General features: G+C 44.8%; 6 protein-coding genes and 2 long non-coding RNA genes across 22 annotated transcripts; 3 read left to right on the forward strand and 5 right to left on the reverse strand.

The window, feature by feature from the left end:
- The first annotated feature begins 11,725 nt into the window (after positions 1 to 11,725).
- Positions 11,726 to 16,123, forward strand: LOC115618534. The gene is made up of 2 exons (XR_003994829.1): positions 11,726 to 14,517; positions 14,766 to 16,123. It is a non-coding gene; the product is annotated as an uncharacterized LOC115618534 (long non-coding RNA).
- On the reverse strand, positions 14,916 to 48,203 carry KAT6A (lysine acetyltransferase 6A). Of its 2 annotated transcripts, none has more exons than XM_030510179.2 (18): positions 48,071 to 48,203; positions 46,242 to 46,291; positions 45,358 to 46,128; positions 33,311 to 33,419; positions 32,650 to 32,765; positions 32,310 to 32,391; positions 32,016 to 32,151; positions 31,080 to 31,393; positions 29,983 to 30,101; positions 29,751 to 29,866; positions 28,514 to 28,655; positions 27,919 to 28,080; positions 26,747 to 26,840; positions 25,797 to 26,028; positions 24,859 to 25,069; positions 23,212 to 23,904; positions 22,094 to 22,409; positions 14,916 to 20,077 (listed from the first exon to the last, which is right to left on the reverse strand). In XM_030510179.2, exons 3-18 carry the CDS (start codon positions 45,958 to 45,960, stop codon positions 17,490 to 17,492), a joined length of 6,033 nt encoding a protein of 2,010 aa, XP_030366039.1. In that variant the 5' UTR covers positions 45,961 to 46,128; positions 46,242 to 46,291; positions 48,071 to 48,203; the 3' UTR covers positions 14,916 to 17,489. The 2 variants fall into 2 exon arrangements, with proteins under 2 accessions (XP_030366039.1, XP_030366038.1); XM_030510178.1 differs by having other exon boundaries at positions 31,056 to 31,393; positions 48,071 to 48,159.
- A 3,375-nt stretch (positions 48,204 to 51,578) lies between these two features.
- AP3M2 (adaptor related protein complex 3 subunit mu 2) lies at positions 51,579 to 60,356 on the forward strand. Of its 3 annotated transcripts, XM_030510188.1 has the most exons (9): positions 51,579 to 51,946; positions 54,205 to 54,376; positions 54,765 to 54,902; positions 55,425 to 55,510; positions 56,045 to 56,178; positions 57,320 to 57,527; positions 58,137 to 58,281; positions 58,715 to 58,803; positions 60,114 to 60,356. In XM_030510188.1, the coding sequence occupies exons 1-9, from the start codon at positions 51,674 to 51,676 to the stop codon at positions 60,189 to 60,191; spliced, it is 1,323 nt and encodes a 440-aa protein (XP_030366048.1). In that variant the 5' UTR covers positions 51,579 to 51,673; the 3' UTR covers positions 60,192 to 60,356. The 3 variants fall into 3 exon arrangements, with proteins under 3 accessions (XP_030366048.1, XP_030366049.1, XP_030366050.1); XM_030510189.1 differs by having other exon boundaries at positions 58,715 to 60,356; XM_030510190.1 differs by lacking the exon at positions 58,715 to 58,803.
- On the reverse strand, positions 57,556 to 78,624 carry PLAT (plasminogen activator, tissue type). Of its 2 annotated transcripts, XM_030510186.1 has the most exons (15): positions 74,983 to 75,729; positions 73,659 to 74,200; positions 68,996 to 69,097; positions 68,639 to 68,678; positions 68,193 to 68,324; positions 67,697 to 67,810; positions 67,434 to 67,608; positions 65,952 to 66,043; positions 65,521 to 65,695; positions 65,123 to 65,208; positions 64,509 to 64,704; positions 63,893 to 64,029; positions 63,670 to 63,810; positions 62,135 to 62,283; positions 57,556 to 61,353 (listed from the first exon to the last, which is right to left on the reverse strand). In XM_030510186.1, the coding sequence occupies exons 3-15, from the start codon at positions 69,074 to 69,076 to the stop codon at positions 61,195 to 61,197; spliced, it is 1,677 nt and encodes a 558-aa protein (XP_030366046.1). In that variant the 5' UTR covers positions 69,077 to 69,097; positions 73,659 to 74,200; positions 74,983 to 75,729; the 3' UTR covers positions 57,556 to 61,194. The 2 variants fall into 2 exon arrangements, with proteins under 2 accessions (XP_030366046.1, XP_030366045.1); XM_030510185.1 differs by lacking the exons at positions 73,659 to 74,200; positions 74,983 to 75,729 and adding an exon at positions 78,612 to 78,624 and having other exon boundaries at positions 60,832 to 61,353.
- On the forward strand, positions 75,305 to 94,427 carry IKBKB (inhibitor of nuclear factor kappa B kinase subunit beta). 3 transcript variants are annotated; one of them, XR_003994826.1, is made up of 22 exons: positions 75,305 to 75,450; positions 75,531 to 75,625; positions 76,298 to 76,415; positions 77,142 to 77,211; positions 78,127 to 78,215; positions 78,689 to 78,778; positions 79,122 to 79,246; positions 80,060 to 80,167; positions 80,457 to 80,586; positions 81,046 to 81,240; positions 81,479 to 81,593; positions 81,972 to 82,095; positions 82,349 to 82,500; positions 82,616 to 82,677; positions 83,420 to 83,529; positions 83,792 to 83,841; positions 84,386 to 84,485; positions 84,682 to 84,829; positions 85,093 to 85,220; positions 85,923 to 86,013; positions 86,504 to 86,805; positions 93,243 to 94,427. XR_003994826.1 is itself a non-coding variant. In XM_030510184.1 (21 exons), the coding sequence occupies exons 1-21, from the start codon at positions 75,346 to 75,348 to the stop codon at positions 86,570 to 86,572; spliced, it is 2,274 nt and encodes a 757-aa protein (XP_030366044.1). In that variant the 5' UTR covers positions 75,305 to 75,345; the 3' UTR covers positions 86,573 to 87,117. The 3 variants fall into 3 exon arrangements, 1 of the variants encoding a protein (XP_030366044.1); XR_003994827.1 differs by lacking the exon at positions 93,243 to 94,427 and adding an exon at positions 87,136 to 87,232; XM_030510184.1 differs by lacking the exon at positions 93,243 to 94,427 and having other exon boundaries at positions 86,504 to 87,117.
- VDAC3 (voltage dependent anion channel 3) lies at positions 87,315 to 96,967 on the reverse strand. 7 transcript variants are annotated; one of them, XM_030510197.1, is made up of 10 exons: positions 96,893 to 96,967; positions 95,035 to 95,106; positions 94,534 to 94,583; positions 93,460 to 93,462; positions 91,468 to 91,620; positions 90,588 to 90,640; positions 89,750 to 89,977; positions 88,877 to 89,027; positions 88,048 to 88,105; positions 87,315 to 87,802 (listed from the first exon to the last, which is right to left on the reverse strand). In XM_030510197.1, exons 2-10 carry the CDS (start codon positions 95,099 to 95,101, stop codon positions 87,711 to 87,713), a joined length of 855 nt encoding a protein of 284 aa, XP_030366057.1. In that variant the 5' UTR covers positions 95,102 to 95,106; positions 96,893 to 96,967; the 3' UTR covers positions 87,315 to 87,710. The 7 variants fall into 7 exon arrangements, with proteins under 7 accessions (XP_030366057.1, XP_030366055.1, XP_030366058.1 ...); XM_030510195.1 differs by having other exon boundaries at positions 96,889 to 96,962; XM_030510198.1 differs by having other exon boundaries at positions 95,035 to 95,123; positions 96,889 to 96,923.
- POLB (DNA polymerase beta) lies at positions 95,065 to 105,485 on the reverse strand. 3 transcript variants are annotated; one of them, XM_030510194.1, is made up of 15 exons: positions 105,227 to 105,485; positions 105,094 to 105,151; positions 104,948 to 105,014; positions 104,367 to 104,441; positions 103,804 to 103,862; positions 103,125 to 103,174; positions 102,678 to 102,729; positions 102,039 to 102,093; positions 101,883 to 101,955; positions 101,374 to 101,444; positions 100,782 to 100,868; positions 100,287 to 100,351; positions 99,616 to 99,755; positions 98,902 to 99,012; positions 95,065 to 95,106 (listed from the first exon to the last, which is right to left on the reverse strand). In XM_030510194.1, the coding sequence occupies exons 1-14, from the start codon at positions 105,285 to 105,287 to the stop codon at positions 98,918 to 98,920; spliced, it is 1,008 nt and encodes a 335-aa protein (XP_030366054.1). In that variant the 5' UTR covers positions 105,288 to 105,485; the 3' UTR covers positions 95,065 to 95,106; positions 98,902 to 98,917. The 3 variants fall into 3 exon arrangements, with proteins under 3 accessions (XP_030366054.1, XP_030366053.1, XP_030366052.1); XM_030510193.1 differs by lacking the exon at positions 95,065 to 95,106 and adding an exon at positions 97,283 to 97,427; XM_030510192.1 differs by lacking the exon at positions 95,065 to 95,106 and adding an exon at positions 97,568 to 98,680 and having other exon boundaries at positions 105,227 to 105,484.
- Positions 105,486 to 106,548: 1,063 nt separating this feature from the next.
- On the reverse strand, positions 106,549 to 107,081 carry LOC115618533. Its single transcript, XR_003994828.1, has 2 exons — positions 106,888 to 107,081; positions 106,549 to 106,818 (listed from the first exon to the last, which is right to left on the reverse strand). It is a non-coding gene; the product is annotated as an uncharacterized LOC115618533 (long non-coding RNA).
- Positions 107,082 to 140,523: the final 33,442 nt, after the last annotated feature.

Here is a 140,523-nt window from a genome sequence, read left to right on the forward strand (position 1 = left end):
AGAACTGACGTTAGTGTTTGTGGACAACTGCTTACTGGGAAAGGTGATGGACTTCCCGAGTCAAACATGGTTTATTCTGTATTAGGTCACATTAGAGACTAAGATCTCCTGGCACCACGTCCTGTGAAGGGCAAGGCAGACAGGGTTGGAACTAGATGATCTTAAGGTCCTTTCCAACCCTAACTATGCTTCTATGAATCTATGACAGTGAAAGAAGAAGAAAGTAAATACCAGAGAGGAACTGCTACCATATAAACGTTCTGATTTTTCCAATGGGGACATTTGAGAGAGGTCTTGGTCTGTGCCCATGGCAACAAACCAAACTGCTCAGCCAGAAACTCCTGCAACCTTCCCACTGTGAAGGAACTTTGAGCAGCGTAATCTCTGCATTGCCATTTTCCTTCCTGCAGACAAACATGCCTTTAACACAAACACTGCAAAGAAAACACAAAAGCTGGGAGCACAGATGCTCCCGCTTTAACCAGTGCATGCTGCATTGCAACCTAGTAGAATCATGCTAAAGTGTGATTGCGAGCAGCAGCGAGTGAAATTGGACAGAGTTTAGTCAAAGGTAAGTTTGAAACAGGCTCTTCTTGCTGCTGACTCGGTACCAGACAGAGAGAGATGGAAACCTTAGTGGGCTGTGAGAAAAAAGCCCTCTCGCAGCCTCAGAGAGCAGAGCAGTACAGTACAGCGTGATGCTGGTTCCCATCCTGACAGCATTCCCAGCGGTACAGAACTCCAGTGGCAGGTCAGACAGCACCAGAGGAAGCATTGTCACACACAGCCCCTGTGCTTCCCAACCCAGCCGAAAGCAAGAGCTAAATATTTATTAAGCTCCTATGAATCAGAGGTCTGAGTCTCCTGACAGCGCAGGCAGCTGACGTAATCGTCCCCACATCCTGATGGGACTTGTTTCCCAACAACCTTGGCAGAGCTGGGAGGGTCACAGCTACCTTGTAGTCACACAAAACAGCTCCATGGGGCGCGCTGGGCAGAGGTGGGGTGTGAGTGCCTCCATCTCTCAGTGCATCGCATCACCTCTAAAGGAGCTCATGCTTCACCCCAATTTGCCAGCAGCTGTGTATAGAAAACACCTTCCCAGCTTTACACACCGGACATTTGCAGCAGGGAAGGTTCAACACTGTGCTGCTGCTTTGAACCCAGCACACACGCAGCCCACAGGAAGATTTAATCAAAAAACCCCTTCAATCCAAAAATCCTTTTGAAAGCCTACACAATAGCGAGATAGCTAACAACTGAGCCTATTCCTAGCCATGCAGTGTAATTCTTTGTCTATGCTGTCCCTCTGGTTAGAAGCTAGGGGCTTCCTTGAGTCTCAAGGTCTTTGGCTTTCCTGATATCCCATGCCCCTTCTCCCTGCCACTGCACAGCAGCATCACGTTCCACGCAGAAGATACCGATTCCTTTGCAGAGCCCTGGAGTCCAGGCACCCAAAGCAAAGAGCTGCTGGAGCATCCGGTGTCCTCGTGAAGGTGTCTTCCTTGATGACGTGCTGCACCACGAGCTGGTTGGCTCCTCAGGGAAGGTGTCTGCACAGTCACTGCTCTTGCAACACAAGGAGATGCAGGAGGAGTTTTGGCTGATGGGACTGACAAAACTTGCAGTGGGAGACAACAGAAGTTATAAGCAGAAGAAGGGGACAAAGCAGCTCTGAGGCTCTGCAGTGGCATGGTCCTTTATTGTGCTGATGAGCTCCAGCCTGCAGGTTGGATACCCAGCAGCCAGTGAAGCCCTGGGTGACTGACAGCCATGACACATCTTCAGCACATGCTGCCACTGAATGCAGAAATACAGGTAGCCCAATCCAGTAATGGTACCAGGCCTGACATCCATGGGAGGAGAACACAACGGTGCTCAGAAGTCCAGTTATTCTGGGGATGTTCTGCAGCCCATGACTGCTGAAACCCTTCCCTCTCCTCCTTTCCATCCTCTCTTCTCTGCAGCCCCACTACACCCAGTGCAACCTGAAGGCTCCTGCTTTGTGGCAGCCCTTGGAAAGGATGGCAGCAAGCAGAGGGAATAGCCCCAGCGGCTCCTTGGCCGCACTCCAGCAGCGATTTCTCACCCCAGTTTCTCTTGTGCTGATTGCATAATTCCGACAGAGGTGCCTGGATTTTCCGTCTCAGGGATCCTAAGCTGGGACTTAACGTCCCACCCTGACACAGCAAACAGCAGGCGAGCGAGCTCCTCTGCTTGTCACACAACAAGCACAAGCGTGGTCACCCTATGTGACTGTTCCATCGTCCTACTAAGGAATCATCTGTAGTTGCTCCTCTGCCCAGTTGAGCTTGTGGCTGTTGTTCCAAATGCAACTTGACTTGTTCCAGCTCCCACATTTCCCTCGCTTCCTGAGCATGCAGATCTTCCTTCATGCAAAAAGCATCCTCCACGTCACCTCAGCCTTCTCAGAGCTGCCCATCCGGGATACAGCCCCTCTCCCAAACCACACACCACAGCTCGGAGTCTCTTCAGACAGCTGATGTCAGCTGCCTGTGCTCACATGTATTCCTTATCCATGCTTGGGGATACAAAGGGAGTCATATTCAATCCTCTGTGCTTCCTTTGCCCTTTCCCACCATATCACTCTAGCTAGTGGAAGAGCTTTCCCCGCCACAGCTCCTGCCAAACAGAAGCACCTCTCCCTCTCCTTCCCACCTATTTCAAACCCTCTCACACACATTCCTTGTCTCCCTTCTCCCTTCTCCCTCTCCTGCTGGGATGTAGTTCAGTGCAGAACAACGGGCACTACAGTATTTCCTGCTGCAGCATGCAGAAGCAGCGCTGCACCAAGCATGGTGCCAGCCTGTACTGTGCAGGGTCACAAACCTCACACTGGTCTGGGTGCTGTTTACAGGGAATGGAAAACTAGGGGGAAAAAAGAGGCAAGGAGCTTTATGCAGAGAGTTTCTTATTAGGAATCATTTTCTTTTACCATTCCAAACTGCACTGGGTGAGATGCTCACAAATCCATAGAAAAAGACTGTCTTGGACACTTGCAAGGCAAAAAAACTATAGAGAAGCGGGAAGAGAAAATCAGTTTGTTCCTCATTAAGTCCCACAAAGAAGAAGAAGAAAAGTGGTAAATTCAGGCAGCTTTGTCTTCTATCCCATCCTATCCTATCCTACCCTATCAGATGCCCAAGCAAAACTTACATCCTCTCAGTACACTGAGAGCATCACATCTTTCACACTAATAATTTATCATTTAAACATTGATAGTATTATCATAGGAATTTCCTTCTGAGCTTTTGATTAGGCTGTTATTTAATCCAGCAGCCACAGTTATGCTGCACAGACTGCACTTGTATGAGCACTCGAGGAGCTCTTTGGACATTATTGGCATTGCTGCTGTTACTGAAGTGCTGTTTCTCCTATTTACCACATAGCAGGCTCGTCATAGATGTTTTAGAGGTTCCAGCTTCCTGCTCCGTGAATTCCACATGCCAACAGAGGGGTATCTGCCTCTTCGTACTCCCCAGATGGAGGTCTCTGCCCCTCTTCAGGCTTCACTGGATATTTGGCTGGATTTGGTACCAGAATAAGTATAATTCAATAGGAAGAAAGATTGTCATGAAAGTCTTAACTTGCTTTTTGTGATTAGTCTCAGTCAAAGCTGGTCAGGTTGCACCACAGGCACCAGGACCTGTCCTGAGGCACTTTGGTACAGCTGCAAGCTGCTTGTAGATGCAAACAAAGGGAAGCCAAGTACCGAGGGCCCCATTTGGGTGTCAGACATTTAGGGCCCTTTCTAACAACTGCTGATCCTTCCAGAATTCCTGGAAAGGGCTTTGGTCCATTTTCTGCCTCTGACAAATAACCACAACAATCCACGTGCAGCTCAAAAAGGACTCGGTAACAGTGTGTTCACATAACAAGTTACAGACCTGCCTCACAAATTGCATCCGAATACCACACTCAGTGTTTTAAGCTGCTCTCTGCTCACCCTGCAGAAGGCAGGACCTTTTCAGTGCTCTGGGTGTCTTCCAAGTGAGGGCTTTCTGCCTCCTGAGGCAGCCTGACCACAGCACACCGGCTGTGAACGGAAGGAAGTGCTCTTGACCATCACTGCCTCCCAGAACTGCAAATAAGGGACAGATAGCTGCAGCCAAAGCACAGCTATTGCTACTGCCTGACACCACTTGCCTGCCAGTGCAGCCACAGCAGAGGCTCCACATGCAGCCCAGCAACTGTACTGAAGTGGTTCTGGTCCCCTGTGAACTGGCCACCTAAGTGAAATGCAGAGATTTGGAGATAGGGTACTGCGGCAGGAATAGCAAGGAGCCAACCTAGATGATGCTTGGCAAATTCCCTCCTGACAGTGAACTTCTGTTGTTCCACTGACACCCTCCTGTGCTCTGGGGCTGTTCTCCCTAACCCCTGTCTATAGGGCACCCTGAAAACCTACCAACACCTTATGCTAGACCTCCTAAATCCTCCCAATTCAGCACAGCAATAAATGTGGGAACAGACGGGGCTATTGAAAGCTTGCTCCCTGGTGTCATCCTTATACTGAGGCAACCTCCAGCCATGCTGCAGAGCCCATGGAGCAGGAACACTCTTTAGGACATGTCTGGCTGTTTAATGGGCAGCTCGGCCCAAAATACAAGTGTGGCTGCACTTGTCACAGGGTGAGTGACGAGACACCATCCCTTAAATCCTTGTGCAGCCGCTGTCAAAAGAAACACCAACTCTGATCATCTGAGTTACAAAGGTTAGGGGCAGGGAATACTGGAAGAGTGACAAGGTGATAAACCTGGGCTGTCCCTGTGCTGAGGGACAAATGAGAGGCACACAACGCGGAAATGGACAGTACAAGGTCAATCAGGTTCTCGTTGCATGCACTTAATACAGAAGCCAAGAAAGTGCCGTGGAAACTAAGAAGCAATAAATACAATTATGGTCCAAGGAGAAGACTTTTGGGCAACACAGCATCAAATAACAGCACTCATTGCCTCCACATACAACAGGACACAAGGTTTTTGCAGGATTCAAGTTCATGGGACCTCACAGAGACACACAGAAATGGCTGGGAACATTGAAGGGTACAAAGCTCTCATGCCCCAGGACACAACATCAGCTTGCTTGCACTGAGAAGAAACTTGTTCTGGGGCAATGATAATTCCTCTGGCCACCTCCACTGCGTGTTGTAATGCCAGCCCTTCCTTGGACCATAGGTTACACCTGTACTAACACCTTGCATTGCAGCGGTGCATGGTGGGCTCAGTCATAAACCAAGACACTGACACGCTGCAGTGTCCAAACACAGAGCAAATCAATGGCCTCTGCCCAAAAGAGCCTGTATCTGGGTACGAAGCAGAAGACAACAGCAGGCAGGGGTGGAAGAGCCCAAGGACCCAGTGACAAGACTGTGGTCTCAGTCCATTCCAGTGGCCAGTGCCAGAGCCTTTTGCATTGCCATGACCTGAGCCCTGTGCAGGCTCATAGGGCACTAACAGGCCAACACAAGTTAAACCCCCCCAACTGCTGCAGAAAAACAGATTGAGAAACTACAACACATTCTGACAGCCTCCAGACTGGCCCCAAGGAGACTTCTACAGCAAACCACTACCACTGGAGACACTCAGGCTTCGGGTGATAAGAAGAGATGGCTGAGCCCGATAGCAAACTCTCACACTTTGGTGTGAAGAACCACCAAACCCCCTTAACAGTCCTTTGGCAACAAAAGAGACGGTCAACCTCGAGTAACAGAGGCCCTAGAGGGAAAAGTCTTGCAGTTACCATTGGAGAAGGCAGCATTCAATGTGACAGTGTGGCACCTGAGAGACCCCACACACAACTTCCTATCTGCCTGCAGGCTTCACATCCCTCCTGAGCGTGTCCATTGATGTCCCCCTGCAGACACAGACCCCTCCTTGGTTGCCCTGGCATTAAGAGAAGCAAACATCCTTACACCCAACTTTGGTCCCAAGAGGAACAAGAAGTAACCAGGGGCTCTGCCCACCCTGCCCACAGTCTGGGGCAGGCAGGCCCCTGGGTTCACCACTTGCAAAGGGAGAGCTGAAGATCAGCTCCTCAGCGCACCAGAGCCCTGCATGGAGACCTTGCTCCAGGCTCCCCATGCTGTGACAATCCCAAAGAGGATCCTGCTAAAGCTGGTTCATCACTGTAAAGGATATCAGACCCCTTCGGCTGTATTGAGTGGTGCTTCTCCAGCTCCCTTGCTTGCACCACAGCGTGTCCTGGCAGCAAGTGCAGCTTGGGTCTCTCATAAGGAGCTGGTGAGAAGGTGCCCTCTCCAGTACCTTCCACATGAAGAAGTCCAGACACTGTGCAGGTACCTCTGGATCTCCCAAACCACCACCAAGACACATGGACACTGTGCTTTGGGGTGCGAGGGGAGAAGGGAAGAGGATGGTTCTCTCAAAGACCCATGGAGTGAGCCTTCACCAGAAACAAGGATGAATGAGATCCAGGAATTCCAGAGCCCAGGACCAGCCCAGACAGCCTGATCCAGCACTTGTCCAGCACTGTGGCAGGAAGCTGAGGGCTGGTTGGTGCTGCCTGTCCCCAGCATCTCAGCAAGACTCTTCCCAGGACACAGCTATTGAGATGCTCCAAGCAGCAGAGCTCTGCTGTGAGGCTCCTGCTCACAGGGGAGACATGGAAGTCTCCAAGTCTTTTGCTATAGGCAGAGAAGCCCAACTAAGACATCCCTGTATCGGTGCCTCCTCTCATGGATATCCTTGATTACCCTTGATGTCACCTCTCTCCTCACTGCTTCTCTGTACTGGTGCATAGCACATACATCCCTGGGCCCTGCTGTCAGGAGAACATTCAGGTCAAGAGGTCTTCAAGGGGCAGCAAAGCTATCTTAGCAACACGCCTGCTCCTGGTGGCAAGAAAACACTGGCACTGACTTTCCAGAGAGGAGCTACAGCTCGGAACAGCCGGCGGACCCAAGGCGCCGGCGTGTTGGTGTCAGCAAAGGGGAAAGACCCTCTTCTTGCTCCTGACCCCTCATTTGAGCTGCTGCCAGCACGGAGCGTGGCTGTGCTGGGAGGGATGACTTGTGTCCCACTCAGGATGCAGCCTGCCCTAAGCAGCAGAACAGCTCACACCAAACTGCCTCTGCTCCCGCTCTGGCAGGGATCTAGCAGGGCATGGAGCAGGCATCAAAACTGCTCCTTCACTAGAGAAAGGGGTAGGGGGATCTTGCCCCTTTGCTCTGCAGACACGGAGCAACTCTGGGAACCTGCATGGAGCTGGAAGCAGCAGCTTTACCTTAGAGATCAATGTTGTTATTGGGCAGAATGAGGCTCTTCATCTGCCTTGACAAACCCTTCACTCCCTTCCTTTTATCACTCCACCCCCTCAAGCTGTCAGGGTAAACAGCACATTCCTGGCCCCAAAAGTTGTCCTCCGTTGAGCAAAGTGTTCCTCGAGCTGACTGCACATAGGGTTGCACAGGGACCGAGCTGCCCCTCTGCCACCTCCACCCCGCTCCCCCTTCCCCACAGACACCAACAGCGCTCGCTGCCGTGGGCACGGGCAGATGGATGTGGGGCTGCTCGCCCCAGTGCCACTGACCTTTTTCTTGCGGTCCCGAGAGCGGTTCCTGCGCTTGCGGATGGAATCTTCCTTCTCCTTCTGCTCCTGCAGAGCCTGAGCCTCAATGTCTTTGATTTTCTTCAGCTGCTTCGCTGCTTGAGCCATGGCCGGTCAGGCTGCGGGTCCCTCCAGAGTCACACCTGCACCTTCACACGCAGAACCCTCTGATTCCTGGCCAAAACCAGTCCCTTCCCCTAGCGCAAACGCTGACGACCCAGATGAGTGTGAGCCCAGTAAATGAGAGGCAAAGAGAAAGCAGCCAGCAAGCCCCAAAGGGCAGCCGATGTCTCCAGCGAGTTGCTAGATGGAGTCTGGGACACCTTTACAAAGCATTAGTAATCCTAAATCCAGCTGTTCCAGAGGTTCTGTGCACCATTGCAGCAGCCCCTGACTGCACTGGCACATCCTGCAGCATCCCCCCTGTGGGACAGGACACCGGGCTGGTGCTGTGCTCTTCTCTCCCTCACTGTCTCTCCTGCAGGACGAGAAGAGATGCAGGCAGGCAGCCACAGGGAGGAAAATAACTCTCAGCAATTAATGCATGATGACAATAAAGGAGCAGTGAGAAAGGAGGCTGGTGCATTTCATCCCGACTTCTGTGTTCTCTGTAGCAATGCATAAAGAACAGTAACCTGCATGTTGTCCGTCAGTGGCTTCGCCACTGCAGTCAGTGCTGCTGAGGCAGGCACATATTCCAGTCTCTCCAATTCCCTTCCTCTCAGTCACTCTCTGTGCAGCAGCCGCATCAGTCGCTCACTCCCCGGGTTATGATTCCAGCTCCTTTCAAGGGGAGCAGTCAGGAATCACTGCATCAGCTCGGAGGCAGGCAGCATCTCTGCTCAGAAAACAGCCGGTATTGCAAAGGATGTGCCAAGTACTGGAGCAAAGTGCAGCTTAACAGCATCCTTTCCTCCTCGCATCTCTCCACTGAGTGAGCAGCAAGGGGAGGGGAGGGATCTTGGCTGTGAATGGGAGACAGAAACCAAGGGCTCAGGCTGCTCTTTGACTACGCAGCACCGGAAAGGTAAACCAGTGCCACCAGCTCCTGCCCATCCAGGCATCAGCAGAGCTCAAGTCCTTTCAGTCAAGGCTCCTTGGGAGTCAGCTTCCCCTTTGCCACACACATCTGAGCATTCCCCCTGCAGCTGCCTTCCAAAAGCACAAACAATCCCACACTGGCAGCCAGGGTCAGGCCTGGAAGTGCAGCTTTGGGTCCTACACATAGCATCGGTGTGGGGGGACCAGGGTAAAACCGGGGTGGACTCTTTGCTGGTGACCATAATATGACAATATGACCTGCAGCACAAATGCTTCATTCCTCAGGCACTTCTGAGCAGCCCGAATTTATCAGCTCAATTCTTGTCCCTTAGAAAACTGTGTGTAAACCCATGGGCACAGCACTGAATTACCTGTCCAAGTAGAAGCACAGCACTTCTCTGGCACAGTCCCCCCAGTTCTACTCAGAAAAGGTCCCTTTTGTGTCAAAAGATGACGACTGGGGATTAATGGCCATTTCTACTTGTCAGTCTTACAGTCTACTTATAGGTTATTTAGCCTGGCAAGAAGGCGAGATGCAGAGACTGAGTTGTACAGACACTTATAGGTCACTTTCCTGTCCAAGTCAGTTTCCTTTTCCCTTTGAAATTCCCCCAATTCCGTTGCTTCACCCACAGACCAAGGAGGGTGCTAAACCCAGGGAAAATGCTGGTGTATCATACAGCTTCTAAAGAATATGATGACTGAGAATATAGAGAAGGTCCTAATAAGATATGAAGAATAGGAAATCATCACATTTTACCAGGCTTTTCAAGGACAGCTTTAGCTCTGTGTACTGCACCCACATGGATAAATAATACACTCAAGTCTAGATACAGCTGCACATCTTTATATAGCAACGTCCTATGAACGCCCATGCAGAAAGGGAAGAGATCACAAAATGCAACTGAAGCTGCCAGTGAAAGGCAGGAGGTGCCAGGACCTAACACCACCTCTCACATGAGCAGGACAAGGGACACAGACTGACCTGTGCTCAACAATAGGCACACAGCAGGCAAAGCAGTTGTTGGCCATGACACTCCTCACTCCGATGTGTTTGACTTTGCATCCTGACCTGGCTCTCCACTAGTTTGGAATTCTGAGGAATTTCCTGATTTTCCAAAACAAGGAGCTCTAGTGTGAAATCAACTTACATCCAACAGCATCAGCTCCCACCACATGGATGGACTAGTGTTTGGGCACCAACCTTCCAGTGCTGGGGGGTTTGGAAACGCTGAGCATGGTAGCAAGGCTCTAGGGAGGTATCCTTGCATCCCTGCATCCCTAACTCGGGTCCTGCCGTTCAGGTTCCAATGCTTAAGCTGGGTCAGACTGCAGCCTGCTCCATGGCAGGGCCTGCACTGGTGCAGCCAGGGCAGAGCTGCTACAGCAACACTTGGGCACAGGCATCCTTCTGTAACCCTGATGTCAGCAAAGCATCTGCTACAGACACAGCCAAATGGCATCAGGCAATGGCAGCACACTCAGACTCTGTTTGCCTGTAGGGCACTGCCTCCTCCTACGAACAGATCCCACCTCTTAACTGCTTGTAAGCCAGAGCAGAGTGAGCACAAAACAAGAGCAGTGATCACTGTGGGAGAACCGGGATATGGGGAAGCAGATGTGGGAGTGACTGGAGTCAGTCACACTTCTGCTGGCCCGGGGTAAGGAGCAAAAAACCTGCATCCCCTCTGTGCTCACACAGGAGGGAGGAGATGTAGCCACAGAGAAGGAATGTTTTCATGAGCTCCTCAATTCCGAATTCAGGATTTTGGCCTGACATATTACAGCCCACAGGCTGAGCCCCTCCACGCAGTAGGCACAGCCAAGCCAATTCACTGTGGATCCCCTTATATCCTACCTACTGTTCCCCTTACATCCTACCTACAGTTTTCCTGCAGGACTCTTTGTGGATGCCCCAATTCTCCAAAGCTGGTGGACGAGTCTGCCACACGATTGCAAGCAGACAGGGAAGGGACACACATATTCTTGCCCCCTTTCCCTCCACTCAGGCTCAGAAGCACTGTTCACCTTCTTTGGCTTCCCTTGTATTCTGACTTTGTTCTCTACTTCAGGCAAAAGTCAACTCAAGGACCAACAAGCACAATCTTTAGATTGGTCTTTACCAGTGAGAACCATCATCAGAGCTCGTGGAGCTGGCAAAGGGCAGAGATCTTCAATCCTTCCTTTGTGACACCCTTTTCCCGTTCCCCTCAAGACACCAGGGAAGATTTCACCCCTATCGAACTCTAGGTCCAGAGCTATTGTCCTGGTACAACCCTGGCTGCTAGCATTTGAAGTTATATTTAGCCCTCTAACTCCAAGGGCATTCACATGCCTACAAACGGTCTTTGGAGTCAGTAGTGGTTGTTTCTGGAACATCTGTCTGGAATCTTCACAGCACAAGTTCAAAGTCTGAGTTAACTGGAATTAGGAATCTCTGCCATACACATGAGATTGTCCTGTGCAGGGGGTTACACTCAGCATGTTCTAAGTTCTGAAGCATTTGGCACACAACTGATACCAAGTTTTTATGTGCTGTAGGTGAATGGTTGGTAGAAAGGGGCCCTAGAGATGTGCTGTACATGAAGAGAAGCTCATCTTCTTCACCATTCCTGCTATTTCAGCAAGGACTCAGGACAGGACAAGTGGGAAATGGACTCAGTAGTGATTTCACTGAACTCACCACATCATTTTTTTGTCCAACTGTGATTTTTCTCTTCTTGGGAGAAGCTGTTTGGGAAATATCTGGATCAGTAGATGTGTCCTATCTTGTTGCTGCTTGCTCCTATTGGATAAAGTGAGGAAGCAGAGGATGACAGAATTGCAGTAAACAGACTTCCTCCTTCAGCTGAAAGGTACCATGTGCATATAACAGCCACATGTTAGTAAAAAAGAAACTTTTCAAGAACTTTATTTAATTACTTGGCACAGAGCACCATGTTTATCACTTTTACCTGGAAAACAGATTGTTTGTACCATGATAACTCCCTCATACCTCAGTCTCAGACTGGGAGTCTACCATATGCTCCATCCCTGCCAGTGTCAAGGCCAGACTGGACAGAACCTTGGGTGACACGGTCTAGTGTGAGGCAACCCTGTCCGTGGCAGGGGGCTGGAACTGGATGATCTTAAGGTCCTTTCTAACCCAAACTATTCTATGACTCAAATGACAGACATAGCAACGGAGACCCTGTTGCAAAGAGTTCATAGGATAAAGGATTTGGCAAGGGAGAACAAACAGATCCTGACAGGGGAACCCTTAGGAAAACAATCACACAGAATGAACAAAGTCATTATGTGCTGTCCTCGGAACAGAACCTCCCATCAGGAAGGAAGCACAGAAGCAAGTTCCTGACTCCTGACTGCAAGGTACTGCAGCTGCTTCCAGAGATTAGGCATGTCGCTGGAGTTCTGCCCTGCTCTGGGTGCATACCAATGTTTGGGAAGTTGCTGAGATTCGCTGTGTTAGGGGCAGGAGGATTTCACATTCCAAGCTCAGTTTCAGGCAGCTATTTTTAGGTAAATTATTCCGGCTGACAAGCTGCAAAGATAAAAGATGCTGCAGGCCCCACCTTGGCTGCTGTAAACTTAGTCTGCCTCTGTCTATCTGCATTCCTCTGCTACTGCAGAGGGAAGATCTCAGCAGGCAGCTCGCTCCCCGGGTTGGGAAATTAATGAAGACGGTTCTGCTCTTTTTAGCACTTTCTTACTCATCTCCCCGATGAGCTTCCAGAACTGTCAAACCCCCTGAAGATCACCCTCCTCTCAGTGAGCCTCCTTTACATCACACTCAGCTTCCAGACAGTGGTTTATTGCTGTGGGCTGCATTCAAACTCTTGCCTGGGTATTAAGGGTTGGTAGCAAACGTTTTGGCCCACATTAGCAACTGATTTAGAGCAAAGCTGGCAGTGCTGAATGGAACACCTCTCACTGTGTGGTACCTGCCCATGGCAATGCGGAGCCTGCAGCAGCGGCCGCTCACACCGTGCTCTAAGGCACTAATGGTTCTTGCACTTCAAGACAGTCTGATTTCAACCCTACTCTGGGTTGGCAAATGTCTCTCAACCCCCCTTCCCCTCCCCTATTTAGTCATTCTCTAACAGCAGGATTTGACAGGTTGTATGACAAGATGCTAAAAAAGAGGTCACCTTGTTCACAGCTCCCAAATGTGGTTATCATCAAGTTAACCCACACAAACAGGGGTTCTTGTTTTTAAACAGGCAGAGGCCATTAACAGTGCAGCCTATATGGTTAAATCATGTTTTGAACGAACATTTCTTAAGTAGCAGTTCCTGTTTATGTACCATTAACTCTAGAATCACATTTCTGTGATCTTCTTTATAGATTTCCATAACCACTCACCTTTGTTCCTTGGCCCACAAAGCTAGAAAGTTGTTATAAATGGTTAGAAATCATGTTCCTATCTAGACATTTTCTTTTTCTTCTTAAAAGAGTTTCTACTTCCTGCCTAAAGAACTGAGAAAGGCACAAGGAGTTTAATTATAGCACTGACCCTGCTTCTCCCGAGCTTGTGATTGAGCATCACTAAGATCTCAAACATACCAGCATGTGTAACCATAACCTAGTGCCAGGGCACCAGATAAAGACTTTGAATTGCCCCTACTTGTCAGTTTAGGATACAAGCATTTTACCAGAACATAACTCCGCTGGTATTCCATTGAAGTGATTTGCCATGACCATTTCTAATTCCAGAGTTACCAAAATCAACAGAATTATACTCCAGTCTAATCACACAGCACATTAATTCTGGAAGTCAAAGCCAGTTTGAATCGCTGGAGGACATACAACTGTTCTCAATTGGTATTTTACTTTTAAAACCCATATTGTATCCTAAAAATGAGAGCTGTTTCTGACAACTGGTAATAAATCAAAGCTGACTCCAACAGTATCACTGTTAGATAACAATTCAACCCAAGTGTGTTTTAATGTAAAAATCAACTCTGCTAAATTCAGGGTACACAGAAAATAAGAAACAAAACCCAAGACACCTCAAACCACAATCATTTAAGTATGGGAAAAGCAGGACACACTGGGGTGGCGCTCAGCACCTCTGACCTGTGCTACTGGACAGTGCCAAAGCTCCCTTTAATGAACAGCTTTAAAAGAACCAAAGTTAAAGTTAGCTGTGAGTGACTGAACACAGCTTTCTGGCCCAGAATGGTTATTTAAGTCTTAACTCCAGCCCTGACTATGGGAAAGCAATACACATAGGACGCAGATCTACTGAGATTCTGATGACTCTTACCTGTACCGCTGCTGATGCACTCTCTGCGACTCACAAGTGATTAAAGCAGTGACAACCTTTCTCATGGGTCACCCTGTTTCTCTCTCCTTCATGCTTGGATAACCTGAAAACTGTTGTGAGATCAAATGAACCAAACAGCCAGGAGCGCCCCTGTACAATTAACTTCTACCTGTATCTTGACACGTTTGATCTGAAAATTCAGGTGCCTGAATAAAACAAGGAAAAACAAATCAGCTCAAAGGATGATGCAGCATCACCCTCACCGTACATCAACTTACATTTCATCCTGGTGAGGACTGGAGATGGGAAAAGCGCTTCAAAACTTGATTTTACTCATTCTCAAGCTCCTTTTCACTTATTTCCCGTGGCAGACACACACAGTTTGCTCACTTGAAGAGATATTTGTGATGAAGACAACAGGCAGCCTGCCCTTGAACCGCCAAAGGAGGCTGAGCCAACGGGCACCGCCACAGCATCTATCACAGGGACTGTGGGCAGTGATTGCGCTTGCGGAACGTTGCTTCCATCTAGTGATGTGTGAGCCATCAGCTTGCAGGAGCTCACAGTGGGACAAAACCCCACAGCTCCCAGCGGATCCAATTCTGCCTTGAAGCTGCAGGGTACATTCTGCTGGGTATAATCTCTAGTTCTCCTATCCAAAGTGGCAATGACACAGATGAGAGCAAGTGAACGGGGGGGGGGGTGCTTCAAACACACAGCGCAATTTCTCAAGCCATTGTACAAACAAGCTGGCAAAAAGCAGCTGACGTGCTTTGCTTCAGCTTTGGGCAGGGAGGAATTTAAGCATGATGATTCCTGGAGATGCTTTTAAGTGGTTTTTCTTCATTTTTCATCTTTTTCCGATTAGAAGGTGTAAATAAAGATTAACATGGATTGAGATCTCGTGATCCACCTCGCTTCCAGATCAAAAGGGAATGATCATATTCCCAGGCCCGAGCAGCAGAGTTCACTGCTCAAATGGCAATAAAAGACAAAAAATCCACATGCACAACTGACATCCAAAATGGCTCAACATAATTTATTTTTTATGTTAAAATGTACAGAGTTCTTTTGAAAGTACTTGCTAGAAAGGGGAAAAAAAAGTGATATTACATACAAGGAGAGGAAGGGAGACCATCCAGCCAGGAGCGTATGACATGGAGAATTACAAAGGCATCTAGGCACCCCTTCCCCTTAGCTTACAAGTCACCATGAACAAAGTACAAAGAGGTTACAAAACAGGAAAAGCAAATATAAACAGACAGGAATAGACTCAGCTTCATTTGTACATGCGGCTTTTAGAGGCATCTGGAGCTCCTATTCACACACTCTAGAGATCTCTTTAAAGAGAATTTTTTTATCTTTCTTAAAATAGTTTTTAATATTCTACAACAAAGATAAAAAACTTTAAAGATGGAATGAAATGAAAAAGCTCTTATTCTTTTAAAAGGCATCGAAGTCACTAACAGTGAGATTTTTAATTTCTTTTAGAAGATTACCCAAGTTATCTTGCTAAAAATACATATTTTTTTTTTTATTTTTTTTTTTTAAACAGAAGTGAAAAAATGGTAGGTACCAATATTACTGCGTTGGATAATTTCTTTTTTTCTTTTTTTATATATAGAAAAGAACATTTTTTTTTTTTTTTTTCTCTCTACAATAGTTCTACAGTCACAAAGGCTTGTGGAAAAAGGGAGCTGCCCAATTGGTAAAAAAAACATACAAAAACCAAACCAACCAAACTAAATCCACCGCCCTCGTTCCAACAGCTTATCCTCCTCCTGTCTCACACCCACCCCCCCCCACCCCCCCCAACCACCAGGAAGCAGTGACCCAGCTGAAGATCTAGGAAGGAGAGGGCAGCACAGTGCGCTTTCTACATGGGTTATTTGGGACTGGAATAGTATATACAGAGAAATGGGGTCCTACACAGCCTTGTACATGCTCAAAACTAAACAGAAGTAAAAAGTGGAAGTCCTTTGAATTCTGCCTTTTATGGTTAAGCAGTTACTGGAGGAAAGTCCGGTTTAGTGCATCTGAAGAAAACCCCAACTTTCTGTTTAGACTCTTTTGGTTTAAAAACAAAAGAAATTAGTCTTATTAATGTGTCTGTATTTCTACTTCATATACAATAAAAAAGAACTTTACATTAAGGGGTGTCCCTTTTTGTATTGGGTGACATGCCAGCAGTGTAGCCAAAACGAATGTCAATTGGATTATGCGGTACTAAACAGCAAAATCCTGCTGCCTGCATCCTGCTATGGTGTTTGGGCTGTTTCACTGCGGTAAAACAGGCCGATTCCCTTCTTTTCTCACACTAGATCAAAAGTGTGGCTACTCCTATAAAATGGGTCTCCAACATAGTGGCAGAATCAGGGAGAACATCCCTGACTCCCCCAGAGCGCGGCACATTCAGCAACTTCCTACCCCATGCCAGGAAGGGAAGAGGGACACGGACACCACAGGGCTCTCTGTCAAGTCACTTACAACGTACACGTTATCTTCCAAGATGACCCAAGTAAAGAGACTAAGAGGAAGACCACTGGAAACAGCTCCTTCTGGGCTCAGCCTGACTAAAAGGCTCAGAACCAAGACCCTCAGCACTTCCAAGGACACACTAGAGCAGTTTGGGACCTCAGCCTTGTGCCTGACTTGCAGTTCACCAGGAGAACCTGCAGCTATTTGCTTGTCCTAAAAAACATATCCCACCTTATCCTCCCTCCTCGCGACTTGCACAAGGGATGCAACGCTCTCTCTCGAGATGCTTCCAGTAGTTGAGAGTGACAGAACATGTGTGCATGCATGCACACGTGTGCAACATGCATGTCTGGGTGGCGAATGGGATCATTTTAAAGTCACATTACATTTTCAGCGTGAAACATACAATTTCAGTTAATTCACCTACAAAAAACACCAAATGTGAAGAGTTTATTGTTTACACGTAACTCCAAATTTCACTGCGGGTGAGGGAGTCAGGGAAAATCCCAGACAAAAGATTTCCCCTGACCTGCAGAAATCAAGAGCTTCTTTTATCCTCTGTGTCCCCTTCCAAGTCTCCCAATAAGTGCCTCCTGCTAGAAGTAGGAAATGCTAGGTGGGGTTTTAGAGGGAAGGGTCGTTATTCTTTGAGATGTCAAACGTTACATGACTGCAGCACTAGAAACTGCATACAGAGGGGCACAGGGGAGGGAAAAGGACATACATTGAAAAAACAAATTTAGGAAGATGATTTCACTGTTACACGTATTCTGTCCACATTGTCAGCAAAGTAAGGCTCTTTTTAAATTATGAAAGATTTTGTGCATGTTTTCCCCTCTAAAAAACATCTGTAAATGATTTTTTTTTCTTTAGCTGTAAAATGCTTCAGGATTGTGAAGAAAACAAAAATGCAAAACAAAAAAACCAAAACAAAACAAAAAACCTCCAAAAAATAAAGACCAGGCTTCCTAGAAAATAAAATAAACCAAAGAAAATCCCTCTAAATCTACAGCAATATTTTAACTGGAAAAAGGTCCATTTTCTCTGGTTCGTCAGTATAAAAGGTTCCTTTATTTATATATATTTCAGTTTTTAGGATGCAAGTTCATCTTGCTCATCTTCTCATGTATGGTCCATTGAGAGACTGCTTGGGCACCCCAGCAGCGTTCATGTAGCTGTGATGGGAGGGGCCAGTGTACATCATGTTTCCATGAGGATTGGGCTGCATAGGCTGCTGGGTGTAGGCCTGGCTCCCCATCATTCCCATCTGCATCTGCATAGGATACTGTGCTGTCTGGTTCATGTAGGCAGGGTTACTATGGTAACTGCTGTTCATCATGGGCTGTGTCATTCTGTAGCTGTTCATGGCATTCAGGGTGTTCATATTCATGGAGTTAACATTGTACGGGGTGGTTGGCATGAGGTTGACCCCCATGTTCATACCCCGCTGGACAGCCAGTGCCCGGGGCCCGGCCTGCATGGCAACCGCGGGGGGGCTGCGCCCGTAGAGCTGCTGCTGGTGTGCGGTCGCAGAGGGCAGTGGTGCTGACTTGGAGCGGATGGAGATGTGCCCCTTGACTGGCATCTGCCCCTGCAGCCTCTGGGTGTGTGGAATACCAATGTTGGTGGCAGACATATTACACTGAAGCAGAGGTGACGTGAGGTTCATGGTGGTGGACGCCAGGTTCGGTGGAGGTGTCATGGTGGCTTGTGCTTGTGGCGTGCCTGCTAAGGGATGAGAGGGAGCTAGCTGAGCCAACCCTGTGTTGGACAGAGAAACGCTGGTTGCATAGGAAGTCACAGCAGGAGAATGGCTATAAGGCATGGCATGAGGGTCCATAATGGTGTTTGTCAGCTGCTGCAACTTGGCTAAACTGAACGTGGCTGATGGTTGTGAATAGCTCCCAGCACCAAAATCCCCTGGAATCCTCTCATAGATACTTATGTTACCAGTGCTTCCTGATTCGGGTATTTCCATGATCATAGGTGCTGGGGTGAAGCTGTTGTTCATGCTACACTGCGACAGCGGAGGTTGCTGCTGGGGTGGAGGTGGCGGCTGTGGCTGCTGGGACTGAGGCTGTTGCTGTTGTGGCTGCGTTGTTGGTTGCTGGTTACTTGGAGGCCTTTCTACTACACAGCTCTGAGGTGACTTGATATTGCAGTTTGCTGCAGGCTGGACAGTGTTTTGCTGCATCATGCTGCAACTGCTGCCAATGTTTGCCATTTGCTGAGTGACAACACAACTGTTCTGAGTGAGGCTGCTGGAAGAGGACAGTCCTCCATAGGAACAGCTGCTCTGGGAAGAGTTATTTCCACAGATGCTGCCTCCCATAGTGGAGTCATAGCTGCTGGGGTTTTCATAATTCTCTGTAGTGCTCTCAATGCTGCCAAGGTCACTGAAGCCACTATCCACCACCTGCTGAGAGTGGTCCGATACTGAAGGCACATCCATCATGGGGCTGGTCTCCATGTTCTGCATAGAGGGTGCGGACAGGGATCCTTGTTCAGGACTTATCTGGGTGTAACTGCTCTCCAGAGCAGGCACATTTGGGCTGTTGACAGAACGTACAGACTGGCTGGGGTGGGACTGAACAGAGGATATTGGGCTGTTATGTTCTGAGGCCTGGCAATCTTCAACCATGGATATCTGAGGATCCTCCTCAGTCTGGGTGTAACTCTGCAAAGTCTGACAAGCTGCAAGAGTTTCTTCACAGTCCTGGTAAGCTACATCGTGCTCATTGCTTTCCTCCTGCGTCAAGGACTGGACTGCTTGAACAGTTTCAAGATCTAGTTCACTATGAGGAATCTCTTCCTCCTCCTTTAATTCAATTAACCCTTCTTTATTACTTTGCTCTTCTTCGTGATCATCTTCAGACCCAGGGACGTGCTCTGAGCCTACTGATGTCTCATTGGAAGCCTGCTCTTCCTCAGAATCTGCCTCTGTTTCATCTTTCTCTTTTGTATCTTCTCTACTGCTTGGTACGCTTGTTTCTAAAAAACACTCTTGCACCTGAGGCTCCTCCTTCACCCCTTCTCTAACAGGCTGTTCCTCCAATTCTTTTTTCTTTACAGACTCCAGATGACCATCATCTTCATCATCAGCATCATGATCTTCATTTTGATTTGTTACTGCTGCAACTTCCTCTTCTTCCTCATGGTCATGCTCAGGTTCGTCTAGTTCTTGCTGTTCTTCTTCTGATTGCCTTTGCTCTTCTAAAACCCGTGGCTTCTCCTCTACCTCCTCTTCTATCTCAGGCTCTTTTACTTCTGGCACTGGACTGCTGTTGCTGTCCACAGGAGAAACTGCTCTTACTTCACTGCTGGCTGTATCTTCCTCTTCTCCCTCTCCTACCTCTTCTGCTTCCACATTCACATCTTCCTCTTTCCTTTCCTCAATAAAAGGCAGCTCTTCTTTCTGCTCAACACTTTCCTCTTGATCTGAAAGTTTGGCCTTACGCCCTGTTTTTGAATTAGCTACCACTGCATCAACTCCTTCATCCTGAACTGACGGTGGCTCCTTTTCCCGGTTCAGTTTAAAACCTGGTTTTCGACCAGGTCTCTTCTTCCAGTGGACTGGTTTTCGGCTTTTCCCTTTTGGCCATCCTTTCTTCTTTTTCATGGGTGTAGAAGTATCTGGCTCAAGTGAAGAATCCTTAGCTTCACATTTTCTCAGCATAGATAATGGTTTCAAAGGTGGGTTACCTGAAAACACAAATCGAAAGACACTGTTCAAACATATTTGTTTGACCTGAGCATTCAACGGAAGCTTTCCCAAGCACTCCCATCATGTTTATCTGCTTTTTGGATCTATACTAGCTTAGAGATTTATTGTGAAGGGTTAACAAGAAGGATCAAGGACTGCTTGTCAGCAATCACATTACATTCTCAAAGAACACCAGTGCTTTCAAGCACATGCATGGTCAAAGCCCTGAGCCTTTAACACACAATGCAGATGAAACATCGGGCTGGATGATACAGTCCTGGAAAAACTCAACACCCTGCACAAATGTTATTTATACAATATGTTCCAGTGTAGGGGAACACATGAAGCTGCATTAAAAACATGTTTCTACTTAGATCTGTATCTTGTGCATCTGCTAAAGAAAGGATATCTTTTCACTTGGGTGAAAAGCCCCACTTTGGGGGGCTTTATGCTTTTAAATGCTCTTAAATACTTTTAAACAGAGACACAGATAACTGAATAGGGCTAGATTTATTTTACACAACTGCTGGTAAACTGCTGCAACAGTTAATCAATGACACTAGTTGTTACTCACACTTTACCATCTGAATTTCTGTCTTCAGACACTGGATTTACTTAATCTGCTTTTGTATTAATTCTCCCTTTATCTGCTAGGCAGAAAATCTCTCTTATCAAATAAGTAAATCTCCTTACTCACCTAAGCAATTTGTAACTTTATCAAGTCACTCTTTTGCCTCTGCTTTCTTTGAATCTATTATAGAACATTTGTTCTAATCTCTTAATCAGCCCACGACTGTTCTTGTGAACTATTCCAGTCTATCAAGTGTGAATAACAGAGTAAGGATGGTTGTTGCAGTTTCACCAAGGCTAAATAAAGAGCTGACAGAATGTCTCCACTTCACTTGAGATTCCCTTGTTCATGTATTTAGGATCATCTGAATCTCTTTGGCCTTAGGCTACAAACCCATCCTAATTACTGGGCATGACCTTCAAATACACTCTCAGAGACTTCACCAGTGAATTGCCCTTCACTTCATTTACCAAATCCCTTCTTTTCCTGGCAGCTACTATGTTATTTTTTAATCTATCCATAAATAGATTAATTTTCCTCAGTATTCAGAGTACATTTATTCACATTTCTGCCCTTTCCACCACCTCAAAAAACGTTATTGATTCCAGGCTATGAATTTCCCAAGAAGAGCTGTTTTAAGTCCATAGTTATGCAATGAAGGTAAAACTAAATAATGGACTCCTGGTAGTTCACAGACACTTCTTCAAACCTAATTGTAGGGCAGCTGAGTTACTCCTTCCCTTTGCTCAGACAGGCATTTACTCCAAGTATCTCCAATGAGAAGTGTTCTGAAAAAATTCTGGGTGTTAAAAGATGAATTTAAAACAAATACTGAATTCAAAATTTAACAATTTCATCCATAAAACAAATATTTGGAATGTGAATAAAGGAAAGAAAGAATCTGCCACAGTCAGCAGATCACTGGGCAGGAAGAAGGAAGTGCTGCTTTCAGAGTGTTTGGTAAAGCATTAACACTAAAGGCCTCCAAAAAAAGAATAATTCCACTTAAAAAGAAAAAAATACTCAGCTATTTCTCTTCCCCTTTCCCCACATTTCTCTATTTCATGCTAGAGAACAACTTATTATTTCTCTTTGTTCTGGAAAACTGAGGGCTCTCCAACTCATTTCTGGTTTGTTTCTGTAAGTGACCTTGCTGCAGAGGTCTTTTCACAAACACTAATCTCACTAGGAAAGCTGAATCAAAAGGATTCAATGACCTCTGATCAGGTCGTTGCTAATAAGATAGTTAAAAGCATGCACCACATTTTCATAAGACTTAAGAATGTTTGAGGCTGGTCTGACTGCTAATTTATGCCTAACCCTACATTTTGGCTAGAAGTTACAAGACAAGGGAAGCAGCTTCTTTTGTCACGAGCTAGTATCATCTGATACTCACTGACACAGTATCTAGATCAAACTTTCAACCGCACACCACCAAACATACCATTAGTGTCATCAGACTCCTCCTCATCTTTGGACTTCCTCTTAGAAGAGGGTCTATGCCTGAGTGTATCTGATGGGGCTAAATGCCGAAAGTATCCACTGGGCAAAAGTTCATTCTCCTCCTCCTCATCCTCCTCCTCTTCTTCCTCCTCCTCAATCTCAAATGTAGGCTCTAATCGGGGCATTGGTCGTTCAGAGTCTGAGTCCTCAAATGGTTCATCCAGCACTTCTGTGGTCTCTGAGATGGTTTCAGTGACAACACTGCTATTGTGGTGCTTACGCTTGCGGACTCGCCTCTTCCGATGCAGAATTGGTTTCTGAGTGGAAGTTAGGAGAAGAGATTTGATCACATGCAGTAGAAATAAGACACTGATAAATATAAAACAGGAACAGTAGAGTTCAACAGTCTAAGCAGGACCAGAGGACTCACTTCTGGAGCCCAGACTTCACTAGACATACTGACTGGCACCTGCCTTCAGTTAGACAGATGTCAAACACAATGCAGAACAACCAACTTCCATGAAGACTGCTACACTGACATTTGTGTAATAGTATAAACCATTTAAAGAGCTGACATTAACAGCCCATCCATAACAGCTGAAAGTTCATAGACACTACAACAGAGATGTGAATAAAGCTGCAAAGATGATATAGAACTTTTGAGTGCAGCATTCCATGAAGAGAGGATTTTCTTGGTCACGTTGACAGCATTCACATCTCTCTGGTACATCATTCCAAAGACTTTATGCTGTGATTTCAGTTGTTTAGGTAGCATTTGTGTTTTGTCAGCTTCTTTTAAAGTAGGGCTGTATCTGTTTCTATTTTGCATGACTAAAACTTTAATAACCACTTTTTAAGGTGGAAAAATCAAAAGCATAAGGCAGAAGTTTAAAAAATCCCCAAAAATCAGAAACCCCACCAGCACACTTACCTCTGATTCAACAAAAACCACCACTACAAATAGGTAGCAGAAAGCACCGCCCAGTTCTGGAAAACTGAGCAGATGCTATCTGTGTGCTTAATACATCCATCATGAATTGCACAGTCCTTCAGAAAGCACCACAATGACAAAACAGACCGCATGAGACAGTCAGAGACAACAAGAAATAAGGCACACACCTTTCGTTTCAGTGTTGGCTTGGTGAGAACAGGCGGAGAGCTCGATCGAGGACTCACAGGTTCATCATCTTCCTCTTCACTACTGTCACTAAAACACCTCAGAAGCGCCCTGTCACTATCACTGTAGCGGCGGGGTAACCTGTCGCAGTCCTCTGGGAATCTGCACTTCAGCGGCTCCGTGTTCTTTTTCAACTGCCCTCTCCACCCTTCCATACCTTCGCTGTACCGCCGACGGGGAACTGCAGATTCTTCCCCTTTGCCATACTGTCCCTGGGAAACTGCACATTTTTCCTCCTCTTCAGCATATCGGCCTCTTGGGGCAGGAGACTTCTCCTCACATTCACCACATCTTCCTTGCAAGGCTGCCGACTTCTCCTCACAGTCACTGCACCGGCCTTGGGAGGCTGCTGATTTCTCCTCACACTCGCTGCATCGCCCACTGGGAACTGGTGGTTTGTCCTCAATGGGCAACATTGGCTCCTTCTCACAAAAGGGCTCCCGGAGTTTCTTGCTCTTGCGGTTCCATCGCCCTCTTCGTGATGGCTGGCTGTTTGCAGGAAGACTATCCAGGGGAAAAATGTGCTTGTTTGGCCGTGCTGAATTGGCTGGAGCAACAATGTCTGGCTTTTTTTCGCTCTCTGTAGGTGAGTAAGGCTCTTGCTCTTTCTTCTCCCATGACACAGATTTTACCATCTGGTTTAAACAAAGAAAGGAGATTTCACACTTTAAGCATGCATGGCTATCCTGAATTTGAGTCCACAAAAGCCTTTTGAGCAAGAAGTCAGAAAACTTGAATAAGAATGGCTTTTAAGAATCTGAGAACAACAAAATAGTTGATCTTTTTGTGATTCTAATAGTGCTAACTGCTGCTCCTTCCCTCCCAGGTGATAATGTACCTTAATTACCTTCCCCACAACTGGCTTCAGTCAGTAGCAGCCTGATGGAATGCAAACATCATCTTGCTACAGTCAAACACAGGATTTGTTTCATTTTCAAGATAAAAGTGAGACAAACTTGAAGCTATCTTGCCATTAAAATGCACGATTAATTTAATGTAAATACAGTAACATCCTCTTAGTAGTCTAGTCAGTGCTCATCAACTGATGGGAGAGCGCAAACCTTCAAGGACACCAGCCTAGATGTCACAAACCTTCACTGCTCTGTGGGTAGGAACTCTAAAGCTATTGGTGGTTTTGAAAAGAACACAGCAAAAACCTTTGGTGAGAACCATTAAAACTTTTGGTTCATTCATTTCTATTTATGCTATTTGTCACCTACAGAAATACTGGGTCCTTCAAACCTAACGCCATTTCAATAATCTGGTTAAAGACAAGGTTGCTTGAGAGCAAGAGGCAGATTTTTTGGTTGTTTGGGGTTTTTAACATTGCCTCTCCCCCAGATTGCAAAAATCATTAAGGGTAGAAAAAACCTTTTTACTATTTTCAGAAATAGTCCTTAACATTTCTCTAGACTCAATGTTTTCCCTACTTTTAGGTTCTAATCTGAAACTATAAAGACACATGAACTAATCATGACTAGTTCAAATGCCAAATGCCCAAGCCTGGCATTTGCAATCCTGTTTGCACTGCCTGCAAAAGCACTGCCTGTAACCTAGGTGCCACACAGAAGTAACAGATTCACTCTTACACTGGTCTCTGAATCTTTTTCTTTCTGCTGCTGTTGCTCTTCGTTTTCCCCATCCTCTGTCTCCTCTTCTTCATCTTCAGAGACAACTGAGTTGGAAACTATAACAGGCGTCCAACGCAGACATTCTGCATCCACATCTATAGGTCGGACATTAGTTCTAAGCTTTGCCATATGTTCCTGGATAAGTTTCTCCCGACGAATGATCACAAATCTAAAGAGCAATAACACCCTGATCAAGAACAGGCTACACACAGTACATGCTGTCATGTGAAAGAGATATGAGGTATTACAGATAAAGCTGTGTACTCTCAATCAGTGCTGCCACGAGTAACTTAGAGAGGACAAAAAGCTCCTTAACACTGTCCAGTTTGCATCACCAGACTACCAGAGAAAGCATCTGAAAACTGAGAAAATGTTCAATTCTTTCCACTTCTTGTTAATGGTGAAGCCATTATCCTTCCATGGGTAACATTCAGCTGCAGACTATCACTTTTCTTACGTGTTAAATGGACAGGGGGTATGCCATTTGGGGAACAGGCAACATAAGGTCAAAGACACTGAATGGTAATAAGAGAACTGCTTTAAAAAGTTATAACCCTACTACCAGAGTACATGTTATTCAGGGGCTAGGAGTAGTTATCACTGATTAAAATATACTGTGAAATGAGGACATAAAACTGTTCTCAAATAACTTCAAGGTTTCCCAGTAAGTTCCAAGTTTAACACAAAACACGACAGAATATAACCCCACTCCCCAAATTGCTATGGTTTGAATCAAGCATAATTCCAAGTATTTCACTTGACTTGTACACTCATTTGGATACTTAAGTCTTAAATAAAAGCAAGCTTATTAGAAGAGATTTGTCTCCAAATGCCATTAAATTTCATTCAAATATGTTGGAAGCTATTTGGAAATACAACAGGACTCCTGTACTCACTGATCACTACGGAAGTCAAGCATTCGTAGGTGATGTAAAGTGGAAGTGATATCTTGAGGGCAGATCCCAGTCAGCTTACTCAATTTCTTGATGCTTAATTGCTTGTCATGTTGATGATAAAGGCACTCCAATATTACACTTTTCCAATAAGCCATATAGGAGAGGCGCCCCAGGTCTGACAGGGGCTTCTCTGGGGATCCTGCTTGACCCTCACGCTTTGAAAGCAAATAGCCTGAAGATACACAAGAAATGAAATTCAAGAAATTAGCATATACAGCTTCTGTTTCCACCCCAACAAAGGCATTTTATCCAGAAAGTAGCTGAATGCTGCCTACAAGATCCAGATCATAATCCTGAGGGATACGCTGGGGGGTCTGGCTGAGTTGGTTGAGGTTTTTTGCTCAATGTCCTGCTCAATGACACACTGGTGGAGATTCCTAAACTGCATCACCATCGCACAGGGGCTATGGGTAACGCCACGAGATGGCAGCAGCTCTCTACCTAGAAACTTGAAGCATACCACCAGGCTGCTGAGTATCCTCCAACTGCAACAGCAATTTTCAAGGTGACAGAGGGAAAATAGAGTTTAGCCATTTAAAAGCATTTACTTGAATACTTTCTACCGCCAAACTTCAGGGCCATACTGGAGAGTATGGGCTACACTGGATTGCATTTAGCATAACAACAGAGACATAGTTACAGTGGCAAGTTTCCCTATGAACTTACTGAGATCCATGTACGAATGTGAGAATTGTCTGAGTATTCAGAGCCTCAGTATGTCTGGGTTTATTACTCTCAAAGCTAAATTAAAACATAACTATGACTACCTTTTGCTTAAGACACTCTTTCACTTAAGCTGTCAAAGGTTTCAACAGACTGTGCAGTTTTAGGGTTGGATTTCTGTAGGAAGAACTACATGCACTAAAAAAAGTGAAGAAAAAGTTCCTTACTGAAGTCAATTAGGAACCTGCCATAGCCCTTACGCTGGTATTGCGGAAGAATCATTATACAGGACACATTGTACTTCTGTTGGCAGTGTTTCTCCTGTTGGAAAAGCAGCAAATTAGGACAAAAGAAAAAGGAAAAGACAACAAGTGAGAAATCAAAGTTGTTCTGTACAAGCCCCTAATTATGGTTATGGCAAAAACTGTGATAGAAAGCAACAGAGTTTCTTAGGAACAACAATGTACATGAGTCAAGTTCATATGTCTAGTTCATAGCAGAGAAAGTTCAAAGCAGAAATCTGAAGCAGCTGAATTACCTGAAAAAATATTGCCATATTCCAGTGAATCTTTAAATGTCATAACCAGAACATCCTAAAATCTGACCTCGAATGTGCTGTTCTGAAGACTGAAAGGAAAAGCTTCAACTAAAGCTATTGAAAAATAAGTAAAACAATTACAGACAAAAATATTGAGAAAATCTATCTGAAATCTTGGCCCTGTTCTGTCAAAAAAACTAAAAGGTTTAGGACAAGGGGTGATGGGTTCAAACTGAAACAGGGGAAGTTCAGGTTAGATCTAAGGGAGAAGTTCTTCCCTGTGAGGGTGCTGAGGCGCTGGCACAGGGCGCCCAGGGAAGTGGTGAATGCTCCACTGTTCAAGGCCAGGTTGGACAGAGCTTTGGGCAACATGGTCTAGTGTGAGGTGTCCCTGCCCATGGTAGGGGGTTGGAACTGGATGATCTTAAGGTCCTTTCCAACCCAAACCATTCTGTGATTCTATGAAATCAGGTGCAAAATTGCCAGACTTGTTTGGAAAACAATTTATTTGCAGAAGGAAAGATAGGATACAAGTACTTGGTAAAATGTTTATCTTGCAGATGACAAATACTACCCATCACCACCAAAAGCAGGATGTCATTTGAAAAGTAGGGGGTTTTTAGCTACTAGCTGCAGTACAAGTTCCTTACAGAATATATGCTCTTCAACATTATGAGGAAACTTGGGTTTATTAGTTGGTGGTCTCTGAAAGCAACACAGAATCTGGTTGCAACAGAGGTCTACACCTATATTACATGACATAAAACACAAAGGCCTAAGTTACAACTACGTAACAACTCTGAAGCAGCATTTCTCACCATAGCAAATGGAGCTCCGATTCTGAAGTACTCAAATACTTACCTTGGAAAAGTAGCCAACAAGGTGACAGCCCTTGACATCATTCTGTGTCAACACGTAGAAAAGAAATGGCTCCACATCATAATAGAGTGTCTTATGGTCCAGGAAAAGTTTGGCTAACAAGCACAAATTCTGGCAGTAGATAGTGCTGACATTGCCATCAACCTTACAGAAATGAGGAAAAGGTTGTCACTCCATTTGCTGTCACACAAGGACATGCTTCATCTGGGTATACCTGTACATTTGAAATGTCTAATACAAGATGAAGACTTCTCCATCACAGGCAGTGTCTCAAAGAAAACTTCTACAGCATAAAGGCTGTGGCCAAGTCACTGTTACATTCATTAGCGTAAGAGAAAACTTAAAATTCATTTTCCTAAAATGAGAAAGCATTTTGACACAGTGAGCCTTCTCCTATGTTTTGTGGATGAATAACTGATCCATGAGGTCAGCTCCCACTGCCTGCTCCTAGTTCACTCTTAGCAACTGAACCTTTCAAGAATGAAGATTTTTAGGGCTATGGAAAACTTACCACACAATTCGGTGCTAAAGACATTATGCTATAGATGAAAATGAGTGGCTTAGTCTTCTTACTTACCTCAAAGACTGAAATATTGTTTTTTCTGTAAATTTCATTGGCTGGAGGATGAAACCAGCCACATTTTTTCATATGCTGTTGCAGAATAGTTCTGCTTTTCATATACTTTAGACAGAACTCACAAAGGTACAACTTGGGTAGCCTGTAAGCAAAGACAAAGAAAGATCAGACACCGAATATATAGACTTTTGTATAAAGCTCCTCACTCCTGCAGATAGAGAACTTGATGAAAACAAAACCAGTATATACTGACCTAGTGCATGTGCCTAAAGGCCAAAACCACCTTACCATACTGAAAGTCATGGCACTTATTTATCCTATAACAAATACATATTAAAAATATATATTCCACATCCTGCACAATCACTTTTACACTATCATGTCAGAAGAAATACCTGCATTGATTAAAATCCTAGAAAAAACAGCAACACCCCCCCCCAGTTTTGCACTAGTGACACTAGGATGGATTAAATAGTTCCTATTCTCTCCCTTCCCTCCTTTTAACAGGCAGCTGTATGTACCCCTGAGCAACGGGTCACACCACCATCTGTTTGCTTTAAAGCCATTTTACATACTCCATTGACATGAACAATTTGAATGCAAGTGTCCCAATGTTATTGTGATTTAAGTTCATTTACATACTCTAGCTTGGACAGGGATGTTTTCAGTTACCTTCAATGCCTTTAGCAGAGCTACAATAATTCCTCATGACACACCACATGCTCTTATTAAATGATACAGAGTTTTATTTCACTTTCTCTGTCTATAGCCCTTAGAAGTTATTCCTCTTTCTGAATCAAGGTGAGTTCAGAGAGTTTGCAGCGCAGACAGTCTGCAAAGTTCTTAAGCAAGAGAACATCAAACCAACCATATGTACATCACAGCAGAACAATCTTTCAGATGCCAAAACTTGTAACATTAAACATTTCTTCTTTAGCTGTGCTTAACTACATACAGCATAAAAATAGTTCTTAGGAATCAATCTATATATTCCCGTGGCAATTCAAATGCTCACAGCAGATGCAGGTTGTTGCAGAGAGCTTATCAACTTTTGACTCAGCCTAAAAACACCCTAAAACATCCATTAACTGCCATGAGAAGGATCAGGATTATGTGTACTTTGCTCCTGGCTACATTCAGATAGAATCTTCTTCAGATTTCTATACTGGCTGGGGTACAGCTTTCCCATAAACACTGAAGCAGAACAAAGCAGAAGTATGTTCAGTAACACTCTTACCTCGAGTATTCCTGTGGATATGGGGACGAGTACCACGTCTGGATTTCATACTTGCCAAATTCAATGACAGAAGGGCATCGGACTTGCGGATCAGGAGGCCCAGTCACCCCTACTTTCTATGCAAGGGGAAGAAACAAGTTGCCATGAATCTCCCAGGGAAAGGCTTCTAAGCTGAGTTAAAACCTTCTTATCTACACAGTCCATCCACACAAAGAATGAGGTGACACTTTACCTGCAGTGCTTGTTCCTGAATATCTCTGAACAGCTCCATGTCTTTTTCAGTTAAGACATCCTGGGTCCCAAAAAAACGGTCCTCATTTTCCTGTTTTCCATCCCAGCCATCCTGATTGTCTGTAAATGAGAAGGAAAATTGTCTTCACCTACATTTACCAGGGAGTACTTGCTTTTAGTGCAGCCACAAATATCATCTGGCTGCATTCAGGCACTTTGCCAGGTTTTTTTCTTATGGGATTTTCTATTCAGATAAATCATAAAGGAAGAACCAGTTCTGGATTTGTGACCAAACTGCCCAAGAAACACCCCTTCCACAAACCAAGCAAACTAAACCCACAAGACACTTCACCTCACCCCCAAAGCATTAAGATACACTATTGTTCTTTCAGCACCAGCCAGGCTAATGCACATAACTATTCTAAAGCTTTAAACCTCATAGATTATGGTGGAATATTTTCCACTGCTTCCTTAGGAACAATTCAAGCTATGTAACTATTCAACAAGACTATAAGGACCTGAATACAGAGATTAAGTCAAGGTCCAGTCATAGATTCATGTCTTAAGCTAGAATAGGAAACAAGGAAAACAGGACTGCGTTCAAAAGAAGGGATGCTCTGCAGCAGGAAGGTGCCAAAGAAGGCTCCTCTATGGCTGAGGAAATTAAGAAACATTTGCTTGCAAGCCTATACCATAGATCAGAAACTCACAGGTGTGTCAGACTGGTTTTCATATTTCTACCTTTCTGTTCTTATTTTCCTTAACCACTCTCCCTACAATAAGTCTTTCAAACATGACATTATTTAGCACATTTCCTAGGGCTATCTGCAAGCCCCTCATTACCAAAGGGCATTTTTACCTCACAGAAATCATTTAATCCCTCGTCACACCTTGCCATCATCATATAAAGAAGCAAAGGTCTCTAGGATCACTTCCTTTTCCAACTGGTATGCTGCCTCAATGCACCAAAGGTAACTGACTGCATGTAAGTGTTAACTTTCAGCTCAGAGTTTTCATTCTAGTAATTTCAACATCCTAGCCTTTGAACACGGTCTTGGTGTAGAGGATACTTACATTGGCAGGGTGAAAAATCTTTACCTGTGGGCCATTCTGAAGTGCTAGATTTCCTGGTACCCTTTTTCCTGATCCTATACTGCTGAGAATAGTCTACCACTTCTCCTCGAGCTTTTCGTCCATCAGGGGAGGGAGTGAAGAATTTAGTAAGGCCATCTATAAGCCCTTTGGTTTTCTTGTTAAACTTCAGGGTGGTGCTGCCATCTCTGCAGAAGTCCAAGACATCTGTCTGCTCCAGGTATCCTCCTCCTGACGATGCTGACTGGCTGGACAGGGTGATCTTACGCTTCCGACCCCGACCAGGGCCAGTCCGAACTTTGCTGAAAGGACCTTTTGATCTAAAGAATGAGAAGGGGAAAGATGATTTGGTAAGGTGCTTTGGTTTGGGTTGTAAAGTGGACTACCACCATCCCACCCGCCCAGATCCAATTCCCTGACCACTGCCTGCCCCACGACAAGCATGACAAGGCCACACACTCTGTCCCAGCACAACAGAGTGCTCCACAAATGCAGAAACATGTGGAATGGAAGCAGAAAGGGGCCAAATATTTTCTGGCAGCAGCGTCACATTAACTGTCTGTCAAACAACAATCTCACATTCTTTATTGGAGGCTACTTAGTTTCTCTAAACAGCAGAAAGGGTTCTTGAGAAATGCAAAGCAGAACAATTGCGCTGGAAGAAGCAGTCATCCGGCAAAACAAACTTGACAGGAACAGCAAAATTCATCTATGGCCATAAGGAACAGTTCAAAACTAAATAATAAATTATTACAAAGAGTTAAAAAACTGGACAAAAAGAAGCACTGAGATTACTTCTACTATTTCAAAGCACTTTACAGAAATTCTGTATTAAAGAATAATGAAACTGTGAAAGAGATCTTCTCACAGAGTAGACCAGACACTAGAAATATCCACTGTCCTACTGAATCTCACACCTCGCTCCTCCTTAGAGACACTTACGTTGTATTTTGATTCTTTAACCTGTTTTTGGGACGTCCTATTGGGTTAGCATAGCGTCGTTTTATCTGGGCTGCCTTCTTGTGTAAGAGTTTCCTTCCTTTCTTCCGTGGCCGACATATTTGACATATCCACATACCTACAAGACACAAATCCCCATCACTGAATGAAAGGGACTTCTATAGAGGACACGAAGGAGAATACAAGCCCAAGCCTTCCTACAGAAAGGGTAGAACAGTACCAAAGGCCCCAGTTGCCACATGTATATGTAAGCTCTTTTCATCACAAAGTCCTCACCTTTTGGCATCCTGGTAAGAGGCGGGTCACAGCACTCCATGTGAAAGCCACGGTCACACGAGTCGCAAAATAGCATGTTATCCTGTTGAAGACAGATAAAGTTAATCTCTCTTTAGATGTGCATCCGCATTAAGCCCTCAATTAATTAGTCACCATCTCAGAGAACACACGCATAGTTTTCAACTATAGACATATCATGGTATTTCAGAGGTATCAAAGACCACCAGACTCTCACAAAAGCTGCAATTATGTGACTCTAGAATGATTTTATTTTGTAGTTTAACAGGACATCCACGAGCCCAATGTCCTTTTCGTTCAGTCCATATTCCAGTGTACTCACAGCATTTTTGCCCTGATCTCGACAGGAACTGCACGTTTTGCACTCAATACACTGCCATCGCAAGGCTTTCACTCGAACTGTCAACTCTGGAGAGAACTTTAAACAGGACGGATGACCTACAGAAAGAGGAGAAAATGGTACCTGTAAAACCACAGAGAGCTCACAGAGAGATTCCTTTACCTATTACATATTCCCATGCATCATTTTGGTTATCCAGATACTCCTATTTTTAAGTGCTTCTATTCTTATCTACTTATAAATACAAACCCAATACCCTAGACAGCAAGTGGCAGGCCCACAAAGAACACCAAGGTAAGTTTTCAGTCCTGAATTGAGGAACATGATAAAACTGGTCATCCTTACCATGTTTTTACAGAAACCTCCAGGACCCACATGAACTATTTGTGTTAGGTTAACTTAACAGTCTCCCCTCTGGGAGCACATGATTCAGCTGAACTAATCGTATTATATGCCATAGATGCATACTACTCGTACGTCTGGGTCAGGAGTAGTCACTATACTAGACTTATCTGTCTCAAGTGGCAAGGTTATTATCAGATGCATACTCCTCATATGCATGGGTCAGCAGCAGTCATTATAGCAAGCTCTTCTGTCTCAAGAGGATGGGTTATTACTAGCAGCATTGTAAATGAGCACTTACCACTGTTGCCACAGTCAGCACAAGAGATGAGTTCTTCAGGTTTCTTCTCCCGATTTTGCTCTTTTGTACCAAGGCAGAAGCTGCAGATTGGAATTGGTTCAGCAACCGGCTAAGGAGGGAAACAGACAAGAAAAGCACTGAGTATATCAAGGGAGCAATTCATAATACACAAAATCACAGACATGCTTATATAACGTGTAAGAAATGTGTGATATTGTCTCACAGATTTCAGTCGGTCCTCACCACACAATACTGCATTAACTGTAGAGATCTGATTTCTGTTCAGGTTAAAGACAAGACACATACACCCAGGTACAAAGGAAAAGAGAATGGAATTCCAGGGCTAGGGAAAACTAGGAAAAACAAGCTGGGAAAGAGAATTCAAAATTAATACATAACCTACTGCAAAGTTAGAGAGAGCTGGTGCCTTAATCTGTCAACAAATGAATGAGCCACGAGGTGATGCAGTGGTGGAAAAAAGGCACCGATGACCCCAGAGCACAGTTGCCTTAAGATATTCCCATCAGGTATCCAGAAAGTGGTAGTGCAGTTGCCAAAAGCATTTGCAATACATTACCTGGAATAAAATGTATTACAGAGCAAGTAGAATAACTGTGCCACTGTTAACTATTCTCATAAGAATAGGTGTCAGTATGCTGCAGACCAACAGGTTTCCTCTCTCTGAAAAAGTTCAAGAGGGTTAAAAAGATGGGAAAAAGATGTAAAGATGAGGCAAAAATAGGTATTAACTAGCCAACAATACCTTTGGCCTCAAATAAGCTGGAGGTTTTTAAACCAAATGACTGACATTCTATAACAGCCTCCTCAAAGAAGTAGCAAGTACAATAACTGGTTGTTTCAAAGTGGCACTTGATCAACTAATGAGAACGAAAGGAGAGTCTTATCTCCAGTAACATTAAGTGCTGGATTTCATTATCTACCAAATTCTTTCCACTTCAGTTTTGTAAGCAAAATTTAATTTAAAAATGTAATAAAAATCTGCTAAAAATCACATTTAAAACATTGGAAGCACAAAAAATGATAGATTATGGTAAGTTTTGAGACACATTCTTTGTATAGCTGTACCATGCTAATGTGCGATTTCACACAAACTTTTTTCAGAGTATATTATGCAGTTACATATGCACATAATTATTGTATGGAAGCATATGCCAGAAGAACTTAAAGGAATCTTTACTGTGGCTAAGCCAAAGCAAAAGCTGCATCCAGAAGAGTTTCTTGCAGAAATCAGGTCAGTTTATAGCACAGTAATATAAAACCTGGAAGTTTCAAGCTCTATCTTTACTTGGTGTACAGACCCAGTGTACTTACAGACCGAGGTGTGTTCCTTAAAACACACACTAGATGGAAACAATCGGAACACTTTAGCTCATTTTCAGATAAGGAAATGCACAGAGAAAACTCCTTGAGTAATGTCAACAAGCAGATCAGCACGAGAACTAAAGCACACAGTGATCCCTGTCCGGCATCTGCTGGTCCTCTCTGAAACAAATGCAACAACCTGGATTCACCACAAAGTTGCAGTAAAAAGCTTTAGAATCCTTTCGAATACAATTTGGGATGTTTATTCATCCTTTGGCTTTGGTCATATATTGGTTGTAAGAAACTACCATGGTTCTTGGAACAATACTCTCCACTGGTCTTTGCTTTGAAGGAGTCTTCTATGACTCTGTTTCACTGGTTCTCATGTACTTTGTTCTTGCATTAAAAAAGCATCATCACTGCAGCCCCTGCAGACTTGTATCCAAGTAATGGGGAATTAATTGTATGAGCAATTCACAACTGAATTGGTTTAGATTCAATGATAGCTTCATAAAGTTACACACAACTATGTGACTGAGGTACTTATAAAATGCTTACGTGACCATAATAGCTGCCTATTCCTCATGAAACATTAGAAGACATGAACAATTATATTTGTTATGGTCCTCTCTATGTCTTATTCTTCTCTAAGTCATTGACTAGCAAATCTCAGCACTGAATTCCATTAGCTGTCTCGCTATTTATTTTGCCTTGAATAAAACCTACAGGAGGACCAGAAAGCACCAAAAAATGGCCCCAAACGCAGCTGGCCTCATCTCACAGTGGCCATCCTGTATCCTTTGGGAAAGTAGAGCTGGAACATTCATGCAACTTTTCAGGGAAGAAGTAAATTATTTCATATATCCTCTGCAGGAAGTTCATGAGCAATTTATTTAATCAAAGGGAATTTTATAGAACCTCTATTAGGCAGTCTAAGATGGTCTCTCTTATCTCTCCTAGCCAGTATTTGTGCATTCCCTGTTCATCCCCATACTCCTTCAAATTTGGATGTCCCCACGTAAAAACTGTTAAGCTTTGGAAGAACCAACTCAAAGATGATGCTTTAGAATCATTTATTAAACAGGAATGACTTTGAATGTGGAGATGAGGCTGCTCCTCCAAAGCTTCTGTGTGAGACTGTGTTGTGCTAAGTACGGAGAGATTTCACTGCGGCTGTGTTTGTTCAGCAAAGAACATCCTGGCAAGTGGAAAACGCAAGCACACAATGAGGGAGTCGTGAAAACAAGCCTGTGAGCAGCCAGCTCAGTTTCATACTGCACATTTTTGGCAGCCATTCAACTCCTTCTGCTGTTTTTCTCGCAAGCACATCTCTGTGTGTGATGTCACCAGATTCAGCGAGGGAGGGAGCCAGAACAAATTGGACTGACAGTGCGCTGCAGCCTGCCAGCCTCTCGGCACATGGTGTTACTATACAAAGGACGTCTAGAAACCAAATGTGCTCCCTATGGATTCAGAGGCTGTACTCCCTCCTAAAGATGGCTACAGAGAAGCGCCAATGAAGAGGAGGCGGGCAAGAACGTTAAAAGCTTCGTTTTGGCCAATCCATCTCCTTTGTAGTCTTCTTAATTCAGGAAAAGTGAGGTAGGAAACCCCTCGATACTCACAGTCAACTCTGCAGCCCACTGCCAGCAACCCAAATATACTCTTACTTTACTTCCTGCAGACATTTTAGTACCATCAGAGGCTCACTAGTACCAGGAGTGTCTTTGCCCCATAATCACATATCTGCTTGTAGTAGTCATTGTGGTTGGAATTGAGTAGGTGTAAAATTAAAGCTACTGTAAAAGAAACACACACATCAACTTCTTTTTTCTTCTATGCTCTTTAAAACACCTTGAATGTCAGAGAATCCACCCCAACCAGTATTTACAGAACCAGCCCCACTGCAGTACATTTGTTTCTTAGCTAGAAAGTTATCACCCAGGAGCACTGATAAACGGCTTTGGAGAATTCATGCTAGACAATGGGGTTTTGTGTGTCTGATTTTAAACAAGTGATAAACGATTACTCCTCACTTCCAATAGCCCACGTTGTTGCAAAGGTCTGCCTCAAATGTTGAAGCTACTAGAAAGAGTAGATGAACCAGAAAAGCCAGAGGAGAAATACAACCTGAATACAGGCTGAATTCTACACAGTAGTTACGACATCTAGAAACCTACCAAAAAAAGGAATACTACTCGGAGCTGACACTCAAACTGTCTTACCATTAAACACACACGCTAAGAACTTTAGAGAACGTCAACTGGCAATATTTAGACAGTCAGTTGTTAAATAACCTTCCCAGAGCTAAGAAGTCCTTTAATCAGAGGATTAAAACAATTTGAGATCTGTACGTCACAATCAGAATCACATGCCAGGACTTCCTGCCCGAAACGGGGGGGCAGGAGGGAAGGGAGGCTCCAGCTTCTTTCTTTGCAGTATAAAGGAACTCCCTTCATTTGACAGTGATTCGGGAACTCTGCAGTTCAAGTTCCTGAAGCCTTCTTTACCCAAAGCAGTATTCTGGAAGCCGCCCATACAAAGGTATCCAGATTTAGCAAACCCAGGTGAAGTGAGGCAGTCAGGCACTGTATTTTTATGAGTGCATATTTAAAAGAGAATAAGAAGCTGGCAGCAGCACAGAGTGCAGCTGCTCTGCCCTGAGATCGTGCTGAAGATTTTACATGCACCTTCATGATCGGCAGCTTCTGAAGCTCACTCACTGCAACATAGAGCAGCAGAATTATCTTCTTTCCCCTGAAACAGGGGAAGCCCAGGTTAGATCTAAGAAGTTCTTTACTGTGAGGGTGCTGAGGCGCTGGCACAGGGTGCCCAAAGAAGTGGTGAATGCTCCACCCCTGGCAGTGTTCAAGGCCAGGTTGGACAGAGCCTTGGGTGACATGGTCTAGTGTGAGGTGTCCCTGCCCATGGCAGGGGGTTGGAACTAGATGATCTCTAGGTCCTTTCCAACCCAAACCATTCTATGATTCTGTGCATAGCAAACACGTATCTCTGCTGTTTCTTCCCTCTATATAAGAAAGCTAACACTGAAATCAAGCTGTTTATTTAGTGATGTTTTCCAGTTTCCACCCTCCTCTCTACCTAACTATACTTTAAAGCTCTGTAATAAATAAGGTTCCTTTATTAACCAAACTTCAGAGATGTGCCATTCCATGTCTGTCAACAATCTCCAGAACAGAAAGGACTAACAACAGGGATCCAACCAGCACATTGGATTAGTCTCCTTCTTCTTAACCAGCTATCCTATACTCAGCTTTTGCTGAAACAATATCAGAGAATGCCATTAAAAAACACTTCCTCCACAGCAGTATACCACTGATGTAGGCACTCATCACAACACTTGATGTCTTCCCACAGCCACAAACACTGCCTTTAAGTTACCATTACTCTAAACATTGTCAGAGACCCTCTTGATATCATTCCGTACTGTTTCACCCTAAGTTCATGGTCACGGTCTCAGAGCATCCACCACAGCTTCCATAGCCTGCTTATGTTTGCTCCATTACTAAGAACCACTTTACCTGTTCACCAATCAAGCCCAAAGAAATCTTTCAGCATTTGAGTTTCCAGAGTTACAGAGTGCAGATGGAGGCCACCTATTATCAACCATGATTTGTTTCAGACAGAACTACAGCCTTCTCTTCCCCAGAACCAGCTGGAAGAGAGGGAATCCTAATCCTCCTCCAGATGGGAGCCAAAGCTTCAAGAGCACCATTGGAGTGTAAGGGTGAGCTCTCAAAATGTAATTACAATGTTCTGGTTGCAGATCATTTATGTACTCCACCCAAAACAAACCAATCCACAAATAACTTCCTTACGAGTAATGGGACAGTACTTTGCTTTAAGACATGGAATTAACAGTTATTAACCTAAAGCAGGCACAATACAGCAAAAGCTGTTGTATGCTTAAAGGCCTTCAAAACAACTATAATGCCCTCAAAGCCTATGAACTTCCTAAAAAGATAGAAGTTTGCCTTCATGTGCTATGCATGAGTGCACACTGGGATCTAGAACTATTAATTGCAAGAGAGAAAGCCTAACGGATGCTGCATGTATAATAACCCCCAGTTAAAGTGATTGATAAGTACCACCAGATATAAATAGCAACACAAAAGCAGGAAACAGGCCATAAGGAACACGTGAGAGCAGCACAGGCAATCTGCTGTAAATACTCCTCCTCTTTTTCAGCCTCAGAAGTTTCCCTCCTTTTTTTTTTCCAGGAAGCACTCTCAGAATAGTGTTTTTATACTATCAGCTCTTCTGCAGGACAATCGGAAGATATTTACTTAAAGGTTGCTATAGCCATGTCCAGTTTTAACTGACATAAAGGAGTTTCAAAGAGAGTGCAATGGAAATCAGTTAATACCGTCTATATTGTGGAAAACAAGCATCAACAAAAGCAGAACGAGCTGTCTTTACCAAGAGCTTCCAGCCTTAAGACCTGCATCTTACTATAGCTTGGTTCCTCCCAACAGTGTACCTAGAAAGAGCTCTTTGCTCTTCAACTGTACTAAATATTACTGCACTGTAGTAGCCTTGTAGTAGTGCAGCAATCCTTGCACTGTAATAGTACTATATTAACTATTAAACAGTTGACCTGGTTTCAGCTGGGACAGAGTTAATTTTCTTCCTAGTAGCTGGTACAGTGCCATGTTTTGGATTTAGAATGAGAATAATGTCGCTGCTCAGCAGCGTTTACACCAAGTCAAGGACCCCCATGGCAGGGGGTTGGAACTACATGATCTTAAGGTCCTTTCCAACCCAAACCATTCTGTGATTCTATGACTTTTCAGCTTCTCACCAGCGAGGAGGCTGTGGAGCATAAGAATTTGGGAGGGGACACAGCCAGGACAACTACCCCAGCTGGCCAAGGCATATTCCAGACTACAGGACGTCATGCTCTGTATATAAACTAGGGGGAAAGCTGGTCAGGGACTGCTGCTCAGGAAGTTCCTGGGCATCGCTCAGTGGGTGGTGAGCAACTGCACTGGACATCACTTGTTTTGATTATTCTAATTCTTTTATCATCATTATTATTCATTTTCCCTTCCTTGTCTGTCCTATTAAACTGCCTTTAGATCAACCCACAAATTTTATTCCCCTCTCCCCCCCAAATCTCTTCTCCATCCCAATGCACTGGTGAGATGTGGAAGCTACCTGCTGGCTTAAACCACACCACCACTCCTTGTTAGCTGCAGTCATGCTGCAAAACCCACCATGCACACACCACACAGATGTTAAGCTTCATTCCCACTTGTTAAATACATTATTACTATTTTTGTTGACAGTGAATGGATAAACAAGACATGCAGGGTAGTGAAACAGTGCACTTGCATGCTGGGCATAACAGTGGTAGCATTTATCAAGGTAACCCAGTTTGCCTGGACTTTTAACAAGCACTGCTTTCTGAGCTAGCAGGGTTTTGAATACAGCTACTATTCAAGCTGTGGCTGGGCTCCTCCTTTGAACTTGACCATCATACTACACAATTTTAAAATCATGGTGCTTGACTCCAAAGGAAGATACACCCTGTAGTCAGTACTGCCATCGTACTCGGCCATGACTTTTTGTAATCTCAAACCCACGAATGCATTTGTTTTGTAATGACTGAAAGACACCATTAAGATTTTCAGCATGTAGCTAGTATACCATGACCTTTATTTGTTACACAGATAGTATTATCCTTTGCTCTCTTGAGTATTGTCTCATTTCACACTAAATGCCAACTTTCTAAAACAAGACGCTTTTCAGTTACACTTTTGTACAGCGCCAACACAACATGACTTGAACTATTAGGTACCAGAGCCCTATAGATAAAGGCTACTGTACCAATGAGAACTGCTCAGGAAGACAACCCAGGGTTTTCCAGACCAACACAGGTTCAGTGAGCTCTTCTGATTCAACAAAAGAGCAGGCAAACAAACAAAGCACAAAGTTATTTATTTCAAAGTTTCTGATCAAAAAAGACTCCTGAAGTATTGCAAGCCACAATCCTCCCCCCCAGCATTCTGAAGATGCAACATACAACTGTGAGAGAAGTTTCCCACAAGACATAAATACGCATTTGATTGCCACACATAAGCATCAGATACTTGTTACTTTTCGGGCTTCAAACACACAAATAGAGTATTTCAAACTAAGCGCCTGTAGGAGACAGAAATCAGTCTTTCTTGTCTGGCAATGCAACACACCTTTTGTGCCAAAAGGTCAGCAAAGAAATGAACACATTCATGGTCCAGCTAAAACAAGGGCTGGCAGGTTGCAGGACTGACACAAGAGCACACAACCGAGGCACCACAGAGAGGAGAGCACAGGCTCCTCCCGCCCTGCGCTGCCCTCTCTGCCCTCCAGCAGCAGCTCAATTTCACAACACAGAACATTAACTTAAACCAACAATTTCATTTAATAGTAATAAACTGGGCTACAAACCGTAACAGTTGAGGAGCAAAATACCACTTGCTCTATCTTTGCAATGACTGCGGTAACCTGTGGCAAAGCCACAAGGTGTTGGTTCGAGGAAGATTAGCTTCCTCTCTACATCACCTGCACCGATCATCACCAAAACCCAACCAACAGAAAAACCTTCATGACTAAAAACCCAAACTAAATATTCCAGAAAACTTCATCAAGATGCTCTCAAAGCTTTTTCTGCATGCTTGTATCAAGCCTTTCTAATCCCAATGGCACCTCAATAGCCAGGATATGTTAAAACAGTATCACTGTTAATTCTGTTTAGCTTTTATAAAGGTGACAAAAATAAATCTGGCACTCCTTGAAAGATAAGTTATGGTTTCCAAAGCAGCACCAAAGAATTTCTTCTCCTACCTCAGAAAAAGCATTTTTAAAAGCAATTAGTAGGAAGTTTCATGAAATAACAGCATTCCTCTTAACAAATACTGGCATATAGCAATTTTTCTACATGAAATACTTTAAAAAGTAAAAAACCTGAGTTTTACTAAATATATATAGAATATATATTATATATATACACACTATATAGTACATATATTTTTACTGTGTATATATATAGCAAATATACTAATTACACAATGAAACACAAGCGACGATTATGCTTTAAAGAAATCTTTCATTCATATTTAACCAGAGCTTTCCCGTAGGAATTGCACTGTAACAGTGGGATTACTTATTTAAGAGTCCAGCTTGCACAGGATCGATGGATGGTGAACTCAGGGCTGAACATACTTTGCTCCACACCTATCACCTTTTTGGGTGACCTGATGTGGGAGCCCCGACACCTACACTTCCTCATTCCCAGCTGTGTGGAAGTGATAGGGCTTGCCTGATACTTAGGAAGCAGCAACTCAACCATCTTCTCTTCCATTACAATTTCAGCATGAATTCTCTTTACCTTTAGGTACTGCAACAATTTGCCACCCCTTCTTTCCACAAGAGAGGTAGGTACTGTGAATCCTACCAGTTTCTCACCCACCATAGGAACACCACCAAAGTCAAGTCCACTATTTAGTCCAAAACATCACAAGGAAAGAAAAAAATACCTCTTAACTGCAATTCACATTTTAGCTTCTAAACTACAGGAAACTGAAAAGAAAGAAAAGGCCACTTCCCTATAGCCTGCACATGAGTGAAGGCACACACAGCAATTAAACCTGAAATTAAAGACAACTCTTCTTTTGTCAGCCATTGTCACTAACAGATAAGCAAGTTTCAGCACGGAGCTCTGCCCATCAGCATCCTGTTTGTTTGTCTTCACCCAAGTTGTGCTTTTAGGCCAGGGCTTTCAAAACCATCATGGAAGCAGCATGTCACTACTACCTGTAAACCAGGATAACTTGCCATTGGTTTTGCCCTTGAACACTAGAATGTGGTATTCATAGAACATCCAGAGAAAAAAAAAAAGAGCTGAAAAAATGCAAATAGTGTTTCCTAACCAAAGCTTCTGCAGTGCAATTTGTTTACTTCATTTAAAACATGTAAGCCTCGACTTTCATAGACCTCCTGCAAGGTACTCATCAGGTTCACAGTGCACAGGGAAACAGCCAGAACCGAATGTTCACTTCCAGGCATCTAAGCAAAGTAACACCACTATCAAACACACAGGTAAACACTTGCAGCTGAGTGAAAGCGCCACCTGAACAAATGAAAGGAAGAAAGATTACACCTTTAAGAGTCATAAACTTGGATCATGAGCTACATGGAGAGCTTTTAAATGGATGTTAAAGACCAAACAGTGCCAGGATAAAAGATTAACAGCAGCAGACAAGACACAGGTCATTAGGATTTCTCAGGTTTGGGAGGTTGAGCTTTTTTTCATGTTTCATTGCCAAGGCTCTTCTAAGAATCAAGAGAAACATTGTCACATACTGCAAAAGAATCCGTACTGAATAATTCCATTAAAGAAAAGAAAGGAAAACAAAACAAAAGCCAAACCAAACACACAAAAGAAACCCAAAACCAAAACAAAAATCCCCCCCCACTCTCAAGCACCCAGTAAGTCAAGAAAATGACTACAGCACAGTAAGCCTTTTGCACCTGCATAACTGGTTGAGATTTAACACAAAACAGTGAAGGAAGAGCATATGGTATGTGTCTGCACAACCCCCCCCCCCAAAAACACACACACACAAATCCCAAACACCACCACCACCAAAACTGCCTTAAAAATCCTGTCGAACAGGAGCTGAAATTTTGGCTTCCGCTGACTTGCCAGTCAATTAATGCTGGCAGAATCTACAGAGATGTTTTAATATCTTCAAAATGCCTTAAACTCGTATGAAACTCAGCACGGGTTAAACAGCACAGAGAGAACATGAAGAGCAGAAATCCAGGATGCGCGTTGAAAACAAACACACGCAAACCCACAATCAAATAAAAACCAACAACAAACCCCCACAAAGCACAAGCACAGAAGAATTTAGTGAAGAAACGCCTTGCAAAATTTCTGCTATAGCTACTGTGCATCCTAATGTTAGTAACAACCCTTTGAGTGTTCAAGCTGCTCAGACCTGAGCAGGTGGAAAGGAACTAGGGAGCCTATCTAACAGCCCAAAATGCACACACATACACATGTGCGTGTGTTTAAAGTTATGCAGACCCAAGAACTCAATATGCTACTCTTCCAGGGGACAAAAACCAAACCACAGGCCAAATTCAGTATTTATAGTAGCCCATATTATCACTCACCACTCTGTGATATATCCTATTTTAAGAAAACCCCAGGGAACAGTTCAGCTGAAAGAGTATCAAGCTAGTCCCGAGTTTTGGCACGTTACAAGATGACTGAATAGGCTGCAAACTATGCTGCATTAATAACAATATGCACAGCTCATGTTTTCCACCGTTACTACTGCTCTCAATTCAGGTGCCTCATGTGCTAGGCCTGTTTATATCCAGTTTTCATACCATTTTACAGCTATACTGATTTCATTACAGGTATCACTGAAGTACATAGGAAACATTTGTAGACAGAATACTTGAGAAAAGGATAGAGGAAGCTGCTGGAATTTTCAGCACAGTAATACTTACTTCCTATGTTCCACCAGCCCACAATACCATACTCTGACCAGCCAAGTACTGCACTCACAATAGAGCTCCCACAGTTAAATTACAACTTCAGTAGTTTTAAGTCTTCAAACCCTAACAGATCATAAAGCAGCCCTCCCGCCAGAGTGTGAAGCTCACTTAGAATACCAGGAGCATCACACACTCAAAGAACTCATCCCTGAAGAGGATATTTACAACAACAACAAAAATCCAACACTGCTGAAAAATATATTTGTTACAGATAGAAAAAGTAATTTCACATTCTAGAAGTCCTGGAGACCAGTAGTGCAAAGATATGAATTACTGGCAAACTGGCCTTCAATAAACCAAGACAGACTTCTGTTTTACACTGCCTCCACAGCTACACAAGCACAGGAGAGATACTGACTGGGTACAAATTTCACTCCAACAACTTCATCCTGAGGCTGGATTGGAGGGTCAAAGACCCTTCGCATGCAGAAGGATGGAAGAAAGGAGATGGAAAAAGCATACAAGAAAACAACAGCAAAATACTTTGGTTTGTATAATGAACTATATTTAAGATAGGTGAGGGGAGGCACACAGAAGGGAACAGAAGTCCATGAGTGTTCATTCCAGCATTTCCACTCCCTCTACATCCTCTGACTGCACTTTTCAACTGCTATATTCTATATTCTATATACCTTTTCTTCCTATTTCACAGTAAAGCTGTTCTGGGACAGAAAGTGCTTTTTCGACTGTGAACAAAGAAAGCCTCTATGACAACTGCTAATCAGCATGTCACTATATCAGCTATATTCCAATAAGAAGTTGAACTGGCAGTCAAATAAAAACATGAAAATTAGAGATGATCTCAACTTTGCTTTGCAAACCCACCTCACCTTACAGTGAGGAGGCTCACATCCTGTGCTTTACAAACATAACCAGAGCAATTCAATCCCATACATTCAATCCTGCTGTACAAGAGCATTAAGAGGTAAATCACCCACAATAGTTCACTCACAGTGTTCAGGTACAAGTACAAATCTACTATGCTTCCTCTGATCACACTTAGAATTTCAGACACAGTAGAATCCTAAATGCATATTAGTAATTTCTAACTTACAAGATGTAAGTTAAACAAACCATTGACCTCAAACTGCGATCCTGTACTGACATGTTTCATCAATGACAAGAAAATGCCCACGCAAACTGGGTCTTACCTTATCCTTTTCATGGGGAAGGAGACACACTGGAGGGAGACAGGAAAGAGACTCAAAGCTCTCCTTCCCATCAGCATTAGTGGTTGCTTTAGTGTTGAGTTGGTACAGAGGTCCATCTTTAAGAAGCCTACCATGGCCAACAGCACGCTTGACAGCTAATCGTAATTGCTGGTGAAAAATGGAGGCAGCGCTACCTCCAAATAACGCAGACACATCTTTCTGCCCTTTCAGAAAGCGCTCGATGTTCTTCAAGGATGAGCCACTAGACTCAGCCAAGCCCTCAATTGCCCGTTTGATAAGTTTATTCCAGTCCACATTTGGTTTACCATCCAACTTGCCATGGTTCCGAGGCTTCGGAAGTGCTATTCTCCCAGGATTATCAGGATCCTTGTAGGAGTTGAGACCCTTGTTGGAGACTTTTAAAATAGTTCCATCTTTAACGCTCAACTCTAACTGTTCCAGAACAGTTTTGCGGTCCAAACCGTGCGAAGACGACACTGCATTGCATATCCTCTCTTCTGAAGGACGCTGTTTTTGCTTCTTTACCTTTTTGATTGCCTCCAAAATCCACTCTGTATACAGCGGGTTGGCGAGTTTTACCATGGTGAAGGATTCTGTATATCCATAGAGTCGTTATCCTTTATCCCGATGCTGAACAAGTCTCACACGATGAGAAAACAGATTCTCGAGTGATGGGAACCAGCTAACCATAGCATACACGTTTTCTGTTCTGAATTACTCCTCCTTTCTCAAACATTATTCGTTTTCACACTGAAGACAGAAAAGCAAAACAGTTAGAAATTTCCTCATTCTTTCCAATAAATCCCAGAACAACTGCAGAGAAAGTTTTTCCACAAAGGTACAAACATTTCAGCATATCTCACCTCAGCTTCTGGTCTGCACACTCACACTCCGAAGAACTGTAACATTAGGCCTGGAAGAAAACAAGGAGAGAGATATTGGCAATGGAAACAAAAAAGGAGGAAAACAAATTAGCAGCTAACATTAATACACACAAAGCAGACTTTTAATCCACTACTAAAGTTCTGAAACACTGAAGTCATACTTAAGGTTTTATCTTCACTACTAATAAAAGCATGCTTTAACACTGAAATAATTCATACAACCTAGAGAAAAAAGTCTGCCCTTTTTAGTTTAATCCGTAGGTCTGCATAAATTCTATACCAAGTTTTATATCATTGCTGAGCACAACATAAATGAACATTTGGGGGCCGGGGGAGGCACACAACAAAGATCTTAAAAAAGCAGCAGCTCTCTTCATTTTTGCACATGGAAGACACTGCCTGAAACGTCAATAGAAAGCAGTAGGAATACCCAAGAACCTTGAGCAAACAGCAAGAAACTTTCAGAGCTCTTCCAGGAGCATAATCATAGGTCTGATTCCCTCCTGCTAAGAAAAGCAATGAGAGTTGTTCCATCAAGGAGAAAAAAAAAAAAAAGTGAAGAAATGCATCTAGAGATTGTAATTAAATGTTCCACTTTCAGAGACCATAGAAAAGAAGAATACAACATTATAATCTTCAGTATAGATGAGGCACACTGAAAACACTTGAGGACTAAGTAACAGGTGACCCTACACAATGAAGCAGGAAGGCTCATGACACTGCTAATTAAATATGCAGATGGAGGGTGCGAAGCTCTTCACAGCTTTGAGATGTCTTTGACAAAGACTTTTCCCAAGCACGATAACAGTACGTTGTGCTGGAAGTTCTACTGCAAAAGTACACTAACCGAGAAGGATCCACAAACTGTTTATCACAAGGAATAGCGATTTTCTGCAGGGCAAGTTTTAGCCACTCATCAGCACGCCCCCCCCCCCCCAATCCTGCTTTCTAGTAAGTACCGATTTATCACCGCACAGCACACATCTGCATGCAGACACCGGACTCCACCGCACAGCCAGCCCCGGGAACACTCACAACTACCCTTTATAGACCAGCAAAAGGACGCGGCGCTCGCCCCGCGGACAAGCGCTGCGGAGGGACTCGCCGTGCGCCCGGGACTCCGGGCCGGGGAGGCGGCAGCGCCCCGGCCCCGCGGGGCTCCGCGCTCAGGGCGTTACGTAACCGCCCGGCCAGGCCGGGGCGACACCGGGACGGCCCCAGCGCCGGGGCGCTCGGATCTGCGTGACAAGCGGCCCCTGCACCTGCTACCGCCCGTCCCCATCCCGAGCCCGAGCCCCGGGCGGGCCCCGCGCACGGCGCCCCGAGGAGTGCGCGGCTTCAAGCCGAGGGACTCGCACCAAGCGGGATCGGGAGAAGCGGGGTGCAGGCCCGCAGTACCGGTAAGCCCGCCGGGCGCCGCGCCGCTCGCCATCCCCGCCGAAACGGGCAGCGCAGCCGGGCTCCTCGTACCGGTTCGGCCGGGCCCGCGCCCGCCTCAGCCGCGCTCTCCCGCGCCAGAGACAGGCAGGAGCTGAGCCCGCAGCCCTCCCCCCGGCCCGCGCCGCTCGCCTCATCCGCGCCGTGCCGCGGCCGCCGCCTCCCCGGGGTGTAGGCCCCGCGGGCCCCAGGGGAGCGGGCGGCCGGGTCCGGGCCTGGCGCAGAGCGGCGGCGGGGCCGGAACAGGCCGCGAGCCTGGAGCGCCCGGTGGGCCTTCCCCCTCCCCGGGCCCACGGGGCTCGCCGGCCGCCTGCCCCGAGCTCCCCAGCACCAGACGCTGGAGCCGGGCTGGTCCCACCGGCGCTACTCACCGAGGCCTGCGAGAGACGGGAACCGAGAGGCAAAGGCCGGACGGCGGCGAAGCCCGAAACTGACACGGCGGCCATCTTGGGTCCGGAGCTGCTGCGGCGGGGGGAGGGGGGGCGTGGGAGGGGAACAGCCCGCGGCGGGCGGGGGCGCGCGCGGGGAACAGCGCGGCGGGGCGGTAGCGGCCGCCGCCGCTGGGGAAGAGCCGCGGGACGGGGCTGCGGCAGCGGGAGGCGGGGACGGGGCGGTGGTGCCGTGCGGATTCGGCTCCGGAGCTGCCACCGCGGGTATGGCCACCGGCTGCTCCGGCCGCCGCCGAGAGCGAGCGGCTGGGCTGGGGTTGGAGCCGGAGCCGCGCTCTGGTAGCGGGTGGTTGGAAGCTGTAAGGAGGGAAACTCATCCGTGGGGTTTAACTAAGCTCGCGTTTGGAACAGTGACGGGGTGTTTCTGATTTAAAGGTACCGAAGAGATGGAGAATGCTGAAGTAACGTGAGCCCGGGAGCGCTGTGCCTCTCCGCTCTGCACGTCTGAAGGCATCTTGGTGAGGTAATGTGTGGCATCTTTGGTACCTTTTAGTTTGTGGAGTAAAACACACACCGCCGAAGCGTAAGCAGTTTAACCATGTGTGTACATTACATAGCCATTCTTCACCGTTGCCTTAAAAGACAGCTGCTGTGTGAAGTTTAACGTGAGCTTCCCTTTTTAGAAAAGAGAAACTCTTCACAAGTATTGTGGAGACAAGAGTTGATAAAGCAAAGTTGTGGTGTGTTCTGAAGGGCTTCGTTTAGTGGCTTGAGGTGAGATATTTCTCTTTTGAGCAAGAGGGGCTCTTTAGATCTTTTAACAGAATAGGTTTTTTCAGTGCAAAAGTTAAATATTTGCAGTGAATTACTTATTACTTGAAGCAAATAGAGTCTGAGATGCTATTATACAAGGCACTGCACAAACAGTTCTGTTTCTGCCACGTAGGTTATAGAGGTCTGGCATTGTCTTGTCAGGATGGGCTTGGATTCTCCCTACCAATTAATCTCCTCTCCCACCTCTTCCTGAGTTTTCGGGTGGTTCTATGCTGCATGGCTTCCAGAGCCATAAATTACAAAGCTAATGGAGATATAAACATATTTTCCAGTTAAGAAAGTAAAGAAAGACTAAGAGGATACAGTACATAACAGTGAAACCCAATTGTGTTCCTACAACACGTAGTAGACTATATTCTGTTTCAAAATTGGCAGTAGGTTATAATTAGTTCCCTTGGAAAATAAATTGGTATTGTTGACTATTATAAAAGTTTTAAAATGGCCTGTTTTCTTCTACTTTCTTTTTTGTTTTCACAGCACAGGCTAACAGGTTAAATCACCAGAATTCCTGCATATGGCAAACTGGAGGTGGGGAGGAATTGTTTTATCATAAAGACAATGCACGGTTTGGCAACACCACTTTGTAGCACTGTCTGTGACTCTGCTTAGGTTTCTCTGAGGGCATACATAATACAGAAGTATTATGCCCTTCAATAAGTTTTCAGGCTGTCAGTAAATCAACCAACACAATGAAATTCTCTTCTGGCAGCGTCTTCTGCCATGTTCTCCTTTTAGGCTCCAGTTTATAGCAGCTCCTGAGCCACTGTGGGATCTGACTTTTAGAACAAAACATGATCTTTGTGCTGACAGTCTGGAAGCAGCCAGGCAGCATTTCTGCAGCAGCGAACACTGGTGTAACTACAGATTGTTCTCTGCCCGTGCCAGCAAGATGCTTTAATAAACCTGCCTGATCCTAAGGCAGAAATGTATTTCCCCTTTTCTCTCAACAACCTTTTCCTTTGGTGTGCAGAAATAATTACCCTCAGGTTGCTTTTGTATTGACAGCAATATTCTTGATGGCTAAAGAAACTGAAGTAAGAGTGGGGAAAAAGTGCCAAAGTGACAACATCATGAACTGGGTGAAATATTAACAGTTTTGATGATGGAGCAAGCAGTCAAGAGGGAAATGGCAGGTTTTAAACAGTGTATGATACAGTCAAAAGTGAGAGAGACAAAACCAAGCTGCCTGTATTGAAAAGACATATACCATGACTGCTGATTTTAAGATCCAAGTTAAAAACAGAAAGGTTTGAGTTTCTTAGAGAACCAAATGTATAAAGGCTTCATGTTGTGCTGTATGTGTGGCTGCTTTCCACCTGTGATACCTGTATGACTCCCCTTAATACAGTCTCCAATAGTCTCATAGACTGATAAAATAATCTTTACCTTTAAGTTAAAACTAGAGATGTACTAAAATAATTATTATTTTAAATTTAGAAGCACTGTAATTACATGACAAATTATTCCCCCTTTGTTGCCCTCAGATGTGCAATTAATTGCAGTAATTTGAATTAGGCATTTTTTCAAAAGCATTATTTGATGTTTAAAAATGTATTTGTTACAAATCATGACCATAACCAAGAAATTAATATAAAGGCCGTTTCTCCTTCATTATTTTCTGCTATAGCAGAAAGCTCAATTAGTGCATGTTGAATTACCTGATACTTCAAGTAAGGATGTATGTATTAAAAGGTAATGTCAGAGCAAATACACTGATTTCCACCCCTTTTGGGAGGAAAATAGCTCCAGCATATCAAGATAAATTAAGATCTAATATAAGCTCTGAACAGGGCCGTGTTTTGCACTGACATCACTGGTCCATTCAGGTTACTCATCTTCCAGGCTCGGAGGTGTTTGCCCGCAGTCGTGAGGCTCAGTTGGGTGTAAGGGCTCGGTCCCGAGTCCTGCGGTGCCGGGGCAGCAGCCCTGACCACGGGCATCGCCACCAGCCCCGGTAATGAGGGTTATCTGCTCATCCAGTCACTTAACGGGGCGTCAAGGGCTTCTTTGTCATCGTTCTTGTGTCCAGGTTTGCTCCAGCAGAATAAAACTGCAGAATTACCGGTGGTGGCATCTGCCCGCCTCGGAAGTCCAGGGATGCGTTACATGAACGTGCAGCACCGGTTCTGGTCACGACAGAGAACCACTTAGTACAGCGTTTAGATGCGTTTTGCCTGAAAGTTGTCGCTTCCGTGCCACCGGAGGGGGGGTTCAGCAGCATCAGTCCTCTTTGGCGAGCGAACAGCAAAACCGTTCCGTGGGAAGCGTTCGGCTCGCTGCGCAGACCGGGTCTCTCACGCGTTCAGGAGCCCGCACCGATGCTGGCCCCGCAGGAACAAACCGGAGGCAGCGGCGGCTGCTCCGTCCCGCACAACCCCGTTGTGCGGAGCCTCCTCCCGCCCGGGCGCGCTCTGGGAGAGCCCTGCCCCTTCCGGCGCCTCCGCTGGTTGGGCGCGCTCCCGTGCGGGCTGCTGCCCAATCGCAGCGAGCCGTTGTGGCGCGTCATCACCTGCACGCCTCTCCTCGGCCTATCGGGCGTGGTTGTTAGTGGATCAACACCAATCAGAGCGCTCGCTGCCAAGCCCCGCCCGGAGGAGGGGTGGTGGGTTGGGATTGGGGGGGAGGTTTCGGCTCCGCCAATCCGCGCGCAGAGGGGCGGAGCTTTGCGTGAGGCAGCGGCCGGGTGGGCGCTGCGCTGAGGCGGCCGCGGGGCTGAGGCGGGCGCTGGGTCCATCGGTGCGGGCCGCAGCCATGATCCACAGCTTGTTCCTCATCAACGCCGCGGGGGACATCTTCCTGGAGAAGCATTGGAAGAGCGTCGTCAGCCGCTCCGTCTGCGACTACTTCTTCGAGGCGCAGGAGAGGGCCTCGGAGGCGGAGAACGTGCCGCCGGTGATCCCCACGCCGCACCATTACCTCCTCAGCGTCTACCGCCACAAGATCTTCTTCGTGGCCGTCATCCAGAGCGAGGTGCCGCCTCTCTTCGTCATCGAGTTCTTGCACCGCGTCGTCGACACCTTCCAGGTGCGGTTGGTGGCTCCGTTCCCCCCCCACCCCTTCCCTTCGCTGCTGCCGCTGGTGTGTGCTGAGGAGGCCAGGAGAGGATGGAAGAGCCCCTGGCACCACCGTGTTGTGAAGGAGAACGGGGGTGGGGGGAGAGAAGGGAGCTCTTGGAGTTATCACCAATTAGTTTTCTCTTTTTCCTGTCTCTTTCTTCTCATCCTGCACCTGCGAGGCCCTAGAGGGTCTCTAGGGCTTGTGGTGGGTAGGGACATGCAGCCTGGGGTGATGATGGGTTGATTCAAGATGAGCCTGTGTGAGGAAGGACCTTTCAGCAGTCAAGATGGATATTTCTGGTTTGCAGCCCTGTCTCTTCTTGGAGCTGTGAACCGAGCCCAAGCGGGCCTCGTCCTCACAAGGAGCTTTTGGGATTCGTAGCTTTAGTCAATTAGTGACTAACTACCTGTGTGCTTATGTCCGGCGATGTTTCTTTTGGAAGCATATTTGCTTCCTAAAGAACTGAGTCACAGGCGTTTCCCCAGAGCAGCGATAGAATCATAGAATGGGTTGGGCTGGAAAGGACCTTAAAACCATCCAGTTCCAACCCCCTGCCATGGACAGGGACACCTCACACTAGACCATGTTGCTCAAGGCTCTGTCCAACCTGGCCTTGAACACTGCCAGGGATGGAGCATTTAGCACTTCTTTGGGCACCCTGTGCCGGCGCCTCAGCACCCTCACAGGGAAGAACTTCTTCCTTCTATCTAACCTGAACTTCCCCTGTTTCAGTTTGAACCCATCACCCCTTGTCCTGTCGCTCCAGTCCCTGATGAAGAGTCCCTCTCCAGCATCCCTGTAGCCCCCTTCAGACACTGGAAGCTGCTCTGAGGTCTCCACGCAGCTTCTCTTCTCCAGGCTCAACAGCCCCAATGTTCTCAGCCTGTCTCCATACAGGAGGTGCTCCAGGCCTTTATTATCCTCTTGGCCTCCTCTGGACTTACTCCAACAGCTCCATGTGGAGGACACCAGAAACTGCACCATGTTCCCTCTGTGCTGCCATGACTGCCGGTCAGCTTAGGGAAATAGTGAAAACGTCTTTTGTGTAGTCTGGATTTGAAATGTCTTGTGACCAGCATCCGGCTAGAATACAGGACGTGTGGGTGCTTGGTCCAACAAGTATCATGTGAGCTTCTGCTTCCAGGCACCAGTCAGGCTGGGAGTGTGGGCTGGCTTGTGTTTCACTGAGGCCAGGGAGCGGGTTGGCTGTTCAGGCCATAGATGTCCTGTGCCAGTTGCTTGGATCTTGGTTTTTGCGATGGGGTGAGGTGTGTTTCTTCACTGATTAGGAGCTGAAGAAACAGAGAGAAATTAAGCTGGGGAATAAACTGGTCCGTGGATCTTTTATGATTCGTGTTCTAAGGTTCTGCTTTATGCACTTCTTGTATGATGAGGAAGAAGGTTTTGTTACACGGATAGAATTCTTTTCTAGGCTTTTCAGAATACTGGGTTCTGCTGTTAGTCTACTACATTTTAGGATGTGTAAGCAGTCTGAGACCACCCCAAGTGGTCTCAGAATAACAAAAGCACAGGTAGCATGTTAGCTGGACTTCAGAAACATTCTTCTATAAGACAGACATGGGCCTAGACAGAATATGCAGAGAAGCTGGGCTTCCCTTCCATTCCACATCAAAATCTTAACTTTTAAGATTTATTAAACTTAAACTAAACCTTTACAGAATTGAAGTTAATAATTGTATCCTTGCGTTTATATATGCAAACATTATAACAAAAGGAAATTAAAAGCTTTGAGGGGCTTTGAATTCGTTAAACAGCAGTTAAAATACTGAGAGCACTGCAGGAAAAGGTGAGGGCAGCCAGGAAGGATTTATTGGCACTGGAGTCTGGTGAAAAGCATCACTGTGTGCGAGTGGCTGCAGGAAGTAAGTTTGTCTTGTTAATATTGCTGCTCACTTGGTCGCAGCTGAGCCACTTCCAAGCACTAGTCTCAGCTATCAAAGGGGACCTTGCTACATAGAAAGGAAATAAGAGCATGTGGTGATGTGTTGATTTGCCAGCTTGCTGCGGCAGTGGCAGAGGTGTGCTTGGAGCTGTGTGTGTCTGTTGGAGTGGTCAGTCTGTCTGATGTGCTTGTACTAATGCATGGAGTTTCAGTGTTGTTTCCCTGAAGAGGCTTGATGTGTTTCTGTGTGGGAGGATGCTGAACTGAATGAGCACTAAGACTCTCTTTCAGAGACCATTGAACCATTATTTCTTTTGCACAGGATTATTTTGGTGTCTGTTCAGAGGTGATGATCAAGGACAATGTTGTGGTCGTTTATGAGGTGCTGGAGGAGATGCTGGACAATGGCTTTCCATTGGCAACAGAGTCTAATATTCTTAAGGAACTGATAAAACCTCCCACTATCCTGCGAACAGTTGTCAACACCATCACAGGTACAGAGAAACAAGGAGGAGATAAACTGGGGAGACCATGTGGCAGTATTCCTGCAGAAGTGAATTAGGACACTGCATTCTTTTATTTACCCAAACCAGGCAGATTACGTTTCCAGTTCCACCATGACCTGACTTCCTGGATGAGTTAGTTTGCAGTGGGTTTTTTGTTGGGGTGGCTTTTAGTTACACTTCCCTGTGCCTTATTGTGATATCTTTTAGAGTTGGATGTAAGAGAGATGTAAGTTGTAGAATACAAACAGTGAGTCTGGAAGACTAATTGCTCTCTGCCGAAGAGATAGAGATTAGTTACAGTTAAGTTATATGATGCCAAGGACTTGTTCTGGAGCACTAACTTCTGTGGTGCTTGTGATTGCCTTTCTTTTCCCAGGAAGCACTAATGTGGGTGACCAGCTCCCTACTGGACAGCTGTCAGTGGTGCCTTGGAGACGTACTGGTGTCAAATATACCAACAATGAGGCGTATTTTGATGTGATTGAGGAGATAGATGCAATCATTGACAAATCAGGTATGGAAGTTGCTTCTGGCTAAGATAAGGGTAACTTGTCCTGATAGTGCTTGAAGAGAGATTTAGGTCTTCAAAGAGGAGCTGCCTCATCTAAGTTTGGGAAGCTCTATTCCTGTTCTTACTCTGGAATCTTAACAACTCTTAGGTGTTTAGAGGGGTACCAAGGTTGTTCTTGTCCTTGTTCCTGAGCTCTTGTAAGCAATTCTATATTGGGAAAATAGGAGGTGAGTGAAAATTGTGCATAGCACTTTTTCCTCAGTTTTTGTGCATCTTAGTCTTGTTAGAGTTGGGAGCAGTTGTCACTGACCATTAAAATGGACATTGCTGGTGTCAGCAGCTCTTAGTTGTGTGCATCTTCTCTAGAAGCCATTGGGATTGAGAAAACTGTTGAGCGTGCAACATAATGAACCATAACATTTCATAAAGAGAATAAATTTCCTTCCTCCCTATTGATAGTTTTTCCACATGGGGACTTTTTGGATCAGGTTCACATAACCTCTTGTATTTACTTTATTGTTGCAGGTTCCACGATTACTGCTGAAATCCAAGGGGTGATTGATGCTTGTGTCAAGCTGACTGGGATGCCAGACCTTACCCTCTCCTTTATGGTAAAGCTCAAGGGTTTATCTTTACTTAAGTGTTTTTGAAAAGGGTTTCCCAGCGCTGCTGCTAGCATCTCAGTCTCACACTGATGGATTCCAATACATCAGAACCTGGCTATGCCAAACAAAAAGAGAAAAAACTGACAATAGAAACTCATAATGAACTTCAGCAACTTTGAGCCTAAAGGAGTTTAAATTTCAAGAGGTTTGGTTTTTTTTAAAGTGCTGTTAGTGTGTGCTGTGACCAAGTTTTTGAGATACAGTGGTGGTTTAGGCAGATATCCTAAAGGTTATCTTTTTAATGGTATGCATCAAGGTAATTATTTGACATGACTAAATTTACTAACAGAGGACAGAGATTAGTAAGTACTTCTATCACGCAGATGTAACAGCATCAAATAACGTGTCTGAATGTAGATACTATCAAGTGAGCAGAGTGCATCAAATGGGAGGTGCATCTTCATGGGTAGAAGATTGAGAAGATGAGGTGATTTTACATAGAACTGCCTTCCTTAACCTGGTGACTTCCTTTTGTTTCAGAACCCTCGGTTGTTGGATGATGTCAGCTTCCATCCCTGTGTGCGTTTTAAGCGCTGGGAGTCAGAGAGAATACTCTCCTTCATTCCACCTGATGGGAATTTTCGCTTGCTCTCCTACCATGTCAGTGCTCAGAAGTAGGTGATGAATGTAGGGCTGTGAATTACAAAATACCCAAGGAATTGCTTTTAAAGATCAAGTGGCAAGTGCTAAATGAAGTAGAAATACATAGAATCATAGAATGGTTTGGGTTGGAAGGGACCTTAAAATCATCTAGTTCCAATCCCCTGCCATGGGCAGGGATGCCTCCCACTAGACCATGTTGCCTCACACTAGACCATGTTGTCCAACCTGGCCTTGAACACTGCTTTAAGTTTAAACCCATTCCCCCTTGTCCTATCGCTCCAGTCCCTGATGAAGAGTCCCTCTCCAGCATCCTTGCAGCCCCCTTCAGACACTGGAAGCTGCTCTGAGGTCTCCACGCAGCTTCTCTTCTCCAGGCTCAACAGCCCCAATGTTCTCAGCCTGCCTGCATACAGGAGGTGCTCCAGCCCCAGATCATCGTCATGGCCCATGTTTTCTTCTTGTTTGGAGCAGTGATTCTGTCATTTCTCTATGGTCAGACAGCATTTTTCAAAGACTAGTAGCAGATGGACAAACTAGAGAGAGGAAAATATTAGGCAGCATGGAGTAATCAAGCCATTGATTTCCTATGCTTATAAAAAGATTCAGAATAAAACAAGATAGTTTGGTAATCTTGTTGGGTTTTTGGTATCTCTCTTAATAGAACTTCAAGTTCTTGTCCACTATGTGTACTCTTTTTGAGAAGTAGCTTACCAAATGCTAGTTTGAGTTACAGATGCTAAGACATTTTGTTAGGCCTTGTCAGACATATGTCAAGTGTGAAAAGGAGTGGGAAATGCAGCCAAAAGCACAAACATGACGTTCAGGTGCTGCTGCACTGCCTGAAACTACTTTTGCAACATGCAAAAACATTCCTTATCCTTTGCTCAAGTCTCCTGTTACGTTGGATGCAGTTGCCTGTCCTGTAGAGAGGTAGAAATCTAACACACAGCAAGTTTGATTCTAAAAAGTATAATTGAGACTTGAGCACAGGATTCTGACTTTGCTCTTAGATCAAACAAGTGTAGGATTTCCTTCTCTTTTAAGGAAATTGGTTTCCAATGCTTTCAGTGTAGAAGGCAAGGATTGCATCAGGAAAAGCAAATATGGAGGTGAGAGGCTGACAAGGATTTTCTGTTCATGTCTTTTTTCTAGTCTTGTGGCAATTCCTGTCTACGTTAAGCACAACATCAGTTTCCGTGATAGCAGCTCACTGGGACGTTTTGAGATCACAGTGGGGCCGAAGCAGACTATGGGGAAGACTGTAGAGGGAGTGATTGTCACCAGCCAGATGCCAAAAGGTGTCTTAAATATGACCCTCACACCCTCTCAGGGAACACACGTCTTCGATCCAGTTACAAAGGTGAGAGGAAAGAAAGAAATGAGCTTCTTTATTATTGTTATTTATTATTACCTTTCAGCAAATGAAGTTGAGCTGTTCATGATTATGTGCACATTTCCTGGAACATTGCTTTTCTGAAGGTTGTCTCCTTTTTTGGGGTGAGAACTTTCTCTGCACAATTGCATGCTATAAATTGTCTTAATCCCCGCAACAAATAGCTCAGTGTCCAAGTGGATTGTGGTTCTGGTTGCTGGGTGTGTGCAGAAAACCCAAGAAGTGGTATTGTATGATGAGGCATTGGTCTGGTGGATGCTTTGCAAACCTCTGGATATCTAGTTGTCCTGTCTAATACTGCACAATAGATGTGATCCTTTGCAAATACTGTGGATTTGGGTTGGAGCCTGTAGCACAAGTAGTGGAAATACCATTCCTGGTAGGCTTTTGAGGAACTTCATAGAAAGAGAGAGGGATAACAAGCCTGTACTGTGCCTGTCCAATATGAAGGGCAAGATACTAAGACAGAGACTTTTTCCATAAGGAAACATTTAAAGCTGTCATAGGAGGGGGACTGTTCTTCAGGGGCTGTTCCAGCATTTCTGTTTCACTGCTGCAGTTTTTTTTTCCTTGAAGTTGCTGTCATGGGATGTGGGGAAAATAAACCCCCAGAAGCTGCCAAGCCTGAAGGGGAGCATGAGCCTGCAAGCTGGGTCATCGAAACCAGATGAAAACCCCACCATTAACCTGCAGTTTAAAATTCAGCAGCTGGCTATATCTGGTAAGTGACTGTCAGGTGAAGAAGCTGAATATTCTCTGCCGTGTCTTGCTCACTCTGCACATAGCTGAAGTAGCTCTGCAGGCCTTCTGAAGTACATTCTACCTGAAACATGGTCTTCAAGTATTAAAAAATAGTGTGCTTTGACTACAGCTACATGGATTTGTTCTCTCTAATGCTCTGAAACAGCCTATCTACATTTCCTTGCATGTCGTGCTTACAGACCTATAAACAAGTCTAGGGTATGGATGTGTTGGTAAAAAGTGATTCTGACAATAAGCAGTTGTTGGCTTTTCTCCATCCTTTTTACTGCTTCCTAAAACTTTCCCTGTGCTTTCTTGCACTGCTGGTATGATCTGCTGTTCCTTTATCTTAAAGGCCTGTGTGCTTTGCTTGTGGCAGCAGTCAGTCTTATGCTGTGTTTGTTTGCCTTTAGGACTGAAGGTGAATCGCTTGGACATGTATGGGGAGAAGTACAAGCCCTTCAAGGGGATAAAATACATGACTAAGGCTGGCAAGTTCCAAGTCCGAACCTAGAGGATCCTGATAGCAAGGAAGAGCACTTTCCTGTTTCTTCTGTCCCCGGCTGTTGGATGCAGCCTCTTACCCCATCCATCTGTTCAGGGTTGCTCCCTTGCCTGTAGTAGCATGAGCAGGAGAGTCAGTGCTTAGGGTGCTGGGGAGCAGGGAAAGGTAAGGTTGACCTGAAACCATCTCATCCCTAGCTGAGTCTGAAGCATTTGGAACAATGGCAGATGCGAGAGGTGTTCAGGTCTCTTGGGATTAGTGAGTCAGCTTTGTATGCTTGTATCACCTTCATTTTGCTGTCTTAAAGGAAATTCTAGGGTTTTATTGCCTTTTTTAATTCCTCTTCCTTCTATTTTGGTTGGCTTTTAGCCCTTGTAGATGATACAAAGTTGAGTTTCCCCGAACTTCAGCTCCAGTGTGATGGTCCAGCATCTGCCCTTCTCCATCACTGGGCATTAGGGTGGAGAGCTCTATAGTTCTTGGCAGCAGAGAGATCATCCAGCCATTCTGCCTGGAAGGGACTGAGAGAAGTGGAAAGGTAGATTGTCCCACCCAGCATGAGAAGTTAAGAAGCATGAGGTTGGGGATGGCGTCATAGAGGGAGGAAGGGAAGAAGTGAATGCTTTTTCTACATATTTCATAAGCTCTTTTGGTTCATCAAGTCTCTTGAACCTCTGGAGATGGACTGGAAACCCATCCAGATCTTAGGATGGTATCCTGTGAAGGGCTGACTGCAGCACATATGGTCTTGTAATTGATGGGTGGTGACATCTGAATGTAATTCTACTTCTCTTATTTCATCAGTATTTGAAGGTAGGGATTCTCCTGGCTTCTCTGGGGGGTCAGGGAAGAGGCAGAAAGGCATGAGAATTTTTGTGGAGGCACAGCACACTGATGGAAATTGAAGCCGTGGTTAAATGAAGACAATCACTATCCTAGTAACTTGTTGGCAACTCTTCTTGTCTCTGCCTGCCTAGTACAAATGAAGGTGATACTGCTGTTCTTCTGCTCACTGATGTCTGTCTTTGAGGTAATTGTGTCTTGGTACCTTTGTAGTATTTCTTGCTGTCCTACCTCATTCCAGTTCCTGTACCAACCAGCTGCTCTGCAGGTGGATTCAAGCCTACACTGGATTTTTCACTGGGACCATCTCTTCTGTAGGAGCTGTTTGCTGGATTTGCCTATTCAGTCCACGCTGCATCTCTCTACAGCATAAATACGAGCTGAGAGGCATCTGCAGTGTTCCATATTGTCTGTAATGTGCTCTTTGGCCACTAGATGCCAATGTGTTTTCTCTGTGGTAGCAGAACTTGGCCCTGGCTGTGGAGTGCAGCATGTACAGTGATGCTTGTGAACAGAACAAGGTGACTCTAAGCAAAGGGTAACACACATTCTGGTTTGCCTGTGATGGATACTTGCAGTGGATGAGTGGCATCCTGCATGTGGAATTGCAAGTTTCAGTGCAACTAATGGATGCCATACTGCCTAGCATGTTCAGTGCAAATATAACCTTCAGCAAGGGCATCAATAAAGTTCAGTTTTACATGTCATAATGTGTCATTTCAGAGGGGCTTTTGTGGGCTGTACGAAAAATACAGTTGGTATTTGAGGAGGAAGGTGAATTATGCCAGTTGGATTGTGGATAGTGGGTGCCTTAGGGGGATAAATGTCTTTACGCAGTTGGGATTGTGAGCTTGGGACTAAGCCACTGTCTGAAAAGCTAAAAGGAATTTCTCTCTTGGTATTTTTTCTTGGTGTTTCCTGCAAGGAGCACTGAGCTCTTCGTGGAACCTCACTGAAACTGCCTTTAGGACAGCTCAACCATTTCTGTTTACTAGTAGGGTTTTGAGAGCAGGCCAAGGACTGTGCTTCAGTTATGAAGATTAACTGCACTTAACCACCATTTCTCTGAGGACAGAGAATCAAGCTGAAACCAACTTAAATAACCAAAGTAAAGTGGTATAAGGATAGAGCTTTAGCCTGACTGGAATGCATTCCAAATTTACAGCCAAGGAAGAAGAAAGATTAAGTTTTCAGGAAATTTAATGTCCCCTTTGCGTTCATTTCACACCCCTTCCCAAACCAACATAGCTGCTTGTGGGTTGCATGATGTTGTCTCTTGGTTTACTCTCTTTATAAATTAAATTTAATAGTACTCATGTGATTTGATGCAAGGAGAAAGCCTGGGGATGTGGGAGGAAAGGAGTGTTAGCTTCCAATAACCTGTAACAAGGAAAGGAGAGGAACTTTGCGAATGTGCCCTTCCCACACATTCCTGTGGTATGAAAAGCCGTAGCACAAAGGGAAGCACTGTCAGTATCCTTAAAGCACCAAAAGAGAAGCTGCGAGGGCACGGCCACGAGGTTGTGGATAGTTCATTTTTCTTTCTCAGGGTTTCATGTTGTCCTGAATCCAGTCAAGGTAACGATTCACATTGGTATAAACACCAGGTATGTCTTTGCGGCCACAGCCTATTCCCCAGCTGATGATTCCAATGAGATACATCCGATCATCCTTCATACACACCAGAGGCCCTCCAGAGTCACCCTACAGAGAAGCAGCAGGTTAATAACTATCTCCTTTTTGTTTGGTTGGTTTTGTGTTGCTTTTACCTCCCCCCCATTGCCTTTAGTGGTGCACGAGTGTCCACAGAAGTACCCTATGTAGTATGCTCCCAACTCAAGAGCTCTTAGTAACAGCACTTTCACATAAGCCCTTTTGTGTTCTAGACTCCCTCAATGACTAACCCCAGACTCAACCCTAACACTAAAGCATTTAACTTCATATGGCACGCATGAAATGTAGGCGAGATGTTGGCCAGAACAAAAAGAGGAATACTCTTATTCAAGCTTATTCAACGAACCAGGGTGACTTATACTGCTGTGTGTATTAAAGAGCTGTTTAAATGGAAAGGATGTGGACTGAATGCATGCCCTCCTTTCTCCTCATTCCCCACCATCTTTGGCCTTTATTATTCTGTTTTCTGCACTTTTCAGTAGAGCAGCACCCGCTTTCTCTTACAGAACACCCTGCTGAGTGTTTTGCATGCTCACATAAGAGAAAATATTAGGAAATGCTGCTGAGGTGGAGTTTCCTGCTCACATTTGTGCCATTTCCTATATTTGGGATTTTCAGTCTGTGTTCTGAAGTGTGGCCTGCTTTTCTAGCTATGAGGGGCAGGGGAAGCAAAGAGGAGCCAACAGTTCTGTTGTGTTTGACAAACATCTACTAGAACTTCCATGTAGCCAAATACAGAACAACTTTAAACCATTTTTCTGAAGCTTTTTCTTTGCTTAGCTCAGACTCTCAATGACAGGATTGAGTTTACCTTGCAGGCATCATCAAGGTTCCTTGTGTCTCCTGCACATAACATGTTGTCTGTAACTGTCCGGTTGTCTAGATGCTGTGTTGTGCACCGACTGGCTGGAAACAGTCTCACATGGCCTTCCTTCAGGTGCTCTGAATAGAATGGAGAAACTGGAAGAAAAATTACAATATAAATACATAAATATGTCTGTGTAGGTGTATATATACTTTAAAAGCCCCAAAGTAGTTCAGTTTCTGTAGTTTAGAGGAGAGTAAATGGAAGTAGTTGGGGGCAGAGGGAGCTGAACTAATATTTCCTTGCCAAAGGGCCTTTTTTTGATTCTTGAGGGTTCTGCTTTGCGAGAACTGCTTCAAATTGAGTTGAGAGAGAACACTGCTTCTTTAGCAAGCTTAAGTTCTAAAAACTGCTGGGTTTTATGGATGGGTAAGTCATCTTTGCACACTTACATCAACCAAAATGAAGTCACAGCAAGTGCCTGTGAAAAATCACAAACTGTACAAAACAGGATCCTGACTTTTTAGTATTAGGCTTGCACTAACAAAAAGCGGATGCCTTGTTGTACACAATACTGAGAAACTGGACAGGAATGTACGCTTGTGTTGTGCTGGAATGGAAGGGATTTGGTGTTGCTTTTATTCTCCTGCATAGCTGCGATTGCACTAAGCTGAAAGCTGGCAGGGTGGTTGTTTTTCAGTCTAGTTTTGGATTACAATTGCAGCATCCTTTCCCTCTCAAAGGGTGTACCCTGCACTCCCTGGAAGCAATGCTGAGGACTGGCTTTAAAAGCACTTTATGCCGCATTTGTACATTACAGAATCTGTTCCAAACCCACTATGGGTTCAAACCATTATTAGCTCTTTTTATGGTGGATTCTTCCCAGTCTCTGTCTCAAAGAGGCTACAAGTTAGCAAATAAAATGAAAATTAGTAGAAAGTACCAGTAAAATACAAGCTGGGGGATTTTGTTTGGTTTAAATACAGGTCAGCCTGTTATACCTTCAGGCATGTTTTATTCCTGTCTGTTGTAGCTCACTTTAAAAACCATTTTAGCCAGCCTTTTCAGATATGCATCTGGGATTATGTGCTAATGCATACCTGCTAATCACAGCCAATGTACCTTTCAGAATAATGCAACTACCTGCAACTGTATAGTATATTAAATCTTGATAGAAATGGATTTCTGTCAGAATGACAGTATCTAAATGTACTCGGTACAGCAGAAATGGGGCAGTCCTGACTGCAATTTTCTGTCTTTCCTACCTTATCCATTGTGCCTGTTTCTGCTGTTGGAAGAGTACCAGGGAAGACTCTATTAGCCCATGCAGCTGAGAGAACTCAGATCAAGGAAATGAACAAAAGTTTGGTTTTCTGTAAGTTATCTCCTATGTATGCATATGTTTTGTAGTGCTGATACAAGCCCATATAATAATTGAGGGGGCCACAATTAAGCAGTGCTAAAGGCTTGAATTCTTTGAGGGCAAGGGACACAAACTGTAATATCTTCTATTTACATGTAGACATGTATCTTCTACTTACATTCTTCATTTCTGCCATAACCAGAGATCTCACATTCAGTCCAGGCAGGCAAGTGGAGTGCTGGTGTTGGGAGGCAGGCAGCACGGACAGTGTCTGTTTCAATAGCACAGTCCTCTGCCTCCGAGTTCAACTGCAACAGAGCTGAAGAGGAAAAGCAACTTCATTAACCACAAACTGGAGCCAAGCACAACCTTTGCAGTCACTCGGTCAGAAAAGTTCTTACCAATGTCGTTGTTGAAGTTTTCGGAGTCAAACCTCTGGTGCACAGTGTAGCTCTTCACTTGAAACTTCTGTTCATTCTCCTCAGGGATTGCTCGGGATGTTCTCCCCAGCACAATCTTCAGCTGATTTGCACTAAAGCTGAAGAACAAGAATCTTAACTTTCTTCTCATCTTGAGTGCACCCTTGTCTTGAAGATGTGCTGCTGGAGCTTCTTATTTTAGCACTATTACTACTTCATGACCCAGGCAGTTTGACCTGAAGTGTCCAATTTGCCTTTGGTTTTGCACTAATTGCTTACAGCCATCATGGCAAAGCTCCTCTGCCAGCCCCTTGCTGTTCTCAACTATCAGATGGATCTGCATCTGTACTGACAGCTTTGTTCTTCAGCTACTTGCTATTCTGCTGTGATACCTTAATGCCATGCTGTTAGTTGGCCCAACAATTGCCTGTCTGTCATGCTCTGCACGACTAACTATACTCTTTAGTGTAGAATGACAAGCTTTATTCCAAGCCTTTTCTAGTAAGGCGAGACTGGATGCTTCCAATTCCAGTCTGGTTGTGTTGGGGTTTGGTTGGTTGGGTTTGGCCCCCGCAACAGTACTGAATCCTCAACTCACCCTTCCTCAAAGCAGTGAGCAGCTGAGAGAACCCAGCAGGAGCTGATCAGGATTCCTCCGCAGAGGAAGTGCTCCCCGGGCGCCCGGCGGTACTTCACGAAGATGGCAGCTTGCCACGGGTGAGCTGCGATGTCTGCATAGGAGCCACCCTTAATCCTGTACTGGCGTCCCCGGCGCTGCCGCAAGCCGCAGGTGGCTGTGGATGACAAACCCAGAAAGAGGCTTTTTGTTCAGGCAGTCTTGCTTGGAGTTTGGGTTAAGAGCCTGTTAGTTGCCAGTGCATGTTGAGGCAGCCTGGCATGAACTGTGTAGTATCTGACTCATTCCTGTTTCCTAGGAAACTTGTATTCTGATGTGAAAAATACAGTAAGGAAACCCTGCCTTTTCTGTCCTCCCTTTCCTTCTGGCAGAGAAAAAGGCACTTCTGTGAGACTGGAGCCACAGAATCTCTTTCTGCTCTAAAAAGGACTCACTAAAGGGGGTTTTGGCTTGGTTTTGGGGTTGGTTTTTTTTGGGGGGGTTCCCCCTCCTGCTCTTATTTTACTATAAGAGGCTCAAGCTTAATACAAATAACATGCAAAGAAAGAGAAGACACAGGAGTGCCAGATCCTTACAGCAAGTAGGCACACTGCAGTACTCCCATGTGAGCTGATTTCCTTTCAGAACGTGGCACCAGGGCTCGCTGTCATTGTCAGGATTCCTGCAGCACAGGAAAGAGAAGAACTATTTGTATTATCAGATCTGAAGAGAGTGTGGGGAGCCCTAAGGTGGCAGCCTGTGACCTGAGTGTTTTAGAGGTAACAGTGGGCCCTAGGACCATGGAGAACTTGAATTTATGGAGTCTGATGTTACCAAAGCATAGATAGGTCAGGTAGAATAAAATTACTATTGTCAGTGAGCTTCATTCCCAGCAGTAATGTACCTCCTGTGCTTTAATAACCCACATAAAAGAGCCCAGCCTTAAAAGCACCACAAGGAAGTTTGGTGGGACTTTAATTCCATGACTACCCACCGGCAGAAGTTGTGAGTACCAAGGCCCAGCTGGTAAGCATCTCTTCTCCAAGCAGTATATAACTTGTTGACAAGGATTCGGGAATTCCACCTCAAACAGGTAGCTCCAGAGCTGGTAACACTGTGGCTGCCTCGGTAATCTGTGCCTCTTCCAGATTTGCAGTTGATGTTCCCAGCTTCAATAAGAAAGCTGCATATTAACTAATGGATTTAACCCGGTAGCTCTTCCTAACTGTGATTTCTGTCAACGCTATATATTAGCTATACTTATCTCAGTCTCTCAGTGTCATAAACATTAAAAGCTTAAACATGATTAATGTTAGAGTTTCAACTTTTCAGGCTGCAGAAATAGCACAGAGTCCACAGAGAACCCTCAGATATGCAGTGAATCATGGAAGCTGTAAAGTCCATTCCCTGTCCCCCTGCATGTACCTTTTGAACAGGAGGGCACACTGCAGTGTTCCCAGATGTACTTTCCCCCTTTATAGATATAGCACCAAGGTCTGGAATCCTCATCTGGGTTTCTGAAAGAGTTATGATATTACACATCATTATGAAGCTATTGTTATTAGCCCCATGTCTGCCATCTACTTTGGTAACTTAGTCCTGCTCTGCAGTGAAGACATGGACTGAACCTTCAGAAGTCCTGTGGATTCCTATATTAATTGTGGAGTACATGGAAGTGAGGATGAGACAGCCAGTAGCTGGCAGGAGTGGACAGGTTGTTTGTGCCATTTGGTTTATGAGCAGGATCTGGAGCTGCAGGAAACTGGCTTACAAAGGGAGTTTTAGGCACTGAAAAGGGACAAGGGAAAGACTATGGGGTGGGAGATGCATGCATTTTGTAGTCTGCCATAACCATCCAGTCTAGGTAGATCTGACGTTCAGATATATCTATAGAAATTGCAATTAGAATCATAGAATCATAGAATCGTAAGGGTTGGAAAGGACCTTAAGATCATCTAGTTCCAACCCCCCTGCCATGGGCAGGGACACCTTGCCCTAAACCATGTGGCTCAAGGCTCTGTCCAACCTGGCCTTGAACACCGCCAGGGATGGAGCATCCACAACCTCCCTGGGCAACCCATTCCAGTGCTTCACCACCCTCACTGTAAAGAACTTCTTCCTTATATCTAATCTAAACTTCCTCTGTTTAAGTTTGAACCCATTACCCCTTGTCCTACCACTACAGTCCCTAAGGAAGAGTCCCTCCCCAGCATCCTTGTAGACCCCCTTCAGATACTGGAAGGCTGCTATGAGGTCACCACGCAGCCTTCTCTTCTCCAGGCTGAACAGCCCCAACTTTCTCAGCCTGTCTTCATATGGGAGGTGCTCCAGCCCTCTTATCATCCTCGTGGCCCTCCTCTGGACTCGCTCCAACAGCTCCATGTCCTTTTTATGTTGAGGACACCAGAACTGTACGCAGTACTCCAAGTGGGGTCTCACAAGAGCAGAGTAGAGGGGCAGGATCACCTCCTTCGACCTGCTGGCCACGCTTCTTTTGATGCAGCCCAGGATACGGTTGGCTTTCTGGGCTGCAAGCGCACACTGCCGGCTCATGTTAAGCTTCTCGTCAACCAACACCCCCAAGTCCTTTTCTGCAGGGCTGCTCTGAATCTCTTCTCTGCCCAGCCTGTAGCAGTGCCTGGGGTTGCCCCGACCCAGATGTAGGACCTTGCACTTGCCTTGGTTAAACTTCATAAGGTTGGCATCGGCCCACCTCACAAGCGTGTCAAGGTCCCTCTGGATGGCATCCCTTCCCTCCAGCGTATCAACCGAACGTATCAATTGCCACTCATGGGCTGCACTTTATTTCTCTGCTTGACATTAGACTACTGAAACAGCCATTCCTCTGCTCCCAGCTCTTAGGCTGACTCCTGTGGCTCTGACCTGTGTGTGCCTTCAGCCCCTCACCTGCAATAGTTGTGATTGCCCAGTCCCAGCTCAGCAGCATCCTCTCTTCGGCTGCTGTACCTCCTGTCCATCAAGCCATTGCTGTTCCAATTTAAACACTCAGTTCCACTCTCTGTCGTGCTCCATGTACCCCTGTATGTTACTCCAGCATCTTTGTAGCACTTAACTTTAGTATCTGAACAAAAGGGAATAGAATTTACATCTTCTGGGTACCTCATCCTTCTGCACTGCATAGCTAAAGCCAGTAGCATTGGTATACTCACCTATTTCACACTGCTTCCCAGAGAAACCTTGGTGGCACTGGCAGATGAAGAGCTGTGGGGAATAATATGCCTGTGAACATTGGCCCCCGTTGTAGCATTTAATTCTAGTGCAGGCTGTGGAATAAGCAAAAGCCGGAATACTGTTATATGTCACAGAAGTAAGAAGCTGTCAATGCACACCATCATTCCTCTCCTGTAAGTCTCCTTTAGCCTGTTCTATCATGTGCTTACAGTCTTTCTGTGTAGTGCTTACATTCTTCCTTTGCTCCATTCTCTCCACGTGCTATTAGGAGCCTTCCTCAGCCTCTTGCCCACTCCCTCTTAGTCCTGCCTAAGTCGGTAGGTATTAGTATTTTCATTTCTATCCTAGTCTATTTCAAGCCAAATTTGCTGTGTGATAACTCCTTTCCTGACAGCGGAGTTCTTCTTCAGGATGTTTAGATGGACAATCTCTCGTCCCCCACCACTTCCTTTCTTTTTTCTTCCTCATACTCACCTCTGACAGGCACAGTGTGGCAGCGACTCCAACCGCTGTCGCACCTACAGTATTCTACTCTGCTCCCTGAAAGCCTCAGCCAGGTCCCCCTGTGCTGGTAGATTTCTCCAGATGATTTTTCTGTGCAAATGGCTGTAATTGGAGAAAGGAAAATCCTCTTTTAGAGAGCCAGGGAAAAGACCTGGCTGAGCGAAAGAACTCCCTTCTCTTTCCAGGAGAAAAGTTCCGCTATTGACAGCCTCTCCTTTGAGGAAGAGCAGAGGGAGGGGAAAGCTTTGTTCTTGGAGTTGTGCATTGTGTTGACAGTCTGCTATTTTGCCTTCTGAATCTCTCATCCAGATAACCGTGACAAACAGCTTTCAGGCTCTGTTCCCTCAGCATCACCTGCTTTCCCCTCCTGCGTTCACAAAGCTCCAGGTAACACGGTTGTAGTTTGCATGGCTTACCTCTGGATCTGGCTCCCCGTTTGAAACGCATGTGTAAGCCCTGCAAGCAAAGAAGGTTAATTCTGTGAGTAACTGCTCTCTTAAGAAAACTGAGAGAACAAGTGCCTCCATCCTCTTCTTGAGGCCTGGTACATCAGGAGAGCTCTGAGCAACTCTCTGCCCTCCTTGTCAGACAGTACAGTGAGAAGTGCCTTTAGTGCCTCAGCGTGGGTACCGAGAATTGTAAACCATGGAGCTGCCACAAATTAACCAGATTCTCCTTCTGTCCGATGCAGACAGCTGGAGTCAATGGCAAGGAAGGACTGCTGGAAACACAGGAGGATGGCAAGAGCATTATTTGATGCATTAGCCTCTTACCTGGCATTGAGCAGCCACAATTGCTCCCACCAGCAGGAGCAAACATGGGAGTTTGCCTTCCATTCTGAGTGTTTTCCACATCACGTTCGAATCTCAAGTTGTCTACAGAGACAAAAGAAAAAACAAGATGTTGAACAAAGGCATTTTACAGTGTGATTGGAGTTCAAGGGCATAAGTTTAAATAAAGGTTTTAAATTATGACAATTCTTTTTACATTAAAACATGCTTTCTACTCTGCAGTTCTCAGCCATCAGGACTGGCTGTCCTGGTGTCCCTGGGCACGGGAAACTGTCAGGCTGGACCCAGATATGCTTCTAGTTGATAAAGTTAGAAACATGACAAGCTAAAGCACACGCTGTTAGGTCTGGAGGAAGCTCAGAGAATGTTTCTGAGGAATAACACTGGTAGAAGTAAATTCCGAGTCCTTTTTGTCAAGGTTGCTGGAAGCCAGCAGGATCATGTGCGTTATTAGAGAGATGGACTTGTCTGATGAAGGAGTGTACTGCTGATTGGAAAGTGTTTGTTAAGGTCACTGAAGCCTAAGAGATCTCTTGCAAGGACTCAAAAACCTGCTGAAGGGTCAGTCTGTGATAACAGTGGTTTAAGAGGATTTTCATTTGCTGCACAGACTGCTTTCTTTGGGCAGGAGTGAGGGATTCTGCCGTGTCGAGGATGCTTCAGCAACGAGGCTTTGGTTGATGAGAGGTGGGGGCAGTGCTGCTATGTCTGTGGTTTTCAATATTTCTACAGCTTCTCCCTAACTGAGCTTTTAGTTTCTACTATTGTTATTATGCTTTTGCTGAAAAGGGAGAGTATGGCAATTGGCTGGGAGGGTGGCTTTTGGGCTGGTGCTCTCGTTTATCTGTTGCACGCCTATGCAGTCACAACTACTTCTTATTTCCTCTAATCCCTTCAGCAGCTTTACACTTCAGACAAAGCCCTCTTCCATCTCACATTAAGTTTCTGCTTCTTCCAGACTGATTTACATAGTCTGCCTCCTACAGCAGTAGAATGGAAAGAGAGAACCTCCAGTGATCTCCTGTGAGCTGGTATGGTGTGGCTGGGGTTAAGGATAAATCTGGATTTCCGTCTCCATCCCATTTGCTTTGAAAATCTACTTCTCTCTTCACTCATCAGAGGTTAATTTCCTACCTGGTGAAACTGCTGCTCTGACCTGGCTGCACACAGGACATTTGGGTACTGTGATCCATCTATATTTCTTCCTACTATAGCAAGATTTATTTCTGTCTGGCCTTGAGCAGGCAAGATTCTTGGCAGAAGCATGAATTTAGATCTCTGGAGCCACTGACTACAGTGAGATACGCTACCATCTCGTGCCCTAGCTTCCCCTCCTCCAGTTTGCTTCCTGACAAAGGAGGAGAAATGACTTCTTTCACCAAAGCTGGGTGCCCTGTGTAGGCAGTGACTGGTTTAGGTCAAACTTTGGTGCAGCAGGAGGCAGGCTGGTGACACAACATACCCTGTATGTATGAGCATGTACAAGATCACGCTGCTAACATTGAGCAATGTGGGTTTTTTCTCCTTGTTGTACTAAACACTATTTCTAATCTAATCCTCATAGCAGGAAAATACCCTGGATGTGACAAAGGCAGCAAAAGGTTTCTAAGGTGGTCTGCTTCCTGATGAAGGCAACATGCTTTGCTGTGGGCTTCCAGCTCCTCTGTTAATCCCTGGAGGAAAAAATCTTCGAGCAGATTCATTTTGCCCATTCTTTTATCTTGGTGACCTCGTACTAACCCTGGAAGTTGTACATACGTGTATATACATATGTACATGTATGTATGTAAAAGACCTCCAGTAAAGCCTGATCTCAGCAGCACCAGTTTGGTAGCTAGCAAGGTTCTATTCTATATTTAGAAACACTGCTGAATTTGAGGACTTTAAATGAGGATTTATTGGTGCACCCATAGGACTCTGGTAGGGGGGAAGAAGCTGTTGTTCATGACATAACTTAAACTAGTAAGATGAATACAGATGATTGTACAGTGTCAAAGGTTTAGAAACAGTGTCTGTGGCATTCACTAGCAGGTGAATTCACTAGCAATGAATTCACTAGCAATACATCTTTTGAAAACTGGGAAAGTATTATCAGTTTTCACAGCTGAGTAATAATAATGACAACTCCAGTCCTTAAAAGCTACGTAGTTTGAACCCTTACAATAAGATAAATAACTTTATCACAGGTTTTCTGGCTTGAACCTATAATTTTCTTCCTAAAAGTAATAGTTACTCCTGCATGCAGTAAGAGTAGCTCTTTTTTACAGCTGAACAGGACATAAGTAATCACCAGTGTGAACGGATTTAGCTTGATCCTCTGTACTCCCCAAGACTGCTACAGCAGTCAGCTTAGATGGCTGAGATGATGAATCACTAGAGCGTGATGGAGATGAGAACCCCCCTGCTTTGACCACGTCCAGAACCAGAGGTCCATTTTCTCTCTTTCCTTAGAAGTATAATACCTCCTATACGTACGGAGAGCTGGGAGTGAGGTGGAGCAGCAGGCAAGAAGATAGAATTTCATTCCTAATCTCTAGGATTGCTCTGCAGTTCCAAATATTTGCAGTAATACTCAGGCACTGTCTCCCACACTATCACCTTTTTGTCATCTCCATGATATGATCTCTGAGCAAGTAGAAAGCTAACCCAATTGTTGGAGAAATTACTTCCAGAAATTAGGAGCTCAGACTCTGTTTATATAAATCCAGAGAAGGCAGCTGGATAATAGCTGCTGAAATTGGAGTATAACAGCTGAATGAGTCATAAATTGGGAGTTTCTTTGTGGGTTGTGTTGGTTTCTTTTAAATACTTGTTCAAAGAAGAGGCAAAAGGCACAAATATCCCAGTCTCTGAAGCAGAACTGGGAGTGCAGCAGGATAATTTAGCCTTTAGCTTCTCACCATTAGACTGCACAAAGAGGAGATTTAAGCTGCAAGTCAGACTGAAAAGATTCACAGGAATAGCTTCCAAGAACCTTAGTTACTCCAAGTCTTACCTTGACAATGAGATCCTTGTAATTCAGAGCATCTCCTGGGGATTTGTATTACTATGCAGATTTTGTAGTATACTTTTTTTACATACTTTCAAGCCCTTTCCCACCACTTAGGAAGTAGTTTGCATTGCATAGCAAGCCTTCTTAAAAGCTGCAAGAGTACCTTCAAAATACTCATTTACTTCAGTGGAATCTGAACTAAACCAGCAGTGGCCTGGACTTGCACTTATTGCTGCTGCCCCTGTTCAGGCTCTCCCTTTCACCTTTCCCCCTGTCCGTGGGAGATGCCTGTCCACCCACTGGTGGCTGCTGTCCCACTATGCATGGAAAACTGGCAACAGATGTTCCCAGATGTTTGTTTTCAGTTTTGGGAAAGGTAAAACTTAGGGCAGGCAATTGGAATGTTCTGAATGATAAGCCCTATCAAATTGAAACCATAGGGCTGTTTGAAGAATACCATGTTTACAAGGCTTCACAAGCCGTGTGCTTTCTGTAGGGCTCTCCCGAGCAGCTCCTGCATCAACTAGCAATAAGCCAGAGGCTTAAATGTGGTGCTCGGACAGTATGGTTCTACACTTTCAGGTACATTAGGATGTAAAGATATACAATACCCAAATTGATCGCTCTTGGCTGAAGCATCATCAGCAGGAATACTTGAAATCCCACAGTGTTAATAATAACAGCCCTTCTAAGCAGTAAGAGTGTGAGTATTATCTTACAAGTGTGGAATAAGACCTAAAAAAGGATGTGTCTATCAAGGTTGAACAAAAAGTCATTAATTGAAATTAAGAGTAGCTTCCCCCAAACCCCTGTATGCCTTCCAGTAACCTAGTAGGTGCATTTCAGAATGCTTTGATTCTGAATCTATAGCACTAAGAGATTTCTTGCTGATGAACAGCTATATTGATCTAGTTCAAGCAAAAGACTGCAGATCCTTGCTGCCTTTTCCTGCCTTATGCAGAAAGTGCTTCTGTATCCCTTTGCTAAACGGAGCAGATGAATATCAGACTCGAACTATTTCTGTTTAAGATGTGACAGCAGACAGACCATTGCCTTTGGTGAAAAGAATTGTATAAAAACCCCCAAACAGTTAGCTTTTGCAGTCCCTAAGGGCATCAGAGGAAATGGATATTTCAAACTCTGGCTTTGTTTTGGGAATCATTCTCAATATTTCCTGTGGTTTTGGCTGCATTTGAAAAGCGTGATCTGAAGAAGATCCGCCCTCCTGCTCTCTGTCCCTCCATTACCCTGGTCGGGAGGCTGGGATGAGCACACAGCCCGATGATAACTTCTCCTTTCACAGCTAGCTCTCTGGCTCTCTCCTTACCATCAAGGTATTTGTCCATAACTCTTTATTTGCTTTAAGTTCTCTTGCTGATGTTCTTTGGGTGGGAGACCTCCCCCCTGCTAGCTGGGGCTGCCAGCCCTTTCCCTGCAAGAGCTGAAGCTTTCTTGGCATAACCGAAAGCTGCCAGCTGTACCCAGCGTTAGGAACCTCCTCCAAAGCTGAAAAGCAATAGCTCAGTTAGTTCACCACCACGGTGCTTCAGTGGGATTCATTAAATAACAGTAATTAATAGCATGCAATGACAACGCCACTGATGCTGAAAGCGGGCATTGCGCTGTGTGAGGCAGGTGCAGAGCCAGACCTACCTTTGCTTGCTTTCTCTCCGCTGGATCCGGGGATGGAGCTCTCTGCAGAGCAGCGGGTTCCTGCTGTCCGCCGCCGCTCTGCGCGCTCCCAGCGGCTCCTGCCCCGAGCCCCGCGCAGGGGGTGGAGACTCAGGGGCAGGAGCCTGCGTCCCCCCCGGAGCGGCTTCGGGGCTCGGGGCCGGGCTGGGGGACGTTGGGTTTACAGCACCCGGCGTTGTTCTTTCTCTCTCCCACTTAAGAGAGCGGGTTCAGCCTTCTAAACGCTTCCTCGTTGAACACCTTGAGCTTCAGTGAGTGGAGAACAGCGCATATCCCTCACGTCCATCGTGCTCCTGGGACTGAGAGGTGTGTTACCTCCAACACGACCAGAGGGCTGCAATCTGTAGCTTAGTTGTAGTGCTGAGAAACTCCTGTTTCAAGCAAGAGCGCAGCGTGCTGGCAATCCACTGGGAATCTTTGGCAGAGAGACACATGCCATGGGGACAAAACGGTCCCGTGGAGGAGCTCCCAAGTGTGGACAATGAGCAGAACTTCTAAGGAGCCTTAGACAGAAATAAGGAATAGCATGTTGGGGAGCAAAGAGTTAAATGGTCATTGATACCGTCCATCCTAGAAAAATAACATCTACTCACCAGTGTGTGGTCATGAAACACTGCGTTATCAGTGTGGGAGGCAAACTGAACTCGGGGTTATGAAAACAGTTGCAACAGTAATGGATGTGTTCTATCTTTTAGGAACCGATTCACTAAAAAATCAGGTTCCTGATACAATTTAGCATAAACACAGACATAAGAAATGGTATGTGAGGGATCTCCCTCTTCGGGAAGCAGCTGCACAGCATCCTCAGTTGGGAAGCATGGCAATGGGTATTTTGCATATTGGCAAAGATGAAACCCTGGTTACTCTGCACATTTAGCTCTTGTCTGTATGGAAATCCATCAGCATTATCACACGTATTTCCTGCGAGCCCCAGTGCTGGTGGTGAGCATTACAGCCAGAAGTAAATCTGATTTAAGGGTAACTCTGTTTGATTGTTTCCAGTTGTTGAGAAAAACATGACTGGCCACTGCTGAGTGAGCAGGAGCTAATTCACGTCATTTTTAAAGGTAACAGCTGTTTGCTACTAGAATTCTGGGTTAAAGATGCTAACAAAGGAATGGCCATGGGGGATGATTTCAGAGGCTGCTATTTCCCACCTTTTCGCAGCTTAAGGACCACTGTAGCTGCCCAGAGTGTGGCGTGGGTGCCATTCCTAGTGCTTTACATATTGCATGGAAACCATCGATAACACAGCATCTCCTTCCAGCACCATCTACCTGCTTACCTCTAGTTGGATCCCGCTTCAGGAGGGCTTTCGGCAGGGCTGCTCGATGTTCGGGGTGCAGCGTGGCACAGCCCCGCGCCCCCCGGGGGGGACGGGACACCTCCGTGCCGGGGCCGCGCTTTCATCCGTGCAGCACCCCGGGAGGACGCGGGCTCTGAACGCGGTGTAACACGGGGCGGGGGGACGGAGGCAAACGGCACGGTGCTGCCCTGTACCCCGAGACCCCGGCCCGGAGAGCGGCGGCGGCAGCTCCCCCTTCGCCCCGCGCGGCTCCTTTAAGGGCGGGCGGGCGCTTGCGCCGGAGCCGGAAGCGCTGGCGGAGGCGGCCCAGGCCCGGTGGAGCCGGAGCGGCGCGGCCCCGTCATGAGCCGGCCGCCGGCCCTGCAGGCGCAGACCTGCGGCCCCTGGGAGATGAAGGAGCGCCTCGGCACCGGTGGCTTCGGGAACGTTATTCGCTGGCACAACAAGGTAAGCGGCGGCCGCCCCTTTTCCCTTCCCTTCCCCGGCCCGGCGCCCGCCTTTCAGCCGAGCCCGCACTGTGTCCGCAGGAGACCGGCGAGCAGGTGGCCATCAAGCAGTGCCGGCAGGAGCTGAGCCCCCGCAACCGCGACCGCTGGGCGCTGGAGATACAGATCATGAAGAGGTGAGGCCGGCAGCGCCGCCGCCGCCGGGCCTCGGCCGGGCCCGGTGCCCGCTCACCGCCGGGGCGGGGCGGGCGGGCGCGGCTCTAACGGCGGCGCTGCGGGCAGCGGCGGGAGGAGCCATCGGCGGCCGCCGCCGCCGCCTCTTCCGGGGGGTGCCCGTTCCGCTCCGGAGAGGGGGCGCGGTGAAGAACCGTGTGTTGTGGTTGCTGCCGCCGGTCGGGCTTGGCTCCGTTTCTGCGCTGCTCCTAAAGCACGGGCATGAGGCCGCCTGGCTTCCCATCCGCTGCGGGTTGTGCTTTGGGGTTGGTTGTGTTGGATGCAGCGCTCTGGTCGTGGCTTGGGTGTTTTCTGGAGGTTGGTGACAGGCTGTGCCATGATCTGTTGCGAGGTGTGTGCCTGTAGCTCTTGGGAGGATTGTGTGTACGTTGAAGGGATGCACTGCCTGCATGGGAAGCTAAAGGAGCTGGGATGAGTCCGGGTCCATGAAGGATGGATGAATCATAGACCTTCAGAATTCACAAGTTTGGGTTATAAAAGGATTAAAGCCCTTGTAGGTTTTTGTGTGATGACCGTGAGCATGCGACACTGCATAGCTGTTGCAGAACAACTGCCTTTCAAGTGTTACCCTGATTCCACTCACTGTGTGCACTTGCCTCATTTCTGCTCCTCAGGCTGAACCATCCCAATGTGGTGGCTGCCCGTGATGTCCCTGAAGGGATGCAGAAGCTTGCACCAAACGACTTGCCATTGCTGGCCATGGAGTACTGCCAAGGCGGAGACCTCCGCAAGGTGAGCTCCCTGGGATGAAAAGCCACATCAGCTTCTCAGCTGATCCTAGGGTTTCTCTTGAAGCTTCCCTGTAAAACCTGTTTTCACATCTTGATGCTGCCTAATTCTTGCCATGGCACCAACAGGTTTTGGTGGGTTGGTCCTTGATATCATGTTCAGCTTTTGAAGACTTAAGTGCTTTTGGAAGCTTTTTGTGTTTGCTTGGCTGCAAGTGACACTGTGAGGAGTTTGCAGGTAGGGCATGAGAGCATGTGTGAGCGATGTGCAACAGGGTGTATGGCCAAGACCATCAGAGGGCCAGGTACCTCTGTGGGCCATACCCTTATGGAAAGTTATTAACTGCTATCTGCCATAGGAGGTTAATTCTAACCTTACTGGTTTTGTAACCTTTGGCATAATTTACTCCTAGATAAACCCCAGAGCTTAGAGCTGAGATTTGAGCTGGTACTGTCAGGCACAGGGGAAATGGCTGTAAAGGATGGAGCAAGTACAAGGAAATGGGGATGACACTGACATTTTCACCTACTTTTTTCTCCTCCTGTGTGCTTAGACCAAGGTCTGAAGCTGTAATTGCTGCTACTGGCAGTCACAACCCCATAGAGTTTTGTGCTTCTAGAGAGTTTCATTGCTGTTACTGGAACTTCTTGCATCTCTGAGAGTTCATGGGACTGTGAGCTTCACTTGGGATACAGGAGGGAAAGACTATTCTGTGCTGTTTTCTTGCAGTACCTGAATCAGCTGGAGAATTGCTGTGGCTTGCGGGAAGAAGCTATTCTCATCTTGTTATCTGATATTGGTAAGTGGTAGCAGTACCTTCAGTTGTCTCAAGTATGAAAGCCCTTTCGGTGCTGAATCCCCTCTAAGGCTATTAAGAAGTGAGCTTAATGAGTCCACCTTAGGCTGACCTTTAAAGAGCATACTTGTTTCCTGTCTTGCTCTGCCAACTCTCCCTGTGGGAGAGCCAACCTATGATTTTTTTGTGTTCTTGAAAATGTAGGGACGGATTTTCTTGGCCAGCAGAAACGCCACTTGGGATTTCCTGGGATTTTCTGAATAGCTGAACACTTGCCAGTGACTCTTGTTTACATTGCGCATCAGACTTCACCCTCAGCTTAACAGCTGATCATCAGGCCTTTGGAGTGTGTGTGATCAGCGGGTTTCCATTAGCACTTGGGCAACCACTACGTGGAATTTTAGACAGTTCTGGTGCCGTTTGCCAAGTGCTGTCTGGATGCTTTTGGGGTGCAGTGGTTTGGTCAAGCTATGTTGTAATCTTACTGAGCAGCAGCTGAGGCAGAACTGGGCAGATGCTAAGGCCTTAGAGTGAAGATACTTAAGAAGTGCATTTGGGGCAGATGTATGCTTAGAAAGTGAGCTTTTGGCAAGAGAATAAATGAGCATTTGTCGTTACTTTTACTGCAGGTGTGGCTGTTAGGCATCATCCCCCATCCTTTGTGTTCCCATTTGTATTCTGCTGCCTCATCCTTGTACTCCATAGTGACCAGGAAATGATACCCAGAGAGCAAACTGTTTGTGTCCAGAGGTGTTTGACACCGATTTTTCCTCTTGCATTTTCTGTTTCATTGTGTGTTTGATCATATAAGATTTGACCCAAAAGCCATGCTTATACTAGGTACAAATGAATCCTTACTGAGCTCATGCTAGGCACTGTTAGTTACACTCTTTAAAAATGGCTTTTTCTGTGTCTCAGCTTCTGCTCTCAGGTACCTTCATGAGAACAGGATTATCCACAGAGACTTGAAACCAGAGAACATTGTGCTGCAGCAGGGAGAGCAAAGGGTAAGCAGGAACCAGGTGTCTCTGCCTGCACAGACAAGTAAGTGTAAGAGGAACATGCATGTACTTCATGCAGTCACAGTGGTCCCTCTGTAAGAGCACTCAAGCCAGGGTAACAGCTCTGTGTGTCAGGTGAACAGTATTCTGCATGCAGCTGAGACAAAAGGTTGTGTTAGATTTCTGGTAACCCCTGACATTCTGACTTTCAAATCAGTAAGCAGAGAACCAGACTATAACAATGGACCAAAGATCTGAACTCAGAGTAATCTCTCCAGCTCTGTGTGTATTGAGCCAATGACAACTTTACCTATTTGTGATTTTAGGAAGCTACGGGAGCCTCCCATTTCTGCTTCCATTTCTTCATTGGCACCTTTTCTGCATACCTTTGAAGAGCTGAACCTTTTCTTTCTCTGCTGTATGGTGTGTTTTTAACAGGACTTCTCTCCAGTGTTCATATTCTCTGTTGTGTGTTTCAGTTAATACACAAGATCATTGACCTTGGTTATGCTAAGGAGTTGGATCAGGGTAGTCTGTGCACATCCTTTGTTGGGACTCTACAGTACTTGGTAAGGAAGGAGTTAAGCCAGAAGAGCAGCTACCACTTTGCAGTGGGATATTGTTAACTGTTATCAGGCTTTGGGCTGGGATGAAGTGCATTTGGGGTGCTGCAGCTAGCAAAGGTGACTGGGGTTTTTTTGCTGACATTGGTTTTTCACAGTGTCTGTTATAAGAAGCCTTATATAAGGTGCCAGTAGCCTCTGCTGTCTTCCCTGAGAGGATCTCAAAGCTCACGAGAGGCAGAGTGTTCAGCACAGTCTTTAGTCTGTTATACAAATGTTAACGAGGTCTTAAGGGATAGAGAGAGCTAAGAGATGGGTGGCTTTGTCTTATGTGTGTAAACTGTCTCAGGCTCCAGAGCTGCTGGAACAGCAGAAATACACGGTGACAGTGGATTACTGGAGCTTTGGCACACTGGCTTTCGAGTGCATTACAGGATTCCGGCCATTCCTACCCAACTGGCAGCCAGTGCAATGGTGAGTGAGCTGGGGCTGGGTGACAAGAGTGCATGCAATGCAACTGTCCTGTTACAGGAACTAGAAGTGTGGTCCCTTGATTCTTAGGGTAGTATCCCTATGTTCCTTGCCTTTCTGAAGACTGACTCCCTTCACAGGAGTTTGACCTACCTAAGTTCAGCATTCCTGATACTCACTCTTTGGGTTCAGGACTGACTCAGGGTAGGTAGCAGAAGCCAAAGCAGCACCTGTATTAGATCCGTTAAGAGTAGCTTTAAGAGCCTACTAACATGCAGGCTGGGAGAGGCAGGTGATTATAACATAAGAAGGATTACAACATAAGAAGGATGTAGACCTGTTGGAGGGCCACAAAGATGCTCAGAGGGCTGGAGCTCCTCCTCCTATGGAGACAGGCTGAAAGAGCTGGGCTTGTTCAGCCTGGAGAAGAGAAGGCTCCAGGGAGACCTTAGAGCAGCTTCCAGTACCTAAAGGGGGTCTACAAGGGATCTGGAGAGGGATTTTTTACAAGGGCATGTAGTGATAGGACAAGGGGGAATGGCTTTAAGATGAAAGAGGGAGATTTATAGATTAGGAGAAAGTTCTTCCCTGTGAGGGTGCTGAGGCGCTGGCACAGGGTGCCCAGAGAAGCTGTGGCTGCCCCATCCCTGGCAGTGTTCAAGGCCAGGTTGGACACAGGGGCTTGGAGCAACCTGCTCTAGTGGAAGGTGTCCCTGCCCATGGCAGGGGGTTAAATTGGATGGTCTTTAAGGTCCCTTCCAACCCAGACTATTCTGTGATGATTATTTCACCATTGTACTTGCTTGAATTCATCAGGCACACAAAGGTACGACAGAAGAGTGAGCTGGATATTGTCGTTTACGAAGACTTATCTGGAGAAGTCAAATTTTCTAGTAGTTTACCCTGCCCGAACAATCTAAACAGGTGAGGACTAGAAATCTGTTTTGCCACACTGGGATAAACTGTTTCATCTGCAAAAGGTTTATATTATGTGCATTACTACATTAATCTGTGAATAAATTGAGTGCATGACACAATGAATGCTTGTGTCCCTTGTCAGACTTGTGTAGTTGTAAGTCTGTTTCTGCCTTCTAAACACTGCATTTGTGATGGGTGGGGGGAGTTGTTCCTCAGTCCTGCTACAACAACCAGGCCATATAGTAACTGTAAATGCACTTCCACCTCTTCTGATCTCCTTGTTTTGGTCCTTCAGTGTTTTGGCTGGGAGGCTGGAGAAATGGCTGCAACTCATGTTAATGTGGCACCCACGGCAGAGAGGTACAGATCCTACTTATGGACCCAATGGGTGTTTCAAAGCTTTGGATGACATTTTGAACTTGAAGGTGAGCAATGGGTCTGTGTAGCCTGAAAAGCTTTCCAGAGAGCAGTTGCCTGTAGCCCATGAGAGAAGAGGCTTAAATCATAGACCGAAGAGGAGGAACAGCACAGAATTTGATTTAGCTGTCTCCTGACAGTTAGTGACAGATGCTTTTATCTTGCTTATCTGAGGACAGATATTCCCTGAGCTTGTTGGGAGAAGCAAATAGCTTCTGTCTGTGCTTGGTTCCGTTTTCTGGTAGAGGATTCTGTGACTGAAGCTGTTTAATTGCCATGTGGCCTCTCTTCTGGTTGATGGAGGACAAGAACTTTGGCATAATGTTATGAAGTAGCCGTGAGGTGACTTCTCGAGCCCTGCAGGTGCTTTGAACAGTTTAGCAGTGCCCAGTGTCTCAGTCTTGCAATCTCTGCTCAGACACAACCAATGTATCTTCAGCTCTTCTCATGTCACACTACTCTTGTAGTTGCTTCATGTTTTGAACATGGTTACGGGAACTGTGCACACCTACCCTGTGACAGAGGAGGAGACTCTGCAGAGTGTGAAGGCCAGGATCCAGTTAGATACGGGTATCCCAGAACAGGACCAGGAGCTCCTGCAGGAAGCTGGACTTGCATTGTTCTCTCAGAAGTTGGCCACTAAACATACAGCTGATAGCAAGGTGAGTCTGGATACTCCCTCCCTTGCTGCTGAGTGAATCAGCAGGCACTGCTCTGACACTGGAAGCACAGCACCCCCTGCTATGCTGGGAGGCTTTTGTCACAGTAACCACACAGACCAAATAGCCACCCTATTACGTTTGGTGCTCAGTCTTTGACTGAGGAGGAACATTCTGTTTAAGGTGGTACTGAGGTTTGCTTTTTCTGAGAGAACCTAGATGGGTCTTTTGCCTTCTGTAGGTGAATGACACTGCAGCTGCAGACACAGACCTCCTCTTCCTCTTCGATAACCAGAAGGTTACCTATGAGGCTCAGGTTGCCTTGCGTCCTCATCCAGAAAGCGTTGACTGCATCCGTAAGAACTTTCTCTAGCATGAATGTGAGAGGTTGTCAGCCTTGAGAGGGCAGCCCATGTTCTGTGGTGTGATTCGTGTGCAAAGATTAAAGGGAGCTTTTGCATATTGGGACTGAAGAAGCAGTAAAATGGACTGGCATAGCATTCATCCAATTTGTCAGAATAACTGAGGAAAGGAAGTGTTTGATTTCCCCAAAATGTATATAAGTGTATATAGGATGTACTGGGGAAGCTGCACAGGGGTGAGCCAACTGTAGGCTTTGCAAGGTGTAGCATGCCCCTCAATGGAGTGATATTTTGGTCTGTTTTGCCATGTGATAACACTACTTTTGGGCTTCTCGCTGATATGGATGTTTCTCCTCCCCTCTCTGTTTCCAGTTCAGGATCCAAAGAGGAATCTCCACTTTTTCCAGTTGCGGAAGGTGTGGGGTCAGATCTGGCACACGATCCGGATGCTGAAGGAGGACTGTAACCGGCTTCAGCAGGGGCAGCGAGCAGCCATGTACGGTGGCAGTTTCTCTACAATACTTAAATCTCTGCCTTTGCTCCCTGGTGAAAGGGAAAGGACAGGAATGGGACCCTGTTGGAATAGGGAATCCCATGAGAGGAGCCATTAATGAAAAGCTGAGAGTTTCGACCTCTGCACAGCTGCTTTTGTGCGCACTGCTGCACTCTGAAGTATCTCCTTTTGATGTAAGTGGAAGTCTGCGCTTTTAGTTTCAGAAGGTAATAGGGCCTTCTTCTTGTCCATGTAGGATGAATCTGTTGCGTTACAATAGTACCCTCTCGAAGATGAAGAATTCTATGGCATCCCTATCCCAGCAGCTGAAAGCAAAGCTGGACTTCTTTAAAACAAGCATTCAGATCGATCTGGAGAAGTACAAAGAGCAGATTGAATTTGGCATTAGTGAGTACAGCATCTGACAAACAGAGCTCTTCTTATGCCTTTTATCCCCACAAAGTATCTACCTTTTTCCTGTATGAACCTGATGAAAGCAATCACTTTTCTTTCATTCCTGTAGCTTCTGAGAAGCTGCTCTTTGCCTGGAAGGAGATGGAGCAAGCTGTAGAACTCTGTGGGCGGGTATGTTTTTAAATCTAACAGCTTATCCTTTCTTTATTGTCCTCCCTTGTGTCTGGGCTGGTTCCAGATGTCATGTTGCCTTGGTTTAGGTGGCACCATATTTGTTCATTGGCAGTACTTACACTCACTGTGTTTGTAAGGCTTAGAGGAAAAAGGGAGGTCTTAGGGAATGTGAGAGGAGGTGTTGCAGCAGTTGCGCTTGGCTGTCCTGCTAACCCAATGCTGGAGCCGGGATGGCTGAAAGAGGTATGGAACAGGTTAAACTCAACGAGAAAGTGAACAATTAGAGGATTGAACACAGGACTTGTAAGCATCAGCCTTGAGTTTTGAAAAGGCAATAATTTCCCTTTCTTGGTAGCATCCAAAGCATCCAGCCTTCTGACACAAGGCAGTGTAACCCCTGTGAGTAGGGCCAGGGACTGTTGCTCCCAGATGAGGAATGAGAGGTGACTAGTTGATACCTTTATTCTTTTCCAACATTTGGTCCTCCTCTACTGGGAGGAGGCAGAGGGCAGAATGACTGTCTACAAGCAGCAGCTTCTGCATGGGAACGAGTTCAAGTGAAAAGCCAGAATTTGGTGTGCCAGGAGTGGAAGTGGTTGTGTGCTGAGAGATAAAGGGAAAAGCAGTGATAAACGGGAGGAGTGTTTAGATGTGCAAATGAGAAAGGAAGAGCCAGTGTGAGTGGTAATGTCTCTTAGGCTAAAACTGTCCCGTTGCTTATGTTCTGCCCTGCTTTCAGGAGGATGATGTGGATCAGCTAGTGAAGAAGATGATGGCCCTGCAGACAGACATTGTGGACCTGCAGAGAAGCCCACTAGGTCGTAAACAAGGAGGAACACTGGAGGATTTGTGAGTTGAGCTACCTTGAACTTAAGATGCACAAGTATTGCTAGCTAAGCTTATTCACTGCAAGACAATGAAAGTGCTGTCTCTTCAGCCCAAACTGTGGGGGACTGGGTGGACTTTGACACTAGAAGACAGCTTTTGACTCCTTCCCTGTCATCAGTCTGACATGGCAGACTGGTGTATAAAAGATTTGAGTTCTTGAACTACTTGTTTGTAATTTAGGTTCTAGAGAAGTCCTATGTGTTCTTGTGCCTTTTTCTTCTAGAGAAGAACAAGCCAGAGAGCTGTACCGGAGACTGAGAGAGAAGCCAAGAGGTAAAAGACATTTTAGCTCAAGGTCAGCTTGCTTTGTGTCGATAGTGACTTTGGAGATGCAGTAATGAGCACTGAGAAAACTTTCTCTGCATTGTAGGCCTGCCTGTGTGCTACTGCACATGGACTCTGCTGGACTCCCCTTGTTTTGGAGAAGGGGAGTCAGGAAGTCAGTTTTAAACTAGGTCAGCCTTGCTTTCCTGGCGCCTTCTGAGCTCTTGAAACTCCTCAGGAGCACTTCTCAGAGCAAGCTATTGCTGCAAGCATATGCTGCTGCTTCTGTGTAGGAAAGATGAGAGGCATAGCTGTTCCTTTGGGAACATTAGACCTTTTGGGCATGAGACCCAGCCTACCAACTCTGCTTTCCAATCCTCATCATTCTGAAGAAGGTGGCTAAAATCCAGTGCAATTCATCCCCCTCAAACTTGCATGCCCTGAACTTGGGATGTTTCAGGGTTGAAGAAACTGTGGAAACAAGCCACTAAGAATCTTCTCACTCTGTCCTATAAGCCAACCTTTCTGTGTAATACCCTGACTCTCATTCTAGATCAGAGGACAAGCGGTGACAGCCAAGAAATAGTACGACTGCTCCTACAGGCAATCCAGAGCTTTGAAAAGAAAGTCCGAGTCATTTATGCTCAGCTGAGGTGAGCTTTGTAGCATCAGCTTTCACTTAGGGTTAAGAGAAAGCATTTTCTCTTTCAGCAAGAGGTTTTGTTCTAGAGGTTTAAAAACCAGTGTGTGTACACCTAATGAGATCTCAGTGTTACAGGAAAGAAGATACTTCAGGAATGTTCCCTAACTGCAGTTGCTCATGTGTGATCTGATTTATTTTTGTACTAGTAAAACCGTAGTTTGCAAGCAGAAGGCACTGGAGTTGTTCCCCAGAGTGGAGAAAGTGATGAATCTCATGAATGAAGATGAGGAAACAGTTGTTCGGCTGCAGGAGAAACGCCAGAAAGAGCTGTGGAACTTGCTGAAAATTGCTTGTGTAAGTAAAATAAAACCTCCAGTTTCATCTGGTTTGTAGTACAGGTTACTGACATTAATAGTCCCTTTAGTATGGTTCTTTTCTGTTGTTTTGAATTAGTATTAAAGCCACATTCCAGGCTGTCTCATATTCCTGGCTGCTGGAATTTAGTGGTAATAATTGCAATGTGAATCTCCTGTGTTTTCTTCAGAGTAAAGTACGTGGTCCCGTTACTGGAATTTAGTGGTAATAATTGCAATGTGAATCTCCTGTGTTTTCTTCAGAGTAAAGTACGTGGTCCCGTTACTGGCAGTCCAGAGAGCATGAACACATCACGTCTTGGTAGTCCTGGTCACCTGCTGCTGCAGGTCCCTTCTGGAACCTACAACTTATCAGAATCCGTCAGGAAAAGGTGAGGCAGGATGGAGCTCTGGAGTTGCTAATGCCAGCACTACAAAGCTGGGGCTCCCCCGTTGTGAAATGACACACAAGCTTTCTCCCATTTTACACTTTGTGTTCAGCTTTTATTGTCATCAGCCTTTTCTTCCTATAACTGGGCTTCCTGGGGGGTTCTGAATCCTCCTTATGAAAAATGGGGAATAACATATAGCTTTACTTCCCCCTACCTCAATAATAAAGGGCTCATTTTACCTGGAATGGTTGGGCTCACTTGAAGTACACTGCCAACAGCGATTGTTGGAGCATCGTCATGTAAGGTGATAGCAACTGAGCTGTATCATAAAGGAGACACTGCTGTAACCACGCGTGTGTAGCTCTGGTTTGCTTAAATGAACAGGGTCACCATTTGGAATGAGAGGCTTTGGTTTATTTGTATGTTATCCTTTATAGGCTGTTCTGTAACTTTAACAACAGTGACTCTGGATAGTAAGACCCCAACTCCAGCTTGGAACATGCTTCCGTTCTCCTGCCCCAGTATATCTGGGGATGCCACTGACTTTCCCAGTTGCAATATGAATTACTGGCTGATAAAGGTTAATATTCTTCAGTGCTCTGCAGCATACCTGCCAGAAAGGTTTCTTAAAGGCAGAGGCAGCATGTCTTCAAACAGAAGTGCTATGGAAAATAATAACTGTGTGATGATTGTCCCTTTCAGTGAGGAACTACTGCTGGAATCACAGAAACTCTGTAGCCAACTAGAAAATGTGATGCATGACACAATGAAGGATCAGGAGCAGAGCTTCATGGTAACATTTGATATTCTTCCGTAAATGGACTGGGGAAGCTCATGGTTTCACACTTCTGCTTATAATAAGTAATACAGCTAATAGAAATCTGTGTGTTACTCTTTTGGACAAGGAGAAAATGGTGTGGGAGATAGAAAGCACCCACTTGCCCACTTGAACTGACTGACATATTCTCTGCTTGCTGAGAAGGGGAGCCATGTGCCGGGGACCTAAGTTGTGACAAACACCTTAAAATGGGGCTGGTTTGGTGGTGGCAATACAATGGTGGGCAGGGATGCTTATTTAATGAAGCCGAATGTTAAAAAGCAAGCAAAAATATTACAGAAAATAAGGAACCTAAAGGTTTCCTTTACAGCTGTCTCATGCTTCATCATGCAGCTATATTGACCAACTTGTCCACAGTCTAAGTTTTAAATCTTTTAAATTACTTCCCTTTTATTCTGGAGAAATCTCAACTGTGTTCAACATTGTAGTTCTGTTTGTTCTTTAGGCTCTAGATTGGAGCTGGCTGCAGCTTCAGGTAGAAGAAACAAACAGTCCACAACAAACCCAGATGTAAAATCACTTCGGCTGCCTTTGAAGACATGCTACTTCAGGAAGGCAACTGTGAAAAGCTGCTGCCTCTGAGAAGGGAAGTTCAAGTCCCTCCTACTTTCACCTACTGCTTATGTGATACACGTGGCCTAGCTTTTAGTAACCACCGCTTGGACACTTTTTTCCACAAAGAGACAGTAGGAAATGCCTGTTCTAAAGTGCTTGGAAAAAGTTCTGAATCGTGCCTTAAGACAGCAGGTATTCTTCTTCTTTGTCCTGATGTATCTTCCCTTAAGCATCACATGTGGTTGTTTTGCTGCCATTTAGGCTTTCTAATGAACAACGGACACTGCGTGCAGTCAGCTTGCACAGTCACTGGTAGATGTCACCTTCCTAATATACTTGAACTGTGAACTTTATTTCTTAACTTTGCTGATTTGCACTTTTTTCCTTAAGTGTAATGGATGTACTTACCTGATACTTGTTTCCTATATGGGAACGAAATGATCTAAAACATGTAAACTTTTGGTTTGCTCTTTTTGATATCCTCAATAATATTTTGATGAAAAAGCTGCTTTCACTGTGCAGGTTTCTAAACCATGAGTGGTGGAAGGATGGTACCCAGAGACTACAGAGAAGGAAATCTTCAGTGTACACACAGCTTAACAAAGCATTTGCTTAACCATGCTTAAAGTTGCACCAAAGGAGAAAAGCAGAGCTGGATGGACACAGCTTTTGTGCTTACTGAGAGACAGGACACACCAAGATTATGTTCTAACTGGGACCACTTTATTTCACTCTGATGTAAATCCAAGTTGCTGCTACAGCACAGAGCCCACCTTTTATAAAAGGTGATGAAGTGTGAGACATGCAGGATGCAATACAATAATGGGGAGAGGTGGGATTTTCTTCTGGTTTTAGGAACATGTGGGAAACCGAAGTGAAATGTGGCACATACATCACAACTTCCATGCATGCCTTCAAGTATCTTCCTTTGATGTGCTGGCAGTCTCTGGACTTCAGTGTTGGGCTGAAATGATTCTTTGGAAGAGTAGAAAGTTCACACTTCTTGGAATTTCAGAGTAATATTAAGGCCGAAACATACTGGGTACACTTCTCCTTTATCCTTCAGAGCACCACCTGTAGCTTCACTTAAAGCTGCATTAAGCTTCCAGCTCAAATCCCAGCCCAACTTTGTGACCTCCAGCACTGAAATTCTTGCCATCAATCAAGCCTGAGAGGGTCAGCTTTATGCCTAAGAAAGCAAGTAATGACACCCTTCAAACATTTCATACCCCTGTGAAATGCCCTCCCTCAAGTACTTGAGGCTCACTAATGTGTGTTAGTTGCTGTAAGAACTTCTGTACAGGCACATCCTTTACTTCTGTGAGCCTCGGTAAGATTTCTAGCTAATTTATCTATTCTATGCTAGACATGACAGTAAAATAACCCACAGTGTAGCACTAATACTATTTTCTGCTACCAGTTAGACTTACGTACCAGGTCGGAGGGCATGAGAGTAACCAATTCCAATCAGGCTGGCATTATTCACTTTAGCCTGCAGGGAAAAGAGAAATCATGGTATTTTACACACGGTGTATAAACATCTAGACAGAATTGTCCCAGTGCCCTGAGCTTATGCATTAAATCTTTCAGCTATGTGTAGCCTAACCTCTAGCAGAGGTGTATTCCAATGTTTTCCTTTTCTCCTCATGAGTTTCCAGCTTAAGCCTGTTACAGCTTAAGTAATAGTTCCAATCCTTCCCTCAAATTGTGACCCATTATGCCTGTCCTTCACTGTCTCTTTAGGGTCTGAAAGGAGCTAGTTACTACTCCCTGGGTAGCTAATGAAATCCGTCTTGTTCAGACTCCTGTTCTCATAGTAGTGATTGTTTTTTAATGAGCAGTGAACATTAATGAGCATATGAATACACAAACCCATTTTCACATTACCAAGTTTTGAGCAGTTTCCAACAGCATTTCCAACCTTTAAGTTTTGGCTGAATTGTCCTGGAACTAATTTTTGGATTTGAAGTGTCCCTCGTGGCAGCACATACACACAATTACTTAAGAGTCACTAGCACTATTTAAGTGCTGCATCCTCTTATTACCTTTAGAAAACAGATCTGGCACAGGCTCCAAGCACACTAGTCAGACTAGTGACTATCTCACCATGAACAAAACCATGCTTTAGAATTGGTTTCCCATCATCTCAAATATGACCTCTGAAGGCCTGATTTAAATTTGAACCATGTACCCTGCTTCCTATTTAATGCAACTATTTCATGCCAAACATTTGAAATACTTGTTCCTGTAACAAAATTCTTACCACAAGGGAAGTCTTCTCATCCAGTTGGTACTTAGAAGCAATACCAAAACGTGTGTTGTTACTGCCAGCAGTCCATGCAAGATTGACTGATGTCTCAACCTTATCATTAACCTTCTGATAAATAGACCCACCAAACTCGGTGCCATCATTCCTGTTTGTAATAGATGCAAGTGTGTCAAGACTTCACAATCATATCTCTTAAAATTAACCAACAGCTCAAATACTTCCCTGGACCCATGCTCATCCTCTTCCTAGATGGAGCTGGCAGGCTCCTGCTCATGTTTTTTACCCAAAACCTAAGTTTTGCTTGGAGAGTGGAACAAAACTTTCCAACAGTTTGAGATTCTGACAAAAAAACCCCAACCAAACACCAGATAACTTGTTTGGGAATGATGAGACTGAAAAGAATGTTAGTGCATTGCATCTTCAGCGACTCTTGGGACCATCTAAATGCCAAGTCTAGAGGTACACTGCCATGGCTGCTGGAAGCTCGAGCACAACACACACCTCTTCTCTACCTTGGGCATTTCTGGCTGGTGGGGAGGAGGGGGAGGTACAGTAGCTTAACTGAAGGCTCTTTTATCTAGCACCAAAATAGAAGTTAAAGTTGATAGATTTGCATTCCAAATTAACAATTATAAAGTGCCACTATCTTACGTATGCAAAAACCAAACCTGCCAAAACTGAAAGATGGTCTCAGAACCAGCTGAGAGTTGAAAAGTTACTGAAGATGAAAACACCAAATAGAAATGATTTTAAACCAATTCAGGATCCCCTTCCATCCACCCACCTTTCACCTATCTCCAGTAATGCTCACCATTCATCTAGTTTGGCTCCTCTGATCATGTTTTTCTAGGCTCAGATAATACTTACACATTAGTGTGCAGCTGAAAGTCTCCTGCCCTGTATCCCAAGGCAAAGTTATTTTGTGAAAGCTTAGATTTGGCTGTATCAAAAGCCATCTGGTAGCCAGCAAGCCAGCCCTCATAGCCCAACACTGCCCAGCCATAGATGGTTGGTCCAGAGAGATCAATGTCTATGTTGCAGCCTAGATTTACATAATCTCTTTTGTAGGAGGTCTTCAACTTTCCACCCTTCTTCCTGCGGAGAGAAACGTGCTGGTTTATCCCTGGTAGCATATGAGTATGTAGTTTTATTCACATATATATGTCCCTTAAAGCCACTTAATTAAATGACTGTAATGCCTACTCAACAGCTGCTGAAGAAGGCATGGCATACGAGTAGCACTGGTATTATGTACATGTACGTGGTGCCACTATTTCCTCCACCATCTCAAATTCCTTAAAATTCTCAAGCAGCAAAAGAGACAAAAGTGTTTCTGCTTAACGCTCTGCAAAACCCATGAGGTTTCAAATTGTGTTCTCCACCACTGAGAGCAGTGTGTTAGGGCATCATCAGCTTATTTGAGGAGCATCCATGACATCCCACACCAATAGTTGTGTCTTTCTTCACTTCAGTGTCTTTTAGTCTGCTCAGTTCTCCCCTGGCCAAAAAGCTGAAGAATCATTTTTAGCAGCCCTTGTCCTTCTGAGCCTGGCATTAACCATTCCCTTCAAAACACTCTACAGTGCCTGCAGAATGTTCTACAGCAGATTTGGAGCATTCACACAATGACCAGCATAAACATTTCTAATTAAAAGTCACAGGAAATTGTAGTACTCCTTAGACAAAGGTAACAAAAAATACTCACCCTGTGTTTGGTACAAATGTAGTGTCAACAGCCACCTTCAATCCTTCAATCAACTGCAAAGAGAAACAGGTCTGCTCAGAACTGCTGAAACATCATTTGTTACAGCCCATTGCCAGAGCTCTACTTACTGTCTAAAGAGATGACAAAACACGACCACGATGTCTCCCACGTTTTACAACAAACATCTAAAGATGCTGTATGATAAGGGATTAAAATTTGGACTTTTTCTCGCCACAGTGAGGCCTGTAACAGGGCACGCTCTGTATATCCGTTATTGCAGGAAGATTTCAAGTCCAGTGTTGAGAGCAAAAAGACTGAGAAACTGGTTTTGGCACCGTTACCTTATGCTTCAGGCACTAAGTGAGAAGCATAAAGCTATTTGAAAAGGAATTGTGTTTTGAGAGTGCTATACGCCAGCAACCCTTTGTGGAAGCACTGACAAGCTGCAAACCATTAACTTTCTCTTCAACCTCACAAAATACATTCAAGGCAGCCAAACTCAAGTCCTTACCTATTAGAACATTTCAACTATGAGACCCCTCTTTTGATTTCCCTGCATGACTGCAGCGGTGACAGTTCTACATAGCTAGCATGCATCCTGAAACAAAACCTCATGTGTGGAGTGAGTGATAGTGATGTTATTTCCACCAGCTACCAAATTTCACATGCCAGTAACTGCAGTAACTAACTTTGGACCATTACATAGCAGCACAATGAATGCCTGCACCCCCCTGCCCTGAGTCTGTGCATTCTGCACATATAAATAACTTCTTTTAGTACTCCTGGTAGTTCTGTGCAACTAAAACTACTCAGTGTTCTCTGCTCAATACTTTCTCATACCGGCTGCAGAAACATTTTCAGAGTATCTCTTTCCTCTTACCTGATCCTCCATGGAAACTTCTGTTCCCAATGTGTTGTCTGTGTTCCACTTCTGTGTGAATATAAGTCCATAGTCCTTGAGCTTGTATTTGGTCTCTAGACTGCCTGAAGCCTTGCCTGTGTCTGTGTTGGAAGAACCAGTTGCAGTGAATTCCTGCCAAGAAAGAGCAGAACATGAGTTTCAGCACTCAGATATTTAATCACGTTCAGTTTTTCCCCTTGTCAAGTGCCAGCACTCAGACTCGCTACCCCTCGGCCTTTTAACAGAACCCTCAAAATCCTCCTCCTCTATCACCACCAAAACCAATCATTTTTGCATCACAAAATGCTATTTCTTTTGGCATCTCTGTTCTGGGTATTTCTTTGATTGAGGTGCACTGATGCCCTGGAACTTGCTTAGCTTGGAAAAAACACTATTACACAAAGACGTGTGTCCTGGTTTCAGTCAAACCACAATAATCTGCTATTTTCACTTACATTTCATCTGCACCATTATTTGATTACCTGGTCCCCCTCTATCATTTTTACCACCTTTTTTTCCCTAACTTATCCACCAACCTCCTCCACACCAAAAAACCCATTTTTCTGCACCAATAGTTATTTCAGAATCCAAGAACTTGCTCTGTACCTTCACATGGATCCATACCCAGATACGAAAAGACCCTCATCTGGGATACAAAGCTGCTTGTATTTTTGGATTTTTCCTCAAAATCTTGTCCAATTTCCTTTATCATCTTATCACCACTGTCCCAATGGTGCATGAATGGCAAGGGGTTGGAACTAGATGATCTTAAGGTCCTTTCCAACCCTTACTATTCTATGATTCTAATTAGCACCTTTTACAGTCCTTCTGGGAATGACTCTCCCTTAAAAAAAGCAATCCTGCATCCAACTTAACTGCTAGATGAATAGCAAACCAAAATTGGGGGTTCTCTCACTTTTCCAAATATCTCGTGTATTCCTTTCTTTTTCCACCATTCAGCAGTGAAATGTTCTTCAGAGAATGGTCACTGATGCTTTTCACTACTAAACCCTAACGTTGTTGTTTCCTCTACCCTTTATACTCTTGTCACTTAGGCTCTTCATATAGCACGTTGATGACTTTACCACCTTTGCCCCCAACCCAACTTCTCTGTCATTACCTCAGCCAGCAACTACACTTCAGAAGCTTCACCCCTTTGTAAAGCACCTTAAAACTGTAGACCTTTTCTCCTTCATGGTGTTAGCAAATAACCTGATGCAGGGGCACCGTGACAGCTCTCCATCAGGCTGGTCCTTCACTGACTAGTGCAATTGAACCAATGACTTTGAATTTCGTGTAATATGTATTTCGTAACATGCTGTTCTATGCTGTTGGCCAAGTGTCAGAACTGGATCTGCTTCTGGAAGCAGAAGGCACACAGTCATCATCTGCTGCCAGCAGTCTATAACCTTCTAGGATATGCTGGCTGGCATCCTCAGGAACACCATGCACTTACTAGGCCAAACCACTTGCAATCTATGAAACAATTATAATCAATAGACACTACCTCTGTTTTCTTCCAAGTCCACAGGAGAAACACCCAAAATATTTCAGTATCATAACAATCAGAGGCACTATTAGTACCCAAATAGAAATGAGATCTCATGTCTTGTTCCTAACCTCACCTCCATCCCCCAAACCCCATTTTGTTGCAGAATGCCCACTAGAAACACTAACAAGCACAAAACCTGAAGCAACAGCAATAGTATCAGTACTCCTCTCTACCTTCTTTTCCCTCCTCCTGTTTTTTACAGTGTTCTTATCATGGACTATTGGACAAAGACTGCAAATCACTTTATGTATGTGGATCATACAGCAGATTAAGAGTTATCGACACAGTCAAACTTAATGACACGATGATAACATGACTAAAAACAATGGAACAGTTTATGAACACCACCACGCACCACAGAAAACCTTGCTAGACAAAGCAATAAAGAACCAACATGCCAAAACAGTCACTATTCTTACCAGCTGGATAAACATCCAACAGGAAAGGTTGCATGGAAAAGAAAAAGCCCATTTTAGAACTTAATACAGTTGTTGATGTTCTGTCACATTCAGAAGACAGGATAATTAACCATTAGCATATTATTTGAGAATAAAAACTTCCAGCCAGGAAAACTATGCATATCGTGACATGTCAATAACTGGTAGCAGTCACAGTATAAAGACTACATAGTTCCTCGTGCCTACATGTTCCTGGTGCAAGCAATCCATCAAAAGCTCAATTGAGACAGAATACAGTAATACAAAAGGAATGACTTGCACCATTTGCATGATAAGAATGCAAGAGAAGGAGGGAGCTAAGGCAAATAAGGTTATGAAGTAAGCTGAAAAGCAGCACAGCTTATCAGCCACAACAGCATCAAGTGGTAGCACACACAGACCTGAGACTCAGTGCAAGAATAACCTTACGTAGTAAACAGTATATGAAGACCAAAATTAAGAAATCCATTCTTGGTTTTGCCAGCCCTCTTGTGAAATCAGGAGGAAGCTCCACTTCTCCATCATTGAAGTGGCGTTCATAGTATTTTCTAGTTACCTTAAGTGCTAAATCTTAATTAATATCTATAAAATGCTCTCAAATTCTACATAAAGGGTACAGCAGAAGAACTGTTTAGTTTTCATGAAGTCTCATATTGTAAGCACAGTGGAGATGAGTGAAAATTAAGTTAAACCATGGCTCTTATTTGTCTCTTTGCCTTTCGGATAAAAGGTCAGTCTGGACTCCAAATCTTATAAAACCAACATCTGCAGAGAAACTCAACTGCATTCAGAAGCAGAAATGAGAGCTATTGAGGGTGAAGAAACAGTTATGTTTGGGACGTGGCAATGGGAACGGGGAAGAAAGCAACCTGCTCGCAACAAAATGCACGCTGCAGGAAAAGAAGGACCACTCCATCAGTTCCACACCAGTACAGGTTTTAAAATGAGAACTGAAAGAGAGAAGCCACACCTGGTAGCAAGTTACTACCACCAACCCGTTCAGGCATTTGTCCTTCCGTTGCAACGCTGGTGATGTTGGAAGCCTCCAGTACTTACCACCCCACTGGAAGACTTGGTCTTGAACTCTAACTTGACCATTCCAAATCCTGAAAAGAGAAGAGTACAGACAAAAATGTCAACATATTGCTTCCAGAAAAGGGACTAACATCCGAATTTCTCCATTTAAGTTCTTTGAACAGGAATGCAAATATTGTGCAATTATTTCCACTGTCACTAAGACAATAGTCTGCTCTGATTAACATACAGATCACTCTACCTCAAACCTGTTTGGTGGCATATACGGTCTCCTGTGGTGACCTACGTGAGTTGAACTGATTTAATGTCTCCGAGTACAAAAAGTGGAAGGTTAAAGTCCACAGCACTCTTCAGAGACTGTTCTGGAGTACATCTTCAGGTCAAACTTGTAACCTTCCCCTCTCATTCTCTGCCTACTGCAGCACTGTCATGATAACACCTCTAAAGCTCAAATCAGAAGGGGCTAGATGCTTCCTTCTAGCAAGGAAGGAAGAGAATTCCCACCACAGCCATGTTACTTACCATACCCCTTGTTGAATACATCCCTGGCAGACTTTCCCAAGTCACTGTATGCTGGTGGGACAGCCATTGGATCTGAAACACATTGGAAGCTGTAAGAATCTTAGGTTTAACAGCATAAAATCTAAACTATACCCAAAGCATTTAGAAACGTCTTTGACTAGTACCCGCTATGTGACCTTTGGAGAATGTTCATGAAAGTCATCCCTGCATCAGAAACAAACTTCAGTTCAAAGAAGTTATGAAAGCAAATCCATTATTTGGAATCACTAAACCCCAGGAGCAGTATTACACCCAACTACACATTCTTACATTGCAAAAATTGCTCACGGGAGCCTTACCCCTGTTCTGATGATGAGCAAACATTGCTTTTGTGACAGGTCCCTTTCTGAAAGGGAACCCAAGGGCTGAAGCCATGTCAGCACTGAACAATCACAAAGGGAAAGACTTCCCCGAGCACTTGTGACTTCTTCGAAAGCTCTTTCAGAGATGTGTAACACATAAAGAGACATCTCCATACGTTGTCTAGTAGCCACCAGTGAGTATTTATGCAACGTGTTTACACAGCAGCAAACCCTACATTTTCTAATACACATAACTCTTACAACTACTTCGGAGGACAAAACTCGAAAGGATGGGCATGTGGTATTACAGCTTATCTGACATATTTAATGTTCGTTACCACAATTTAGGTATTTTGCATTAGAAAATCCACGTTAAGTAGGAAAACTCTTCCCCAGTGGAAAATTAGCCTTCTCCTTCTGGAATAAGTTTGTATAAATGTAAAAGCACACCTGGTCCAGAAAAAAATAGGGAAAAAAGCAGCCAAAGATGATGCTTTTGACTGATTGATTTTAAGGGCAACTCTCTTCTTACAGCTGATGCATTTGTTGATATTCTTCTCTGCAATACCTGACACCAGAAATCCCTGATCCCCCATTTGTTACTGGAAAGACTAACTGGAACAGTGATACCAACAGCTCTACCTGCAAGCCAGAACTTAGAGGAACTGAGCTCACAGTTCCACAACTATTAACGCTAGATTTGAATTGGTCTCCATCAATCAGATGCAATAACAGTGGAGATAAAACACAACATGACGTGGGAAAAGAAGCAGTTTTGGCAGCGATGTAGAACTAAGGTGCCATACTCATCGGTTTTAAACAAAGGCTCCTTAACCTTGTGCTTTGATTCTCCCTCCCACAGCAATAAAATGAGTACAACCACCACAGGAGAAATCACATCAAGGAATAAAAGGTTGGGGGCAACTGATGCTTAACGCTGCCATCTCCGGATGCGGTGCACAACGAGCCGAGCTGCTCAGAGGTGACACCGAACGGGGCACTGCGGTGAAGCAGCAAACAGGAGACCCCCAACAGCGGCTTATGGAGTAACGGGAAAGACCCCAAACCGACCCCAAAGCGCAGCACCGAGCCGAGCCGCCGCTGCACCGTTACTGCCCTGCCGCCGCAGCGCGGCCCCGCACGGCACGCCGGAGCCGCGGGCGCGCTCCCGAGCGGCGCGGCCTCCGCCCCGGCCGCTACCGGCGCGCGTTACGCAACGGGTAACGGAGCGCAGCCCGCCGGGCCCCCCCCCACCGCCGACCCCAGGAACTCGCGTTCCGCGGGGCGAGCACCCGGTGCGCTCCGCGCAAGGCCCCGGCCCGCCCGCCGGCCCCGCGCCGCCACACCCGAGGACGCGCCAGCGCCGCCGGAGGACCCCGCCTCCCCCTTCCCTTCCCTCCGGGGCTCTGGCCCGGCCCCGCCGCGGCAAAGGTGACTCGAGGAGGAGGAGGCCGAGGCCGAGGCCGGGGCCGGGCAGCGCCGGAGGGTCCAGCCCCGCGGGCCCCGCCGCTACCTACTGCCGCGCTGCCTCCAGCACAGGTCCCAGCGCCCCCGAGCCCGCCTGCGCCGCGCATGCGCACCCGCAGCCTGGCCCCTCCCGGCAGGGCGGAACCGCCCTTCCCACCGCCCCGGGCCGCCCCGTCCCCAGCCTTGAAGCCAGGGCGATGGGCGCGCCCTGCCCTGGGGTGAGGCACTGCGGTGCAGCCGGTAGCACCGACAGAGCCCAGGTTCTGGTGTTGCAGCCGCGTACGGTCACACACGGACAAGCCACAGTACGTGCCCACCCGCACAGAGCACAAGGGTTGCGGCTACTGCCTCCCGTGACGGGCAGAGGGCTTTGCAGTGCAGGTCTGCGGGAGGAGGAGGGAGAGTAACACAGAGCAGCACAAAGGGGTACCTGACGGAGAGAGGGAGCAAAAGGACGCTTTATACGTTAATATAGTTCAAGAAAATAAAGAAGCAAACACTCTGGGATTCAGGAGGGATTCAGTGTTCTGGAGGGGCCAGCAAATTCTGCCTCAAGTCCTGAGATCAAGCAGTCTTCTGTGCTACCTGTTGAAGATGATAGAGAACACATCAATGGAGTGCTGTGTGCTGCCTAGGAAACCTCTGTAAACGTGGTGAGCTTGTGCTACTGCTTCCCGATGCTCCTGAAATTACAGCTAAAAAGGAGGAAGAGGATGACACATTCGTGATGGAATTCTCATTTTGTTTATTCCCACCGATTACTGAAGAAAACACTGAATACATCAGCTACATCTATTTTCACCATGAGGCATCGGAAGACTTCACATGATACCGAGTTAACTGCCAATCATCTTACACACCACTACATGCATTTTCCCAGCAAATAATTGAACTCCCCATAGGAAAACCAGAAGAAAATAAAGGGATAAGCAAGACTATCAGTATATAATCTCCATTACTAAGACTGAGCAACACCAATTATACAAGAACAAGTAAAAATGTAGTTGTTCTGTAGGCTTAAGTCAGATAAAATTAGGAAGAGGTATTAAATTGTCTTTGTTTCATGATTCAAGTCAGGTTATATAGTCTGACAATACAGATGCAAACTCCTCTCTGCCCCCCTATAAAGGCAGGTAGCAGACCTAATCATTAAAGAATGAAGAAGTATTACATACCATCAGCAATACTCAGTTTGGCTATGTAGAAAAGTCTTGCCTTTTCAGGCTTGCAATTCTGTAATACATTAGCCTTATAATCTTACAAGGTATTCAAACACAATAGCAGCAATACATTCCATGTTGATGCTCTATAATACATCAAAGTAGTAGTTTGCTACTTAAAACTTAAGTAAAAATAAGTTTTTTACTTTACTATTAAGTTAACCAACAGAATCCCAGTCCCAAATACAACTAGTAATGCAATCTTGATGGGTGCTCCTCTCACATCCAAAATAGTCATTACCTTTCACAGTGCTTTAAGAGGGGCTATGAAAATCAGAGCTGACTGGTTTGCGTAAAAAAAAGGGCAAATTGACTCTATGCGAGTGGTAGAAATACCTCAATTAATCAGACCACTCTTCTGGGTAATGGCAAACAAAACACAGATCACTGCAACCAATAGTACTACAACATAGGAACAAGGAACATGGGTCACACGCGACAGGAGAATGGTCACATCAGCATATGGCCATACTGAAAGGTTTTCGAAGGACGGACATGGAAACAGCTTAACATGAGCTTCAGCATCACACCAGGACGCTTAATGCAGAGATAAGGAGATACAGACAGTAGTTGGAAATGGTATTCTTTAGGAGTACTTCAGGATTCTTATTCTGGTGTCTACCAAACAAGATACCGAAAGTTAGACTGGAAGGAAGATCTAGCAGACCAATACCCAGTTCTGAGCAGGCAGTTCAGAATTTCCATCTCTTAACCAGAAGGCTGTTTAACCAACAGGAGAGGTGCAGTCTGTCTTCAGAAGCAGGATTGTTGCTGCTAGATTAAACAGTAAGCCTACATTAGACAATTTTGTTAGGAAAACCTCTCTCTGCATTACAAACCTAGACAAGCAGTTAGTTATTCACTCCGATCCTTTGGCTCTCGGTACTTCCACTGGATATAGTCGAAGATGTCTTCTTCACATTCGACTGGTAGGGCCTCCCCAGCAACTCCTGCAAGCAAACAAGAGATGCAGTTTGAAAGGTGGAAGGTCTGTACAATCCTGAAATGCTAAATGCATTGCAAGATGAAGACAAAACTGCTGTAAGTAAAACAGACTTAAAAACCCCAAACAAAACACCCCCCACAGACCTTTTCATAGAGTGTTTAGCTACTGATTCTCTTTAGTGTCAAAGGAAGGAAGGTAATGAATTAACTCTGGGGCCATGTGGTTATGCAGTTAAGTATACCAATACTTATGTGTGTCTGTTTATAGTCAGCCCCTCTCCAAAACAAAACAACTGAAGGACACATCACGTCCTGTTAAAAGACTGGGAAACCACATATGTGCTGTGCATGACACTGAATAAACAATCTTTAGGTCAGTAAGACTTTAAGTAGATTAGGTGGCCCAAAAAGGTAACTTTGGCCACTGCACTGCCTATACATAAGTAAGCTGCCTCTTCCTGCTGTAATGATGTTTAATACCAGAAAGGACACAGTGAAAAATTGCACGAACTACAGTAGCTATCAGAAGTATTTCCCATACACCAAGAAACCAATTTAAGAGCACACAAAGCACGTAACTAGAAAGAATACTCTGTGCAAAGACTGACCAGTGACACCCAAGCGACGGATTGTGTACTCATTGATGGTGAAGCCCATTTCCAGAGCATGAGTTCTCATGTTCTTATTGAATATATCACTTCCTGTGAAGTACAGTACACCACAGTAATACTGATCTTTGGGGATAAGCCTAGAATAAAAGTGGAAGAAAAGTACAGATTTAGAACAAATGTATAACATAACAGTTACAAGCCATTTGGAATTCAGCCATTCAGATGCTGCTCTGGGGTTACTTCCTATTTATGTGCACATATTCTGCAACTCTGTACGTTTGCCAGATGCAAGAATGAAATTAAAAGCATCTCAAAGAAAGGTTCAGCTCATCTACCCTGACTCAGAAGTTACTGGTGTTCAGCTACTACATGGTTATGGTGCTTGCACTCCTGTCAAGAATTAATGTCAAAGCAGTATGATAAAGTAGGTCACAATTCTGGAATTGGACACAAAGTCATGATGTAAAATAAAGCATTCTTGCTAATAACCTGTTGTAGATACTGGCAGTTGTGCAGCGGCTTCCATACTACATAGGAATTAGAAACCTAGTAAATGCCTTGTTCTGAACATGGAAGTAGATATCTGAATGCAGAACTTAGTGCAAATGCCTACTATGTACAGACAGCTAAAGTCAGGGGGCTGCCCTGGGGTTTTTGTGGTGCGTTACCGGATATCAATCCTCCTGTGTGGATAGGCTGTTCCATCTTCTTTATTCGGCAGCTGACAGACACCCTGTGAGAAAGCAAGGAAAGCAAGAAATTCAAATTAAACAGATTTGAGATCGATCTTCACCTTCCTACCCCTTACCAACCTCCCAACAACCCTCAGTCATCCTGGAGAGTAAAGTTAAATTCCCGCTGAATTGATGAAGTATTTTACTGTAAGAGCTGGATGTCACAGTAACCTGAAGCACTATTTTACTCTGCTAAGAGACTGTAGTTCAATGGAGTGTCTAATTGCTTCCTATTTATTACAGCAGGAAGGATAACTTCTCATTTCCCATTCTTCTGCCCTAATTATTATCAGGCTCTTCGGTATGCACAAACATCAGCGGGTTAAGAAAAAGGCAGATGACACTCAAGCTAATAGAAATAAAAACAAGTTTTCCTTGAGAAATCCTCTGCCACTTTCATTCCATCTCTCACCACCCAAAAAGCCTTACCATGAATTTTGTGTCTCCTTTAGACAGCACATCCGTGACAAAGTGGACTTTCTCCAGCTGTTCTACAACTTGATGCAGAAGTTTTGACTAGGAACACAGACAACACAGAAGAAGAAATCAACTTTTAAGGAATGAATCTCTAGAAGCAACACAAGAAATATGAACTGTCACCAAGACTTCTCCAGAGTTAGTCCCAAAAGACTGCAAGGGCAGCAGGATATTTGTTTCTATCCAAAAGATTACAGCTACATAAAGAGATACTTGAATCCCTAATTTATCCAGCTAGATGTTACTGTTCTACATTGTAAAAGCCCAGGAATTCAAAGGAGAGGGGAATTTTTGTGAAGCAAAGAGGAGAGACAGAAGGCTAAGAGTAAACATATTGAATAGTTCTGCAAAAACACCACAACATAAAACACAGACCTGAGAAATGATTATAACTCCTCAAAATAAACATGGTAATCCAAGAGAAGAGTAATAAAAAGCTGCAAAAAGCTGCAATACAAGTCTGAGATTACCCATCTTCTGGATTTAAACATACTCTTGTGGGAGTAATGCACAGTACTGACCCACAGTAGCAGAGGAAACATACCTGTTTGGGTGATTCAGATGTGAAACTCGGGTGGGTCAGGAGAACATCCATATCGCCGCTTGACTCTGCGCCTGGGCAAGTAAGAAGAAACATCCCTCAATGTATGACAAAGTGTACTAACACTGGTGAACATCCGTCTAACCTCTAAACATGTTTTTCTGGTAGAAAATAGTCACTATTTAAGATATTTGGAAAGAAAAAAAACCCCTTATTCTTCCATCAAAAAGTTTATATCCACTCCTATCTCGGAGAATACCCAAGAATTTCTTGCTGTGCTCTATAGCAACGAAGCACAAATGCTAACAAAAAAGCAAAGGAACAATTCATGTGTTACAATATGGATGCAGGGTGGAGAAGCAATGATTCATGTGGGTGTTTCATCACTGAACTAACCAGTCAAGTCAATACTGAAGCCAGGTTCCAGCACAGACTTTCCCTCTACAACAGCATATATAGTAGTGAGTCTTGCTTATTAGCCCAAAGGAAACATAAGACCACAGAGTACCAACCTCGTCTAAAACTGCCACAGACTGTAGCAATATAGTTTGGGTCCAGCTTCTTTACCTCTTTCAGCACAATTTCCTATATAAAAATGAAAGATGTATGTTTAGAGGCATCATTCATTGGCCATCAGCACCTCACATCCTCGATAAAGACCTTCTTACCTGCATTTGCAACATTTCTTCTCTTGGGATTCTTTTCTCAAAATCTTCAAAATATCTGCACGTATAAATATACATATAAATATAAAAGAGTGGCAAGAGCAGCATCTTCAAATTTTAGTCAACTAAATGTGGATCAGAGGAAAGAATACAACTTACATCACTGCCCCATCACAAAAAGCTCCCCATTCTGACCAAATATCTTAGAAAGTATTTTGCCAAGCAACAGTTAAAATTCACAACTGCAAGTTTGACAATGCTTAGAAGATGGGTTTAGCTGCACATTATTTCCACTGTATATGAAGAGCTGCTAAGAGGTGGGAGTAACATTACTGTATAACCAACTGGTTTATATTTACACAGCCCTCCGAAAGTACAACAGGTTCCTGAAAAACCTCAGTCCTCCAGCAAGCAGTGAGGTCCCTCACCCATGGTCAGAGCTAATCTATGTCGGGAAGAGCTAAAGGGGAGCTCACAAGTCAAATACAGCCTTGAGGAAACAAAAGCTCTGAATCACTGCTGAAAAGCACGTAGAGCACACAGACAGAACAGAACCTGTTTGGCCTGTGTAACCTCACATTACATGGGAGCATCTGAAAGAGTCATTAGAAAAGCCAAGCACTTGCACCCAAGAAAGCTTACTTCAGCCCAATTCGCTGGTGATGGGTCAGCTTGTGCTCATTTTTCCTTAGATCTAGAAGAGTTAAGAAAAAAGAGTTACTTGAGGACTAAAACTCTTGGAGTGAGTTTCCACCAATGCAAAGATGACGCACACAAAGAACACATAACAAGAAGACAGCAACCTCAAACACAAAGTGATTTTGAACTGACTACTCACAACTGACAGAATGAGCACAAAGGCACAGAGCACTTCCCAATAGACTTCAATAAACCATCCCCCTCAAAGCCAAAATCCTTGTTATTTTCCATATGATCTGATATCTATGTACTGCCTGTAGCCTGTGCACTAACTTTAGCATCTTGCATAACTAGGGCATGTCTGGTATCACAGTACCACTGTGGAAGAGGCAGTTTGTCGAGGCAAAAACCATCACTGGAGTGTGAACTGAGGACCAAAGTTACACTTACCTTCTAAAGTCTTAATTCCTTCCTCAACAAACTTCCTGGCAGCAGCAGGACTGCAAAGAGACAGGACAATTTGCTGTCACGAACACCAAGGATCTTAAAAGGACATAAGAGTTCACTGTAACTGCCTGGCTTCTTCAAGGCCACGACTGAAGCAGCTTCTGATGCTTACCCTCCTTTCAGCATCCACATTTGCAGTTTGTACTTTTGATCAGCTGAGGTGGCTTATCCAGGCCTTGGCCTGCACATTTTTTAGCATTGGTATAACTACATAGCAATGTATAATAAATATAATAATAATGTGTATTGATGTATAATAAATATAATGTATAATAATGTATAATATGTATAATACATTTTATACATATACATATAATACAAATTATAAATGATGTATAATAAATATAATGTATAATAATAATATAAAATGTAAACAAATCTCACCAAATAGGCAATATCGCTTTAGACACTGATACTGAATGCACGATAAGAACTACTTTAACCACAGTCTCTGAACCCATTTAAGGCAAAAGCAGCACAAAGGTGTCTTTAGATTTCAAAACAGCACTTCAAAAAACTCAAGGCTCCACTTTGCAACTGCAGTAGAGCAAAGCAGTGCACCCAAATTCTGTTCATAGCTCCACTAAACAAACAGGAGAAGGAAAACAAACAACAGCTTTACCCAATGCCAGTAACTCGTGTCAGGAGACTGATAGATGCACTTGTATCATCTTGTCGAATCTGCAGAAACAAACCAACAAACCAAACCCTTCTTTACTCCATTTGCAATAAGCAAAGAAATCTTGAGAAGATAAAACAGCTTAGACAGAGTCTGCTTTGGAGGCTCACTATAAATCAGTGCAAAGCAGCACCAAGGGTAGTCCTGTGTAGCACAATAATGCTGTATGTGCCAAGCCTGAAAACTGCCTAACTACCCATGCCAAGGTGAGCAGCACGGCCAAACCCCAAAACTCCAAAGCCTCCTGGAGTCCCAGTTCCACTTGTCACAGAGGACATTCAAATACTGACTATGTAAGAGACACTATTTTCATAGACAGTTTTGAGGCTTTGGATGAGCTGCTTGTTCCCTGCTTCCTACTCACCATAGACTCCATGTCCACTATTCTTAGGTTTGACATCAGTGTCTCCAGTGACAACAGAAATAGCCCAAAGCACGCAGGCTGCTTGGCAAGTTACAAAGAAAAGCAACTATTGAGAAAGATAGCACAAGGGAAGGAACCCCACCTTTTCCAGTTTGCGCAGTTTTCCCGTGGATAAGAACTCATCTATCTTCTCAGCTATTTTAGCACCTACTCCATCCTAAATATTGAGTAAGGAGAGACAGGGATGACAAACAGGTTAACTTCGAGATCACTTTAAAGCCATTATACCTGGAAAAGAAAGGAAAACTCCCCAGAATTTAGTCCTGAAAGAACTCTGAGGCCACCAAGACCATGATCAAATAGGGAACGCAAGGGAACACAAAACTTCCAGGGTACAACACGAGCGGTGTAAGTGCTGTGATTCAAGGGCTATATTAAAAGCTCTCCCAAAGCCCTAGTTTTGCACAAGGCTTTGGTTACGACAGCTCCAGTACCCCCAGTTTAGCAAAGCAGCAACAAAGGGGAAACCGGTCACAATAGAGCCCTTTTACAGGCAGCAAACCCCCCATTCCAGCTGTGAGCCCCCCACAGCAGCTGCATCGCATCCCCCTCCCCAAGCCCTGACTCAGCCACCGGGAAAGAGCCGCTGGCACATGCGGGGTCCCTTCCCGGGAGCCCCCAGCACCGTGCCCCCGCCTCAGCTGCCCCCACCCGGGCACGTACCAGCTTCTTGGCTTCGGCCCCGCTCTGTATCTTGCCGGGATAGCGAGAGATGACCGAGGCTGCCTTCCTGCGGAACAGTGCCGGTCAGCCCCGAGCGCCGCCCTGGGCGGGCTGAGCGCCGGGACGGGGGAGGAAGGCGGCGGTACCTGTACGCGTTGTACTTATGGATGGCCCGGTTCACGTTGCGCTCGTAATTGGCCAGCTCTGCGGGAAGAACGGCGGTGAGAGCGGCCGGTCCGCGGCACCACCACCCCCCGCCCGCCCACCGCGCTCCCCTACCCGTGAGGAAGTCGGTGATGCCCTCGTTGGGGCTCTCCTGCGGCGCCTTCCGCTTGCTCATGGCCGGCAGCTGCGGCGGCCTCGATACCGGCAACGGGGTGACGGCGGAACCCCTCGCAGGGAGGAGTTCCGGAGGCGGCGTCACAGAGTGCGACCGGGATGGGCACGCATGCGTGAGTGGGGACCGCAGACGGTGCGGAACAGCTCTCGTGCGGGGCGGGGCGTCCGTCCCCAGCACCTCTATGGGGGACACCGAACGCGGTTACCGGTGGGTGCTGCTGCGCACAGCGGCCCCGTTGTCTCTGGTGGTCCAGCACACACTGGCCAGAGCATCAGTGTTGGGCTGGGAGCGAGCGAGCAGGACCCCTTCTCCTCCCCTGTGCCAGCTCGCTGTTCTAGTCTTTAGGTCCTGCCTCTCTGCCCTGTAGCCATCACAATTTCTTCCTTCTCCACCTCTGTCCAGCTTCCTGCCCGCACAGCGACCCGTGCTTGTGGAGCCACCTCGCTCCATCCGCACAACGCCTCTCCAGGAAGGGCTTTCAGGCCGCCCCGAGCCCACAGTGCAAACGTCCAGCTCCTAAGCCCGAGATGCCAGGACAAAACGCTGGTCCTGGGCATCACCTACATATGTTGAGCTCCGGAACGGTACCACCAACATGGCAATCCCCCCTCGCTTTGCCACCTAAACCTCCATCCGCGTCCTGCCTCTGCTGTCCCGGAGCGCGGCTCCCAATGTGGACTCGGCTTCCTCGCTGCCATGCTGTTACCGTCCTCAGTGCTGCCGCCTCGCGGATAAAATGCGGTACTGCAGGTCGGCGCTGCGCATTGAGGCGCCGCCGCCGCCGGGCACCCCTTTGCCGCCTGCCTCGTCCGCGCCCAGCAGATCCAATGAGGCGTGCGTGGAGCCCGGGCTGCAGTACCGCACTTTGGACACAGGATGGCAGCAGCGAGCAGCGCCCGACGCCACACAGCGCTCCCCCCCATCTGCAGTACTGGGTTTTATGTGGGTGTTCCCCCCGCCTCGCCCCAACTCTTGCGGACCCAGAATCAGGGGGTTTGGAGCATTTTGGGGCCACCGCAGAGGCTCCGGTTCCACAAGCTCAGCCCGTCATAGAAAGGTTTTTTGGGGGAATCAGCCCCAAATCAAGCTGTTACCCCCCTTTCTTTAGAGGAACCCCCCATCCTCTACTCACCCGCTCCTCTGCCGAATCATCGCCCCCCTCCCAGTGGCACTGAGGTGCCCCAAATGACATCATGTGCCCCCAGATTCCCCATATCCCCCTTTTGTTCCACCCCTCCAAAGAAATAAAACCACCAAAAAATGAGAAAAACTGTCCCAAGGAGCAGTTCATCACTTTAATAATTGTCATTTACACAGGGACAGGCACCCCTAAGAAAAGAGGGGGGGCTCTGCTAGACAGAGACGAGGGGGCAGCACCCCCAGCCCCTGCCCCGCAGGCTGCAGAGGATGGTGCCACGGCTCTTGCTCAGGCTGTGCTCCACGACGTTCCCCCTCCCCAGGGCACCACGGCCCCGGTCCCCACCGGCAGGGGGGTATCTATTGAGCATCATGGGACGTCTGCAACAGTCACCTGGAAAACAGAAATCCAGGATTATATTTCAGTATGTTAAAAAAAGACCCCAGACAAACCCAAACAAACCGGGAGAGATGGGAGCAGGATGAGCTGCGGGACAGGGGTGCATTGAGGAAAAAAACAACCAAGCAAAAAAGCTGCAGAGCAGCAAAGTCGGAACCTTGGACGGCGATGAGTGGAAGAGCCAGGAGAGGGAGCCCTGAAACCACTGATAGTGCCAGGCAGGGAGCGGAGCTGGCTCCCAGTGCCCGGCTGGGATGACCGTGTCCTGGGCTGCATCCCCACTAGGGCAGGGAGGGGATCCTGCCCCTCGGCTGCGCTCTGGGGAGACCCCCCCCTGCAGTCCTGATCCAGCTCTGGGGCAACAGCACAAGAGGGACGTGGAGGGAGATTGAGATGAGCTCTTAGGCAGAAGTTCTTCCCTGTGAGGGTGCTGAGGCGCTGGCACAGGGTGCCCAGAGGAGCTGTGGCTGCCCCATCCCTGGCAGTGTTCAGGGCCAGGGTGGACACAGGGGCTTGGAGCAACCTGCCCTAGTGGAAGGTGTCCCTGCCCGTGGCAGTGGGTTAGAGCTGGATGAGCTTTAATGTCCCTTCCAATACAAACCATGCTAGGATTCTATCAGCAGTGGCAGACTTCCCAAGGTGGGCCCAGGGTAGCACTTAGGATGAGCTGATCACTCAGGAGCTCACAAGTTTTAACCTGCAGGCAATTTCATATCCACACACATGATTAAGCCCTTCCAGTCATTTTTACCTTGTTCACATCGTAGGTAAAGAGGAAAAACCCTCTTCCAAAGCTCTCTTCAATTACCCACACTCTGAATTCCACCATCTATCTTCTAAAACATCTGCTATCAGTAATGTCAGAAACAGCCTCCTCACTCACCGAGTCATTTCACTAGGCCTCAGCAGAGCATTTCCTGTCATTTGCTGTAAATTGTGAAAAGCTGATGAGAATTAAGGAGCCCCTGGAAGGAGAAAGACACAATTAATCTCAGGGAAGCCACCTGGGAAAACAACGTGAAGACACTGGGGAAATGAGCAGACACAGAACTAGTATTTTTTGCTCTTTTGACTCATAAGCTCGCAAGTCTTTTCTCTGTCTTGTCACAAAACCTTCTAGCTGACAGCAATGGCCTCTATCATTCACCACCTGATAGGAGACACCTAAAGCTCAAGCTCTTATTTTTCAAGGTTCACATAGTTTCATGGCAGTTTCTGACTGCATTGAACATTCAAGCTGTGAAAAGTAGTTTCATCTCCCAGGCAGGCAGGCACCGTGTGAATCTGGATATTATGCTTCTGAATCTGAGTGTCCTGTCAAAAGCCACCCTTCTCTTTGGAGTTCGACAGGACAAACCCCCTTTAATAGCTGTGATTTGCATCCCTGTGCCTCAAATAATTTCCTGTAGCGCCTGGAATACGTGGTTTGGATGATAGGTCTATGAACTGGTACTCAGTGAATGTGAGTTGATTTACCTTTCCTGACATGTCTAGTTTTGTGATGAAGGGAACTTGAGCCGTGCCCCATCACCTCCCAGTGCACAACCTCCTGTCAGTGTAATGAAGACATTGATTCTGTGCTGCCTTGCAGCAAGGATAAATTAGCTGTAGTGGGTAAGCAGGGGAAGCGTCCATAAAATCCATCAGCGAAGAGATCTCTATAAGCTACCAAAGGGAGGACTCCATAAAATCTGTAACAAGATCTTCATATGTCAGAGGCTTGAGGCATTTTATTGGATCCTGGGTAGTGTTAGACAGCTCCCCCTGCTTACATGAGGATGGATATTCCAGGATACAGCTTACATCCATGAATATCTTTTATTTACACAGTTAGGCAGCTCAGCAAAACTGGTTTAAGTTACAGAAACCCTCATCACTCACAGCTCACGTTAGTGTTGGTGTGTTTACATGTGATCTGGCCCATGGTTCGCACCTCATTTCTTTTACACATCATTCCTCTCTGCTAAAATCTACTCCTATTTCCTCCTTTTTATTTTCAAGGCCAACAGAAAGGAAACAAAGACAATTCAGCCCAGACCAAATAAATAACCTGTACTTGCACTGGTTTCTTGATGCAGTCCCTGCCTATAGACAGTCTTGCTCTTCCTTGATGTATGTCAAATCCATCCATTTGGTACCCAGATTAAATGTGGAAATACAAACTGATGTTTTCACTGAAGAATATGAGTTTTTCTTTCATTTTGTTTCCCAGTTAAATAGTGAATTTCTTGCAAGTCTTAAGCTGATGGGACTGCAATAAGGAAGCTTTCCTTCCGTTAATCTAAAGCCAGTCAAACTAGATCATTCTTTCAGAGGGAATCCTGTGTGCTTTAGGAGATCAGAATGTAAGGGCTGATGCCACCCCTGGGAAGTCATTAAAGGAGCAGAGAAAGCAGTCTCCTTGTGTGAAAACAGGCACCAGAGGTTCTGCGTTGGTTTATTTATTGTAAAACAAACAAGGAATACAGCATACAGAGCCCAGGATGTCATTACTGGAGGGAATTTTTCACCTAATGCTTAAAGCAGAGTGTCCATTTTCTTGTGTGGCTCATACTTTGCCACTCAATATTTAAATACTGTACAATAATGGGCTTTATTATGCATTAATGCAAGATACAGTCAGAATTCGTGATGGTTCCAAAAAGGGCTAATGCTCAGACACTCAAAATCCACAGAAATTCAGTGCCCAGCTGCATCTTGAGAACGAGAGCCAAGGTCACTTAAAACTTACTTACAAGTGATGGGGACTACAACCAGCAAGTAACTACAGTGTCTCTTCTGCATTTAAATATGGCTTCAGTCCAAACCCATTTTTACCCAACTGGTTGCACATTGGCACGTCAAACTTGAGGACTCGGTGGACAAGCCTTAACTTTGATTTATCCAGAAATCTCGGTTAGTGCTGGTTGTTTCAGATCACATCGTCTGGTTCTACCTCGAACTGCAATGAGAAGTTTCAGTTTCTTAAGCATAAATGTAAATTACCAGTTGTCAAGAGCTGAATTATTGCGGTAACTCAGTGAAACAAACTTTCTCTAATAACATGATGAAAGAACATGAAATGTGTTGAAAATCAAGAGCACCTTTTCATACAAGAAATGAAGTTGCATTAGTGCAAAATACAGGTAAAAAAAGTGAGCCAAATACATGCCTAAGAAATTGTTAGAAACAAAGAAAAACTAGCCATAAAAGCTGTTCAAAACATGGCGTGAAAATACTCTTTCTCTATGGGGTAGGTGGGACACAACATAGAGGGAGAAAGTACAAATTCCCATACTTACCCTAGACATTGCCCTTTGTACTTTCTTCGTAATAACATGACAGAACGATGAGCTTACTTTGGTAGAATGTTACTTGGTGGTTGGGGGGGCGGGTCCTGATGAAGCAGTAACATCCCATTTCTGTATTTCTGAAGTATTTTGGAACTTCTATTAGTTTTGTCATCAGTTAATTCACTGCAGTCTCGTACAGAAGAGAACTTGCAATGAAATGCTGAGTGTTTCCACAGACCTTCCAAAGAACAGATCAAATCAAACCTTTCCCACTGGGGAAGGTCCTGTCTCACCTATTAGCCAGCAAATTAGACTTAAACTACGTGTATGCGTTTAAGTTCCATAGTTTCCTACCTCATTTTTTGCTGCTGTGAGTCATATAATAAAGGTTGTTGTACCAAGTTTGGATTCTCATTGATTCTGTTTAGGAAAGCTACCTGACTTCTCTGTGCCATCTCTGTGATGCAGGGAGAACAAAGTAAAGCAGCAGCAGTGCACGTCAAGTGAGAGGGCTCTGGGAGCAGGAAGTGTTCATTACTAGGCTGTTATTATTTCTCAAGAAGAATACTTTATTTTCCATCTGTCTTAAACCCATTGAATTCTATTAGCCTAGATTTTTAAGCCCATTTACTTGTGGCTATGCTTGCTTTTACACAGAGTAAGCTGGTAAGCGCCACTTTCAGCTTGCATTTCTCATCATTATTGCATTTTTCTGCCTTTTACTGTTAAATCGTCTTTAGTGTATGCACAGAATAGTGCTTGAAGGAAGGAATGAACTACTGGTGAGGAAAAGAGCATGTTTTATAGCTTGACCTCCTGTGACTTCGAAGTAAAAATGTTTGGGCTCAAGGGACGTATCTGCTGAAAGCTGCCTGGATGACCTTACCCAAGATACATGGCATTTCTGCCCTTCGCACTTCAGCCAGTGCAGGGGGACTGATAATACTGTCCTTCTCCTTTCCTGCACTTGAACTGCTCAAGTTCATTTGGAGTGAAAGGGTCTCGTGCCATGGGCCAGATTTCAGGAGTCAGAAACAGGCAGATTGCATCCACCCTCAAACCTATCCCAGGCTACAATAAACTCTGTGGCTATCATGAATGATTCAGGTTGGCAAGAGCCTCTCAAATTCTTTCAAAACATCTTCCCAGATACAAGTTATCCATACCACAAATGGATCCAAAATGACACAATTGCATCCAAGGATAGAAAGGTTTTATTTATGTGACCACAGTATGATGCTTTGACCTTAAAACATGCCTTTCTAAACTAAATGGAGGTTGTGCTCTTATAGTACATGCAGTGATTTTTGCTCAGTACTTTCTACAACAGCAGGGTGGTACGCTATTTAGGTTGCCCAGCTGCTACCACAGCAAAAATAGATGCTAAACAGTCATTTATAATGGAAATTATTGGAGATTAGTTTGTAAAATCTGACCACAACCTTGCAAATAAACCCCTCTCAGGTATCCTCTACGGTGCTCACTCGAGGCTGTGCCGAGCCCGTCGCATAGACCACGAACGTCCGGGCCCTGCTCCCACAGCCGAAGAGCCAGCATAAAAAGCTGGTGCTGGGCCTCTTCTGCACATGGTGAGCTCCGCAACGGTGCCACCGGCATTGCTCTGGCTCCTCGCTTTCCCACCTCAAAGTCTAATTGAATGCAACATCGACGGTGCCCACTCGAGGCTGTGCCGAGCCCGTCGCATTGAGCACGAACGTCCGGGCCCTGCTCCCACAGCCGAAGAGCCAGGATAAAAAGCTGGTGCTGGGCCTCTTCTGCACATGGTGAGCTCCGCAACGGTGCCACAGGCATTGCTCTCGCTCCTCGCTTTCACAACTTAAAGTCCAATTGAATGCAAAATCTACAGTGCCCTCTCGAGGCTGTGCCGAGCCCATCGCATTGAGCACGAACGTCCGGGCCCTGCTCCCACAGCCGAAGAGCCAGGACTGAAAGCTGATGCTGGGCCTCTTCTGCACATGGTGAGCTCCGCAACGGTGCCACCAACATTGAACTCGCTCCTCGCTATCCCACCTAAAAGTCCAATTGAATGCAACATCTACGATGCAGGCTGGAGGCTGTGCCGAGCCCGTCGCATGAACACGAACGTCCGGGCCCTGCTCCCACAGCCAAAGAGCCAGGACTGAAAGCTGGTGCTGGGCCTCTTCTGCACATGGTGAGCTCCGCAACGATGCCACCGACATTGATCTCACTCCTCGTAATCCCACCTGAAAGTCCAACTGAATGCAACATCTGCGATGCAGGCTGGAGCCTGTGCCGAGTCCGTCGCATTGAGCACGAACGTCCGGGCCCTGCTCCCACAGCCGAAGAGCCAGGATAAAAAGCTGGTGCTGGGCCTCTTCTGCACATGGTGAGCTCCACAACGGTGCCACAGGCATTGCTCTCGCTCCTCGCTTTCCCACCTAAAAGTCCAATTGAATGCAACATCTACTGTGCCCATTGGAGGCTGTGCCGAGCCCGTCGCATTGAGCACGAACGTCCGGGCCCTGCTCCCACAGCCGAAGAGCCAGCATAAAAAGATGGTGCTGGGCCTCTTCTGCACATGGTGAGCTCCGCAACGGTGCTACCGGCATTGATCTCACTCCTCGCTTTCCCACCTAAAAGTCCATTTGAATGCAACATCTACGGTGCCCACTCGAGGCTGTGCCGAGCCCGTCACATTGAGCACGAACGTCCGGGCCCTGTTCCCACAGCCAAAGAGCCAGCATAAAAAGCTGGTGCTCGGCCTCTTCTGCACATGGTGAGCTCCGCAACGGTGCCACCGGCATTGCTCTAGCTCCTCGCTTTCCCACCTAAAAGTCCAATTGATTGCAACATCTACGGTGCCCACTCGAGGCTGTGCCGAGCCCGTCGCATTGAGCACGAACGTCCGGGCCCTACTCCCACAGCCGAAGAATCAGGACTGAAAGCTGGTGCTGGGCCTCTTCTGCACATGGTGAGCTCCGCAACGGTGCCACCTACATTGATCTCGATCCTCGCTTTCCCACCTAAAAGTCCAATTCAATGCAACCTCTTCGGTGCCCAGTCAAGGCTGTGCCGAGCCCGTCGCATTGAGCACAAACATTTGGGCCCTGCTCCCACAGCCGAAGAGCCAGGATAAAAAGCTGGTGCTGGGCCTCTTCTGCACATGGTGAGCTCCGCAACGGTGCCACCGGCATTGATCTCATTCCTCGCTTTCCCACCTAAAAGTCCATAAGAATGCAACATCTACGGTGCCCACTCGAGGCTGTGGCGAGCCCGTTGCATTGAGCACGAACATCCGGGCCCTGCTCCCACAGCCAAAGAGCCAGGACTGAAAGCTGGTGCTCGGCCTCTTCTGCACATGGTGAGCTCCGCAACGGTGCCACCGGCCTTTCTCTGGCTCCTCGCTTTCCCACCTAAAAGTCCATTTGAATGCAACATCGACGGTGCCCACTCGAGGCTGTGCCGAGCCCGTCGCATTGAGCACGAACGTCCGGGCCCTGCTCCCACAGCCGAAGGGCCAGGACAGAAAGCTGGTGCTGGGCCTCTTCTGCACATGGCGACCTCCGCAACGGTGCTACAGGCATTGATCTCACTCCTCGCTTTCCCACATAAAAGTCCATTTGAATGCAACATCGACGGTGCCCAATCGAGGCTGTGGCGAGCCCGTCGCATTGAGCACGAACGTCCGGGCCCTGCTCCCACAGCCGAAGAGCCAGCATAAAAACCTGGTGCTGGGCCTCTTCTGCACATGGTGAGCTCCGCAACGGTGCCACCGGCATTGCTCTCACTCCTCGCTTTCCCACCTAAAAGTCCAATTGAATGCAACATCTACGGTGCCCACTCGAGGCTCTGCCGAGCCCATCGCATTGAGCACGAACGTCCGGGCCCTGCTCCCACAGCCGAAGAGCCAGGATAAAAAGATGGTACTGGGCCTCTTCTGCACATGGTGAGCTCCGCATAGGTGCCACCGGCATTGCTCTCACTCCTCGTAATACCACCTAAAAGTCCAATTGAATGCAACTTGTACGGTGTCCACTCGAGGCTGTGCCGAGCCCATCGCATTGAGCACGAACGTCCAGGCCCTGCTCCAAAAGCCGAAGAGCCAGGATAAAAAGCTGGTGCTGGGCCTCTTCTGCACATGGTGAGCTCCGCAACGGTGCCACCGGCATTCATCTCACTCCTCGCTTTCCCACCTAGAAGTCCAGTTGCGTGCATCCTCTACAATGCAGGCTCGAGGCTGTGCCGAGCCCGTCGCATTGAGCACGAACGTCCGGGCCCTGCTCCCACAGCCGAAGAGCCAGGACTGAAAGCTGGTGCTGGGCCTCTTCTGCACATGGTGAGCTCCACAACGGTGCCACCGGCATTGCTCTCGCTCCTCGCTTTCCCACCTAAAAGTCCAATTGCGTACCCCTCAAAACCCAATGTGCTGCTCACAGATCCATGAAGAATCATTAAGTCATTTGCATTCTTAAATAGGACTTGGAGCCCAGCATTATTGTTTACTGCTAAACATATTAAGCAAGGGATGTCTTTCAAGACTGCTTGTGACTCCTTCAGTCAGCAGGAGCAAAGGTACTATGTATTTTGCTAAAATGCTAAGCATCATTTGTGGGAATGGGACTGTATTCTGAAATGGCACATCTTGTGTGGATGGGGAGTAGGTGCACTACATTTTCCTGTTACTGGAGCTCGGACCTAATATTCTGGAGGATGACTTGGAAGCCTCCTGACTCACTGCCTTTCTCCATCCCTGGCAGCTGAGTCAAAGCTAGATCTGAACACTGAATTGACAATAAGAGCAACTCCAACAGATCCTATACCTGTTGCTGCAAATGCAAAAGAAGATGGGTAAGTCACAGCTGATAAATAACTGGACCAAGCCCACGTCCCAGTGTAATACTCCAACAATTCTGTGGTAACTGGGCTTCCCTTTCACTGCTCTATGAGGAAGAAACAGAAATCCATTTTACTACTTTTCTGAAGAATCCTTATGATCTCATTCTGAGCTATTCTTCTTAGTGTATCCCAAGGGCCAAGACAGGTAAAATGAGGCCAAAAATCCCCACCAGGCCCATTGGTCCCACATGTTTTCATTCCCACACTAAAGAAAGCTCGGTCTATTTCCTGGTGCAGTTTCTGCTGCTTCTCAGTGTGGCTGAAAATTAAATTAGTCACTATATTCCACTACAAGTATGTGATCTGGTTACAGTATTGGCTCATGTTTACTTTAGCAAGCAAATCACAGAGACCCTCTAAGCCTTTAGTGCTTCCATCAACATTTTTCATGTCAAAGAAAAAAATGAACCTACAGACTTCTTTAATGGATAAATATACATAGTGCACAACATGTGCTGTTCCAAAAGGTTGAGAGCTCTATGACTGATAGATAATTCTGTTTTTTTCCTGGGCTATGAACAACTAAAGACAGGTTTGAAAGAGAAGTGTTCCTATTTTTAATGCAGTAGCATGGAGTCACCCCAGGCTTTGCTAAAGTTTGCTTTCTGTACATACCTAAGCTGTCTTTGTACAGCAAAGTGCTTAGGCTCGTGTCTGGCTGGGACTTACAAATACTTGAAGTCTATTTCATATCTGAGCATGTGCCCAAACTACAGCCCAGACGAACAGGTCTGAGATGATCATTAGAGTTCACTGGAAGGGAACCGTGTTCTTGCTAGATGTAAGGAGAGAAGCTTTTCCTTTGGGCATTAAGAAAAGAATCCTGCTGAAAAGCAGCAGAAGAAAATGAAATGTGAATGACACAAGGGAAATACAATACAGATCAATCAACCCACGTTTGTCTGTTAAGTACATTTCACTATACTTATCTTACAACTCTGAAATACCACTTTGATATCTGGTTTTCATTTTGTAACAAAATAGTGAGGCAAATCAGATTTTCTTTTCTGACAACATTCAGAAATAAGAAATATAGCAAAAGCTCCTGTCATTTTGGCAGGCTTTTGTATATGGAACAAAAAAATCCCGTGCTGCAAGTTTCTAGACAATGACTTGTTTTTGCAAACACAGAGGAAAGCATTTTCTATGCATAAAGGGAATTTCTGCCTTCTCTTTTCTTCCTGTGATGTGTGTGTCTGCTGAAGAAGAGCAAGCTGAAATCTGGTTTTGCTACAGTGCACACCCCCAATTAGGAAGTAAAGCATGTTCTGGGAAACTGAAGAATCAATGCAATCTGTAAAGCAGACTGCCATCAATAAAGTCAGTAGTTGTGCCACAAATATCAAATTGAAATTCATCCCACTTAATTTAATTCCGATGAAATATTGTCTCCCTAAAGCCATGCAGGATTTTTTACTACTACCCATTTGTCTCTTTCTTCTGTCCTTTTGGCCATTTGTAATTGTTGAGAATGAGCCAAAGATGCCTGCAGTGCTTGAGTCCCTTCTCTTTGCTCAAAGTCATCAAATGAGCTTAAAAATGCAGGGAGTGATAGTTGGCGAAGTGTGACTTGTGTGTATGGTTTGTATTCAGCAGTAACGTTGCCATTCTCTGTGGCAAAGTCCTGCCAGCCTTACTAATGCTGGAGTTGATTTAATTCTATAGGAAGCCAAGTTACCTTCAGGAGCACTCCAAAGGAGCCTGCTGCATTTGGCTCAGAGCTGAGAGTCAGATCTGGGACCATGCATTCCCCAGGGGAAGAAAGCAGGCAGGAACTGTGAGTAAAACCAAAATAACACCTTTTCCATGTTATGCTTCCATTGTGGTTTCTTTATACCTGTATCCATTGGAAAGAGGAGATTTATAATAAAACAAGGAGTCTTCCCTGGATGCACAGGGAGGGTATTGTAACATCCCAGAATAAGGCAGATATTCATATAATAAACACTCTCTACAGGAGAGGCTGAGCTGGAATAGCTTGTGAAGGCCACCACCAAAGCCTAAGCTGGATTCTGGGTACCTCTGCAGGAGGTACTTGCTTAATCAGAACTTCATACAATGATGTGTATGACATACACAGCTGATGCCCAGTTGAAAAGAGCTGGTTGCAATATGCTTCCAGAACCCAGTAACATCACTCCAGAGGGACAGATTCTGCTGTCAGGATGTCTCTTGTGAGTTCCATGGAATGAGCTTTGTTGATACTTGTGTGATTACTGCTGGATCTGTGCCCACGAAAGGCCAACGGGATGTAGTTATAGAACGGGCTGGTTGGAGATTTTCACATGAAATGGATTTCTGTTGGAAAATGTCATCTTCTCCAAACCCAGACTTTTTGTGGGAATGTATATACCGCATGCAAAAAAGCCAAATGGTAATCCTGGTCACAGTGGGAGAAAGAGGAAACAAAACAAGAAAAAGAGGGAAAAAAATTCTTCAATATCCCAGAATTAGAACCACGAGTGCTAATGATATTTACATGAAATGCTGAAATCATTTCAATGCAAAAAGAAATAAGTGACAGGATGCTGTGGTGTATTTTGAGTATTTAACAGATGCAAGATGAGCCTCTAGTTCTTGATTAAACTAGAAAAAACAGTTTTCTGTTGATTATGTTAATATTTCTGTATCATCTAACAGAGGGGAGATTGAGATGAGCTCTGAGGCAGAAGCTCTTCCCTGTGAGGGTGCTGAGACGCTGGCACAGGGAGCCCAGAGAAGCTGTGGCTGCCCCATCCCTGGCAGTGTTCAAGGCCAGGTTGGACACAGGGGCTTGGAGCAACCTGCTCTAGTGGAAGGTGTCCCTGCCTGTGGCAGGGGGTTGGAACTGGATGAGCTTTAAGTTCCTTCCACTAAAACCATTCTGGGAGTCTATGAACTTCACTCCTATCTAGGTGCTTAACTGCTAAAATCAGTAGAGTTTGCATCTTTAAATATTTGCAGGTTTGATCTTTACTTCCTTAGTCTTGATTGATCCCTGTTTAAAGCATTAGGTGACTTGGTTACACAACATGCCATGTAGAATAGGAATGAAAAGAACATGGTTGTAGGTGCAATAACATCCACATGTAACCACCTGCAACCATTAATATCACAGGAAAACAAGGATTAAATTGCCTGAAACAAGTGCTGCCATTAGGGAGATGAGGATGCCCACCTCAGCTGCATCTCTAGGAGACAGAGTGAGCAATTTCAGAAGGGTATTTAAAAGTTACCAGATACTGTAAAACACTAAAACCAAACTGGTTTAAGGACTACTCATAGCTCAGAAAAGGCCATCTGGTGGCAGAGCTCCCCAAGGGTTTATAAATAGCACATCTCGTTTGCAGACACAGTTCCTGACGTATTCACATGCTGATTAACCATCTGAGTTGTTATGCAGTTAATTCTGACAGCTGCTTTGCAAAACTTAAGTGTGTGCATTAAGCACTCATAAAAACCCACTTATGGACATTATTGTACATCACACACTGTATGTGCCAGGCAAAAAATTAACAGAACTGGCTTGTTATTGTCTCCAAGCAAGAAGTATTATTAGCACAACTGGAACATCTCCAGTTCTCCTGCCAATCATACTCAGTTCCCACTGCTAATAGGATCTTGCTCATTTTAGAATCAGAAGATATATCACCATGATGAGAGCATATACATAGGTCTAAATGCTGAGAGAATGGCTTGGCTATATAAATGCCAGATAGCAAATCCTTACCATCCCGGCAGGATTTGCTAGGAAGTCTTCGTCATTTTTGGGTAGATACAACAATAACTGCGGTATCCAAGCCTAGCTTGACAGTGTCACCCTCCTCGATATGATTTTTGTGCTTGAACAGTTTTGCCTGGAGCTGAAGAATCAGCCTCAAAAAGCCCTTCCTCTTCAGTCAAAGACAGCAAGGTCAGAACAGGGTTTATTGCAATCTTTCAGGCAACAGAGGTGAAAAAACAATGCTGGAGATAGTTAACACCATTGCTTGCATTGCAGGCAAAAGTGATTAGTTTGTTGTAATGTTTGGGTCCACACTATGTCGTTCTTAGCTTTTCACTGAGCTGTCATAAACTGGTAGTATACATTAGAGAAAGACACATTAATGGGATAAACATTTCCGGTGGGAATTTGAGCAAATCATGTACAGAAATTCAGAGGATCAATACTGCTTTTAACAAACAGCTTTTTCATAAAACTGGTTTGCTTTTCCTTCTTTCTCCCCTGCTGTCTCAGCATGTTAAGTATCATTTGTATTGGACAGTAAACTTATGCTGAAGATGACATGAAGAATTCTTTTATTACATAGCACACCAATAACCATGATTCAAGGCATTACTGTCTCCAGTTAGCTAAAAGGAACTCCAGGAGTATTTTGAAGGTGCTAGTCTTCAGAATATTGGACTATCTCTCATATTCTGCAATTTAATTACACAGTAAAAAATCCCATGTCAATCAGTGAACAACACAGTTGGCAGTTCCCCACTACTGCAGTTATACACTGCAAGGGTAATAAAATACTGTTAATAAAATACAGTTTGGAGATGAGCATAAGTATAATTCAAAAGACAGAATTCTCCACTCTGTTAGTTATAAAGAGCCAAACTGTAACTGTTTCAATTATCTGTCAATGCCAGTGAGATAGGAAATAAATGTCTTTCTCTTTGCAATGCAGAGTAACAGCATCATCCATCCCACTGAGATTACTGCTTCTGAAAGATGCACAGCCTGACGTAGGAGACTAACCTGGATTTTGGGAAACAGCAGGGTGAGGTGTTCCTGGCCATTCCTCTCTAACTACTACAGGTGCCCAGGATGTGTTGGCTCTCATTCTGTCAGGACTAACTGGATTGAGAGCAGTAAAGTGAGTTCTGCTTTATCCAGATAAGAAGCTTCAATCTTTACCTGTTCAATGAGACAACATCAGTATGTTCATCATAGGGAACACAATGTAGATCACAAGATACACACCTAATTATCTAGTTCTAAGTAGGTGTTTGATTCTAAGCCTAGAAGTGGTTCATGTTATTAAGAAGCCTGGTAAATAACACTTTAGCAGGCTATTCAACAAAGGAAACCAAAAACTTCTTTAGAGTAGCCAACCCCCTCTCCCATCACTTCAAATTCAGTACTCACCTTTGTTTTTCCTATTGTTTTTTCCCCCAGGCTGCAAGTTAAAGCTCTGAGTCACACACTCACAGAATTTCAATCAGACCTGGGACAGGAGGGACTTGGGAATTCAGTCCAGAAGGTAGCAGATGCTTTTAACCAAAGGTCTGGGCAAGCTGGAACAGATGCCAGTTTTTCATAGAGCTGATAGCATGCTGGCACAAAGCTAGCATTTGGCAAATGTTCCCACCTTCACAGACACTGATTCTAAGTGAAATCTCATCCTACTGAAGTCTGTGGGAGTTTTGCTATGGGTTTCTGTGAAGTCATGTTTCTTCTCCATGGCACTATGGTGCTTAATCATGGGCCCTCTTCCGCATAAAGAGCTCACTCAATCCATTAGAGCTTTCTATAGACATTTTATTTAATATAGCAAATGCAGCCAAATATTGATGATGATTTTGCAAGTTAATTGCATAGACTGTTCCTCCATGGCTTACGAGGAGTCTGCCAAAATATCATTACTGTTTAATTAAACGAGTCTATTTTAAGCCAACTTCTGTTCCCACTGAAATCCATTGCATACATTTAAATGAATTCAGGTTCTTTAGAATATGGCCTTCTTTACTGCTAAACTCTACATTCCTTTTGTTTCATTAAGCTAAGCTGCCTTTCCAGCAATTCTTAAGCTTTTTGCTTTATTTTAGCAAGCTTCACCAGATCAGCTGCAAAAGTCTTTGGCTAAGTTCAGTAAAGCAGGACCAAGTTACTTTTGTGTATCAGATCTAAGGGGTTTCCATCGTGTACCAGCCAGAATAGAGTTTTGTTGCACCCATTTTTGAACTTGCTAAGGAGAGATGCAGACATTAAAAGAGTGAAATATGCTACACACTTGGGCACCATGCAGCAGGAGAGTTAGGTCTGTTCCTGAATTTAGATAGACTTTGAAGTATAAATACCAATGCTTTGGTTCTTGCAGGCCTTTGAACTGTTACTGACTATTTTGGTCAAATGCTCTCAGTGTCACCAGTGAAAAGTTTTATTTCAGTCTTGTGAGTGCCACACTGTGCCTCATTTGTAGACAATCAGAGCATTTGCAGACTCAAGGCTCTGCCAACAGCTCTTCTTCACACCTATTAGAACAGTACAGAAAGGGAGATAAATGAGGAAGTCATAGATTTGTTTGAATTTTTTCATTACAAACATTCAACACCCCAGGTTACGATACAGTTGTTCAGAGGATATCAGAAAATCTAGGAGGACACTGTGTTTTATGTTTCTGAGCTGTTTTCTGGCATGAAGTGTCATCTGGTCAGGCTGTGCACAAGCTCTAACAGCAGCTGATCAGAAAGCAGACCCAAGAAAAGCTGCACAAATCCTGTTTCTAGGTACAAATATTTTAGAATTAAACCCCAGAGGAATTTGTTTCACACCCTTTGCGTGCTGTCTTCTCAGCATAGAATTCACCCTTTTTGTAGATAGACTATGCAGCAGTAAAGACAAGTCCAAGGACATGTCCAAGGACATGCAAAGCACAAAGCACTTCTGCTGCTCTTTAGCAGGGTGGTGAATTTAACACATGGCAAGTAAGCAGGACCTTACACACTGCCATGAGAAGTCAAGTACACTGCCCAAACCTGCAACAGCTAGAATGTATACCACAGGGGAAGGTGTAAGGATCAGCAGCGGTCAGTTACTGAAGGAAAGTAAGTCTTTTCTTGGGTTTTGAACTTCAGTTGAATGTTTGTTTTATTCAGAAGAAAACCAACCCACAAACCAACAAACCCTCATTATTATAATACAGCATGTTTATTTCTCAAAATGCCTGCTGCTTTTCTCTCACCCCCCCTCAATGGCCTTGGTGATCTTTTGTGATGAGGCATAAAATTATCCTCTGAAGTCATGAATATTTTTTTCTCCTTCCTAGACTAGAAACCATTACTGCATTCTTATAATTCTCTTACAAGTTACTTCTTAGATGGCTCACTTGTTTATTCCTCTGTTGGAGCTATAGAATTGTAAGAAGTGGGCATTACCATTTGTGTGCTTTCCTCCTGTGTGAGAGCACAGGAAAGGGAATGACAGACAATTCCCAGCTGTGTTCGGATGGCACTCACTCCTCAAAGGCTTTGTACAGACTGAAGTTCACTGTCCTTCTATATCTACTGCTAAATCACCCTGTTAAGCAGGTTAAGCCATCCAACCTAGTTTTATGCTAGTCTTTAATGCATTTTCAGCTTTTTATGTTCTTTTACTTCCCCTAAATCTGCTAATAACTTTGTACCTTTGCCTACAAACAACAGCGATGGAGTTTGCAAGAGCAGCCAATATCTGTTGTAGCCAGCAGAGAGATGATGATCCCCACCACCCCACTCAAGAAAGCATAGGAAGCAGCCTGCAGGTTAATGTTGTAATTAAAGACAGATGAGAAGACCTTTTCTTAACTCACCATTACCTGGTTCATAGAAAGGAGGCACTGGCATTTGCACAATATCCATTTAATTTATCAGAGCTAGAGAAATCTGGTTTGTTTGCACTTTATTCTGCTGTGTGAAGTCAGGTTAAAAGCAGCACCTAATTTTTGGTGGTGCACAGGAGGATCCCACTGGCATTTTTAATCACAAGCAAGTTAGGTGTGAAACCCTGCACATGACTGGAATTAAGCATAAGCTTAAACTGCAGTGTTTGTTCAGTCTGGTTTTTAAAAGCAGTGCTCAAATGGTGATGGACAGTGACTCCATCAGACCTAACAAAAACAGATGGGAAGCTTTCCCTTGACTACCATATGCTCAGAAACAAACATCATGCCTTAAAAGTTATTGACTGTACCAAATCTGCCCCTAAAACTGTGCAGTGACGATTGTTTAGAGCTCTACAGCAATTGGAGCATTACTATTGCAATTGTTATGGTGGTTATACAGTTATTTTCATTATAGTATAATCCAGAGACACCAAATTAAATCAGGGTCCATTGCTAGATCTTCTAAGAAAAATACAAGAATCCTGCCTCATAGCTAAAAGGGCTTTTCAGTCTTGGCATCATCAGTATGGCACAGATATCTAAAGAAAGGTGAGCAGAAGATGGCTATTTACAAAGCCTTCTCTAAGATGCAGTCTCAATAAGGCTGCATTTTACAGTATTTGGTTATTCCAAGTACTTCAAACTTTGCACACTGGTTATATTTAAGAATAACAATTGTCTTGGGTCCACTGGCTCTTTGCCTACAGAAATAAGGACTTATAGGCTATATGAGCACAGAAGTACCTGACAGCTATCACATGCTGTGGTAGAAGTGGGTTAAGGGTGCAGTGGTTCTCATCTTTCCATCCTGGAGCCTGCGATGTTGCATCAGACAGCAATATTCTCAGACGGGACAGAAGGGTTATTTTCTGTAATAGATGGAAAAATGAGGGTTTAAAAAACAAACCAAACCAAACCACAGGAATTTTAACCCTCTATGGACAAGGCAGGAGATTTGAGAACTGAAAGATATCAATAAACATAAAGGATGTTGATACAACAAGATACTTCCTGTCGCTGGAAGAAATGGGCTGTGGTTTACTACACTGACACTGATTTATTCTTTACCTCACTTCATTGACACATGTGTAGTTACACAAATTGCCCTTGCAGGGAGAGAAGAGATTTCTTCCTGTCAGAGCTGAACCTCAATCACTGTGAAGGAAATGGTTTCCTTAATGTAATGATGTGAATTTTTTTCACAACCTACTACTAACTCAATAGCTATGAGTTAGGACCAGAAGTGCTGCTAAGCAGGTAGTGTGTGCTTGCCTCACATGATTCTGCCACTCTCTAGTGACTGAAATCTTTCAGAGGGCACAAACTAACAGCTCAATCTTTTACTGTAGACATAAAGCCTTGCTCTTTAAACTAAAAGATCCAGGGTTAAATCCCTGCTACAAAAAACCTGCTGCACAGAGATATAGGAAATGTTACATGTATTAAAAGAATATCAGAACTCTACCAGCATGAATAAATAATGTGGTTGTCAAGTGACTTATATTCACAATTCCCAAGGGATTCAAGTGTCCTGTTGCTCAAATTACCTGGAATTGAACAGGGAAGTCTATCACTGGGAAAAAACCTCTGCATTGTTAGATGGACATGTTGCTTTAACCATATCCTTGGTGTGCTTTGCTCAACCTTCTGCCCTCATAAGAAGGAGAAATCGTTTAATTGCCATGTTCTTCCTCTGTCCAGCTGTATAACATGGAAAAGGCTTAAAGCACTGAGTGAGCTTGTGGGGAGCAAGCAGGTCTATGCAGCTGCCTTACCTCTTTTCAAATGACCATGTACAGGCTTTGATTTTTAGCAATGTAGCTGCTTTGAAACGATATATTCACAACCCATTCCTTCGGTCAGTCAGCCCTGGCAACTGGCCAGTGACAAACCAGTCACTGCAGCCATTGCTTTAAGACCTTGCTATTCACATCACATGCTTCAGCTCAGAGATCTTCACAGATTGTTCCTGTTGCCTGGATGACCCACGTCCTCATGATGATATTAGCACAATGTAGAAATACATTCTATATTTAACACTCACACTCTCTTTTTCCTTTTTACTGTCTTTCTTGGCAAAACACTTTTGTGCAAACATGTTTGGAAAGCAAATAAAAGCTATTACCAGTGTGTTCCAGCATTTTTCTGCCAATTGTTGCTAATGTATTAACTTTCTTTAGCATTCATGTTGCACACACTACTAGCAGCACACACAGAGCTACCACAGACTGAGACAGCGGTGGTAGGCATATGTCGGGGGAAAAAAAAAACCACTAAAACTAATAAGGCAAATAGAGTAGGGGATACATTTGGAACCTGGGGCTTGCAAAAGAGAAAGATCATCGGAGGTGTTTAATGCCTTGAGAGGAACAGGAATTAGGCATCTCTTATGCCAAAGTGCTCTTCAAAATCCCTGATTTGTATCTTTAAAAGCCTCCATATCCCTGTTGCCAGTTAAGGGACTAAACATAAAACAGGTTTAAAGCACACATTTCACCTGGTTGCCCCCCTTGGCTATTTCTGCATGCTGCTCCTCCTTGGGATGGAAGTCTGGTCTCTATGTCTCCTGCCTGTCATCCCCTCCCCTTGGAGAGAAAAAGCTCTTCCCACAGCAATGCCACTCCAGCTATTTGGTGTTTCCACCGTGGAGCAGATCTGACTATTTAAAACAGAGCTGTTCACAAAATCAAGTTTAATATGTGGCTATATGATCAGATGAATCAACACAAGTGAATATTATGGAAATGGCAATAATTGTGAAACTGGGAACACGGGAATCTGAAAGTGTGTTGGCCACAGAAGGCAAAGTGCCGCAGTCCTACAGTCCTATAGGTGCTTTGCACCCATCAAGTTGAGCTCTTTTGAAACAAACATCCTCTATTTATAAAGCACCTCTCATTCAGAGAGCAGAAAGTGCAAGGAATTACTATTAAATCTGACACAGCAATGCCAAGGCATTCCTAGATTGTACCAAATTATTTTCACATTTCAGTAATTTATTGAAGTTAATTCTTGAGGATTTTACTGTCAAGCAGCCAGCAGGACTGATAATTAATCTACAGTCCCCTTGCTGCCAAAACAGCCAGGAGAATGGGGGCATTACATACACTTTTCCTCTTGTTTTATGGTAAATAACATAGCTCACATCCTTGGAATCACTTAGATCTGGCCGAATAATATAATACTCTGGAAAGCCAGCAAGGAAAGGTCTGACTACAAAGGCACAGCAGCTTTGCTCTAGCAGAAAAGGGAGCATGAAGTGATTAAAAAACCCCTACAAACCACGAGAACAGAAACAGTGAAATTTGCCCATTGGTCTCTTGGCTCCAGTGAGTGTCCTATGCTGCCAAAGACTTGTCATCAGAACCACCAACAGGACATGGGAAGAGCATGCTGCTCCCCTGCTCTTGCTGCTGCTCCAACTCCCACTGTTTGTGTCACTAACTTCCCCTGGGAATGTCTACAGATAAGAAATGCCTTCCTGCTGCTGACAGGGTTTGTGAAAGTGAAATAAAATACCTGTTGGCAATGTAAAGAGTAGATGTCCTCCACATGAGAAATGACAGTGAGTGTTCTGGTTACGAATCATAGTTGAGTATGGTTAAGTGATTCAAACAGGGATAAGTAAATATTCTCAGTTCCCTGTTGTTCATGGAATCACGGGAACCAGTGCCTGAGAGCACTGGGACAACTGGTACAGTTTGTTTTCCTTGTTCCCTTTATGCTTTGCTTTTTGTGAGAATATTTCCACAACCCCCAGCTGAAGTGGACTTGGCCACCAAAGTTTATTTTTTCAGTTTCATCGTTTGTCACCAAGGCCTTGATTTAAGTCCTTATTCTACAACAGCATCATTATCAAAACTCCACTGCAGTCAATGGCTTCACATCAATGCAACACCAGTAGAACTGAGGTCAGAACTGTGTTTTAAGGACTTCACACAGCAGTTGCTTGACGGGACCATATATCCCCTATGAAGACAGCAAAATTGTTGCCCAGAAAAGCTGTGGCTGCCCCAATCCTGGCAGTGTTTGAGGCCAGGTTGGACACAGGGGCTTGGAGCAACCTGCTCTAGTGGAAGATGCCCCTGCCCCACTAGATGCCCCATCTAGTAGAAGATGGCAGGGGGTTGGGACTGGATATGCTTAGAGGTCCCTTCCACCCAAACCATCCTAGGATTCTATGAGCAGTGGCGCAAGCTTTATATGAGGCTTTGAATATTTAGCACCAAAAGACTTGACTTACCTGGATTTAAAGAGAACATATATTGCAATAACGGACAGTTAACCTGGATACAATATGTCCCATCTGTGTCCCGTTCTAATTACAGCAGATGTCTCTTTGTCTCCAAAGAAAACCTCTTTGTTGGTTTTGCATACTCTTAGGGTGGTATTTGTTCTGTGAAAGCTCAGAGGATATGAATCATTTGGTCTCAACAGCTTGTGGCTCTGCTAGTTTATTAGAATCCAACCCTCGCAGGTCACACTTCTCATCTAGCCCAACCAGCTGTTCACAGTGCGGTGCTCACTGTGTGTAGGTGATGCTCAGCACCAGCTTTCTGTCCTGGCTCTTTGGCTTTGGGAGCAGGAGCTGGATGTTCACTCACTGTGAGCTGTGCCGGAGAGTGGGCATCGGAGAGGCCGTACACAGATGCAGTTTTAGGTGGCAAAGCGAGGGCTGATTACCATGATGGTTGCACTGTGTGCAGGTGAGGACAATAATTTCTGTTATTAATGGCTGATAATCCCTGTTTATGCTTGGAGCTTCATAAACATCTTGCACTGTGCAGGGTTTACTAGCCTGTAACAGGTCCACACTTATGTATGCACTTGTTCTCAAGTTTGCAGGAGGAATTCATTGTGGGATCAAGGTATACTTACTTTCCAGTTACTAAGAATAGTGCAGCACTGTATCATAGAATCGCAGAATGGTTTGGGTTGGAAAGGACCTTGAGATCATCTAGTTCCAACACCCCTGCCATGGGCAGGGATGCCTCATGCTATGTATGTATGATACCAAACAGTATTGTTGGCATTTGAAAGCATATTTTTATTTAACTGTATTATTTGGTAAAGCATCTTTTTACTGAAAACTAAGTTATAACACATACAGATCTGCCAGATTTACAGTTAGGATAGGAAATTCACACAGAAGTGTTGTAAAGATGGTACTACAGGAGCTAATAACTTTCTAAGTACTTTCCATTAGCAGTGGTCAGTAATAGGAGAGCTATCTTTACTAGAAGTGTAGATTGGAACTACTCAAGCTTAGTAAAATATGCAAATATCTGCCAGTTTTGGCTTCAGTTTGAATGGGACTGGAGGAATTGTATCATCTGCTGTCTCAAAATATTGAAGCAAAAGTTTGGAAAGCATGGAAGAAAATACTAGTTGGGTTCCTATAGTATCTCAAGTTTTCTTACTAGGGAATCAGAATCAAATTGAACGCCAGTTGTTAATAAAATCTCTACTCTTATCTGATGCTTCAGGCAAGACCATTCTATCCAACTAATCAGTTGAAAGAAGATGAGGCCAACGAACATTCTCAAGAAGTTGGCATTGAGTTGCAAACTAGCTCAACAGAGTTAGCAAAACAAGAAGATGTCCAGCTATCCTTTTCAATAGTCTTTGTGTCACTAGAAGCTCTTTTGCTAGCACAATAAACAAGAGCAGCAGTGCCTCATCCTGCTCAGATAATGGACAGGAATTTAGAAATCATTTCACGGTGGATGAACAGCCAACTTATTTGTAGCTGTGCTCTCATAAAGACATTGTGAGCTGTGAATTGCAAGGGGAAGAGAAACAAATAGAAGTTTGGGCAGCTTGTGCTTCTGTATTTGTTGCTTTTTCCACAGCCTTTTGCATGAATTTGGGAGCAGCCTGCAACAAATGTGCATGTTTCTGTTTCAGTGGCCAATATTTGCCTCAGTAAAGGGCAAAGTTAATGCAGTGCGGTTCAGGTTGGTTTCTGACAGGCTTAACCTTTAGGGGGTATAATTCTGTCAGGCTCTCCATCCGTCTAAAACTCAGTGAAAGTGATTTTGCTAAGAGTGGGCACTTTGGGTGTCAAAAATATCCTGCCCTTAACCACAACCGCTTTGCAGATACAACTATACTTAAAGCTTGCCTTAGGGTAGAACTAAATAGCAAATTCTGGCTTGTGCATCCTTTGAGCTTTTCCTTTATAACAATGTTGGGGTTTTTTCCACAGATACGAGAATTAGACACTTGAATCCTACTTAGCAAGAAACTCTGAGTCAGCTGGTGGCTGCTTATCACTGCCTAGGGAAATATTCTAATCAACATAAAATCTAGTGGGTTTGAAGCCACCTTGTCTTAGCAATGCAATGAATTCACTTCACTGAATGGGTTTAATTATTAAAGCCCAGAGGGAGAACTGTTCAGGGCTTTGAGTAGCCATTCAACAGTAATATCTTTGTTTCCAAGCTAATAAGGCAACAAAGGGAAAAATGTCATAGATTAATTTCAATCTGTTACATTTGGGGGCTGAATACAAACAATCAGCTTTGGAATCCAGGCATAGGAATCTGAATTGTTACGTATTACTTGTCTGCCTGTTAGCCTTGGTGTCTACGTACTTTTGTGCCTTTATCTAATATCTTCCTTCTTGTTTGGCTGCTTGAGGTTCTTCACTGAGATTTACTTTAGACTGGAATATAGGAGTAGTAGCAACAAAAATGGGATGATTTATTTTGGAGATAAAACACAAGAGGGGTTTACCTAACACAAAGCAATTTAAAGCTTATAAGGATTGTGGGACACAGTATTGTCTTCTGTCCTTTATAAATAGACTACAACCCACCTACAATCTATCCAGCCTAGTTTAACACACATACTATTAATAAATACTTTGAGATTGTCCAACTGCAACCGCAACCCTTTGATTATCAAGTCTTGATCTTGAGTTTATCAAGATAATTTTATGTAGAGAAGTAGCAATCCTCTCATATCTGAGTGCCACTAGCTATGGTAATACTGAAGATTGTTAGCACAGGGTCTCATAGAGATTGGCGTTTGGGGTAATTGGATGATTGGGACCTTGCCATGGGAGGAATAGATTGGAAGCAAGGCTATAAAACACAGTGGCCGTGACAACCTCAGATTGTACAGGGCTGGAATGGCTGCATTTCAGCCATTAGTCCAAATTCAGTCACTGTAGCCATCTACAGAGCCTTGGGGTTTATGCTAATAAATGAAATTAATTTCATCCCTATCTGATAGAAAAAAAAAGCCTTAAGTCTGCCTGTCTTATAAGTATGAACTCTTCTGTGTGATTTGAGATTTAGTTACATATATACAACCTGCCTTCCAGCCATACAACCGTTCACCTTGACCAGTTGAAATAACTTAGAGAACAGGGGAGACTGAGACTTGTGACCTAATTATGAGATCACAGATTCATGTCACCTACTGAAGAAACTCAGACTAGAAGCTGTCACTAAAAGCTTCCTTCACAGGCAACGGAGAGTTGGCTGCTTCCATACAGAGACGTCCCACCAAACCTGGAGGTGGCTGTGTCCCCATTGCCTGCAGCGGGAGTTCAGGGTGACAGAGCTTCTGGCTCATTGCTGAGGTTAGAAAGATCTCCCAAAAGTGCTGAAGTCCTTATATCCTGCACATATGTACAGGATATATAACCTCTACTGGCCCATGTGCAGCAACGTGCTCTCCTGTCCTGCCCAGAATCCCATCTCCATGAGGTAGTGTCTATGTCCTGTAACTGCACAGTATCTGCAGTACTGGCAGCTCCAGGTCACAGAAATATAGCTTTGCCTTTTAAAAGAGGGGATTGGTCAAGTTAGCATTAACCTTTGCAGATGTTGTGCTATTTGTCTTACCCACAGATAAAGATCTAATAACCATTAGAAAAATTAATCTGCAGCCTTTGAAGAAGAGGCCTGGCGAGAGAATTAGGTTAAAATAGAACAAAAATGTTTCCATCCTTCCCATGCTCTAATTGAGGTCAGAAGAGATCCCGCCAGTCAGGAAACGGTTGGTTTTGCTTAATTACCTTCTCGCAGAGTAGGAGAGATAATATAAGCTGTAGGACCTTCCATTTGTTGATAAAAATCAGAGTTCTTTGGATTTTGTCTGTGTGTATGTATCTATTGATTATAAAGGCTACCAAAGTAATTAGGTCAGATATAAGCATGTGCAAGCAGAGATAGGTGCAATGACTTAAATGAATATTCTAATTTACTCACCTAGGACAGAGTAAGAAGTAGCATTTATTACCTTTTGTTGAAGCAAACCTTTTCTGGTGCATTTGCTGACTTAATGTGTTAGCAGTTGGAAGCAGCACAGGAAACCAAATAATTTATAGTTTGTTAATAACTTTAAGTACATTCTGTCATTTCTGCTTTCTTTCATGTCCTCCTCTACACCAGCTTCATTCTGTTGTGAGAGAAGATCACATTTCTCCCGAGTAATTTTCAAGCCTCTAGAGCTTTGATAATGGAGGTCCCCAAATAAGTCCCATTACTGAGGGAAATGGCAGAAGATCTGGTTTTACCACTTCATTCTCTCTGAATGACTGTGGTCACAACTATTTATCACTAACTTAAAAATGGATGATGTTTTGCAGAAACACACTTGACCAAATTCATTACTCAGCTCTAACGTGTCATTAACTGTGTTGTCCCCTAAAGACTTCCTTGCTGGAACAGCTTAAAGAACCACATAAGAAAGGGTTAAATCACCCACCTAGACATTCTTAGCAGCCTCTAAGTGCCAGAATGGATCACTTGCAATAGATTGGGGGTTTTTTTCCTGGTCCTTGCATTAAGAAAACCAATCTTCCTTTGTCACCTCTGATCATCGCTGCTACTTTACAGCTAAATAAAGTGCTGCCTTCTTCCTTTTTGGTGAATCTCAAAAGATTTTTTTCTTTCTTTCTACAGAAAGTTACTTGAACAGTGCTCTCCCTCCTCTACAGCTGACTCATCCACAGTAGCATTTATTTGTAACATCAGCTATCTATCTCCCTACGTGGTATGGAGTTTTCTGGTAAAAACAAAGAGAAAGGTGAAACTTCAGCTATATCAGAACAGATTTTGTGGCAGAAAGTTTGCTTCCCATTCAAAACAAACTCAGTTTTCTAAAGCAGAGAGAATTCCAATTACCACAAGAATATAGCAGAAAACCTACAGCTTCTTAACTAACACAGTGAGATTTACAAGTACTGTTCAGAATGCTTTAAATAGAATATTTTTAGCCCCAAGATTTTTTTCTGCAATGATTACACTCATCCCTATGAACCTAATTGACTGTACAATATATGAAGTGACACAGTAGTATCTAAGAGTACGTGTCTGGCATTTAATACATAATTTTCCACTTCTTACACTTCAGGTTACTGCCTCCTCATTTCCTTTCCTTTTTCATATCATGGGGTTCCAGTGTTCGTGATGATGATAAAGTGTCTAATCCAAGAGGCTGCCAAGGGAAATTTTAATCAAAGGCTTTTCGTAGCTCAAAGACTGGCTTTGTCAAGTGATCAATATGTATTGATGGAAAGAGCCTAAAAGAAAAACAATTCCCTTTGCTTTCACAAAGGAAGAAGTTATTAGAAGTTATTAGAAACATGAGCCAATTTGTCCCTCCTGCACCTCCTGAGAGTCTGATCCAATCTTAAATAGACAGATGGGCTGAAATCACCAAGCAGCCATTTTAAGACCTCTCCTAAGCTGTACTGTTAATTAGAACCTGAATATGAACAGACTGCTGATATCTAGCACCTTGGGAAAGAAAAAGCTCCTGTAATTATAATTATGTGCATCACAGAACTCGTCCCCTATCTCAAAGCTGCATTTTTCACTTAGCTATGCAATGGGCTAAAGAAAAAGAAAGAGCAGGCTTAAAAGTATCTGTGGGTACAGGGCATACAGGGGTAGAACAGTGAAGAGCACTAATTAATATGCTTGTTTGGCAGTGTAACAATTAGGATGCAAAGACAGGCACCACCAGAAAATAGGGATCTGGAACCAGATCACAACAGAATAGGATGGGGAGGGATGCTGAGGGCAGGAACAGGCTATTGAGGATCTTACTGCTGTTTACTATGAGATAATTCAAAAGGAACGTCCCTTCGGACCTGGAAAAAGGGATGTTTTACAACTGAATTACATAGGAGCAGGTTCCTAACCCTTGCCCCCCTTCAAAGATTCCCGTTCCAGAAATCCTATTAAGGAAAATACAGAAATGACTGGGTTTGTTTTCAGTTCAAGTCCTTTCCCTGGTTGATCAGTTAATGCATTTCAGAGCATGTAAGAAATCAGTAATGGAGAAATTTAGTGGTTGTTGTTCTCTGCCTTTTGATGTACCCTGTCCAGTCTATTTTTAAGTGGATCAGGGAAGATATAACAGCAAAATGCGTACAGATTTCATGTATGGTTTCTCCTTCGTCAGATTCCTGATGTCATGTGCACATTTACGTACATTACACACACAATTAAACACTTTCCCCCTTTCTCAAGCTATTTTTATCTATTCTCAATCAACATTAATAATTCAGTACATCTTTCCTCTCTTAAAATTGACAATTCATGCTGTTGCAGCATGGTTGCATTACTATACCTCAGGCTCTGTGTTACCAAATGGCCATTTCGCAGATCTGGAGCTCAGACAGGAAGGTCTTCCTTCCACCTGGGAAAACTGCATAAAAGGGTTTTCATACAGTAAAGACTCCCATAGACAGAGGTTTAGAACTGATACTACAGCACCATGCACATGCAGTACAGCAGAGCACCAAGAAAGCAAAGGCAAAATCAGGTCAATCCCAGGAAGATTTAAAGATCTGAGACATGACCCAGCCAAACCTTCCCTTGAGAGCTCAGATAAATATTACTCAGAATATGAAGCTTTTTGCTGGACCCCACTCTAGCAGCACAATCCAATATCCTTTTATTTCTAGTATTCTGGGGGATGACAGGAACACTTTTACTGAGTGGCAGGTTTGTACACAAGCCAAGTTATTTTGCAGAGAAGTCAGATCTTGCTGAAGCCGCATTTGTGTACTTTGCCAACAAGTTAACTCAAGGCAGGATCCTTAACTTCAATGTACCTACTATATATTTTGCTACAAATCATACTGCAGGCAGGAAAAGCTTTAGATTTGCACAACTCTGTTCCCCTTAATAGCAACTTCTAAAACCACGAATTCGAGTCAGAGAAGCAAGTGATGAGTTGTATTACTTTAGAAATCCATAGCTATTTTCTGTTACTTGTTCCTCACTTTACCATCAAGCCTGATCCTCTCCCCCTCCAGGATTCTCAAGGCTGTCTGGATTTTGACATTTTCTCACAAAACAAAGGTTCTTTTCCTTGCCTTGAGGTAGGCTGGAAGGATGTGGCTGGTGGCAGAGCTGGTCAGCAATCACTGCTACGGGTCTGCTTGTGTAAGCCTGGGATTTGTGAGCCCTGCTGCTGCATGGCAATGAGGTTTGCTTTTGAAGAACAGTCAGAAATTGAATTCACCCTGGGTTAAACCATAGGCATTTCAAAATTCTAGTTGCCAACTAAACGGTCCTCACTGACCCTGTGCCCTGTTATCCTTTCCCACTGTCTCACATCAATACAAACTGAACCACTCCCTACTCCATCAAGGTGGGAGTCCTCAGAGTAAATGAAAGTCAGGCCAGTAACATATGTCTCAGTTAAACTATAACCAGTTATTTTCCCTAAGGTCTAAATATAGATAACTACAGTTGACTGCATTTTGCTTTGACTATCCACTCTCCCCATGCCTGTCAGCAGAACCCCAGTTTGATTTCAAGGCATCAATCACAATGTGTGAGCCAGTCCTGAGCAAGTAGAAATGACTGTTGTCATTTCACAAACTATCTCACTGCTTTCTTTATAGGGTTTCTGGCCAAATTCAGTGCAGGCAGGAGGTCTTGATAAGCATCGTGATCATGTGCTTTCCTGACCTTGATGTTTTGAGTCATGGCCATATTCTGAGTCAGATGAGTCAATGTCAGGAAATATCTCTGAATGCAGAACAAAAAATTGGGGCAACCATAAAACACTGCTTTTCTGGTAAACCAAGCTGGTCCGAGATCACTGCTATGCCTGGCTGCTAACCAGCAAAACCATCATTCCCAAATAGACCAGTGCCCCTAGAGCATCTTTAGAGTAGCAATGAATTCATGAAAATGGAAAATGGATACATTACTTTTCTCTCTTATATGCCCCATGGACATTGTTCTATCCACTTCCTACAGTGAAACCTGCATTACAAAACCAGAGGAATTCAAAGGAAATGGATGGATCCAGCCCTCGCTTGACTGCGGAGTGTTAATAATTTTGCTTAGCTCCCTGCCTAAGCAGTGTTTTTCACCTCAAGAGATTATTTGCTGCTATATCCAAACACTGTTTCAAAGCAGGCAAGGAGCATTCCTACAGATAAAATGGAATCTTCTAGACCACTAGGAAAGGAAGCAGACTTCTTCAGAGAGAGGTTTGTAGTCAGATGTGCTACCTTGTTGTGGCAGGCTGCATGCCCAGGATGGCTGATGTCCTAGGCGAGAATGAAGAGAAATGTCCTATTTCAGATGGTGAGATTGTCCCCCGCTGGAAGTTGCTGAACTCCTGCATCTTTACAAACATCAGCAAAATAGAGAATAAACTGGAAGGAATAATGCTGCAGAGCTGGGAGATGGTGGTGGTGATGTCCATCTGTGCTTTTTGCGAGCAAGCCAGCAGCTGTAATCTTTTTGATGATGTAGCCATCAATATTGCTCTTTGGGCAAAAGAACTGGTTTTCCTTAGGTAGCAATTTCAGGCTGCCATTTCCAGCCAGTTGGGAATGTGTGTGGAGTAAGACATCTCCCCGCTGCCCACAGCCAAGCACTACAGCCATCTGGGCTCACAAACGCTGTACTGGAGAATTCAAGAACCACCAGGAGCTTTGAGGTTTTCTTAAGAGAGACTTCTCATTTGTATCAAATAATAAAAACTAAAGTGAATCTGAAACTTGGGAGAGCTTGCACTGGTATTCAGCCCTCCCTTTAACAAATTAGGAGTGTTCTAGGCCTTCTAGAAGTGTTCAAGGCCAGGTTGGACAGGGCTTGGAGCAACCTGGCCTAGTGGAAGGTGTCCCTGGAAGGTTGGAACTGGATGAGCTTTAAGGTCCCTTTAAACCCAAATCATTCTATGAGTCTGTATTTATTGTTTCTCCTTCTCTGTTTTGTTCTTTTCCTAATGGATTTACAGTGAAATTTTAGCTAACCACAAATGACCAGCTTTTATAATGTTAAAGTCTTGGAATTGCCTACCAGCTTAATGTAAAAGCATAACTTTGTTTAAAGCAGAGATGCACAATACACCACATTATATATAACAAGTCAGCTTTCTAAAAATATAGATTTTTCAGAACTACAGTCACTTCATTCCTTGCTCCTGCTCTTTGCACCACAGTGATTTCAAATCCTTCTGAGTGAGTGAATGCTCACAGGCACATCCTGCCTTGCACCTCCTGAGCATGGACCTTCAGATCCAGGCAGCAACTGCTCCTTCGTGGCAGGAGAGCTATAAAAGCAGCTGCTGGGATGTGAGGATGAAGGAGCCAATGACAAGATGGATGTTAAAAATAAAGTCCCGAGTACTAAATTGTCAGCTTTGTTATGATAATGTCACACAGACACTTAGTTTAGTTTAGGAATAGCCCTAAAGAAAGATAATTATATCTCCATTTTACAACCAAAGTAGAGATCTTACTCAAAATAGAGAGCTTTGCTCCCCCCATCCCTGTACCTAAACCATAAATCTTTTTCTTCCCATACTGCTATACTTTTTTTTAAATCTGGATCTCTAATAAATGTCATGTTTGTGAAATATGGTATAGCATATGGAGAGAAATAAATACAAGTACATATCCAAAGAGTAAGTCTAGCAGCAAGTGTCCCTTATACCTTGCCAGCGTTCCTCAGCACTGAATTTAAAGGCACTATGTTTGACTGTGACAGGGTCATTAGTCTGCATGGACCAGCTGCTGTAAGTCTTGCCAAGAACCCAAAGCAGCAGCAGTTTTATAGCTGGCTGCAGACATGTGGCACCAACAAGAAAGAGAAAGCCATGAGGGTAGAGCAGAAGGTTATTTGGAATGTCTGGGATCAATTCTAGGCTCCCAGAAGACTATTTAATCTCTGTCTCAGGTTCCCCCCCCCAGTAAAATAACACTTTCCCATTTCACTGGGGCTGTTTTGCTTAATATTCTAATATCCTGCTTAATATTCCAATATTGCAAAGTTGGAGCTGCCTCCAGTGTTCTGATAACAGATGTTACCTCCCTGTAAGGCACAGAATAGCTAAATGACGGATGTGACTTTTACTCTCTTGAAACATGAGCTGGAATTAAGGCATCTATGAATGACTATATATTGCAGCATCAGTTCCCTGTATCTTTTAATCCCTTAAGTTGGACTCCTGCTTTAAAACCAGTGGCTTCCAAGATTTTATTCCCAGATACTCTACCATTTCTGCAAAGGAGAACAATGAATCATCAGGAGTATTTGAGTATAAATATATAAGCAGTGGGTAGCCACTAAGGATAAGATGAAGTTAACTCCTGTCCTGGTGTTGGGCACAAATGGAAAGTCACAGATCAAAGAACAAGATAGACTTTGCTGGGCTAAAGGAGCCAATTTTTGTGTTCACACCACAGCTAGAAATGTGTTTCTATTACTTTAATTAAAACAATGACACAGCAGACATGCCCTCAATGCATTGTATTACAGAAACCTCAAGGAGTAAAGAGAAGAAGGGGTGGTATTGAGGATGCAATGCTTCAGTAGCAAGTATAGGTACCCCCTTCCAGCTTGCATGGAGGGAACAGTAGGAGATATTTGTTGTTGTCTTAGTGTGTGAAACTTGCACGTCTCATAGGCCATAGAGATGTGCTGAAACCCCAGATCCAGATGGCCAAAAAGCCTAAATTTCAAGAGTTTTGGGGAATTGATCATGGAAGAAAATAACCACCTGGCATTAGCTGAAACATTTCCTTTCCTTATGCTATACTTTCATTTTTATGTTAACCATGTTAACTTCTCTGTTGTTTTAAATACATTCTGCAGCCAAGTAGTTTGAAATAACCATTTTTTTCTCCGTTTTGAAATTATATTCTATTGATTTTGCTAGCATTGTTATTTTAATGTGTCAAACCTGGCAATTTCCACAGAAATCCTCCTTTCCAGCACAAGTGTTAGGATCTGTGCTGCTGTTCGTACTTCAACCTCACAGCTCAGCGTATTAGGTACTTCCCAGATGACTGGTACAGGCTGGGCTGCCCTTAAGAGTTGAATACTACAGGCATATTGAGTGCCAGTAAACAGGGAAAGTTTTACAGCATGAAAATATGAATCCACTGTTTGCTCAATGAGAGAAGGCATAAAAGCTTGGGAACCATTTGAGCACTGACCTAAAGCGAGAGCCATGGCTGTTGGTTGAAAGCATCAGGAGCCAAAAAGTTAACGCTACAGCAGAAATGCTTTGGTTTGCCTTGTATAGAAGTAAAAAGAGGATGTTTCCCAATGTGGCTGGATTTCTTGCTGGCACAGAAATGGAGGGGCTGGCAATAAAAAGCAACTAAAATCAGGTCCATCTGCTTAGAATTAGCTTCCAAGTTTATGCAATCCACTGGGCAGCAGTAATGCACAAAAGGAGAATGAAACCAGGGGAGTGTGAATTGCAGCTGATCAGAACATTTTCGGCTCAATGGAATTTTGAAAGTGAATTCTCTTGCAGCGATGTGCTAGTTTTTGTCAAGCAGAAGTTTTTTTGTCAAGCAGAAGTTTTTTGCTATTTCCAAGCAAGCTGGTGGACCTGCATTAAAGGAGAAGAGCAAGGCTAGCCCTGCATTAAAAGTCTCGTAATCCCAAAGTAGGTGGCCTGATGTCATTCCCTTTTGGAGAAAGATTTTGCTTCTGTTGTGCGAGGAAAATTAAATATGAAAGTTCAGGGGTTATAACAAAATGGATTTATCTTCCCCCACTGGCTCTAAGAAGAATATTTTTGGACAGAGGTCAGGAAGGGGGTTACGTATGCGCACAGGTCCATTTGAAATCTTTGAAGAGAGAACTCGTGCTTCTTCTGCTATCCGTCACCAACTGCCAGGTCCCAACACAAAACCTTCAATGTTCTTTTTGACCAAGAGAAGCTGCTAGAAGTTAGCACAGGTCATTGATAGCCTTCTTCCTGTGAGAGGCCACTGCACAAATGGCCATGAAGTTAGTGAGATTTCTCTGATACTGACTCACTGACATATTAACTTTCTCCAGCAAGAGCCTTTCTGGCTGAATTTCCCTTGATGTAACATCTAGATGCTGCACTAGATGATCTTAAGGTCCTTTCCAACATTAACTATTCTATGATTTAGAACTGGCATCACGCAAAACCCCTGTATTTGCTGCCGTGTATTCACTTTTTCAACTGTGCATCACTCCAGACACTCCACCTCTGAGAGAAATGCTGCAGTTCTAGCCAATTCTGATGACACGAGAGTTTTGTGTCCTGTGCTATACTGCGTAGGAAGGAAAAATTGCAAGGAACAACCATTCATTTCTGGTTTCTCCATCACCTCAACATTTATAGTTCAGTTCACTATGTCTTCCACATCACACTGAACAAAAGGAGGAAAACCCAGTCCTCTCATTTAATAGAAAATGTAGCTTTCACAACTAATTTTTAGGTATGTTTTAACTAATATTTAAGGTGCATTTTTACTGAGATAGAATAAACCCCCCCTGCAGTAAGCAATCAACCTCAGCTGATATGAGCAAAGGAACACTGTTCCAGCCTCTGAGAGGTGAATTGCTTAACATGATTTTTGATGTATTCCAAGGTTAGTGTTAACACTGGGAAACTAGCATGGCCTTTTTTTATTATCTCAAGTATTGGTTTTGTAAGCAAGTTTATCTGCAGAAAAGCATATGGCGAGATACTACTGATGCTTTACCTGATGAACTGAACTAATCAACAATTTTTTTCCCTCAATTTCCCTCTGTTTAACTGCTCCTCCTTTCTCACCTTCATTTCTTTGCTAAAATGAATCACTGTTTGAGACCCAGCATGTTGGACCACTGTGAAGATAAGGTTCAGCAACAGCGTGTGTCCCATAAACTGGAAACCTATTATTATTATTATTCTCCTGAGCAAACCAGGCTCAAATATCAGGCAAGATGGACATTTTTCCCCCTTAGGCGCTACTAAAGAGTCAAACAAGCAGCAAAAAGAGCACTACTCCCTACACACACTCACAAAACCACACACATGCTTCCTAAATTCAGATCTCCCCTAGATCATTGTTCTTTGCATGGGATTTTCCAGTCTATGAGACAAGGACTTGAATTAGTCACCAGTTAGTCTCCTACTCTAGGTACCGAGGAGTGTGAGCTACTTCTCACTTGCCTAGAAACAGAATTAGGCACCTAAAAATAAGCGATGTAACTACTTCCTCCACCTCTCCATGCCATGTTAAGTTTAGGACAGAGTTTTATTGCGAAACTCAGCACTCAAGACTGCTTTCTCTGACGTTGCAACACAGGAATTCTGTATTGTTTGTGTATGGAAAATGTTGGAGGGAAAAATCATTTTAGTTTGGGTCCATTCTTCAGTATATAAAGAACATCGTGCCCCATCTTCCTGCCAAAAAGCAGCGTGCACTGGCACTCTGACACCAGCCAGCCTGGGAAAATCTGTGCCTGGTCACTGGGGCTCTGTTTCAAGGTAAGGAAACTCATACCTCCACATTCTGAAGCTCTAGGGAATGAGGATTTTCTAACACATGGGTATCTTTAGGAACACATCTGCCTTTGAATTGGTCCTCCCTTGTGAACAATATAAACTAGGGAAACTGCTACAGTTGAACAGCTATAAAGACACCTGATGTTTTGGTCGTCTTTCCAAGAGTGACCGAGTTCCCCAAG

The sequence above is a fragment of the Strigops habroptila genome, chromosome 21 (genome assembly GCF_004027225.2).
Source record: "Strigops habroptila isolate Jane chromosome 21, bStrHab1.2.pri, whole genome shotgun sequence".
Classification (NCBI taxonomy): Eukaryota; Metazoa; Chordata; class Aves; order Psittaciformes; family Psittacidae; genus Strigops; species Strigops habroptila.

Coding starts and splice junctions, on each gene's coding strand:
- KAT6A (XM_030510178.1), bottom strand. CDS start 45,960: ATGGTAAAACTCGCCAACCCGCTGTATACAGAGTGGATTTTGGAGGCA. Junction 32,766..33,310: donor TGCTGACTGTGGCAACAGTG/GTAAGTGCTCAT, acceptor CTCTTTCTGTAG/GTCATCCGTCCTGTTTAAAG. Junction 20,078..22,093: donor GGAGTCTGATGACACTAATG/GTATGTTTGGTG, acceptor TTGTGTTTTCAG/GTAACCCACCTTTGAAACCA.
- AP3M2 (XM_030510188.1), top strand. CDS start 51,674: ATGATCCACAGCTTGTTCCTCATCAACGCCGCGGGGGACATCTTCCTG. Junction 55,511..56,044: donor ACCTTACCCTCTCCTTTATG/GTAAAGCTCAAG, acceptor CTTTTGTTTCAG/AACCCTCGGTTGTTGGATGA. Junction 58,282..58,714: donor TCAGCAGCTGGCTATATCTG/GTAAGTGACTGT, acceptor GTTTGCCTTTAG/GACTGAAGGTGAATCGCTTG.
- PLAT (XM_030510186.1), bottom strand. CDS start 69,076: ATGTGGAAAACACTCAGAATGGAAGGCAAACTCCCATGTTTGCTCCTG. Junction 68,325..68,638: donor ACGGGGAGCCAGATCCAGAG/GTAAGCCATGCA, acceptor CTCCAATTACAG/CCATTTGCACAGAAAAATCA. Junction 62,284..63,669: donor TTATGGCAGAAATGAAGAAT/GTAAGTAGAAGA, acceptor TTTTTCTTCCAG/TTTCTCCATTCTATTCAGAG.
- IKBKB (XM_030510184.1), top strand. CDS start 75,346: ATGAGCCGGCCGCCGGCCCTGCAGGCGCAGACCTGCGGCCCCTGGGAG. Junction 77,212..78,126: donor CATCTTGTTATCTGATATTG/GTAAGTGGTAGC, acceptor TCTGTGTCTCAG/CTTCTGCTCTCAGGTACCTT. Junction 82,678..83,419: donor CTGTAGAACTCTGTGGGCGG/GTATGTTTTTAA, acceptor CCCTGCTTTCAG/GAGGATGATGTGGATCAGCT.
- VDAC3 (XM_030510195.1), bottom strand. CDS start 96,949: ATGCGCGGCGCAGGCGGGCTCGGGGGCGCTGGGACCTGTGCTGGAGGC. Junction 89,978..90,587: donor ACATTTGTACCAAACACAGG/GTGAGTATTTTT, acceptor TTCTCTCCGCAG/GAAGAAGGGTGGAAAGTTGA. Junction 89,028..89,749: donor TTTCAGCTGCACACTAATGT/GTAAGTATTATC, acceptor TATTACAAACAG/GAATGATGGCACCGAGTTTG.
- POLB (XM_030510194.1), bottom strand. CDS start 105,287: ATGAGCAAGCGGAAGGCGCCGCAGGAGAGCCCCAACGAGGGCATCACC. Junction 105,152..105,226: donor CATCACCGACTTCCTCACGG/GTAGGGGAGCGC, acceptor TTCTTCCCGCAG/AGCTGGCCAATTACGAGCGC. Junction 99,013..99,615: donor CCGTCGCTTGGGTGTCACTG/GTCAGTCTTTGC, acceptor GTTTGCTTGCAG/GAGTTGCTGGGGAGGCCCTA.